The sequence below is a fragment of the Microcaecilia unicolor genome, chromosome 5 (genome assembly GCF_901765095.1).
Source record: "Microcaecilia unicolor chromosome 5, aMicUni1.1, whole genome shotgun sequence".
NCBI lineage: Eukaryota > Metazoa > Chordata > Amphibia > Gymnophiona > Siphonopidae > Microcaecilia > Microcaecilia unicolor.
The window spans coordinates 10,180,182-10,324,360 of NC_044035.1; the positions used below are offsets into that span (position 1 = coordinate 10,180,182).

At 44.8% G+C, this 144,179-nt stretch overlaps 2 protein-coding genes across 4 annotated transcripts; both read right to left on the bottom strand.

The window, feature by feature from the left end:
- Window positions 1-14,449: 14,449 nt before the first annotated feature.
- LOC115471078 (pancreatic triacylglycerol lipase-like) lies at window positions 14,450-47,826 on the bottom strand. The gene is made up of 12 exons (XM_030204752.1): window positions 47,778-47,826; window positions 44,342-44,496; window positions 41,666-41,791; window positions 40,847-40,981; window positions 38,262-38,370; window positions 32,596-32,715; window positions 32,383-32,502; window positions 31,516-31,634; window positions 22,740-22,866; window positions 18,323-18,434; window positions 16,361-16,528; window positions 14,450-14,513 (listed from the first exon to the last, which is right to left on the bottom strand). The coding sequence occupies exons 1-12, from the start codon at window positions 47,824-47,826 to the stop codon at window positions 14,450-14,452; spliced, it is 1,404 nt and encodes a 467-aa protein (XP_030060612.1).
- Window positions 47,827-65,117: 17,291 nt separating this feature from the next.
- On the bottom strand, window positions 65,118-118,566 carry LOC115471079 (pancreatic triacylglycerol lipase-like). Of its 3 annotated transcripts, none has more exons than XM_030204754.1 (14): window positions 118,523-118,566; window positions 117,136-117,184; window positions 116,245-116,399; window positions 107,720-107,845; window positions 105,878-106,012; window positions 99,623-99,731; window positions 98,102-98,221; window positions 97,889-98,008; window positions 85,265-85,381; window positions 77,825-77,943; window positions 71,025-71,151; window positions 68,154-68,265; window positions 66,795-66,962; window positions 65,118-65,206 (listed from the first exon to the last, which is right to left on the bottom strand). In XM_030204754.1, the coding sequence occupies exons 2-14, from the start codon at window positions 117,182-117,184 to the stop codon at window positions 65,143-65,145; spliced, it is 1,521 nt and encodes a 506-aa protein (XP_030060614.1). In that variant the 5' UTR covers window positions 118,523-118,566; the 3' UTR covers window positions 65,118-65,142. The 3 variants fall into 3 exon arrangements, with proteins under 3 accessions (XP_030060614.1, XP_030060613.1, XP_030060615.1); XM_030204753.1 differs by having other exon boundaries at window positions 85,265-85,396; XM_030204755.1 differs by lacking the exon at window positions 85,265-85,381.
- Window positions 118,567-144,179: the final 25,613 nt, after the last annotated feature.

Genomic DNA, 144,179 nt, shown 5'->3' on the forward strand with positions numbered 1-144,179 from the left:
CCATGTTCCGTGGTGGTCTACTGATGTCGGGACAGGAAAGAGCCCCCTCTTTCCTGCCATCGCGCTGCTCTCCGTGCTCCTCACTGCTTTCTGACGGTCTCGGCGAGATTCAAAATGGCCGCCGAGACCATTTTGAATCTCGCCGAGACCGTCAGAAAGCAGTGAGGAGCACGGAGAGCAGCGCGATGGGCAGGAAAGAGGGGGCTCTTTCCTGCCCCGACGTCACTAGACCACCACGGAACATGGCATCACGTAAGTACGGGACGGCGATCCAAAAACGCTACCTTCGGACTATAAGACGCACCCCCCATTTTCCTCCCAAATTTTTGGGGAAAAAAGTGCGTCTTATAGTCCGAAAAATACGGTAGGTTGTTGAATTTCATCAGCATGTGCCACACTGCTCATTTCTCATTTCATCATCTGTTTCATCATCAGCCGTTGCCTGCGTGTAGGAGCATATCTGGACATCAGTGCTGTCGTCAGCTATTTGTAGATCGTAATCAACAGCTACGTAGTGATGAAACTCCTCTTCAGTAACACCGGCTGGGATGTTAATAGCCTGTTCATCTGACGCATTTGCAACAGCTGCATCTGTTTCGTCCCTCTCCACATCCCTAACAAAGCTTGCCCGCTTGTAGCAGTTCACAATGGTTGCCTGTGTAACATGATTCCAGGCTTCTTTCTGAATATGTAGGGAATCCAACAGTGATAGATTACAAGCCAGTTCAACAGCACGTTTATCCTTGCCAGTCTGGTCATTCATAATGCTCATCAGACGACGTAGCACAAGAGCCCAATAATGTTGTTTGAAATTGGCTATTATGTCCTGATCCATAGGTTGGATCAGAAAGGTAGTGTTTGGTGGCAGGAAGACCACATTGACGTTAGACAGCCTGACATCATCACTGTCTGCAGCACAATTATCACAAAGCAACAAAATCTGACGCTTTTGTGCCCGCATTCTAGTGCCCACATTCCACTGCTTCCAAATTTCCCCAGTCATCCATGAATTTGCGTTAGCCTCGTATGACACAGGAAGTCGCTTAACAATCTTGAAGCAATGGGGCTGTTTGCTCTTTCCAATGGCGAGTGGTTCCAACTTCTCACTCCCATCCATATTGCAGCAAAGGAAGATCGTCAGTTGGTTTTTCGACATTTTACCTCCTGTAGTTTCGGCTTGTTTGAATGCAAGTGTTCCATCAGGAATCGCTCGCCGGTAGAGACCGTTTTCATCAGCATTGAAAATGTGACGAGGTGCAAACTCGTTCAAGATGGTAGGAAGAACTGAAACAACCCAATTTTCAGCACCAAAGTCATCAGCGTCTTGTTTCTCACCATGCTGTTTCTTTAATTTTATGTTGTTCCTCTCCTTCCATCTTTTCAACCATTCAACAGTGGCTTTGAATTCAGTTAGTCCAAGATTTTCAGCTAGCTTATTAGCTTTCTCCATAAGCAGTGGACCACTGACAGGAAACTATCTGCTCCTGACTTGAGAAAACCACCGAAGTGCATCTTCTACCTCCTCAGCTTTTCCCGCCGATTTTCGTTTCCGGTGTGGAATTGTTTTGTTTTACCAGTCTTTCAGAAGCTGGTCTTTCTGCTTCAAGATACGTGAAATTTGACTGGTATTGACACCATATTCTTTAGTAATAGATGCTTGACTTTGTTTGTTTTCTAATGTTTTAAGAACTTCTATTCGTTTAGCCAGTGTTAAAGTCTTACAGTTGCACAACGACAACTCCAGTGTACACTCTAACAACATTCTTTCGCTTATTCTACCTGTGGCAGTTAAAGGGGCGGTAAATTTGAAATCTCGTTGGTTGTCACACGCCAATCGGCTTCCATATTCCATGCGCGCGCTTATGCAGAGTCTTTCCTGCAGAGGAGTGATCTTAAACCATGCATATAACCAAATCTTGCACTTATCAGTGGTGCGCTAAACCGAAGTTTGTCCCCATAGAAATTGATGGCGCCTAAAACGGGACCGAAGTACAGCATGTAGTTAAACAGAGCATGCGCTTATCCAACATTCAGTTAAATGGAGTGCACTGTACATCCTACTGCTATTTGTACAATAAGGTAATTTTTCCCACATCATATATCGTATTTTTCGGACTATAAGACGCACCGGACCATAAGACGCACCTAGGTTTTAGAGGAGGGAAATAGGAAAAAAAAATGTTTTCTTTTTCCCTCCTCTAAAACCTAGGTGCTCCGGTGCGTCTTGTCCGAATCCCTCCCTCCAAGTTCGGGATCGCCCTCAGGGTTACCTCCGAAGGTAGAGATTTGGGTGGCCGGCTGGCTGGTGCCCTCCCTCCCTCCGAGTTCGGGATCGCCCTCCCCCCGGCCCTGTCACCACTTCTCCCTACTCACGCGATCTTCCCTGGTGGTCTAGTGACGTTGGGGCAGGAAAGAGCCCCCTCTTTCCTGCCCAGCGCGCTGCTCTCCATCCTCCTGTATGCATTGCTGCCTGACGGTCTCGGCGAGATTCAAAATGGCCGCCGAGAATTGAAGTCTCGGCGGCCATTTTGTATCTCGCCGAGACCGTCAGGCTGCATACTTAGCTGGATTAAAGGCTTTTTATCACACAGATCATACCGGGTGAAAGTGAGCTCAACCTTATCTTCTTCATGGAAAGCTGTTTGCGGAATCCCTCAGGGTTCGCCACTATCACCAACTCTCTTTAACACAATGATGATTCCATTGGCTAATTCTTTATCAAATCTAGGTTTAAATCCGTTTATTTATGCTGATGATGTCACAATTTATATACCTTTCAGAAAGGACTTGTCTGAAATCTCCAGTTCAATCAGGACAGGCTTGAATACAATGGACGCATGGGCCAACTCATTTCAATTGAAATTGAACACTGAAGATTCACTGCCTCATCTTATCTTCTCAGCACAATAAGTTTAAACCTACAACTTTGAATATCCCAGACTACTCCCTATTTCGGATAGCCTAAAACTACTTGGCATCACAATTGACCGGAACCTGACCCTGGAAACCCAAGTAAATTGCACCACAAAGAAAATGTTCTACTCAATGTGGAAACTCAAACGTATAAAACCTTTTTTTCCTCGAGAAGTTTTTCCACAACTTGGTACAGTCAATGGTATTAAGCCAGCTAGACTACTGCAACGGAATCTATGCAGGTTGTAAGGAACAACTAATTTAGAAACTTCAGACCGCCCAGAACACAGCAGCAAGACTTATCTTTGGTAAATCAAAATTTGAATCTGCCAGGCCCCTTCATGAAAAATTACACTGGCTCCCCATCAAGGAACATATTGCCTTTAAGGTTTACACCTTGGTTCATAGGATTGTTTACGGAGACGTTCCAGGATACATGTTAAATTTAATAGATTTACCACCTAGAAACAGTTCAGTTCTTCCCGATCCTATTTAAACTTACATTACCCAGATTGCTATGGCCTAAAATACAAATCTACCTATGCATCCAGCTTCTCCTTCATTGGCACACAGCTATGGAATGCATTGCCCAAATTCTTAAAACCAACTCCGAACCATCTACATTTCAGGAAATTACTGAAGACATCCTTATTCCAGAAGGCTTTTCCTCCAGAATCAACTTAAGTTACTGCTTTTTTTTTTGTCACAGCATAATTTTTGGATCTTATTGATCTTTTATTATCTCTTATTATCTTTGTTGTTTTATACGATACCTATACGATGACTAGACTTATACAGTCAGTGCCAGAGCTGGTGGTGGGAGGCGGGGATAGTGCTGGGCAGACTTATACGGTCTGTGCCAGAGCCGGTGGTTGGGAGGCGGGGCTGGTGGTTGGGAGGCGGGGATAGTGCTGGGCAGACTTATACGGTCTGTGCCAGAGCTGGTGGTTGGGAGGCGGGGCTGGTGGTTGGGAGGCGGGGATAGTGCTGGGCAGACTTATACGGTCTGTGCCAGAGCCGGTGGTTGGGAGGCGGAGCTGGTGGTTGGGAGGCGGGGATAGTGCTGGGCAGACTTATACGGTCTGTGCCAGAGCTGGTGGTTGGGAGGCGGGGCTGGTGGTTGGGAGGCGGGGATAGTGCTGGGCAGACTTATACGGTCTGTGCCAGAACCGGTGGTGGGAGGCGGGGCTGGTGGTTGGGAGGCGGGGATAGTGCTGGGCAGACTTATACAGTCTGTGCCCTGAAGAGGACAGGTACAAATCAAAGTAGGGTATACAGAAAAAGTAGCACATATGAGTTGTCTTGTTGGGCAGACTGGATGGACCGTGCAGGTCTTTTTCTGCCGTCGTCTACTATGTTACTCTATGTTACTATGTTACCTTACTTTACATTGCTTAACTGTATTTTACTGAACTGTAGTCTGCCCTACGGTATTGTGTAAGCCACATTGAGCCTGCGACTAGTGGGAAAATGTGGGGTATAAAGGTGTTAAATAAATAAATTGGTTGGCAGAACTGGAGTTTTTTCAATTGACTTTTAGGCCTATGTTAAATAGATGTTTAAGCAACAGCACAGAATATTTTTTTACCAGCTTCCTTAGAGGGTGAGCTGACCAGAAGGTCATCAATGTACTATACCAAGACAGAACCTCTCGAATTGCAGGGGTTCTAAGGCCTTTCTTAATGCTTCAGAAAAGAAAGAGCAGGGCTGGTGCTAGGGTTTGTGGTGCCCCCCCTGCAAACTATCAGTTTGCGCCCCCCCGTCCAGCATATCCTTTCTCTCTTCTCCCTCCCCCTTCTTCTACCCTGCCCCATTTTTCAGCCCAGTGCCTTAAAAGGTGAAGAACAAAAGTTGTTGTTTTTTTTTTTTTTACTTGACAGCTTTTTAATTTATTTGAAATCTTCCCATATGTAGATGTAAATATCATGAAATAAAATTGAATATCACTTAAACTGCTTAAAAATTATTGTAGCTAGTAGAAACAGAACAAATAAAGTCTATATTTTGTACTCCTTTTTCTACACTGTTCTATACAATACAGTAATACATGGCCAAATTTCAGTGAGGATATCCTGTTTACTGATGGGTTCATCTTAACTGTTGTTGTAATCTGCCTTGGGAAGCCTGGTGTTATAAGGATTAGAAGTAATATTAAACTCTGCTTTCATGGAGTCACATCCATGGGGCACATAGAATCACATCTTCATATCTTCCTCGAGATTCACAAACATTATTGCTTCAACGTCATGTAAGTGCTGCTCTTGAGCTTGAAGAAATATGCCATCTGGAGTACCGTAGATGGTACCGCCAAGATGGCACAAAAGGTGTGTAACCCTAGTAGCGCTTTAGAAATGTCAAATAGTAGTAGTAGTAGCATCTGCCCATCAGCTATGAGAATGGTATGGGATTTGCGTTACAAGACATATGAGGAGAGACTTGTTGACCTGAACATGTATACCCTGGAGGAAAGGAGAAACAGGGGTGATATGATACAGACGTTCAAATATTTGAAAGGTGTTAATCCGCAAACGAACCTTTTCCGGAGAGGGGAAGGTGGTAGAACGAGAGGACATGAAATGAGATTGAAGGGGGGCAGACTCAAGAAAAAAGTCAGGAAGTATTTCTTCACGGAGAGAGTAGTGGATTCTCGGAATGCCCTCCCGCAGGAGGTGGTGGAAATGAAAACGGTAACGGAATTCAAACATGCGTGGGATAAACATAAAGGAATCCTGTTCAGAAGGAATGGATCCTCAGGAGCTTAGCTGAGATTGGGTGGCAGAGCCGGTGGTGGGAGGCGGGGCTGGTGGTTGGGAGGTGGGGATAGTGCTGGGCAGACTTATACGGTCTGTGCCGGGGCTGGTGGTTGGGAGGCGGGGATAATGCTGGGCAGACTTATACAGTCTGTGCCAGAGCCGGTGGTAGGAGGCAGAGCTGGTGGTTGGGAGGCAGGGATAGTGCTGGGCAGACTTGTATGGTCTGTGCCCTGAAGAGGACAGGTACAAATCAAGGTAGGGTATACACAAAAAGTAGCACATATGAGTTTATCTTGTTGGGCAGACTGGGTGGACCATGCAGGTCTTTTTCTGCCGTCATCTACTATGTTACTATGTTTTATCAGATTGACTGGAAGGGTAGGGCTCATAAGGAAGGTATTTTCCTAATATGAAGAATCCACTCGAATGAGCACGGGTTCAAATAAAGCATGAGGTATTGGGTTACCAGATGGTTCTTCAGCTGGGACCATTTCCCCTTTCAGAGAAACCATGGTAAATTCTGAAAACTTGAGAGCACAATGTTTGGCTCCAGTGTCAATCAGCAACCAGGTTGGCTGTCCATTCACTACAGTGTCAAATGAGCAATCAGCTTCAAGGGGTATGAGAGGATAGAGGGTCTCAGGTGACAGTTCTCCTTGAAAAGTCTCCTCGGGTTTTTCAGTGCTGGATTTCCCCATAACCAGTCAGTCACTAGGTGGGACATCACAGATATACAGGGATTGTTCAGCTCCAGAATCAAGGGGTCCTTGTGGAGGCTTTTCAGGACCTGAAATTTTCCAGTGTCCTATTTGGCCACATATAAAACTTGGGCCTTTTGGTAGGCCATTGTTATTTCCAGGCCTTTGTCCTTTACCTCTACCCTTTCCTCTTCTTCAACCAAAAAGATGTTCCATTCAATGTGGAAACTAAAAAGAGTAAGACCATTCTTCCCAAGGACCGTCTTCCATAATCTGGTACAGTCATTAGTACTCAGTCATCTAGACTATTGCAACTCACTCTACGCAGGCTGCAAAGAGCATATACTCAAAAAAACTCCAAACAGCCCAGAATACGGCAGCCAGACTCATATTCGGAAAACCAAAATACGAAAGTGCAAAACCCCTACGAGAGAAGCTACACTGGCTCCCACTTAAAGAACGCATCACGTTTAAAGTATATATCCTAGTTCACAAAATCATCCATGGTGATGCCCTAGCCTACATGTCAGACTTGATAGACCTACCACCCAGGAATGCTAAAAAAAATCATCTCGCACATTCCTTAATCTCCATTTCCCCAACTGCAAAGGTCTAAAATACAAACTAATGCACGCATCAACCTTTTCCTATATGAGCACGCAATTCTGGAACGCGTTGCCACGCAACCTAAAAGCGATCTATGAACTGACCAACTTCCGAAAACAACTGAAGACCCATCTCTTTGACAAGATATACCAAGATCAACACATGCAAAACTCCCCACATATATCCAGAAATGCTTTATAATGCCTTTTGTTACATTACTATCATGAATTCTATTACCATGCAACCCAAAATCCTTCTGTAATACCAAATATTTATTCTCTTCTTACTTCCACTATCCATGATGTATTGTAAGCCGCATTGAGCCTGCAAAGAGGTGGGAAAATGTGGGATACAAATGCAATAAATAAATCTCCTGAATATTTGGATTCTCTGCGTACCATTTAGCTTCCTTGAGGAGTTTACTTACTTTGGTGTCAGTATAAGTGGGATTATAACCATCAAACACACTAAACAGTTCTTTCTGCCACTTTACTGAATCTTCCTCAATATCAGGAACATCTTTGGCTATGGCTGTGATCTCTGAGATATTCCAAGGGACTGGGACTCTCACTGATCTTGTTCTCCAGGCAACAATGGTAACGGATAACCTATAATCCTCACTGTCTGATTCTGAGTCCTGCTTACTAGCACTAGTATGCCAAAGCCTGGACTTATTTTGACGCAATGCAAACATAAGACAGTTTTTTATAATCCTATATAATAAAACGCACCTCCAACATTCTGAAGCCGAGAAAGTGAAGCCTTCAAACCTTGTAGCATTCCTGCAACGTTCCAGAACTACGTGTCGTCAATTGAGGAGATGAAGCCTTACAGATCGCACGAATGCTTCAAGGCTTCACTTTCTCACACACACTCACTCTGTCTCTCACATACACTCTCTCTCACACAGACTCACACACACACACTCTCTCTCTCTCTGACACAAACACACACACTCTGTCTCTCTCTCTCTCTCTCTCTCTCAAACATACACACTCTGAGGAAAGGGGGGGGGGCATGGAACGAGGAGGAGAGGGAGGGAGGAGAGGAGAGGGAGGGAGGGGAGGAGGGGGTCATGGAACTCGGAGCCCCACACACACATACACTCACTCTCCGTCTCTCACATACACTCTCTCACACACTCTCTCTCTCTGACACAATACACACACACACTCTGTCTCTCTCTCACACACTCCATCTCTCACACACACTTTCTCTCTCTCTCTCAAACATACACACTCCGAGGAAAATCTTGCTAGCGCCGTTTCATTTGTGTCAGAAACGGGCCTGTTTTACTAGTCTTTTCATAAATGTCAAAACTTTTACAATCAGTCCATGTCTTCAAATCTTTAAGTAAACCCTTTTCTTCTATGTCATGAGTTTCTTTAGATTTTCTATATATTTCTTGTAACTCATTAAGGGTACAGTAGTGTTTTTAGCACACGCTAACGCCAGAGACACCCAGATATTCCCATGGGTGTCTCTAGCATTAGCGCACTACTTTTTAGTGTGTGCTAAAAATGCTAGCGTGGCTTAATAAACAGAACCCAAAGAGACAAATTATTAAGCATTCTTTCTAACTCCACTCCAGCCTATATAGATTTAGGCTGAGTCTGCATTAATGTCGCATCAGATTGTCTCTTGTCATACTGACTGATTTATCCCCTACATCTGGGAAAGCAAATGATTTTTTTTCTGTTTTGCCCCTGAATCAGATGGAAGTATAACAGGATTTCTACCACCATGCAGCTATGGTTCATGGCAGGCAAAAAGTTAAAATGAAAAGGGAGAAGGAACAGTATTGCTTATCTGAAAACCCGTTACAGCCGGGATAAACAGCATAGGAAAAGTATAGAATTGGAATGATGTATGATTTACGCAGTTAAAATGATAACGGAGTGTGCCGCTGTAAGACAGAAAATTAACAAAAAGAAAGTACATTTATATAATGATTTTAAAATTATGTTTAGACTCATTTGGAGTTATTAATTGCACATATAAAAGACAAGGGATGGGAGATAAATCTTAATAAGGACCATCTCAGGAAAGGAAACTTTTAGGCAGTGGCAGTGGCGTAGCAAGGAGGGCTGCCACCCGGGGCGGTTCCCCGTTGCACCCCCCCCCCCCCCGGGTGCAGCACGATGACACCCCCCTCAGCGCATCAACACCCCCCCCCCGACCCAGTGCCTACCCTCCTCAGCTCCCTCCAACCAGCTGAGCACCCTTCCTTTAAAGAAAGTTTGGAAGCCGTGGAGAGGCGAGGCGCAGCGCCTCGCGCCTGCAAGTAAAAGAAGCGAGGATCATCATCAGGCTTTCCCTCATGCTGTCTGTCCCGCCCTTGCGGAAATAGGAAGTTGCGTCAGCGGAGGGCGGGACAGACAGCGTGAATGAAGGTCCGAGGCGCTGCGCCTCGCCTCTCCACGGCTTCCGAAATTTCTTTAAAGGTAGGGTGCTCAGCTGGTTGGAGGGAGCTGAGGAGGGTAGGCACTGGGTCGGGGGGGTGTCATCGTGCTGCACCCGTGGGGGGGGGGAGCTGGCAGGGAGCACCCCCCCCCCCCCGAGCTGACACCCAGGGCGGACCGCCCCTCCTGCCCCCCCCTTGCTACACCACTGGGCATTGGAATTTGTTAATTACTCAGCTTTTGCAAGCAGCACATAAGTAAAATTCTAGCACTGGGTAATCAGGAAAAAATATGACCTTGAGTGGAAGGGAGAAGAGCAACAGTTTGTTTGTTTGTTTTTTTAACAGGCTTTTGAGCAGACAACACAGATTGCTTTGGATCTGTGGCCAGTGCAATTAGGAGAACTAGAATTAAGTGTCTCAGTGAATGAAAATTATGCTAATTAGAGCTTTTGGCCTGTGGCGTAGCCAGAAAGCAATTTTTGGGTGGGCCAACAGGTCAGATGGGTGGGCACCAGGGTTGCCAACTTTTTTGAAATTGAAAAACTTGCCACCTGATACCCCACCCCATGCTCCAGCTCTACCCCACTCCCAATAACTTCAATAAGGGTAGCAGTGCAGGCTTCAGGGGGAAGTACAAGAGATTGCATGCACTCTTCCACCTCCATTGAGCCTCGGGTCCCTAACACACATACTTAGCCTGTATAGCAAGCCCAAACACTTTTCAACATATCTTTCCAGTTACACGCTATAGAAATGATCCCAGAAAGTATAGTCTAGTATTAAAGGCAAATAAATTCTGCATCCACAGAACCCCCTGTCCCTCCCCCAATGGGTAAAGAGCAGAGTTAGGACATTTCCCCATAAAACTCACCGTAATCTCAACAGCCGCCATATAGTAAATAAAACAATCTTTAAAACAAAATGTCACTCATAACCTAATGCAAATCTACAATGCCAGCACTAACTTCCAAAAGAAGGATCCTATCTATGAAAAAGGCATTGCCCTACATATTACAGGGGGGCCGTAAAATATCAATACATCTATTGGGAAAACTAAACAAACCAAACTTACTACAGAAGGCTACATAGAAAATTCATGCTAACAGAATACCTCGATCACACACATGGAAAAAAAATGCCAAATATAGAATAATTGACTAAAATGTATAAACATAAATATAACCCAAACCCCAAAAAGCCAAAACTTGCATGTAATACAATACCAGAGATACAGAAAGAAATGCATTTCCTCCTGTGCAAAATATAAGCATAGTACATGCCAGGGATGGTGTTGGAGTGCAACTAGAGCAATTGCTCTTGGTCCCCTGGCGGCCTGGCCAGAGAGAGCCACAAGCATGATGGAAGCTGAAGGCAGTGCAGTCTGGTGATGGGCTTTGGGGTTCCCTCCCAAATTTATGGCCTGGGCTTCAGCCATGTCTAACACCAGCTCTGGCAAGATGTACATTCCAAATGTGACACATTTTAATCACAAAATTGAAAAAAAAATGATTTTTTTTCTACCTTTTGATGTCTGGTTATTTTATTTTTCAAATCAGCTTGGTTCTAGTCTCTGGTTTCTGCTTTCTTCTGTCTTAATTCACTTACCAGGGTCTCCTGTCTATTTGTCATTTCTTCTCTCTCCATGTCCACCATCCATCTCCCATCTCTGTGTCCCTATAGTTTCTTGTCCAATATCTCCACTATGTTCAAATTCCTGCATCCATCACCACCCTTCTATCCCCTACCCCTGTGTCCAGCATCACCCCTTGTTTCCCTATGCCCTCACATGCCCAGTATCTCCCTTTTGAGTTCCTGTTGTCCCCTATGTCTAGTATCTCTCCCCTGTGACCATATACCCCTCCCTCCCAGTGTCCAGCATAGCCTCTCTATTCCCGGCGCCATCTCTCTCCCTTCCCTCTAATCTCTCCTCCTGGTACAGCATCTCTCTCCCTTCCCTCAAGCCTCCCCTGCAGGCCTTCCCTCTAGCCCCCCTCCCCACAGGTCCAGCACCTCTCTCCCTTCCTTCCAGCCTGCCCCCCCTTGCAGGTCTAACAACGCTCTTCCTTTCCTCCAGCCCCCAGCCTCTCTCCCTTGTAGGTCCAGCACCTCTCATCCTTCCCTCCATCTTCCTCCCCCCCCCTTTCAGGTCCAGCACCTCCCTCCCTTGCCTTTTTCCCTTGCCTCCAGCCAGCCAGCCACCCCCTCCATTGCAGGTCCAGAACCTCCCTTCTTTCCAGCTAGCCACCCCGCCCCCCCTTTGCAGATCCCAACCTCTCCCCTTGCAGGTCCCAAACTTGGCTCCCTTCCCTCTAGCCAGCCAGCCCCCCCTTGCAGGTCCCAAACCTCTCTCCCTTCCCTGCAGCCAGCCATCTCCCCCCTTTTGCAGGTCCAGAATCTCTCTCCCTTTTCTCCAGCCACCCCCCCCCCCTTTTTGAAGGTCCAGAACCTCTCTCCAATCCCTTCCTTATGGCCTCAAGCCCCCCCCACCTCCTACCCCCACGCAGGTGAAGCCACTGTCTCCAGCCTGCCCCTCTCCCACACTACAGGTACAGCCACTCACTCCGTTTTCCTCCCTCACTATCGCTTCGCTGATCACAGATGAAGAGACCTGGCTCCAGACCCTTCCCTCCACAAGATCAGCTCTCTTCAGCACAACTTCCTGTTTCCAGGGCAGATCGTGGCAGAGGGAAGGCTCCAGAGTGCTCAGCGAATCACTGCTGAGCCCGCCCTTAATTTAAACCAGATGCTTACGGCAAGGGTGATGGAGGGGAAAGAGATTCATCTCAGCAGCCACAGAGGGAAGGCGAGTGGGTCTGAAACGCTGCCGGTCGGCGCCCAGATGCTTTGCGGTGGGGGTGAGGAGGGAAAAGAAGACTCACCTGAAGCTGCGGTTGCGATCCACTATTTTTGGGTGGGCCTTGGACGGAAATGGGTGGGCCTGGGCCCACCCGTGGCTACACCCCTGCTTTTGGCAAAAACAAAGGAATCGGGTAACACTAGGGTTTTAGAGCTGTAGGTTTTTAGTAGAAAAGAAAATACACTTCTTTTGAGAAACGTCTATTAGCATGTTATTGGACTCTGGTGGATACCGAGCAGTTAACTATAGGACATGTTGTTGGCCTGAGACCTGAAATACCAATAATGCAATGAATACATAGCTCCCCAAAAACTCATCGGACAGGGCATGCACGAGAAGCCAGCATAATTAAATGGAAGTGGTATATTCAGGAAAGAACAAAATCAGGGATTGGGGGAATTCCCTTGCTGCATGAAAAGGTGGCAACCCTTCCAGAAACAGGACAAACTGGGCTAGAACCCCTGGAACGGGTGGAGAAAAGCCTATGATCAATTAACTAATAAGGAGCAGCAACATACGTGGTTTACAGGTTGTTCTGCTATGTATTTGGGGGGAAAGAGAATGTGGAAAGCGGTAGCCTACAATCCAAAAATAAAACGCTCATTAGAATGTAGTGGAGAAGGAGGAAGTAGGCTTTTTTTTTTTTTTTGCATAGTTACATGTTGTTAATATAGTTTTGAAAATTGAGAACTTGGGATAATGTCATGTATATATACTGACTCATAGTCTGTAGCAAATAGATTAGCCACTTGGTTACCTACTTGATACAAAAATAATTGGAAAAATATGCCAAGGATTTGTGGGGCAGAGAATTGTGGCAAGATATTTGGAATTAATTAGTTAACAAGGCAGTACTGCTGAATATAGGCTCTGACCACAATGACACTTGCATAAGTGTATGTGCTGGGGTCATCCAGGAGCGAAGTTACAGGCATCAGCGATACTAAAGGCCAGTGTCATCACAGCTAGGCAGGCAGATAGGACTGAATATCATCTGGCACCTGCAGAACTTTCAGGTCATCAAACCTGATGCCTGGACATAACCCAGCATTGAATATCCAAAGTTAAATCTACCTGCGACTGACCGCTGTGAGCTAAATATTGGCCCCTACATTTTTTAACTGTTCTCCCTCCCACCACATCTCTCCCTTCCCTTCCCGGCCCCGAAAGGATTGATGGCAGTTCCCTCCATTCCTCCCCCCACCGTACATCAAAATCACCTTCAGTCTTACCCCAGGCAGTGCCAGCAACAGCAGCAGCACTCATAGCCTGCCCGCGGCCTGCACTGAAGCTTTCTCTCTGAACCATCCCGCCCTTCAGAAAACAGGAAGTTGAATCAGAAAGGGGTGGGACAGTTCAGAGACAAAGCCAGGGTTGCCAGATGGGCGGGTTCCTGTCCAATTGGGCAGTTTTCCGCAACCCACCGCTGGAAACTTTTGCCCGCGTTGGGTTGCGGTTTTTTGGGCTCGTTTTCTTTTTTCTGTGCGGGTTTTGGGCGGTTTTTCGGCCGGTGGGGGGTGGGGCTAATGGCGACAGGCGGGGTTTGTGATGTTTTGGGCGGGGTTTGTTGACGTATTGGGCGGGGCGATGACGGTGGGGGCGGGGCTGATGACGGAAGGGATGGGGCTGATGGGGGGTGATGACGGAAGGGGCGGGGTTGATGATGGCGGGGGTGGGGGTGATGACGGAAGGGGCAGGATGATGCCGTCGGTTGTGGGGTGTGTGCGGTTTTTGGGCGGGTTTTGAGCGGTTTTGTGTGGGAATTTTTTTTTATTATATGGCAACCCTGGACAAAGCCCTGTGCAGTCCACAGTCTGCCTATGAGTGCCGCTGCTGCTGGTGCTGCCCGGGCAAAGACTGGAAGTGATTTTAAGGCATGGGGGAGGCAGATGAGGCATGGAATTGCAGATCTTTGTGGGCCTAGCCTGGAAGGGAAGGGAGAGATGCGGCATTAGGGACTGACATGGGGTGTGTATACGCAACGCATGCACCTTGATTGGATACACCACTGCTTCTTATGAAGGATTGTGTCTTTGAAAGGTTAAGGATTTGGGTCAGCTTAATTTTCCAGTACATACACATGTATATACATTTCTGATGGTGTATGTTGCAAAATAAAAGCCAAGTCACATGTCAGAATAAGAGAGATGAGGCAGAGACGAGTTGGAGTAACGATTCTTTATTTATTCATGAAGAGAGTCCCATTTTAATTCAGAATTTAGCAGAGGTCGAGGGTCTGCAAAACATCCTCTCTCACAGTCCCACTGCCACAGAAATTAGACCTGAGAAGAGAAAAAGTTAGAAATCAGGCATACTGGCTTTTTTTGAAATTAGAGCACTGCTGAAGCTAATCTTATTGCAGAGACTGAACCAAATGTTCTTAAACCTTGGAAGAAAGAGACATGAATGCTGCTAAATGACGTTTTGTGCTTTTAAGCGATACATATTATGTTACCTCTTAATAGTCTATCACAAATGATAACCCGTTATCTCTGCTGAATATTTTTTTTGTTACATTTGTACCCCACGCTTTCCCATTCATGGCAGGCTCAATGCAGCTTACATATACAGGTACTTATTTGTACCTGGGGCAATGGAGGATTAAGTGACTTGCCCAGAGTCACAAGGAGCTGCCCATGCCTGAAATGGGAATCGAACTCAGTTCCCCAGGACCAGAGTCCACCACCCTATGACTTCCATGTAGAAGTCGGCCCTTGCAGATCACCAATGTGGCCGCGCAGGCTTCTGCGGGACGTCAGACTCACAGAAACAGAAGCCTGCGCAGCCTTCTACATGGAATGTTGCTAGTGGAATAGCAACATTCCATGTAGAATGTCCAATAGTAGCAACATTCCATGTAGAATGTCCAATAGTATCTATTTTATTTTTGTTACATTTGTACCCTGCGCTTTCCCACTCATGGCAGGCTCAATGCGGCTTACATGGGGCAATGGAGGGTTAAGTGACTTGCCCAGAGTCACAAGGAGCTGCCTGTGCTTGCAGTGGGAATCGAACCCAGTTCCCCAGGACCAAAGTCCACCACCCTAACCACTAGGCCACTCCTCCACTCCATATTCACAGTTGGCACCAAAAAGATAACTAGCTGTATTGCACAATAACCGGCAATATTCAGCGCTGACTGTCTAAGTTTAGCGGCCAAATTGGACCGCCTAAATAGCAGTCCTATCTTTGGCCGCTATACACTTAACTAGCCAACGCTGACTATTCAGTTAGGGGTCCTTCTACTAAGCTGTGGGGAAAAGGACCCTGCAGTAGCAGTGGCGGCCATTTTTCCCACACGCCAGGACCCTTTTTACCACAGCCCCCCCCCCCCCCCCCCCCCCCACAGAAATGGCCATGCTACCGCATGCGGCGGGGAGCACTTACCGCCACCTATTGAGGTAGAGGTAAGGGCTCCTGCAGTAACCTAGCGGTAATGGAACAGCACGCAGCAATGTCCAATTACCGCCAGGTTAGTGCTGCAATATAAAAAATATTTTCTGGTGCACAGGAATTGGCACACGCTGGAGCTGTGTTGAGCTTACCGCTGCTTTGTAAAAGGGCCCCTAAGCCGGTTAAGTTTGAGCTGGCCCCAAAAACCCTGGATATTCAATACCGTTCACCGGAAATGGTACGCATTGACTATCCAGGGTCAATGTCGATCACAGCACTTAGGCGGGCTGCCTCCCACAGGCTGAATATCGGTCTCAAGGAAAATAAATGGAATGCCCATATTTCTTTAAAAGAAGACCAAGACAACACAAGGGAGGGGAGCCCAGACAACAGGCAAGATCACAAGACAGAAAACTACCCAATAAACTGGAAAATATGTTTTCAACGGTGTTCTAATGTATGAGGGCTCAAAATGGAGATTCCTGGGCAACGAGTTCCAAAGAGATAGTGCTAGGAAAAAAAAGCAAATTACCTTGTAGATTCATACTGAGCAACCTTTACTGGGGGGACAAGGAGACGACCATCATTAAGGACTCACAATGCTCAAGCAGGTGTATGAGATATGAAGAAAGATAGCAGAGCGTGCCAGTATAGAAGGCTTTATGAGCAAGCGTTAATTTGTATAAAACGTTCCAGGGTTTGAAAGGAAGATCATGGATATGATGAATTTACATACGTGACTCCATCTCCTCCATATTGTATGACGACGTCCTGTGCTCCCAGTTTGGGTAGAAGTGGATTGAGTATGTTGTTGTTCCAGAGAAATTTCACTCTGTCGAGAGTTCCAGCGTCAGTTTCAGCATCGATGTAGGCAGTGTACGTTTTGCCTGGCGAGATGAAACCCCTTGAAGTGGAAGCACAAGAGGAAGTGTAATGTCTACATAGTCCTTGAAATGAAAGGTCAAACTCTCAAGGCAAGATAATCCTCCTAACCTAGTCATTTACCTTCACAAACAAATTCGCACACCTAAATATCTCTTCCCCACATAATATATATCCATAGATTTCTATGACATAAATCTCCTATATTTCTGTTAACTGTCAGGTTTATTTTTGAAAGAGAAAGGTGCCCATCTTCCGACACAAATTGGGAGATGGGCGTCCTTCTCTCAGGGTTGCCCAAATCGGCATAATCGAAAGCCGGTGCCCTCAACTGCTTTCCGTTGCCAGGATGACCAAAGTTCATGGGGGAGGGGGGGTCGGCAGCGTAGTGAAGGCGGGACTGAGGCGTGCTTAAGAGATGGGCATCGTCTGCCGATAATGGAAAAAAGAAGGGCGTCCCTGACGAGCACTTGGCCGACTTGGTCCATTTTTTCTTACGACCAAGCCTCAAAAAGGTGCCCAAACTGACCAGATGACCACCAGAGGGAATCGGGGATGATCTCCCCCTTACTCCCCCAGGATCGGCAAGTCTGCTGCCTTCCCTTCTCTGAGCTCTGACTCTGGGCCCGCCCTCATTTCCTGTTTCCGCAAGGGCGGGCCCAGAGTCAGAGCGAAGAGACGGGAAGGTAGCAGACTCGCCGAGCCTGCTCGCTCTTCACTGCTCTCCGCCGGGACCCCGGTAAGAGGAGGGGAGGAGAGCAGAGGGGGGTTGACGATTTTGGAGGGGTGTGACGTGCACGTAGGGGGATGGGCGGGCCCAGTGTAGGGGGGGGGGGCATGGGTGGAGGCATCGCAAGGACGTGTCTAAGAGAGGGGGGTGGCGATTTTGGAGGTGGAGGTCTGGAACTCGGGGTAGGAGGGAGGGAGACTGGAACTCGGAGGACAGACAGAGGAAAGAAGAGAGGGAGGGAGGGGGTGCTGGAACTCAGAGGAGAGGGGAGGGGGGCCTGGAACTCGGAGGGGGGGAATGCACCACCTGTAAAAAAAAAAAAAAAAGAAAACAGCACCCCCAATCAGGCCTGTAGAGAACACCTGGAAACTTATGGACAAAGTGGTGAGTTGCAGGGGAGTGCGAGAGGGGAGGGAGGACGGCCTGGAAAGGAAATTGGAGGGGACAGAGGGAGAGAGCGAGGGGGGGGGGGGATAACTTTGCTAGTGCCTGTTTCATTTCATACAGAAACGGGCCTTTTTTACCAGTACATATATAAAGTCTTGTTGGTGTACCTACAACTCCTGATAGCTGGCGGCAGACGGTGTGGTTAACTGCAGCTGCTGGTGCTGATCTTGGATATTCAATTCCAGGCCATATCCAGCGACAGGCATTGAATATCCGGTTTCAGTTTTGGCCATGGCAACTTAACTGGCTATGTAAATGTTCAGCACTAGTCGGTTAAGTTAATAGCAGTTAAAGATAGGCCGATTAAATAGCAGGGCTATATCTTAACCACAAAACTTGTCCGGTTTAGCACTGAAAATTCACGCTTAGCCGGCTAGCCGCCAAGCGATAATATTCAGCAGAGATAATCGGCTATCTTGCGCTGAATATTAGAGCTCAGTCAAGCGCTATTTAACCGGCCAGGAGTCCTTCCTAGCCGGTTAAATAACATTGAATATCGGGCCCGCCGTATTTGTATTGCATGTATTTGACTGCACGATTTCATGAGTCATTTTCCATGTGTAATACATGAGAGGAAATAATTTGAGAACACAACAATATTGTACACGGTATTACATTTTCACATCTCTGTGAACTCACTTGAAAATCTGATATTGCCTTGTGGAGCCATTATTTCCATACAAAGCTATGTTGAAATATCCCTGCACGCTATGACTTCCAGAGATTGTGACTGATACCTTATACCTCCAGCCTATGGAGAACACAATGGAAGACAATAAAAACAGATTAATAAATACAAAGATTTTAAAATATTGTTACAACTACAACCGAACTGATGGGATGGTTGAGGTAGAAGTGATAGGCCCAGGAGAAGGGAATGGGTGGGTGGATGAATGTATGATCGTGTATGTGTCTGTATGTGTGGCAGACACATTGAGCTGGGGGGGGGGGGGGGGTGAAGGGGAGAAGAGAAAAGTAACTGATGTCTACCTGAGGGGAGAAGGGAGAAAGTTCTCCAACTTACATTGATCTGAGCCCATTACCCCTTCCCCTCCCACCCCCACCCCCCAAACAAAGCAGGCAAACTCAATGATAGAAGGGATGACAGCAGGAGAAATAGAGCTGAGTAGATGGGTTGGTATTGGATCAGAGGACCAAGCAATGAGTTTGGAGCAGGGTTGCCAGGTGGAAAATTTTTTCCCCACCCAAACCAGCCCAAAACCCGCCCAAAGTCAAACCCTGCCCCTGACACCCCCACCCCCGCATCATCACCCCCGCCCCCGCCGTCATCAACCCTGCCCTCGCCGTCATCAGCCCCGCCTCCCCATCATTGGCCCTGCCTCCCCGTCATCGGCCCCGCCTAAAATGTCACTAACCCCGCCCCCCGCGGCCGAAAAAACCGCTTAAAAAACCACCCAAAAGACCCAAAACAAGCCCAAAAAAACGCAACCCGCCGCAGGCAAAAATTTCCCGCGGCGGGTCGCGGAAAACCAAAACCGCCCACCTGGCAACACTGGTTTGGAGGAGAGAAGCACTGTTCCCTCTAAGCTGTGTGGGAGTCCTCCAATTGCATTGCTGCCAGTGGGGGGGGGGGGGGGGGGGCGGTTCTTCAATACTGTGTTTTCAATTGCTAGAGACAGGCAGGGTTACCTGGAGTCTAGCAGAGTTTGCCTGTCCCTCATTATTGAATATGTAGTGAAAAGGCACCCCCTACTGGCAAGGTGCAGGTGGAGGACTCCTGCACAGCTTAGCGGGAACAGTAGAGAGAAGTGCAGTTTCCTCCTATGTGATCTTAGAAAAAGAAGGAAGAGTGGCAGGGGGTTGAAGGAAGGATGTGAGAAAGAAGTGAGGAAAGGGGAGATGGAAGTAACCTAGGAGAGAAGTCAAGATTAAGCTCGTGAACCTTGTTTTGAAAATACTTAGCCCACTCTGGATGGAAAATGAAGGAGGGGCCGGAGGTGGACCCACTCTGAGGAGGGAATTTAGTGTGGCAAAGGGATGGTGAGTGTAAGGCAAGTGGAATAGCAAACCGGAATGAGATAAGCAAGAACTGCAAATGTATGAAGTCAACATGTGTGTAGGACTTTAGTCAAAGGTACCTTGCAGATTAGGCACAGGAACATAGGTAGTGAATTTTGGAGGTCAGCCAAAGTTGCAGTTTGGCATGCCTTGCAAGACAGGGAAGAGAAGGAGCAAGAACACCTAAAGCAGAAGAGAGTTAAGTGTTAAAAAAAGAACCTTGGATGATACAGTGAATGAAAAGAGATATGAGATAATAGAGGAGAATGTGCAAGGGTTATATGTTGACGATTCTTAAATGAGTTGGTGGTAGTTGTAAACCCCCTAGTGGTGGAGCAGGTAATTACAATAAGAAATAAATATATAGGAATGTCAGTTTCAAATAGGGTTCCCAAATAAACTCCACGCAACCAAGAGATTTGACAAGAAAAAAAAATATTAAATATTTTATTAAATGGTAAAATAAATAGAAACATTTAGATATGTTCCTAAGTGTTGGTACCGATTGTTAAAGTTTGCTAGTATTAAATACAAATATTGCAAGGTATTAAATACTTTGTGATAAGTTACAAAGGCAGTAAGATGTTCAAAACTACAATTACAATTACCAAGACCCCGACCCCACTTCTGCAACAACATAAAACATCCCAAACATGTACACAACCCCAATTATTGTACTCAGATCTGATAGATATATATATACATATATTTTTTTACCCGATTTGTGTGCACACAATAATGTTACCGGTTTAAACTGGAGAGTGAGCAGTTGGAGAAGAAGATAAGACCAAGACAGTGGCCATTCTGGGAGTGGGGGTGGTAGTGGAGGACAGTTGAAGATTGAAAGAGGAAGGATAGGAAACAGAGAGTGGGGTTAAATGGGCAGTATTCACAATGGAGAAGGGTAGTTAGTGGGGTTCCTCAGGGGTCTGTGCTAGGACCGCTGCTTTTTAATATATTTATAAATGATTTAGAGATGGGAGTAACTAGCGAGGTAATTAAATTTGCTGATGACACAAAGTTATTCAAAGTCGTTAACTCGCGACAGGATTGTGAAAAATTACAAGAGGACCTTACGAGACTGGGAGACTAAATGACAGATGACATTTAATGTGAACAAGTGCAAAGTGATGCATGTGGGGGAAAAGAACCCGAATTATAGCTACGTCATGCAAGGTTCCACATTAGGAGTTACGGACCAAGAAAGGGATCTGGGTGTCGTCATCGATAATACACTGAAACCTTCTGCTCAGTGTGCTGCTGCGGCTAGGAAAGCAAATAGAATGTTGGGTATTATTAAGAAAGGTATGGAGAACAGATGTGAGGATGTTATAATGCCGTTGTATCACTCCATGGTGCGACTGCACCTTGAGTATTGTGTTCAATTCTGGTCGCCGCATCTCAAGAAAGATATAGCAGAATTGGAAAAGGTGCAGCGAAGGGTGACTAAAATGATAGCGGGGATGGGACGACTTCCCTATGAAGAAAGACTAAGGAGGCTAGGGCTTTTCAGCTTGGAGAAGAGATGGCTGAGGGGAGACATGATAGAGATATATAAAATAATGAGTGGAGTGGAACAGGTGGATGTGAAGCGTTTGTTCACGCTTTCCAAAAATACTAGAACTAGGGGGTATGTGATGAAACTATAGTGTAGTAAATTTAAAACAAATCGGAGAAAATCTTTCTTCACCCAACGCGTAATTAAACTCTGGATTTCGTTGCCGGAGAACGTGGTGCAGGCGGTTAGCTTAGCAGAGTTTAAAAAGGGGTTAGACGGTTTCCTAAAGGACAAGTCCATAAACCGCTACTAAACAGACTTGGGGAAAATCCAAAATTCCAGGAATAACATGTATAGAATGTTTGTACGTTTGGGAAGCTTGCCAGGTGCCCTTGGCCTGGATTGGCCACTGTCGTGGACAAGATGCTGGGCTCGATGGACCCTTGGTCTTTTCCCAGTATGGCATTACTTATGTACTTATGTACTTAGGATGCTAAAGTGAGAAATTGAGAAGCATAAGAATCAGAGGGATCACTAGCATGAATGTTAAAATCCCCAAGAATGAGGGAAGGAGATGAAAGTTCCCCTTTGGTATGTGATGGTCTTTATATAATGTGGATCAGGAGGATTTAGGTGTGTAGCGATTTGGGGGCATAGATGTACATCACATGAGACAGGGTACATAGGGTGTGTGGTAAATGAGAGAGGATAGGTTAATGATGGATGGTGCATGGCATGGGTGATGGGTGGGGTATGTGATTGCAGAGGTAGTGTGTAGCTCTTTCCTGTCTCCATCCCCAACCTAACCCATGCAAACTCACACACAACTCCACACAGCTGACCCACAGATATTTATTTATTTACAAAAATGTATCTGCCCATCCAAAAATCTGAGTAGAGAACACTAAAACATACATAATCAAATCACATAAAACACCATCAGTAACATGGAACCCTGATTCTGAAGCCCAAACCACCCCTCAACTGTGCTTCAAACAATGCTGTCTGAAACATCACAGCCTTTATCTGTTTCTTAAATACTGCCAAGGAGATCAATTGCCATACAGAAAGTGGTAAAGCATTCCACGATTGAGGTCTGACAATGGAAAAAAAGTTGTGCATGGACAGTCTGTAATCGAATACGGCAGACCGAAGGAACAGTCAGCAATTCCTGATCCTACAATCGCAGGGATCTTGTGGGCTGGTAGAGCTGCTAACTGGCTCCCAATTTGTCAGACAGGTGAACCCAGTCCTGGGTTTTCCTCATTCAATGCAGAGACTTGCAGTCTTGCTTTTCTTAGGAAATGCAGTTCTTTGAGATTATTCTTTTCCATTTGCACTCTAGCATCACTCTCACTTTGACCATCAGTATTTTGCTACCTTGAGGCCATAAAATATGATTACCCCAAAGCCTCCCTCTTCTTCACTGCACAACTCACCCCTATCAAGTAGGAATGCTAACAACACTCTTGATTGTATTCTTTCTTAATTAATCATAGACCCTTTTTAAAATCGGCAGTAAATTTAATGCAGACTTACGAGAAAAGTCCTTGGCATCTCCAGTGTTCAAGTAAAATTTTTGGCTCACTGATGTGACCCCACGAAAGGTATTTGCAAAATGACCCATCCTTGGGCATCCGCCAGATGGACATGGAAAGCCAGTTCCCTGGGGAAAGTTTAAGCCTCAGGTTAGCAAAAGATAATCAAATTCTATCCAATTAACATTCAGAACAAAGTGAGTACTGGTTTGTAGTACTGTTTATTCATTAGTGTGCCCTAAAAATGTAGTGAATTAATGTGCCTTGTCAATTACTGCCATAATGTACAAACCCTTTTCCCATAGTTTTAAACTGAAATTTTCTCTAAAAGTAGGTATTTTTCCCATAGTTTTAAACTGAAACCTTTTCTAGAGGTAGAAACTAAACAGCCCAAAACTCTTGTTCTAAAAGGCTGTTATTTTCTGTTCCTTGGCTGCTGGAGAGGTAGCACATCCAAAGACCTCAATTAAGTGTTAATTAAGGTGTGGGGAAGTAGAATACTTGCATAGGTTGCTGAGTCAGCTTCAAAGAGCCTGTTTTTAAAAAAGGCCCGTGAGATTCAAAACTATATAAAGAGGAAAAGTCCCACTGAACTTTCTTTCTGAGAAGTTCCGAGAGAAGAGGACATTTCTCTGGTAAGTGAACACTATTTTGCTTTGTGCTTTAGGAACTTAAAGATTGGGGTTTAAAGGAGGAATTGTAGGTTAGCGATAGGCAAAATAAAAATATAAAAAGCTAATTTTATCAACTAATCTCCATAGTCTTTTCCACTTAGTTTTAAAAACTTTGTACCACAGCATTAAAAGATACACTCTAGCAGGCACTGCAGGATCTAGTTTAGTATTAAGGGGGAATAAAGAGAGAGAGAAAGAGAGAGCGCAAGCATTATTAACTAGTTGCCGTGGAGGGGCATAATCGAACAGGGGCGCCCATCTCTGGGGACGCCCCTGGAAGGGGCGGCCATCTTTCGTTTCGGTAATACAGTCGGGGCCGGCCAAATCTCAATATTTAGGTCAGCTTTAGAGATGGTCGACCTAAATGTTGAGATTGACAGATTTACAGATGGCCGGCCTCGGTTTTTGGCGATAATGGAAACTAAGGGCGGCCATCTCAAAACCGGCCAAATCCAAGCCATTTGGTCGTGGGAGGAGCCAGCATTTGTACTGCATTGGGCCCCTGACATGCCAGGACACCAACTGGGCACCCTAGGGGGCACTGCAGTGGACTTCATTAATTGCTCCCAGGTACATAGCTCCCTTCCCTTTGGTGCTGAGCCCCGAAATCCCCCCCAAAACCCACTCCCCACAACTGTACACCACTACCATAGCCCTAAGGGGTGAAGGGGGGCACCTACATTTGGGTACAGTGGGTTTCGGGTGGGTTTTGTAGGGCTCCCATTTACCACAACAAGTGTAACAGGTGGGGGGATGGGCCTGGGTCCGTCTACCTGAAGTGCACTGCACCCACTAAAACTGCTCCAGGGACCTGCATACTGCTGTCATGTAGCTGGGTATGACATTTGAGGCTGGCATAGAGGCTGGAATAAATGTTTTTAAAACTTTTTTTTAGGGTGGTAGGGGGTTGGTGACCACTGGGGGAGTACGGGGAGGTCATCCCCGATTCCCTCAGGTGGTCATCTGGTCAGTTCGGACACCTTTTTGAGGCTTGGTCCTGAAAATAAATGGACCAAGTAAAGTCAGCAAAATGCTCGTCAGGGCCGCCTTTCTTTTTTCCATTATCGGCCGAGGGCACCTATGTGTTAATCACGCCCCAGTCCCGCCTTTGCTATGCCTCCGATACACCCCCTTAAACTTTGGCCGCTCCTGCAATGGACTGCAGTTGAGGGCGGCCAAAATTGGCTTTCGATTATGCCGATTTGGCCGCACCTGAGAGAAGAGCGCCCATCTCCCGATTTGTGTCGGAAGATGGGCGCCCTTCTCTTTCAAAAATAAGCAGGATAGTGTACAAACCCTTTTCCCATAGTTTTAAACTGAAATTTTCTCTAGAAATTATATCATAATGATAGGGTGGATCAAATTGGTGGAGGGGTAGCATTGTATGTTAAGGAGAGCCGTGAATCAAATAGATTGAAAATTCTGCAGGAAACAAAACACTTCTTGGAATCACTGTGGATTGAAATTCCATATGTAAAGGGGAGAAGGATAGTGATAGGAGTGTACTACCGTCCGCCTGGCCAGGATGAACAGACGGATTCAGAAATTTTAAAGGAAATTAGGGACGCAAACAAACTGAGCAACACAATAATAATGGGTGATTTCAATTACCCTGATATTGACTGGGTAAATGTAACATCGGGGCACGCTAGGGAGGTAAAATTCCTTGATGAAATCAAGGACAGCTTTATGGAGCAGCTGGTACAGGAGCCGACAAGAGAAGGAAAAATTCTAGACCAAGCTCTTAGTGGAGCGCATGATCTGGTGCGGGAGGTAATGGTGCTGGGGCCGCTTGATAACAGTGATCATAATATGATCGGATTTGATATTAGCTTTGAAGTAAGTATAAATAGGAAATCCAATACATTAGCATTTAACTTTTAAAAAGGAGACTATGATAAAATGAGAAGAACGGTGAAAAAAAAAACTTAGAGGAGCAGATGCGAGGGTCAAAAATTTACATCAGGCGTGGATGCTGTTCAAAAACACCATCCTGGAAGCCCAGGCCAAATATATTCCGCGTATTAAAAAAGAAGGGCGGAAGACCAAACTACAGCCGGCGTGGTTAAAAAGTGAGGTGAAGGAAGCTATTAGAGCTAAAAGAAAATCCTTCAGAAAATGGAAGGAATCGACTAAGAAACAGCATAAGGAATGTCAAGTCAAATGCAAAGCGCTGATAAGGAAGGCTAAGAGGGACTTCGAAAAAAAGATTGCGTTGGAGGCAAAAACACATAGTAAAATTTCTTTAGGTATATTAAAAGCAGGAAGCTGGCAAGAGAATCGGTTGGACCACTAGATGACCAAGGAGTAAAAGGGGCGATCAGGGAAGACAAAGCCGTAGTGGAGAGATTAAATGAATTCTTTGCTTCAGTCTACACCGAGGAAGATTTGGGTGGGATACTGGTGCCGGAAATGGTTTTCGAAGCTGACGAGTCGGAGAAACTTAATGAATTCTCTGTAAACATGGAGGATGTAATGGGGCAGTTCTACAAACTGAAGAGTAGCAAATCTCCTGGACCAGATGGTATTCATCCCAGAGTACTGATAGAACTGAAAAATGTGCTTGCGGAGCTATTGTTAGTAATATGTAATTTATCCTTAAAATCGAGCATGGTACTGGAAGATTGGAGGGTGGCCAATGTAATGCCGATTTTTTAAAAAGGTTCCAGAGGAGATCCGGGAAATTATAGACTGGTGAGTCTGGCATCGGTGTGGGGCAAAATGGTAGAGACTATTTTTAAGAACAAAATTACAGAGCATATTCAAAAGCATGGATTAACGAGACAAAGTCAAAATGGATTTAGTGAAGGGAAATCTTGCCTTACCAATCTACTATTTATTTATTGTATTTGTACCCCGCATTTTCCCACCTTTTTGCAGGCTCAATGTGGCTTACAGAGTATAGATATGATAACGTCGTTACATGATTTAAAAACAGTTCTTTGAAGGGGTGAACAAACATGTGGATAAAGGTGAGCCGGTTGATATTGTGTATCTGGATTTTCAGAAGGCGTTTGACAAAGTACCTCATGAAAGACTCCAGAGGAAATTGGAGAGTCATGGGATAGGAGGTAGTGTTCTATTGTGGATTAAAAACTGGTTAAAAGATAGAAAACAGAGAGTAGGGTTAAATGGTCAGTATTCTCAATGGAGAAGGGTAGTTAGTGGGGTTCCCCAGGGGTCTGTGCTGGGACTGCTGCTTTTTAACATATTTATAAATGACCTAGAGATGGGAGTAACTAGTGAGGTAATTAAATTTCCTGATGACACAAAGTTATTCAAAGTCGCTAAATCGCGGGAGGATTGTGAAAAATTACAAGAGGACCTTATGAGCCTGGGAGACTGGGCGTCTAAATTGCAGATGATGTTTAATGTGAACAAGTGCAAAGTGATGCATGTGGGAAAGAGGAACCCGAATTATAGCTACGTCATGCAAGGTTCCACGTTAGGAGTCACAGACCAAGAAAGGGATCTAGGTGTAGTCGTTGATGATACATTGAAACCTTCTGCTCAGTGTGCTGCTGCGGCTAAGAAAGCAAATAGAATGTTAGGTATTATTAGGAAAGGAATGGAAAACAAAAATGAGGATGTTATAATGCCTTTGTATTGCTCCATGGTGCGACTGCACCTCGAATATTGTGTTCAATTCTGGTCGCCGCATCTCAAAAAAGATATAGTGGAATTAGAAAAGGTGCAAAGAAGGGCGATGAAAATGATAAAATGGATTGGACAACTTCCCTATGAGGAAAGGCTAAAGCGGTAGGGCTTTTCAGCTTGGAGAAAAGGCGGCTGAGGGGAGATATGATAGAGGTCTATAAAATAATGAGTGGAGTTGAATGGGTAGATGTGAAACGCCTGTTTACGCTTTCCAAAAATACTAGGACTAGGGGGCATATAATGAATCAGAGAAATTTTTTTCTTCACTCAATGTGTAATTAAACTCTGTATTTGTTGCCAGAGAATGTGGTAAAGGCATTAGCTTAGCGAAGTTTAAAAAAGGTTTGAACGGCTTCCTAAAGGAAAAGTCCATGGACCATTATTAAATGGACTTGTGGAAAATCCACTATTTCTGGGATAAGCCATATAAAATGTTTTGTACTTTTTTGGAATCTTGCCAGGTATTTGTGACCTGGATTGGCCACTGTTGGAAACAGGATGCTGGGCTTGATGGACCTTTGGTCTTTTCCAGTATGGCAATACTTATGTATTTATGTAATTAAAAGAGCAAAGAAAAAAGAAAAAAAAGGGTTTCAATGTGATACTGAGAAATATTTAAAATTTAATGCCAAGAAGTGTAGAGTGATGCACTTGGGGTGCGGAAACCCAAAAGAGAGATACCAAATAAGAGGGGCGAGATTAGTAAGCTTGACTCAGGAGAGAGACCTTGGGGTGTTGGTGTTGGAGGATCTGAAGGCGAAGAAACAATGCAACAAGGCCATGGCCGTGGCCAGAAGGATGCTAGGCTGCGCAGAGAGGGGCATAACCAGCAGAAGAAAAGAGGTATTGATGCCCCTCTACAAGTCGTGTGAAGCCCCACGTGGTGTATTGTGTTCAGTTTTGGAGGTCGTATCTTGCTAAAGATGTAAAAAGACTGGAAGCAGTGCAAAGAAAAGCTACAAAAATGGTATGGAATTTGCGTTGCAAACCTTATGAGGAGAGACTTGCTGACCTGAACATGTATACCTTGGAGGAAAGGAGAAACAGGGGTGATATGATACAGACTTTCAGATATTTGAAAGGTATTAATCTGCAAATGAACTTTTTCTGGAGACGGGAAAGCGGTAGAACTAGAGGTCATGAATTGAGGTTGAAGGGGGGCAGACTCAGGACTAATGTCAGGAAGTATTTTTTCACGGAGAGGGTGGTGGATATGTGGAATGCCCGCCCACAGGAGGTGGTGGACATGAAAACGGTAATGGAATTCAAACATGCATGGGATAAACACAAAGGAATCCTGTTTAGAAGGAATGGTTCCATGGAATCTTAGCGGAGATTGGATGGCGACGCCGGTAATTGTAAACAAAACAGGAGCTGGGCAGACGTCTACAGTCTATGCCCTGATCGTGACTGAATAGATAGGGATGGCTGCAGTGTTTTCCCATGTTGACACTGGTTCCACCTTTTCTCCCTTTGTAACAGCTGACAGTGATGTGCTCGTGAAATTCCCCTCGTTTAAATCATCTTCATTATTCTTATTACAATCACCCGATTTTTCTGTTCTCAGCACTAGCTATGTTTCGCCAGTGTCCTTACATCATCAGGAGAACTTTTAGTCTCTGCAGAAGATTCTCGTGTTATTCAGCTTCAAGTTTCTCAAACGTATCTGAGCTTTGAACTCATTTAAATGAGGGGAATTTCACGAGCACATCACTGTCAGCTGTTACAATCCAGAGCTGGAAAAACTGAGGAAAATCATGAGATCTACAACCTATACTCCAGGAGGATGAATTACTGAAAGAGATATTCCCATCCCCACCAGTACTGGCCTTCCGACAGCCACCCAATTTAAAACACAAGCTAATCAGAAGTAAACTTCCTTCACAGACTGAAAAGGAACAGAAGGGCACACTTCCCTGTAATTTATCCAGTTGCAAACTATGCCAAAATATTTCACAGGACCCCAAAGTCATCCACAAAGGAAAGATATTCAACATAAAGGGATCTTTCACTTGCTCATCTTCCAATGTGGTATATATCATTCAGTGTAAAAAATGTAACGAAGGATGCTATATTGGAGAAACAGGCCAGATGCTTAAGACAAGATTCAATTTACATAGACATCGTATGAACAATACTGGTGCCAGCAGGGTTCCCACGCCTGTTGGGCAACATTTTACAGGACCAGGACACTGCACCAGTGACTTCACAGTGAGAATCCTCAAAGGTAACTTTAAAACCATACAAGAACGTAAGACCTTTGAAGTCAGAATGATTGAATATTTTAACACCCAACAGAAAGGACTTAACAAGGATCTGGGGTTCCTAGCCCATTATAAACCATAAAGCTGTATGTCTCTGTTGATCACCCCACCCCTCACCTATCCACACCCACCCTGTTAGAATACCAATGATATGCTTTGATGTCCCCATGCATACTTCCTACCCACCCCCATCCTCCCACCCTGTCAGACTGTCATAGCAATGCTTGAATGTTCTCACTTATATACACTGTCAGCTAGCACATTTGCTTATTTCCGATCTGAGGAAGAAGGGCAACCTTCGAAAGCTAATCAAGAAATGTATTAAGTTATGTCCAATAAAAAAGGTATCATCTTATTTTCTTTTCCATGTTTTATTTTGTTTGATTTCTATTGATAACCTTAAGAGTGGACTAACACGGCTACCACACTCCTCTACTTAATATGATACTGAGAAATAAGTAAAAGTGAAACCAGAACGAACAGTTAACCCAGAATAAAATAGTATTAGATTTTAACTGCCAGACCCTGGAACATTCTTCTAACGTTCAGAGATCCCTTCTCATCGTTTCTACTCCCTCCAGGGTATCCACTCTATTGGTTATTTTTGTGTCATCCGCAAAAAGGCACACCTTTCCTTCCAACCCTTCAGCAATATCTCCCACAAATATATTAATCAGAATAGGCCCCAGCACCGACCCCTGAGGAACTCCACTGCTCACCTTCCTTTCCTCTGAGCAGATTCCATTTACCACCACCCTCTGCCACCTGTCGGTCAACCAGTTTCTTATCCAGTTCACCACTTTCGGCCCTAAGTTCAACCCTTTCAGCTTATTCACGAGTCTTCTGTGGGGGACCGTATCAAAGGCTTTGCTGAAGTCCAAGTAGATTACATCTAGCGCACGTCCTTCATCCAGTTCTTTGGTCACCCAGTCAAAAAAGTCAATAAGATTCATTTGGCAGGATTTTCCTTTGGTAAAGCCATGTTGCCTCAGGTCCTGTAATCCGTCAGTTTCTAGAAAGTTAACTATCCTTTCTTTCAGCAGCGACTCCATTAATTTTCCTGCCACCGACGTGAGACTTACCGGTCTGTAGTTTCCCACTTCTTCCCTGTCTCCATTTTTGTGAAGAGGGACCACATCCGCTCGTCTCAAAAGGTAATATCTTTTGCTTACCTTATGTCTTGTTCCATCCATGCCCATAGAGTCTAGTTTAAATTCTTCCTCAGTAGGTTGACTAGTCTCTTCCAGAAGAGATTTTTGACCCATTTTCAATGGATTAATGCCATCTCTGCTCAGAAAGCCATGGAAAACCACCTCATGGTCCAGAAAGCCGCCATCAACACCATGGCACAGCCATGCATCCATCTTCAGGATGCAAACTTCTCTGCTTGGGCTTTACGCTCAACTGAGAAGGATTAAGGAGCATATTTATCTGCTTCGCCCTCTCTTCCAGAGCCACAAAGTAACATTGGATTATGTTGGACCAAATAACTAGCAATATTATTCATACTAACATGGATGGGCAGCATTGGATAATAGTCAGGTGCTTGATGAGTCTCGGCAATCTCTCTGCAATGTCTTGGATCTCAGCACCTGGCAGACAGCACAGTCCCAGAGCAATAGTTAACCCAGGAAGGCCATTATCAAGGATAACCACGTGATAACTTTATAATTAGTCTTGAAAATGTGTTTGTTAGGAGGGATATGAATCTGGTATGAAAGGGAGTGTAACACACACTCTATGGGAAACAGGAAGATGAATTCCTTCAAATAGATTCAAGTATGTAGAATACCTTTCACAGTGTTAAATCGAATCTTTGCCTCTGATGCCACACGTCTACCATGTTAAACCAGACTCTATTTATGTGCCCACATTTTTATTGATGATTCCACCTGGTAACACATCCATTAGAGTACATACATAACAAGTTGTAAAGCTGTCGTTCTTATGTACATTAATCTTAAGTTGCTATCATCAGTTTTTATTTTTATAACAGTACCCTCTCTTATCCCCCTCCCCCCTTACTACCTTCACTTTTGCCATGCACGCTGAAAGAAACAATAGTCAGCATGTTACATTAAACTCAAACTGTAATTTCCAATAGTAACACCTTACGTTATTCCGTGATTGCAACCAGACTCTATTTAAAGAAACAATGCTGAAGCCCTTCTCACGCACTTACTGACGTAAACGATTCATACGTTGGGGAATGATACCCAATAAATCCATCTGGACTAATGATGCTATCAGAATAGTATTTGTAGCTTCGTAGGTGGTTACAGGCCACAAAGTCACGGGTACCTGTGAAAAGAGAGTCCTGTGAATATATATATGTATCTTTTGCAGTCTTAAATACTCCTTATCTGCAGTGTCTAATTTGATAACGTGATCTCTTTTATCTATGAAATTTGTTATTATTTATCTGACTTCATACAGCATTAAAAGATTGATTATGCATGCTTTCAGGTCAATATGTTTCAGAGGAGCTGGTTCACAACCTCTCCCAGGAATGCAATACCCCTTCAAATACTGCTAAGCAAGTTACTAAATGCCCTACTTCTTAGTGCTGTGGTAGTCGGTAATCTCTTTGACTTATCTTGTGCCATGACAGACCAGCTGATTGAGGCTTTTTAACCAGTGTGCTCTCCTACATTGAACTAGCAAACGTTGTGTTTCGGCCGCTAGGCCTGCATCAGGAGTCTACAAAAAAAGCCATATATAGATAAATATATATATATATGTATATGTATTTACAGTTTAAAACAATGAAAATGATATATAAGATGGGAATAAAAAGAAAAACAGGAATATTAGCGGCCAAAACACAATGTTTGTGTTGAGTCTTTTGATTTAATGAACGTTTGTTTCTTGAAGAATCCATCTTTCCAGTGTTTGGTTTCAGTGGTGAAACATCCCACTTTTTCTTCTACTCCATGTTATTTATTATCACCAAAATTTTGAACTAGGCCTGTTGTTATCTATCTATCTATCTATCTATCTATCTATCTATCTATCTATCTATAGTCAGGATGCCAAAGTTTGTCCTTACCTTCCCAAATACCATCAATATCTACAATCTGTGAGATCACGTTCTTCTTACATCCCGGCATGTATTCTCCTCCATTTGGATAGAAATCAAGATGGCCGACAGCCTGGCTCATTCCAAAACCTAAAGCATGGAAAGTGATGTTAGGCAGATGTTAGAAGAGTTCCATCTCATTCCATTCCACCACACAGCAGGCAGCTGTCCTGACAAACATACCCAAGTTGGGAATTATCGGTGCCGCGTCTGTATGAATGACATCAACGAACACTGCATCAGACATATCCAAGCGGACTTGAATAGGAGTGCCTTGGAAATAAGGTTCAGCTGGATCCAAACCTAAGTGGAACACATTCAGATATAAGTACCATGACTCAGTGTGAAAGGGAGAAATTAGATCTCAGGGACTCATTTTTGAAACAGAAAAACAGTCAAAAAGCGGCACAAACTGGCATTTGGATGTTTTGCTAGCCAAAACGTTCAGATCACTATTTTTGAAATTCACTTTTTAAATGTTTTGGTATGCAGTTTGTCGGCAGTGCGTGCAAATCACAAGGAAGTGTGTTGGGGTGGGATTTGGGCGTTACTAACACTTAGACATTTTTCCACCATAATGGATTAACGCCAGGACTACAATTTAAACATTTTAGTCTAGACCAGTTTTTATCATGATTAAGTCAGAAAAAGGTGCCCTAAATGATGAGATTACCACTGAAGGGATTAAGGAATGATCCCCTCCTTACTCCCCCCCAGGGCTGTGCCTAGGGTCTCCGGCGCCCCCCTGCAGTTGGCCTCTTCGGCGCCCCCCCCCCCCCCCGAAAACGAGTGCTACACTACCCACGCTCTTCTCCCCAGATCCTTTTTTTTTTGTTTGTTTAAATTTACCTCTCCGGCGCGTGGCAGCGTTAGTGAGAAGGAGGCGGCGCTCTCCCGCCCCGACGTGTCTTCCCTTCGCTGTGTCCCGCCTTCTTCTTACGTCAGAAATGACGTCAGAAGAAGGCGGAACCAAGCGAAGACACGTCGGGGCGGGGGAGTGCCGCCTCCTTCTCACTAACGCTGCCTACGCTGCCGCGCGCCGGAGAGGTAAATTTAAAAAAAAAAAAAACGATCTGGGGAGAAGAGGGCGAGGTAAGCATGGTGGGGCGGGGCGCCCCCCAGAGGATGGCGCCCTCCTGCCATGCTTACCTCGCTTACTGCGTCGGCACGGCCCTGCTCCCCCCCAATGGTCACTGACCTCCTCCCACCCTCCAAACAGCTTCCGATGTTATAGCCAGTCCTATTAGAGCAGCAAGCAGATTCCTGGAGTAGCCTAGTGGTTGGTGCAGTGCACTGTAGAGAAGAGAACCCAGGCCCATATCCCACTCTAACTGGTACACTTGTGATGGAAAGTGTCAGCCCTCTAAAACCCACCAAAAACCTACTGTACCTACATATAGGTGACACCAGCAGGCATAAGGACTACTGTAGTGGTGTACATTTCAGTACAGTAGGTTTTTGGTGGGGTTTGAAGGGCTCAACATACAATATAAAGGGGTAACAGTGAGATATGTATCTGGGAACTTTTATGTGAAGTCCACTGGAGTGCTCCACTGTTCTGCTGGGATGTCTGTGTGGCTAGTCTACTAAGAATGCTCCCCCCACCCCCCTGTCATGATGGTCTAGCGGCCCTTCCCCACCCCCTGCCTTTGTTGGAGGAGGGAGGTGGCCTCCTTCCTCTTTCATCGGTGCCGCCTCTAAGATGGCAGTGCCCAACCCTGACCAGTGCATCCTGGGATGCGCTGGGCGGGACTTTATACCATATAAAGGAGAAACTATCTTATATTGTGTGAAGCCTCACCCAGAGCATCCCAGGATCCACTGGGCAGGACTGGGCACCGCCATCTTTGAGGCGGCACCAATGGAAGAGAAGGGAGGCCACCTCCCTCCTCCAATGAAGGTAGGGAGTGGGGAAGGGCCGCTAGTCCATGAGGTCGGGGGGGGGGGAATTGACTCATGGCCTACTAGGCCACCAGGCTCCATTTGAGGGGAAATTGGGGGGGGGGGTTAGGGGGCTGGAGACCCACCGGATCTCCAGCCCCCCTAAAACTATGTTGGAGGGGTCAGGAGGACCGGAGGTCCACTGGACCTCCAGTCCCCCTGTCACTGTGGGGGGGGGGGGGTTGGGTTGGGGTTCCTGCTCCTGTGTGGGGAGGGGGGGCTGCTGCATTGGGGGGAATGGGGGCCTGCTAGCATGCAAATTTGTGCTGGACAGGACTCACTATTCCTCCCCAATGGTCTGCAAACCCAAACACCAGCTCCGAGCTGGCATAGGGTTTGCCATGGACAGTGCAGCAATGTTTGGTGCGCTGCTCGCTGATCATTGGGAAGGAATACATTTGCATGCTATTTGCGCTAAGAGCCCTGTTTTGCATGTATTTGCATGCTAGTTAAGTTCAGAGCCCGCAAGCGTGTTGGTTTCACGTGCTCGGGGGCACTGATCACAGGGAGGTAGTAAACGCAGGCGCTAGTATGACGCTAACAGCCTCTAGCGCCTGCATCTGCTTTTGATCATCTGGGCATAAGTGTCTGAATGGTTGGAATCTCAGAGCAGAACTCTGCAAATTGAAAACAGACAACACCTCTGAGGTATCCTAATTGAGTAATGAGTCCGGGAGCTTGGAGGAATCTGAGCTACGACCAGCAGCTCCCCTCCACCCCATCACCATAAACCTAGCGGCTGCCTGCTCCCCCAAACCCCCACTCCTTCATACTAACTTCTAGTTCTCTTTTTCAGAACTGTTCCTCTGTGTAAACAGTTGAGCTAGGGTCATATCTCAGTTCAATTGCCTCATGTTTAAGGCAAATATCACAAGATGAGAGAGAAGGGGGGGGGGAGAGGAATCATTGAGAGGAAGTTTTCTCTAACTGCCTAATTGCAGTGAACTAAGACACATAAGCAGAAAAGACATTAACGGCTGTGTAAGTATATTAATAGAAGAATAACGAATGAATAATGTATGATTAAGATATAAGGATAATTAACAGAATTATTTGCTGTGCTAATAATAAATTAGTATTCTTATTATAAAGCAAATATCTTCTGAGAGTTTCTTTTATGATAGATTTGGTGAGGGATTTTAACAGCAGATTTTCATGGGCAAGAGAGTGAGGAGTATCTTGCTGGCCTGAGTGTGTCCCCCAACTCAAATAAAAGGTCAGGTATTCACTAACCACATTATATCTTTAACATACATAACATGGTAACATATAGATTAAGGACTCAAACAGCTGTCACTGAAGGGATCTTAAGACCAGACAAATTTCGGCCTGGATAAAGTGAATACAGAGGACATTGCAGACAACTGACACCTTTGAGAAAGCATAATACATCTAACGAATAATTTCAAGATGACCTCTGAAACAAGCTAGGACCACTACTTGGATATTTAAAGAACCCTTCTTGAGATCTTCCTGTAAGGATGCTATTAGCAACTGAGAAACAGAAAGGAGATGGAGATCACTGCACACACCATCCTTCAAATGTCCTCCACACTCCTGCAAAGGCTGCTGAAATGGACCTCCTTCCTTGCCTGAAGAAAAGTGGAAATGACTTTCTGAGAATAGCCTTTACTCTCAATAACCAGGCCATAAGACCAAAGTGGGAGGGATCTTCCATAAGAATAGGCCCCTGACACGATAGTCCCACCGCTGAAAAAGTAGGAGCAGTTTATTCTCTTGAAGTTGGATAAGACCTGGATACCATGGTCTCCTGGGGCAATCTGAAGCATCACCAGACCTTGATGGATTGTGACTCAATGTAGAACTTGGCCTATAACTGTTCAAGGCGGCAACATATACAGCAGATCCAGAAATGGCCAAGGCTAAATTAGTGTATGTAGCCTCTCCGCTCCAGACTCCTTCCTAAAGTTGAAAAAGCCTGGGGCTTTGTTGTTGCCATGAGATCCAAAAATTGAGTTCCCCATCGGCCTACTCTCAGCTTGAAGGCTGAGTGGGATAATTCCCACTTTCCCAGATCTTGGGAATATTTGCTGAGAAAGTCTGTTTGCACATTTACAATGCCTGCTATGTGGGCTGCCAAAAGTTTGCAAAGATGCTTCTCCATCCAGAGTAAGAGAAGATGTGCTTCCAATGCCAGAAGAAAACGTCAAGCTCCTCCCTGTGAGTTGACATATAACACTTCTCTTGCGTTGTCTGACAGTCCCCTGACTGATTTCCCTGAGAGTTTATCTGTAAACACTAAGAAAGCTTTATGCATAACTTTGAATTCTAATCAGTTGATTGACCAGGAAGCTTCTGCTGGAGTCCATTTACCAAGGACCAAGCAGTCTTGAAAGTGTGCTCCCAAACAGAGAGACCAGAAATGGTGTTTTAAGAGTGATGATATGGAACAACTGAAAAAAATTTTGGTTAACCTTGAAGATGTAATAACCCAAATTGACAAGTTAAAGAACAGCAAATTGTCACAACTCAGGGAAAGTGAGCTTTTGGGCTGCAGACAGTTTGGCACTGCCTGGTCAACCCGAGGGTTAGCCTGGCCCTGACTGGCAGCAGGCAAGTCACCGGGACCAGGCAAGGCACAGCTAGAACTGGAGACCTGGACAGAGCTATAGGTAAGGCTGGAACCAAGGCCGGCAAGGCTGGCTGGAGACAAGGCAGGCAGGAAACAAATAATCCACATCCCGAGAAGACGACTCAAATATATCCACACGTTAATAAAGAAAGATCTACCTAAACTAACAAGGTGATCTTACAGCAACTACCTCATGATTGATTATTTAGCTTCCCTATCTAATAAAAGCCTTTTCAGCTGGTCTGGTTCAAAGAAAACATAACAAGAATCAGGAAAAGAAAATCAAACACTTGGAGGGAAACTTCAAGAAAAAAGTGGCTCCTAAATCCACAACTCTAGATTTAAACTGAAGAAATTGTCTACGTCTGGACTGAGTAGCCCTAGGAACATCAGGAAATACCTGCAATCTCGCTCCACAAAAAAGAAAATCTTTTTAGATCATTACTGTATCTATTTCAAAGGCAAAAGAAGCCAGCAGAGTAGAGTGCTGAGTAATATCATCCTGGGTTTTTTCCAAAAAGGCAGTCAAATTATCCATAGCATCAACCTGAAGAGAAAAAATATAATGTGCCCCTCTTGTTGACTCTCCAGTACCTTCTGTAGCAAATAGTAACATTTACCCTCCTGTTTATTAAACTTCGGCAGCGGCTGACTCGCAGCAATGCCAATACAGCCCGTTCAAAGTGATTTCTGCAGATAATGGACACATTGGAAAATGTAAAAATCGCAGATAAGGCAATCTCAACAGATTCTCCACCATCTCAAGCTGCTTATGCAAGTATAGGCAATCCTTTATCGCGGAAGCCCCAACCTGCTGTCAAGCACCAACCTGAGATACTACCTTTTTTTAAAGAAACATCTAATGAAGAAACATTTTGGTCCAAATCATCCACTTTAGAGACAACATCCTGAGTAGTCACAGAGTTGCTCTACTGGACCCATGGATCGTTGTTGCTTCATACCTCGTCACAATCTTACATACATCTAACATAGATACTTGTGAAGGTCCAGTTTCCAATGCTGGAACTTCTTTTGGAAACAGCACTGGCTGAAAGAACGTATAGCAGATGACGGAAGAGGCATGGGCTGTTGCAAGGCCAACATTTCCCCTATGGGAGAAAACCCATCTTGGGATAAACTCCCTACAGGAGATAGATGGGAAATCTGAAGTGGATCAAGGGTTAGCCTTCCCCCTGAATTCAATGAGGGCACCTGAGTCACCCCTACTGCTAGAGGAAAGGAAGATCTTTACTCATAGATGACGCTATGTAGTTGATTCAACATTCTTTCTGCTAAAGTACCTCTTGTCACCTACCAGTGATTCTTGCGATGCCACGGATTCTTCTCCCAGTCTCAGCAGCAGCATGGGCTCCCAGACTGTGGCCAATGAAATGGACACTTGAAGGAGAGTAGCCATAATTATTCTGAGGATATTGTTTAAGAGAAAATAAAGAGAGTCACAAAAAAATCCAGCATCTAATTTTGGGGGACAAAAAGTAGTACTTATTAATACCCTAGTTTTAATTTTTACTGACTACCCTGTTTCCCCGAAAGTAAGACATCCCCCGAAAATAAGACCTAGTAGAGGTTTTCCTGAATTGCTAGATATAAGGCCTCCCCCGAAAGTAAGACTTAGCAAATTTTTGTTTGAAAGCAGGGCCGCCGAGAACCGGACAAGGCCGCCCCCGGGCGGCCCCCCCACCACCCACCCTCCGTCGCTCCCGGAACTAACCTTAAATGCCTCCTTTCACCTTCGCAGCAAGCAGCAGCAGGGCAGACCTTTCCTTCCTTCCGTGCCCCGCCCTCGTGGACGTTATGTCAGGCGAGGGCGGGACACGGAAGGAAGGAGTGGCCTGCCCTGCTGCTGCTTGCTGCGAAGGTGAAAGGAGGCGTTTAAGGTTAGTTCCGGGAGCGACGGAGGGCGGGCGGGCCAACCCCGATCCAACCCCGATGTTTCCCCGAAAAATAAGACAGCCCCTGAAAATAAGACCTAGTGCATTTTGGGGGGGCAAAAATTAATATAAGACAGTGTCTTATTTTCAGGGAAACACGGTAAAATAAGGGATAGTAAGGGCCTTTGTTCTGCTCATTCAGTTCTATGAAAATAAATTTTGCAAAGTCTTGATCAAGAGATAAACATTTATTTTACAAAACCTTATTTCTTGTCCAGTGAAATTATATTTGGAAAGAAGTCCATCTTTCGGTGCCTCATTCCAGCTCAAGACCTTTGGTAAATACGTTGAGTAGTAAAAATTCATAAATGTTAAATGCCTCGATATTAAGTGTTTTTCTTTTTTTTCTTTTGGAGTGGGAGAGGAGATTATTAAATATGACAATTGAGCATTCTTGTTTCATAAAGATTCATAAACATGTTTCATTTCCTATTTTCCACTTTAAGAGCTACATTTTCATGGAAACAGAAAAATAGAAAATGACAGCAGATAAAGACCATGCGGCCTATCCAGTGTGATAACTAAACTGCTAAACTCTAACCCTTTGATATTTAAAACCATTTAATTGGCCAGGAACAGCGCCTGAATGATTAATTGGCTATCTGGCAATATTCAGACATTGAAGCTCCTGATGTGTTCCACTCCAGCCCACCCAAATGTATTCAGCCACAATCAGGGCATAGACCATAGAAGTCTGCCTAGCACTGGCCTTGTTCTCCAACTTCTGAAGCTAAAGCCGAACCTGTCCAACTATGATCAGAGCACAGACCGTAGAAGTTTGCCCAGTATTGGCTTTGCTTCCCAATTACCAATGTAGCTTCCTAATCTCCACTAAGCTTCTTTGGATCCAGGGCTGCCAAGGGGGGGGGGCAGGGGGGACAAAATTCCCGGGCCCGGGTCTCCAAGGGGGGCCCGGCGCCGGGGTCAGGCCGCCGGAGCTGCAGTCCCTGGTCTTACCTGCCTGCTCTCCACCACCGGGCCCCCTGCATTAAAAATCGGCAGCGCCTCAGCTGAGCTCCGTTTGGAAAGGCAGATCGCCTCCCTTCGGGCCCTCCCTGTGTCCCGCCCTTGCAGAAACAGGAAGTTACATCAGACGAGGGTGGGACACATTGAGGGAAGGCCCAAAGGGAGGCGATCTGCCTTTCCAAATGGAGCTCAGCTGAGGTGCTGCAGATTTTAATGCAGGGAGCCCGGTGACGGAAGGAGCTGTGGACAGGCAGGTGAGACCGGGGACTGCAGCAGCGGCGGGGGTTGGGGGGGGGAAGCGACCTTGCCCCTGGCCCGGCTTAGTCTCTTGGCGGCTCTGTTTGGATCCATTCCTTATAAACAGGATTCTTTTTTGTTTATCCCATGATAGCAATAACAAAAAATGGAAAATGATCTTCTAGAAATCAATTAAAATTTGTGCACATAAATTTAGGCATGGGATCCATATATTAATTTTATGCGTGAAGGGGGCACGGTCATGGGCAGATCATGGGCAGACCAGGGTTTTTGTTAAATTTACATTTGTTGTTATAGAATAAAGGGGTCGTATATCTAATTTAGACACAGGGATTTACACCAAGGTTTCGTTGGTATAAATGGTTGCACCTAAATGCAGTCATGATTCCCGGCACGTAACACTATTCTACAAATGATGCCAAACATTCTGATGTGTTCATTAGACATAAAACTAGAAGGTGAGGGGTACAAAGCTTTTATACATGCAGACGACATTTCTATCTTAATTCCAATTTTTCAAGGCATACATGACCAAAAGTCCAAAAAACAGCACATCAAATGTTAGAGAACCTTAGCAAACTTACGTGTAAAAATAAAAGCAATTTATGTGATGCAGTACTGCAACCGTGAGTATCAACTATGTTAATTCATTCCGGTCTCTTCCAGAACTGCGTAGAGGTAGGTACATTCCAATGCTTTCTATATGACAGAGATCTCTCTTTACCTTAAGGGTATCTATAAAATAAGCCACTTCTGCTCCAACCACTCGGATATTGTGGGCAGCCTGAGTATATGCGCACTGAGAGCCGCCTTTCCAGTCCACACAAATACAGTTCAAGTTTTCCAGTTGAAGCATCCGCTGCAGCCAACATACACACAAAAAAAAACAATTAATTTCAAAATAAAATAAATACATATACAATGTTGAGTGGAGTGGAACAGGTAGACATAAATTGCTTGTTTATTCTTTCCAAAAATACTAAGTAGTACATTTATAACAAATCAAAGAAAATATTTCTTCACTCAACGCTTAATTAAACTCTGGAATTCGTTATCAGAGAAGGTGGTAAAAGCGTTTAGCTTAGCAGGGTTTAAAAAAGGTTTGGATAATTTCCTAACAGTCCATAAGCCATTAAATGGACTTGGAAAAATCACTGTTTATATCTAGGATAAGCAGCATAAAATCTTTTTTTTTACTCTTTTGGGATCTTGCCAGGTACTTGTGTCCTGGAATATCCACCACTGGAAAAAAAGTTACTGGGCTTGGACCTTTGGTCTGTCCCAGTATGGCAAAGCTTATGTTTTTAATTACGTATCAGTATGTAAGGACCCTGTAAAAGGCCTTCCATAAAGCAAATGCTGATGTTGCCAAAATGTGAACAGGGAGCAGCTGCTCTGATTTCAGAGGTGTAAAGGATTTTGTAAGTGTGAGCAGTGCAGTGATATTTCCCCCTGATATCAGGGGTGTCTTGCTGCTTGCCACCATGAACACTACACAGAGTGAACACGGTACTTTATCATTCAAATAGTCTTCATATCTCACCCGGCACATGTCCGACAGCCAATTTTCTTCTCCTTGGTCTACGAACCCATGAGTGATAAAGCAAGTCTTCTTGCTGGCATTGAAATTTGAAGCTGCAATAGTTGATGGGTCAACGGCAGTGATCTCCTGTTGTAGAAGAAAAACACATTAAGACATCAAATTGAATTTTAAGTGTAATTATCTGTAAGCAATGCAAATGCCTCTTTTTAGCACCGCCCTGCTCTTCATATGCCACTGGGTGTTAGCTCTTAAAAGCTGGTCAACAAATGTTTTAAGTTAGTCCAATAAAAAGGCATTTTATTTATTTTATTTATTGGTTGCATTTGTATCCCACATTTTCCCACCAATTTGCAGGCTCAATGTGGCTTACATTTGCCGTAATGGCGGTTGCCATTTCCTGTTAACAGGATTACAGATGGTATTGCGTTAAGGTGCATGCATTCATGGTAACATACATGGAACATAATATATATGGAACAGATCATGGTGTGTATATATATATATATATATATATATATATATATATATATATATATATATATATACACCATGTGCGTACAAACATGGTAAAGAAGAATACATTATGGTATTGCAAGAAGGTTCCTGAGTAATAAATTGGGTTGTAACGTACATTAGGTCATCGGCTATAGAGAGACCCTATTCGACATAAGGTTTAAAGTGGTAGTGCTTGATCATTAATAGCAAAGAGGTTAAGCAGTCAGGCGGTAAAAGTTCGGTCTTGTATAGATCGTGTATAATGCTATTGTTTGATATTTAAGATGGATATTGATGGTATGCCTTCTTGAAAAGATCTGTTTTCAGTAGCCTTCAGAAGATGGTTAGGTCTTGCGTTGTTTTTATGGCCTTCGGTAGAGCATTCCATAGCTGCGTGCAGATGTATGAGAAACTGGTCGCGTATGTGGATTTGTAATTTAGCCCTTTACAGTTAGGATAATGGAGATTGAAGAATGTGCATGATGATCTTTTTGCGTTCCTAATAGGCAAGTCTATAAGGTCTGACATGTAGGTATTTGCAGGCTCAATGTGGCTTACATTATGCCACAATGGCGAACGCCATTTCCGGACTGAGAAATACAAAGTGGCATTGCATTAGAGTTCATAAATGATAGAGTAAATTATAGAGTGTTATCATGTTATAGGACCCTTTTACTAAAATGCCCTACTAAATGGGCTTGGCGCATTCTACCGTGGGACTTTCCAGTACACTAAGCCCATTTCTAGCATGTCCATAAAATATGGCATTCTCAATTTTTTTACTTGGTCATGTGCTAATATCATTAGTGCATGGCAACTGCAAATAATTAACTTGGGAGCACTTACTGTCTCCTATTTAGGGCTCACTTGTTAATACTGCATTATTCAATTAGCGCGTTCTAATATGAAGGTCATGGACTTGATATACCATCTTTCTGTCGTACAACCAAAGTGGTTTACATATATTATATGCAGGTCCTTTCTCTGTCCCTAGTGGGCTCACTCTAAGTTTTTGTACCTGGGACAATGGAGGGTTAAGTGACTTGCCCAGGGTCACAAGGAGCCTCAGAGGGAATCGAACCCTGAACAGCACATCCATGCTCATCCCTGACATGCCCCCTTCAAAAATAATTTAAAAACAAAATACCGCGCAGTTGGGGCTAGATTCTATACATCACTTCTATACAATCACCAAAGAAAAGTATGCCTAGGCACAGGGCTTTTTTTGAGGGGGTACTTGGGGGTACTGAGTACCGGCACCTTTTCCATTGTCTGCTAAAATTGACCCATGATCCCCAAATTTTAATGAAAGAGCTCAGGCTCTACACACCAATTCTGCCTTGTCATAGATTCTGTGGCTGGTTGCAGGGGACCTGGCTATTGTGGGGTGAGTCCCCCATCTCTGAAGGGTGGCCTGGCATTTGAGTACCGGCACCTTTTTTGCTAGAAAAAATGCACTGCCTAGGCATTTTCTATAAACTGTGTCTAAATCTATGCACAGTTTATAGAATACGCCCAACACTCATTTTCTGCAACTATACTTGGTCACAGCCATTTACACCAATGAAAACCTGGCGTAAATGCTAACACCTAAATTATGGGTGGAACAGGCATATTCTATAACAGTACACGTAAATTTTAGAAAAGCCCACAACCTGTCCATACCATGCCTCCCTTTTCAGTTCCGCGTCTTAGACTTTACACAGATCACCTTGTAGAATACACTTAGACGATCGTGGGAGTAAATTCTAATTATTGCCAATTAGTGTCAATAAATTGCTTAAGTTCATTAGTGCTGATTGCCATAATTACGTTGTGTGCGCAAATCCAGAATACAACTGGATTTGCACACGCAACTCAAGTCACACTACCTAGGATCCGGGGGTGAGTGTGCACAAAAGAGAAATTTACTGCAATCTGCTTTAGTGCGTCCTGCTGGAAGCCTTTTTAATAAAGGGGTCTCTATATTCTTGGGTGGATTTTGTTTTTAATGTATTAATCATTTTTTTTTTCAGTGTATTAGAGTAGACTAACTCAGCAACCAAACTACTTTATTCAAAGTCCTCAGTCTGTAAGAAGAACATATACAGCACAGAAATGATCTAACAGAAAAGAGCATTTCATTGGTGCAAATAGACGACAGAGTTTGAAATATTTAAAGAAAAATACATAACGTCTTACTTGAAAGTTATTTGGATTTTCTTTTGTGTAGAGAAGGAAACGTGTGTTGACCTTTTCAGGATCCCAGGGTAATTTTGCAATCGGTCTCTCCGCTGTCCCACCCCATGGGATATCATTCGTAAAGCATCCCAACCTGTCATAGCAGACTTCATCTCCTACAAAATGCAATAAATCACTCAACTTCTATGACTTGGCTGGCATGGCTTATTTGCTGAAATCATGCTATAAGGATAATAAATACATTCTTATTCCTATAAACGATCTTGCATCAAACATTTTCTCCTTTCCCCCGATCCCCTCCCCATCCTACAGTCCCAATGATGCTCAGCTTCAGTCTGGCAGTTACAAACTGGAGTGAGTTTCTTGTTAAACTATTTTGTGAAGATAAGAGTATCACTGTGTGGGGCAGAGCTGAATTCTTGTAAATGAAATTAATGGTAGGGCAGTATCTTTCAAACTCCTGTATTTTAAGGGAAATGACTCAATGAAATTTTGTAAGGGGAAAGGAGACTTGATATACTGCCTTTCTGTGGTATTTTGCAACTACATTCAAAGGGGTTTACATATATACAGGTACTTATTTTGTACCTGGGGCAATGGAGGATTAAGTGACTAGCCCACAGTCACAAGTAGCTGCAGTGGGAATTGAACCCAGTTCCCCAGGATCTAGGTTCTGTTGCACTAACCACTAGGCTACTCCTCCACTCCACATGGAGTTGCTTGTGTGGAAGGTCTTCAGATTCTGCTTTATAAATTGCTCAGCAGAGACCTCTAGTGACTCTACCAGTATGAGGTGTGCTACCTTTTGACTTAAAATACTGTCAGAGCTTCTGAAATGGAGAGAAGGCACTTCTACCTGTGATTTACAGTGGTAGGAGAAGACGCTCTTTGGAGAGAAATTGTGTTGGTGTAAATACCAAGTCAATAGGGTAGCCTTGTCTTTGGCTCCCCTTCCCAGGCCATGATATCACTACAGCAAGGGGAATAGACTCGACTCTCATCTCCCTAAACATATAACTAAATGGAAAATGGACTCTGCTTATCCAAACCTTTGCACCTGGTGTCACGTTAGTGAGGAAACGTGAGCCCTTAGGCTGCTGCTGAGGAGCGGCAGTGGCAGGAGAAGCACCCCAAAACAAGAGACCAGGCAGAACACAGACAGTCAGATATAACCAGGACTGGAGCAGCCGGACTGAAGCTGCAGCTGAAGTAGAGCAAGCTGGAACAGGCAGGGCAGGGCACAGTAGAGGCTTCCAGGAAACCAAACAGAGTCTTAGACGGGCGGCAAGCAGGAGAGGTAAACCAGGAAACATGCCGAGTCTTGGGCAGGCAGCAAGCAGAAGTAAACCAGGAAACACAAGCAGGGCAGTTCCACCACGGAAAAGGAAAACAAAGAGCACTGCAACAACTCTCACTGACGAGAAGCTCATCGGAAGACCTCTGTTGCCAAGGCAAAGTACAAAGTATCCAGGTAGTTCATAAAGGCAACCGACAAGGGAGTTCACCAGGTAAGGGTGCTGCTAAGTTCCAAAAGTCCCAAGACAATCTGGAGGGCTGGAAGATCCGGACCAGATCGGCATGACCTCTGGAACATGGGAAACAGCAACCAGACAGTCCGTTGCAGCCACCAGGTCTAAGCACCAGGTGGCGAAATGACTGAGTGCATGAAACATGGCCACCATCATGACACCTGGAGAGAGGAGGGAAGTTCATCTAACAGCTACTACATGAAGCGAGAGTTGGAACAGGGAACTAGCCCAACATCCTTATGACAAAGAAACGAGGGGAGAAAGAGTAAACAGCACAGAGGACTCCAGTAGCAGACTACCTATAGGGACTCTATACCTGAGGGCTCACAGAGACTTACAGAGCAGATTCCTTCTGGAGGAGGGTCCCAGGAAGAGTAAAGGACATTTACCAAGAACCTCTACCAAGGCAGAGTGTTTACAAGGGAACAATAAAGATTAGAAGTGATTGAAACTACTTTATTCTATTATTACTTATAATACAGATGTCACTAACTTTGTCCCATGTTTTTTCCAGCATCATCCAAGTCATTAATAACCCTCAGGAACATAACCGTCTAAGGCAATTAACATCTTTTCAGTTTGCCAAGACCAAGCTTCTCATCTTTCCCCCTAAACCCACCTCTCTCCTCCCCCCTTTCTCTATTTCTGTGGATGGCACTCTTATTCTCCCTGTTTCATCAGCTCATAACCTTGGGGTCATCTTCGACTCCTCTCTCTCCTTCTCTGCTCACATTCAGCAGATTGCCAAAACCTGTCGTTTTCTTTCTCTATAACATCAGCAAAATCCGTCCCTTCATCTCTGAGCACTCTACCAGAACCCTCATCCACACTCTTATCACCTCTCACCTAGGCTATTGCAACCTGCTTCTCACCGGCCTCCCCACTTAGCCATCTCTCTCCTCTTCAATCAGTCCAAAACTCTGCTGCATGACTCATTTTCCGCCAAAGTCGCTATGCTCACATTAGCCCTCTCCTCAAATCACTTCATTGGCTCCCTATCCGTTTCCGCGTTCAATTCAAACTTCTCTTACTGACCTATAAGTGTATTCACTCTGCTGCTCCCCGGTACCTTTCCACTCTTGTCTCTCCCTATACCCCTTCTCGAGCACTCCGTTCTGTTGACAAATCACTCTTATCTGTCCTCTTCTCCTCTATTGCTAATTCCAGACTCCGTTCCTTCTATCTCGCTGCACCACACGCCTGGAATAGACTTCCCGATCATATACGTTTAGCCTCGTCTTTGGCCGTTTTTAAGTCCAAGCTAAAAGCCCACTTCTTTGACGCTGCTTTTGAGTCCTAACCACTGCTCACTTGCCTATACCTTTATCCCCTCCTCTTTAATTCCCCTTGCCTCACTGTTGTTCTGTCTGTTGCCTGTCTTATTTAGATTGTAAGCTCTGAGCAGGGACTGTCTTTTTGTGTATGGTGTACAGCGCTGCATATGCCTTGTAGCGCTATAGAAGTGATAAGTAGTAGTAGTAGTAATGTAGAAGCCTGCCCTTGCAGATCAGCAACGCAGCTGCGCAGGCTTCTGTTTCTGTGAGTCTGACGTCCTGCACGTATCAGACTCACAGAAACAAAAGCCTGCGCGGCCGCATTGCTGATCTGTAGGGGCAGGCTTCTAGATGGAATGTTGCTAGTGGAGGAGTAGCCTAGTGGTTAGTGCAGTGGAACATGGGATGTTGTTACTATTTGAGATTCTGGAATGTTGCTATTACTTGAGATTCTACATGGAATGTTGCTATTATTTGAGATTCTACATGGAATGTTGCTATTCCATTAGCAACATTCCATTTTTAGATTGTGAGCTCTTTGAGCAGGGACTGTCTTTGTGTGTATGGTGTACAGCGCTGCGTATGCCTTGTAGCGCTATAGAAATGACAAGTAGTAGTAGTTTCCCATCTCACCTCTTACTGTGCCGAGAAAAAATAAAGTGAAGATCCAAACACGCAGCATCTAGAATAATTTTAAAAGACCATCATTAATATCATAGCAATTAGTTTAGGATTGTGATAGAATATAATTAGCAGTGCATGCAAATATCTCTGAAACAAGGTCTCTTCCACACTGTGCCAGCTTTATCCTGTGTTATTCCCAGAGATTTCCACTTGATTGCAGATTCCGAGGTGTTCGGATATACTGTTACAGCAGGTCTCTTTGGGAAACCTTTTAAAATCTGAATATTTGGAGCATGTTGGCTCAGGTCCCCTATTCCTTTGGTTGCATTTTTTATGGTACATTTTTCTGTATTTTATAGAATACTAGTAAAAAAGCCCCGTTTCTGATGCAAATGAAACGGGGGGGGGGGGGGGGGGGGGTGGCTAGCAAGGTTTTCTTCTGTGTGCATGTGGGAGTGTGTGTGTCCCTGCCCTCAGCCCTCTCTCCCCTCCCCCCTCTGAGTCCTTCAGTAAAAAAGCCCTGTTTCTGATGCAAATGAAACGGGGGGGGGGGGGGGGGGTGGCTAGCAAGGTTTTCTTCTGTGTGCATGTGGGAGTGTGTGTGTCCCTGCTCTCTGGTCTCTCTCCCCTCCCCCCTCTGAGTCCTTCACTGTTACAGAGCCAGCGATTTGATTTCGTGCTCTGCTGTTTTCCTTCACTGACTGTGTTACAGAGAGGGCGGGGCAGACACTCATAGGGAAACCGGATATATCGCCCCCTTCACACTTCCGGCTGGAGGCTTCATAGAACGTTGGTGTTGCCTTTTATATAGAGAGATTCTATTTAAATTTTATTTATTTATTTGTTGCATTTGTATCCCACATTTCCCCACCTCTTTGCAGGCTCAATGTGGCTTACAATACATCATGAATAGTGGAAATAAGAAGAGAGTAGACATTTGGTATTACAGAAGGATTTGGGGTTACATGATAATGATAAACAAGAAAGCAATATAACAAGAAAACATTATAAACATGATAGTAATATAGCAAGAGAACATAATAAAACAGTTTTGGTTACATGTGGGAGAGTTCGCATGTGTTGATCTTTGTGGTATGTCCTGTCAAAGAGATGGGTCTTTGATTAGGGCTGCAAATTAATCACAGTTAACTCTTTGATTAATTATTTATTGATTGTGATTTTAAAAATGTATCGCATTGCTGATTCTCTTAACTCCTCCAAACATCTCTTCTGCTCTCTTCCACTCCTAAACCCTGTCCTTGATGCGATCCGGCATCTTTCCTTCCACTTGCAATTCAACATCAACCCTCCTCTCACTGGTCTACCTTAAAGGTGGTCTTCCTATTGGTCCCCAGCAGCGGGAGCGTTGTACATATGCTGCCTGAGCCTGGTCCAAAGCTTTCCCACTGACCCATCCTGCCCATGCAAAAAGAGGAAGTGATGCAAGAAGAGGCGGGGCAGACCAGAGGGAAAGTGGAGCAGGCTGCAGGCAGCGTATGTGCAACACTGCTGCTGGGGGAAACTGACATAAGACCACCTTTTAGGTAAACTGGTGTAGCGGTGGGGATTGAGGTGGGCAGATGCTGAACCCCGGGTGGAGAAAGGGGAGTAAGCTGCAGACCTGCACGCAGAACTGGAGGGGCCACCAGTGGACGTTATGGCCAAGGAGGCGAGCTCCATCAGCCGCGAGAAGAGCTCAGGGCTGCTTGCCACCAAGTCTGTGTCATTGCTCACGGGGGTGGAGGGGATGGAGAGAGAGAGAGTGGAACCCAGAAAAGAGAGATAATGGACCTGGATGAAGAGGAGATTTAGGGAAGGAAGAAAAAGGAAGAGATGTTGGATCTGGGAGGGGGAGGGAGGGAGGAGACCATCAGTCCTTTAGGAGAATGGAATTTGATATACTGCCTTTCTGTGGTTATAATCAAACAGGTTTACATATTAAATAAGGTGTACCTGGGGCAATGGAGGATTAAGTGGCTTGCCTAGAGTCACAAGGAGCTGCAGTGGAAAATAAATAAATAGATAAATACCTTTAACTTTGTGATTAATCATGATTAATAATTTTAAACAAATGTGAACCTCTCCACATATATCCAGAATAGACTTATTATATCTGCTTGTTAGACTACTATCATGTCTTATCATAATCATGTCACCCAAGATACATCTGTAATACTAAATATCTATCTTATCATGTATTTCCACTAGTCATGATATATTGTAAGCCACATTGAGCCTGCAAAGAGGTGGGAAATGTGGGATACAAATGCAATAAATAAAAAATAAATAATCGAAATGCAGCCCTAATTTTGATGCATGATTGGCTTAAATTTAATAGAAAGTTGCATTCTTGATTGCAGTTAGTTTTATATCAGTGATGTGTATGTCATGGAGTACTTTTGTTATTGGCAGTTTGACTCAGGTGGTAGAACCATAATAATGAGGTGCTTTGCATTCTTTGAATCCCATTATTATTTTGCTGGCATTGTGCCAACAAAATGTGCATTAAGAGCAAATAACACATACGTTTGCCATTTAACGTGTTTGATTTGACCAGAAAAATGCATTATTTGCTTAACACCCATTAGTAACTAATACCAAAATTGAGTTAGGACTTGTGAGGAGGCGTGCTCTTCCACTAGAGCTTGCTCCGACTGGCTCTCAAGCTGGAGGGAAGTTTCCTTAACTAAGGAAAATAATCAAAAACTTGAGTTCCTGGCCAAGTTGGCTTTGTGGAATGGAGCCGGATAGTTCAATGGTTTAATGCATTGGTATGTACAGACGAACGTGTGGAGCCCGATTTTTTATACGCTTTCTAGATTGGATTTTGGATGTCCAGGTTGTGACATAAAATACATATAAGGACATCAGGAAATAAATACCCAAGAGCTAGCACATCCAGCAGAAAGAGCCATTTTAGTAAGAAACACGTCAGATAAAGAACACCATCAATCGGGTATTTGAACATTGAACTCTGTGCATGCGGTGTATGGCTTATAGATTTCTTTGTTGCTTCTATGCCAAGGAGTGGCCTAGTGGTTAGAGCACCAGTCTTGCAATCTAGAGGTGGCCGGTTCAAATCCCACTGCTGCTCCTTGTGATCTTGGGCAAGTCACTTAACCCTCCATTGCCTCAGGTACAAACTTAGATTGTGAGCCCTCCTGCGACAGAGAAATATCCAGAGTACCTGAATGTAACTCACCTTGAGCTACTGCTGAAAAAGGTGTGAGCAAAGTCTAAATAAATAAATATTCTAGAATTCTAAAGAATAACAAGATTCCATGCAGAATTTCAAAGTGTAGCAACATTCCATGTAGAACCCCAAAGAGTAACAAAATTCTTTGGGGTGGAGGAGTGGCCTAGTGGTTAGAGCACTGGTCTTGAAATCCAGAGGTGGCCGGTTCAAATCCCACTGCTGCTCCTTGTGATCTTGGGCAAGTCACTTAACCCTCCATTGCCTCAGGTACAAACTTAGATTGTGAGCCCTCCTGCGACAGAGAAATATCCAGAGTACTTGAATGTAACTCACCTTGAGCTACTAGTGAAAAAGGTGTGAGCAAAATCTAAATAAATAAGCATTAGATATTTTGGACCAAATTCTATAAATAGTGCCAAAAAATAACATGCTAAGTGCTATTCTATAAACGATGTTGAAAGTTAGGCATTGTTTATAGAATATGCTTACCCCCCCCCCCCCCCGGATTCTATATAAGGTGCAGCTAGTAGCACACATTAAACAGTGCGAGCGGCCAATTTATGCACACTACTCAATTGGGTAATGAGCCATAGCGATGAGAATGATTCCGTGTGTAATTCTATGTGTATTCTAGAACTACGAGCATAGATTGATTGTTTTAAGAAGCTGTTAAATGCTGTTAACAGCTCTTAACAAGCAATAATGAGCACTAATTGGCAAAAATTAGAATTTACACACGTACATTGCTAAGCATATTCTATAATGTACTGCGCCTAAATTCTAATGCATGCAGGCAAAAAGGGGCATTTCATGGGCGTTCCAAAATCCACACAAGTTGTTATAAAATATGGGCTAGTGTGTGTAAATCTATACGCAAGGATTTATACCAGCTTTTCATTGGCGTAAATGGATGCACATAGATTTAGTCGCATTTAAGCGCGATTGCCTAACGAACGTTAATTTTAGGCATATATATAGAATGGGATCCTTAGTGTCTACCTTTAGACATGAGGATTTACACCAAGTAAACCCTGGAATAAATCCTCACATCTAAATTAGGTGCAGATCCCTCTTATTTATAAACAGCGCACATAAATTTCAGGAATTCCCTTGATCCGCCCATGACCCTCCTATGGCCGTGCCCCTTTTCAGAGCCACGTGTAAAATTTACGTGAGTATCCGTGTGACTTAAAATGCACGTGTAAATTTCAATTAAGACCAATTAGCACACAATTGGCTTATTAATCAATTAAATTGCACGTCCAAATTGGGTGCGCGCCTAAATTTGCGTTTGTAATTTTAAGCACCATTTGTAGAATTTGGGGGGGGGGGGGGTTGCTATATAAGTATGATTTATTACATAAATACATATATAATATAAATACATTAATAATGAAGTAGGGGACCAAGATAGCATCTGGAATAGATGTTTGTAGCAAAGCTCCGGGCCTTGAGTGCTTTTCTTTTCAACACAGATTAGAGGAAGGCCAAGCGTACAGGTTTCTCCACAGCTGGTGTACAGAAAACTCTGAGATGTTTGCTGGCATTTCAACTCCTGTGATCTCAGGAACAGCCCTTCCTAATGCTCCTGGGAAGAGATCTTCAGCATATTTCCCTCATTCCTGGGACCAGGTGCGGCCAAAGATGCCAGACCCTGCAGGCTGCCTAACTAGAAGCTCAGTGGAGGATGCAGTGACCATGGACTCAAACACTGAGGCAACATTGTGGTCAGCAGGGATGGGATCAGGTGAAGCCACAGCTGTGCTGATGGCAAAAGAGAGGCAAGACAATACTGACACTGAATAGCCAGATTTTGTTTTGACAGCTGCAACCTGGGTTAAAAACAAAATACAAACAAAACAACCACAGTGGCTGAATATTGGCCATGAGTTTGGATTGACAACTATGTAAGGTCCATCTGGACATTTTTGTTGTTGTTGTTTTTCTTTTTCTTTGTAACTTGCTCTCTTTTTATATTTGCTTGATGTCACCTTCTTTAAATTGTGGGCTAACAGAAGCCCTCCTGATCCTAGCTTATTTACTCTGGGTACGGAGTTTTGCTTATAAGTTTCTTCTTCCTTGATTTATTTCCTATATATGGGGAGTCCATTTCTGTTATAGGATTTAAGATGATACTGTAATGTATAAATAAATAAACATCCAAATAAATAAATACCACTAAGGTATGAGTAATTCCAGCAAGATATAAAAACAACAGTAGGACCTGTATCTTTGCACCTAAATGGGACAAGGACCATGGAAAGCAGCTGTGACATGGGCAGCCTTTCTGATGAAACAGCTGTGTCTGCTTGGTAATTCACAGAGCAACAGGGAGCAGAGCCAAGAAAGCAATAAACAGGGACAAAAAGTACGTTTAGTTTTTTCTTGTTGTGTTTTTGAAATTTCAAGACATCTGTAAAACTTTATGACAGGAAGCATTTGCAAGTGCATAAGTACATACAGTAATGTTAAGTAGTAGTAGTAAGTACATAATTATTGCCATACCGGGACAGACGGAAGGTCCATCAAGTCCAGCATCCTGTTTCCAAAAGTGGCCAATTCAGGTCACAAGCACCTGGCAAGATCCCAAAATAGCACAATACATTTTATGCTGCTTATCCTAGAAATAAGCAGTGGATTTTCCCCAATTCCATTTTAATAATGGTGTATGGACTTTTCCTTTAGGAGGCCATCCAAACCTTTTGTAAACCCCGGTAAGCTAACTGCTTTTACTACATTCTCTGGCAACAAATTCCAGAGTTTAACTACACGTTGAGTGAAGAAATATTTTCCCTGATTCATTTTAGATTTACTACTTTATAGCTTCATTGCATGCCCCCTAGTCCTACTATTTTTGGAAAGAGTAAACAAGCAATTCACATCTATCTGTTCCACTCCACTCATTATTTTATAGATCTCTATCATATCTTCCCTCAGCCATCTTTTCTCCAAGCTGAAGAGCCCTAGCTGCTTTAGCCTTTCCTCATAGTGAAGTCGTCCCATCCCCTTTATCATTTTCGTCGCCCTTCTCTGCACCTTTTCTAATTCCACTATATCTTTTTTGAGATGCGGTGACCAGAATTGAACACAATATTCGAGGTGTGGTCACACCATGGAGTAATGTTACAAAGGACCAGTACCCTCAAACAATATTGAGGACCCCCATGGCCACTTTAACAACTGGCTCAGGCCCCGTCCTGAATTCTCCTTTACTTTGCTGGCAGAGACGCTGAGCCCCGCTAGCCAAGTAAATCGACTGCTGCTGCTCCCCGCTCCTTGTTTCCAGCTCTGAGCAGCAAGCTGGGACTTCTCGTGCATGTGCAAGAAGTCCCAGCATGCTGCTTAGAACCAGAAACAAGTAGCGGGGAGTGGTAGCAGTCCGTTTATTGGCTGGGTGGGGCTTCGGTATCCCTGCCAGTAAAGGTACACTTAGGGTGCCCACACAAGGGAGGGAGGAAGGGAGAGAAGCATGCGTTGCCCCCCAGCCCACCGCTGGCCCCACCAAATTGCAGGGCTGGCTACACCCAGAGAGAGAGCCCGTTGTTAAAAATTTACCAGTACACCCCTGGGGAAGGACCAAACGATAATCATTGAGAGATCGAAGCAGGTGAACTGGTGAATATGGGATAGAATAGCTAAATACTAAGGCGATCCCATTCGAGAAGCTTTAACGGTGAGTGTTAGCATAGACTTCATGTCCTGTATCAGTCTCAAATGACTCTTGTTTTCACAAAGAACTGTTTTACCTTTTTATCCTAATACGCATGAAATAAACTTACCTCTTTCTCTCACACTTGCTTTCCTTCTCTGTGTGACCTTGTAAGCCTCGTTGTTCTTATAAGCTGCCAGATGGGAGGGGAGAGACACTATCAAGACAAATTCATTAGCAAACGAGTCTACGTTCAAGTTATCACTGCCATTACTACCGAAAGCCAAGAGGTAGCAGCCAAAACTGAATCATTAATGCTCCAATCAAACCTTCACTCATGCAGAGCCACTTACACATCAGAAAAGGCAAAATTAGGCAAGAGACAGGCAAATTCAACAGCATTTAAATCCAAGGTCTGACTCAAACTTGTCATGGAAAAAAAACACATTAGTACAGCACAGAAGTGGCCTAGTGGGCTGTGAGCCAGGGAAACAAGGATTTCAGTCCTGTTTCTCTCAATAACCCTCCTGTGACCTTGTCATTCTGAGGATCATTCACTGATGTATGGTAAACTGTGGTATATATTAATTAATGCACATTAAAGGTGAGCTATTGCATTTTATTTGACATAGGCCCCATTATACAGTGGTGGAAATAAGTATTTGATCCCTTGCTGATTTTGTAAGTTTGCCCACTGACAAAGACATGAGCAGCCCATAATTGAAGGGTAGGTTATTGGTAACAGTGAGAGATAGCACATCACAAATTAAATCCGGAAAATCACATTGTGGAAAGTATATGAATTTATTTGCATTCTGCAGAGGGAAATAAGTATTTGATCCCCCACCAACCAGTAAGAGATCTGGCCCCTACAGACCAGGTAGATGCTCCAAATCAACTCGTTACCTGCATGACAGACAGCTGTCGGCAATGGTCACCTGTATGAAAGACACCTGTCCACAGACTCAGTGAATCAGTCAGACTCTAACCTCTACAAAATTTCCAAGAGCAAGGAGCTGTCTAAGGATGTCAGGGACAAGATCATACACCTGCACAAGGCTGGAATGGGCTACAAAACCATCAGTAAGACGCTGGGCGAGAAGGAGACAACTGTTGGTGCCATAGTAAGAAAATGGAAGAAGTACAAAATGACTGTCAATCGACAAAGATCTGGGGCTCCACGCAAAATCTCACCTCGTGGGGTATCCTTGATCATGAGGAAGGTTAGAAATCAGCCTACAACTACAAGGGGGGAACTTGTCAATGATCTCAAGGCAGCTGGGACCACTGTCACCACGAAAACCATTGGTAACACATTACGACATAACGGATTGCAATCCTGCAGTGCCCGCAAGGTCCCCCTGCTCCAGAAGGCACATGTGACGGCCCGTCTGAAGTTTGCCAGTGAACACCTGGATGATGCCGAGAGTGATTGGGAGAAGGTGCTGTGGTCAGATGAGACAAAAATTGAGCTCTTTGGCATGAACTCAACTCGCCGTGTTTGGAGGAAGAGAAATGCTGCCTATGACCCAAAGAACACCGTCCCCACTGTCAAGCATGGAGGTGGAAATGTTATGTTTTGGGGGTGTTTCTCTGCTAAGGGCACAGGACTACTTCACCGCATCAATGGGAGAATGGATGGGGCCATGTACCGTACAATTCTGAGTGACAACCTCCTTCCCTCCGCCAGGGCCTTAAAATGGGTCATGGCTGGGTCTTCCAGCACGACAATGACCCAAAACATACAGCCAAGGCAACAAAGGAGTGGCTCAGGAAGAAGCACATTAGGGTCATGGAGTGGCCTAGCCAGTCACCAGACCTTAATCCCATTGAAAACTTATGGAGGGAGCTGAAGCTGCGAGTTGCCAAGCGACAGCCCAGAACTCTTAATGATTTAGAGATGATCTGCAAAGAAGAGTGGACCAAAATTCCTCCTGACATGTGTGCAAACCTCATCATCAACTACAGAAGACGTCTGACCGCTGTGCTTGCCAACAAGGGTTTTGCCACCAAGTATTAGGTCTTGTTTGCCAGAGGGATTAAATACTTATTTCCCTCTGCAGAATGCAAATAAATTCATATACTTTCCACAATGTGATTTTCCGGATTTAATTTGTGATGTGCTATCTCTCACTGTTACCAATAACCTACCCTTCAATTATGGGCTGCTCATGTCTTTGTCAGTGGGCAAACTTACAAAATCAGCAAGGGATCAAATACTTATTTCCACCACTGTATATAAGAGGGGTATATTCACTAATAAGGTGCATTGATGACTGTAAGCTCATTAGGGCAGGGAATCGCTGGACCTACATTCTAAAATTGCTGTAAGCCACCTTGAGCCTTATATGGGCTCAGAATCAAATTGATCTGTCCTGTTCCTTCAGATGAGTTTGACACGCATGTTGTGTAATAGGCCTAACATCCTCCAAAAGGAAAGCTACGAGATGACTGTACTGAATGCTTTTGCTTAAAAGAATAAAAGACTATTCCTGAGCTGTACTTATTGAGAAATTTGGCCCATGAGATTTCCTTTCATTCTGCAGAAGAGAAATTCAGGCTGGTTCAGATGATGATCAGCTGTCTCAAGATCGACCCACAGAGCCGATTTATCACACAGCTCCAGGGGCGGACTGACCATTCAGGAAACTGGACAGTGCCCGAGGCTCTAGAGAATCCAGAGGCTCTGCCGCCCTCCCCGGTCCTACCTTTAAAGGCGCGCCGCTGGTGATCTAATGGCCTCTGCGGGGTGGGGGGGGGGGGGGAACATGTTCTTTCCTGCCCGTTGTGCTGCCGCTATCCCCCCTGCCATACTTTAAAAATGGTGGCCAAGACTCCCTGCGGAAGTCTCGCGAGACTGTCAAGACCCGCGAGTACTGTGGGAAGTATCGGCCACTATTTTGAAAACACGGCAGCGCAGCAGGCAGGAAGGAACATGCTCCCCTCTCCCCCGCAAAGACCCACTAGACCACCAGGGCCCTTCAAGTAGAACTGGGCAGCGGGGGCATTGGCTGTGGCGGTAGCAGCACAATGGTAGGGGGTGTGTCAGGCAGCAGCTGGGCGGGGGGCCCCAGACCACTCTCAGTTTGCCCCTGCACAGCTCTGAAGTTCACAGAATGAAGGCTGCTTCTCTCTGCTTTGTTTTCCTCATAAAGTCAAATATATTGCATGATAGTAAGCCCAACACAGCTATCAAGTAGGAATTAAATATCTTTCATCCCTCCTATAAATTTTTCATTACTTCTTTCTTCCTTTTCTTAGCCTCACTTGTAAGTCGAAAGCTAAGAGCCTGCAGAACCATAAAACCAGAAATCATATATTCCTGTAGGTCTGAGTGTAGCCATTGGGTAGACTACCAACAACGTCTTGTCTTCTGCCATCTGATCTACAGAACAGAGACTAATAACTGAAGCACAATGCTACGGCAGTATTAAGGGGATGTACCCAACACAGTATTAATATTTCAGAGTTTTGATTGTATTAAGATGTCTTAATAGTTCAGGGATGTGCAACCGCAGTTCTCAAGGGTCACAACCCAGTCAGGATTTTAAGATTTACACAACGAACATGCATGAGGTCTATTTGAATGCAATGGACACAACACATGCAAATCAATGCCATGCATATTTGTTGTGGAAATCTTAAAAAGCCGGCTGGATTGTGGCCTTTGAGGACTGTGTTGCCCACCCACGCTTTGGTTAGATGCAGGTCTCCCAAATTCTATAAATGGTGCTGAATGTTAGCGAACAGTTACAGAAATGGGCACATTACAAAGTAGCATAGTAAATGACGGCAGATAAAGACCTGAACGGTCCATCCAGTCTACCCAACAACATAAACTCATTTTACCATCTATCCTGTTATTTTAGGCCTGCCTTGGTTAGGACAACAAACACCAAGTATCAACTGGACCACTAGCGATATCGACAGTTGGGGTTCCCAATGTTTTGCTTCCTGTCTCACGCCAGTGGTTCCTCCTTCAAGGACTATTTCTGCCTCCCCCGGGGGCCTTCTTTCCTGTGATGCTTCCCTTCCTATGGAATATTGAGATTTCCAAGATGTTTTCAATGCTCAGGAGGCTGATTCCCTTCCTCCACATCGTCCTTTTGACTGCCCTATCGAATTACTTCCGGGCAAGACACCATCTCGGGGTCGGCTGTATACCCTCTCCCGGGAGGGGGGTCCTTAAGGAGGGGGTACTGTCATGTCCCCTACCTCAACGCAAGCGGCGTCCTCGGGCTGCGTAGGGTCCCATCGACATGCACACTTGACTGGCACAGCCCTGAGCCATGTGTGTGTAGTTCTTCTCTGGCTGCAGGCTCCTTGATTACTTTGCTTCCACCCACCTGGGTCTGCTTGTCCTCTGCCTGGCTTCCCTTGCTTCTCTCCTATTGGTCTTCCGGTCAGTGGCGTTCCTAGGGGGGGAGCAGTGGGTGCGGTCCGCCCCGGGTGCACACCGCTGGGGGGGGGCGTGCGCGCGCCTGTCCTTCAATCATTCCATGCTCCCTCTGCCCCAGAACAGGTCCTGTTCCGGGGCAGAGGGAGCATGGAACGATCGAAGGACAGGCGCACGCGGCCCCTCCCCCCAGCGGCGTGCACCCGGGGGGATTCTTTCGTGGGGGGGTGTCCTTTCGCCGGGGGGGGTACGCTGCACCCAGAGGGTGGGGCACATCAGCGATCCGTCCCGGGTGTCAGCCCCCCTAGGAACGCCACTGCTTCCGGTTCCTCCTTCCCCTGCTCTTGTCCTATGGCTGTGCCCCTTCTCCCTGCTGATGTCAGACGCCAGCACTTTATCAGTTGAGCTCTCCCTAGACTCCTTGCTTCGGTTTCTACTTTGGTAGGTGTTACTTGCTCAGTAGTGTGCTTCTCCTCTACTTTGTTCTTCGTTGCTGACTCTTGTGTCTGCTGCCTGCTGACCTTGCCTGTACCTGGATTACTCTTGTGTCTGCTGCCTGCCTACTGACTCTGCCTGTAACTGGATTACTCTTGTGCCTGCTGCCTGCCTACTGACTTTGCCTGTACCTGGATTACTCTTGTGTCTGCTGCCTGCCTACTGACCTTGCCTGTACATGGATTACTCTAGTGTCTGCTGCCTGCCTACTGACTCTGCCTGTAACTGGATTACTCTTGTGCCTGCTGCCTGCCTACTGACTTTGCCTGTACCTGGATTACTCTTGTGTCTGCTGCCTGCCTACTGACCTTGCCTGTACATGGATTACTCTTGTGTCTGCTGCCTGCCTACTGACTCTGCCTGTACCTGGATCACTCTCTTGCCTGCTTATAAAAATGTTGATAACAAGGACTGATCCCTGAAGGATACCATTGATTACAGCCCTTTTCCTTGGAAATAACTCCATTTATCACTTACCATGGTCTTCTCCCACACAATTACTTTCTAACCTACATCTCAGATAGCAATGATTAGGGCCTTCAGCTCATTGAACTGATATTGGGCCACTGGCATCCAAGTGGCAATGCAAATGTAGAGGGCATATTGATTCTGCTTGGCAGTTAGCTCTGTGCCTCTACTAAAATAAGGTGGATGACCTTTTGGCTTGGAAAACTCCTGCAGTTTTTAGAAAGAGCTAGAGCTGAACTTTCTGCCTAGTAACAGCAGTAGAAGGAGACACTGTTGAAGGGAACTGAGAGACTATACACAGCCCAGGGGGGAGGGTGCTGCGTTTGGGTCCAGATTCCCGGCCACTGCACCATCTGGACAAGGCTATTCCTTTAAGACCCATGCAAGTAAACTATAGTAATGTTTAATCTCCAAGCTGCATCATCTTATTACCTACTACCAGAAAGGTCTCTGACTAGCACAGTCTCTGATCCTGAAGTACCGTACGTACGCCCTTGTATAGCCTGGGTTTAAAAGAGGTCACCTTTAACTGATACTTTGTTACCTAGTAGCCTAGTGGTTAGTGCAGTGGACTTTGATCCTGGGGAACTGAGTTCAATTCCCACTGTAGCTCCTTGTGACTCTGGGCAAGTCACTTAACCCTCCATTGCCCCTGGTACAAATAAGTACCTGAATATATGTAAACTGCTTTGGATGTAGTTGCAAAAACCTCAGAAAGGTGGTTCATCAAGTCCCATTTCCCTTTCCCTATTTGAGATTCTACATGGAATGTTGCTACTATTGGAGATTCTAGATGGAATGTTTCTATTCCACTAGCAACATTCCATGTAGAGGCCTGCCCTTGCAGATCAGCAACGCGGCTGCGCAGGCTTCTGTTTCTGTGAGTCTGTACGTGCAGGACGTCAGACTCACAGAAACAGAAGGCTGCGCGGCCACAAGGGCAGGCTTCTACGTGGAATGTTGCTAGTGGAGGAGTAGCCTAGTGGTTAGTGCAGTGGACTTTGATCCTGGGGAACCGAGTTCGATTCCCACTGCAGCTCCTTGTGACTCTGGGCAAGTCACTTAACTTATATAATATGAGTGGAGGAGTAGCCTAGTGGTTAGTGCAGTGGACTTTGATCCTGGGGAACCGAGTTTGATTCCCACTGTAGCTCCTTGTGACTCTGGGCAAGTCACTTAACCCTCCATTGCCCCTGGTCCAAAATAAGTACCTGAATATATGTAAACCATTTTGAATGTAGTTGCAAAAACCTCAGAAAGGCAGTATATCAAGTCCCATTTCCCTTTCCCTTATGACATCACAATATCAGAAGTGAGCCAAGTATTGGGCAATCAAGCCATTGTGACATCACTGATGAGGTTGGCTCAGGCATTGGTAGAATGAGGCATTATGACATCACAGTATCAGCTCTAGTGGAGGAGTAGCCTAGTGGTTAGTGCAGTGGACTTTGATCCTGGGGAACCGAGTTCAATTCCCACTGCAGCTCCTTGTGACTCTGGGCAAGTCACTTAACTTATATAATATGAGTGGAGGAGTAGCCTAGTGGTTAGTGCAGTGGACTTTGATCCTGGGGAACCGAGTTTGATTCCCACTGTAGCTCCTTGTGACTCTGGGCAAGTCACTTAACCCTCCATTGCCCCTGGTCCAAAATAAGTACCTGAATATATGTAAACCATTTTGAATGTAGTTGCAAAAACCTCAGAAAGGCAGTATATCAAGTCCCATTTCCCTTATGACATCACAATATCAGAAGTGAGCCAAGTATTGGGCAATCAAGCCATTGTGACATCACTGATGAGGTTGGCTCAGGCATTGGTAGAATGAGGCATTATGACATCACAGTATCAGCTCTAGTGGAGGAGTAGCCTAGTGGTTAGTGCAGTGGACTTTTAATCCTGGGGAACTGAGTTAAATTCCCACTGCAGCTCCTTGTGACTCTGGGCAAGTCACTTAACTTATATAATATGAGTGGAGGAGTAGCCTAGTGGTTAGTGCAGTGGACTTTGATCCTGGGGAACTGAGTTCAATTCCCACTGCAGCTCCTTGTGACTCTGGGCAAGTCACTTAACCCTCCATTTTCCCTGGTACAAAATAACTACCTGAATATACTATGTAAACCGCTTTGGCGGTATATCAAGTCCCATTTCCCTTTTTCTGGCTGAACTCACTAAATAGCACCGGCGGTTCTTCTAAGATCGGTGAAGTGGCTTCAAAAAACTATATTGAACAGTGTCCCTGTACTGTGACCATTGACGAGCACCAAGGTTCTCCCCGGAAATAGGGTAGGAACGTGTTGAAGGAAAGAAAGAATAAAAAAAATTTATTTCTAAAATTGAAATCAGTTTGATCACAATACGTAAGCAGCTGGTTGCATAGAAACTTCATATAATAACAAAGATGTTAAAAATACTACAAGAACAGTTAATTGGAACACATTTTGTATTGTTTTATTTGTATAATTAAGAAGGTTTAGAAAATTCGATCTTATCTTAAAACTCTACTACTACTAACATTTCTAAAGCACTACTAGGGTTACGCAGCGCTGTACAATTTAAACATAGAAAGACAGTCCCTGCTCAAAGAGCTTACACTCTAAAAGACAAGAGAACAATCTAAAGACAAGTGTACAATCTAGAGGACGAGTGAACAGTTAATCTGATAGGGTGGACAGATTGGGGCATTCTATATTTCTCAAGCGGTTAGGCGCCGAAGGCAGCATTGTAGAGGTGAGTTTTAAGCAGAGATTTGAAGATGGGTAGGGAGGGGGCATGGCGTATGGGTAAAGGAAGATTGTTCCAGGCATAGGGTGAGGCAAGGCAGAATCAGCGGAGCCTGGAGTTGGCAGTGGTGGAGAAGGGTACTGAGAGAAGGGCTTTGTCCTGTGAGCGGAGGTTACGGGCGGGAACATAGGGGGAGATGAGGGTGGAGAGGTAGTGAGGAGCCGCAGACTGAGTGCATTGGTAGGTAAGGAGGAGGAGCTTGAATTGTATGCGATATCTGATCGGAAGCCAATGAAGTGATTTGAGGAGAGGGGTGATATGAGTATATCGGTTCTGGCGGAATATAAGACGTGCGGCAGCGTTCTGAACGGATTGAAGGGGGGGATAGATGGCTGAGTGGGAGGCCAGTGAGGAGTAAGTTGCAGTAATCAACTTATGCAGTAATCAGTCTTTATGCTGACGACACCCAGCTTTACCTCTCCACACCAGAAATCACTGCGGAAACCCAGGCCAAAGTACTGGCCTGCCTATCTGACATTGCTGCCTGGATGTCCAACCGTCACCTGAAACTAAACATGGCTAAGACGGAACTTATTGTGTTCCCACCCAAACCCACTTCTCCTCTCCCTTCACTCTCTATCTCAATTGATAACACCCTCATCGTCCCTGTCTCATCTGCCCGCAACCTTGGTGTCATCTTCGACTCCTCCCTCTCCTTCTCTGCGCATATCCAGCAGATAGCCAAGACCTGTCGCTTCTTCCTCTATAACATTAGCAAAATTCGCCCCCTCCTCTCCGAGCACACCACTCGAACTCTCATCCATTCTCTCATTACCTCTCGCCTTGACTACTGCAACCTACTCCTCACCCCTCTTAGCCATCTATCCCCCCTTCAGTCCATCCAGAACTCGGCCGCACATCTTATCTTCCGCCTCAACCGATATACTCATACCACCCCTCTCCTCAAGTCACTTCACTGGCTTCCGATCAGATACCGCATACAGTTCAAGCTTCTCCTACTCACCTACAAATGCACTCGATCTGCAGCCCCTCCTTATCTCTCTACTCTCATCTCCCCTTATGTCCCCACCCGTAACCTCCGCTCTCTTGACAAATCCCTCCTTTCATACCCTTCTCCACCACCGCCAACTCTAGGCTTCGCCCTTTCTGCCTCGCTTCGCCCCATGCTTGGAACAAACTCCCTGAGCCCATACGCCGGGCCCCCTCCCTACCCATCTTCAAATCATTGCTCAAAGCCCACCTCTTCAATGTCGCCTTCGGCACCTAATCACTACACCTTTTTCTCAGGAAATCTAAACTACCCCAACTTGACATTTCGTCCTTTAGATTGTAAGCTCTTCTGAGCAGGGACTGTCCTTATTTGTTAATTTGTACAGCGCTGCGTAACCCTTGTAGCGCTCTAGAAATGTTAAGTAGTAGTAGTAGTAGTAGTAATCAAGGCGAGAGGTAATGAGAGCGTGGACGAGAGTTCTGGTGGTGTGCTCAGAGAGGAAAGGGCGAATTTTGCTGATGTTGAACAGAAAGAAGCGACAGGTCTTGGCATCTTCACATATTAAAGAGTTCACACATTTTTTTTTTAATTACAAGATTCTATTTTCTTTCTGGAAAATTCCTTCTGTACCTTTGTGTAATCCCTTGTTAGGTTGGGGATTACTAGACAGTAAATCCCTGTTGAGAGTCACTGGGGGGGACTGACTGGGAGGTCCCTAGGTAGGAGGATGTCTTTCGATGCCTGATGGTCCCCTGCCATTAACTTGGAGGGTAAAGGGGAGTCCCAGAATTAAAAGAAGTGAAACCACTGACTGTAAAGAGGAGTTGTGGCTCAGCCAACTCTTCCGTTCTCCGATTCCCTAATGTGGCTGTGCCACGTGAACTTGATCTTACCACAACATCACCCTGTATTTGTTCACACCGGAGCCTGCAAAGGCCTCTCCGGTACTATGCACATTGAGCCTACAAATAGGTGGGAAAATGTGGGATACAAATGTAACAAATAAATAAATAAATAGCTTTCTGTATGGCCTTGAGAGCTTGATTATCCTTTCCAATCAACAATTGTGGTTCTTTTTCTTCTTCTGAATGTTTATCGCCTTGATCTGTGAGTTATTCATATAGATTTTACTTGTTGATTTGTTAAACTTTCCTAAAATTTCTGAAGCACAATATATTTCTAGTTTGGGGGGGGAGGAGGGAGGATTTATAGCGATTGTGTGGATACTGACAAAATCCACCGCAAGATTTCCCAAGCATGTTCTTGAGAACAGAGATCTGGAACATGGTCAGCCCTTTGAGTGATACATACCCAGAAGAGTGGTTGCATGTCAGAAAACAAATATCATTGATTTAAATCAGCATAAAAAGAGGCAGAGAAAAGATTCAGTAAAGATTCTTTATTTACAAGGGCTAAGAACGGTCTTCGACACAGCACTTAGCAGAGGTTGAGCGTTTGCAGAACATCCTCTCTCTCCGTCTCACTGCCACAGAAATTAGACCTGAGAAAAGATACAAATCACAATAATGAGGGCAGGGTGGGTGTGGAAGATATGCCCTCTGTATTAGGAGGATACCGACTGCACTGTCTGCAAACCCATCAAGAGGTTATGAATACGGCCATCGTGATCTTCTATCTCACTAATAAGACACAATGACGGAGAGAGACTGGGCTAAGGAGGGAACAGGAGTGGGAAACAGATCCAGTCATCACTTAAGAGAAAAAGACACAGAGACAAGGGAAAGAACTCGAGAAATCACATTTTCCACATTAAGCACATTCAAGGCACATTTTAGATAAAGTGGAAGAAAGCGGAAATCAGTCGGGTAGAATGCATGTTTAACCATGTTGAAAAACCTGAAATTCTAGGACCCAGATCCAAAAGTAAAAAATAATATGATCAATTTCAAGACTTTGGAAATTTATTTAAAAAAACAAAACAAAAATAAAATATATAAAAAAGAAAGAATAGTGTTAAGCGCACAATTCCGCACTTAACTTTGGGAATGAGGACTTATATCAGCTGAAACTTGGTATAAATCCTGATCCACAAGTTGGGCCCAGATCCACACTATTCTGTAACACTGCAGGTATCTTTTGTGAACACCCCTGACCACCCCCCCCCTTGCCCCCTTTTGAGTCGGTAACGATCTAATTTAAGTGTCCATTGTTACACACAGCTAGATTGGCACCCAAATCATAATTAGTGCCAATTAAGAGCTTAACTAAGATAATTAAATCATTGGTGTCCATTATTTTGGGTGCCAATCTGGGATCCACACACAATTTTGGGTGCTCGGATTTGCGTGTCCTTTATAGAATCTGAGGTGTTCTATTGAGAAATAATGTGTGCAAATGGAATGGATTTAGGAAAGGATCTCCCCATGGAGTTTCCCTTTCAAAAATTGTCTGGCTATTCTCCAAGTGTATTATAGATGCTACGGGGCCCTCTTACTAAGACGCCTAGGCGCCTAAGAGCGTAAAACTCATGTCAAATTGGAACTACCGTCTGGCTACCGTGTGCTGCATGCGGTAATTCCATTTTTGACACGTGTCCAAAACACGCAGTAGAAATTTTCTACCATGGGTGCTTACCCGGCGTTAATCAGCAGTGTACACGGGCTGACAATTACCACCCTGTTAATGTGTGAGACATTACTGCTAAATCAATGGGTGGCGGTAAGGTCTCATGCTGGAAATGGACGCACGCTGGTTTTAATTTGGCCACATGTCCATTTTTGGCCACAAAAAAAAGCCTTTTTTACAGGCACACTGAAAAATGGACGTGCGCAAGTCCAAAAAATGGCCCTTAAGCATATGGAGGAGGGGGAGTGTTGGTGGTTTGCCCCGTTCCTACCCCCAGCACCGTCCATTTTTCTTATGGTGAAAAAACTCCATGCTGGAGGGGGGGGGGGGGGGGGGTAAATTGTTTTTCCATGGGTAAATCTCTTTTTACCTAGGCAAATCTCTTTAAAAAGTCCCCTCTATATGTAACATCCTGCTTCTTCCAGTCAAAAATGGAGGCTCCTTTACTTCTGAAGGAACTTCATATCATTAGAATTAGAAATGCAAATGGTGAATGTACATACACACTTCCATCTCCTCCAAACTGTACAGTGACAGCCTGTGCTCCCAATTTCGGCAGAAGTGGATTATGTATGCTGTTGTTCCAAAGAAATTTCACTTTCTTAGGTGTTCCAACATCAACTTCAGCATCAATGAAAGCAGTGTACTTCTTGCCTGGTGAGATGGATCCCCTTTAAGCAGAGAAACATAAAGAAATGTGATGCCTACCGCCATTCAAAACATATCCCTGAAGTCCCCTCATTAAGAGGATCATGCCCTGATTTGAAGGAAGTCACTTCCAGAAATGTCTCCTTGATCTCTCTTAAATATAACTTTCACTTTGAATGACTCCAGTGGCATCTTCTACTTAAATATGTCTGCCCTATGTTATGCATTACCATCAATTTCAATAACATCGCCTTCTTCCAACAGCTGAAAGTCACAGAAAGTTCATTCACGTGTGGTTTAACAGATATGTTATGTCATAAAATATCGCTACTGAGAGGTCTCATTCTTAAAGGAAAATAATAGAAAAATAATCACTTCCATTGTTCATTATCTAATTTTTTCCCCCTGAACATTTTAGATATTTTTCTCTGAGGCTTTTATAATTGTCTCCCATCAGTTTTTACCTAGACCTTTTATTTTCATTCTGCGTACAAGAAATATTTCCCTATTTGTCAGCTTCTCTTCCTAGCATACCTTCCAATTAGTTGGATCATTTGCTGTACCCCTTCGTCTGTCACGGGATTTTCAAGTCAGTCTCACTTCCTTTTTCTTTTACACACAGAATACAGTTTTTTTGATTTATCGAATTGTTTAATCAGTTTGTTTTCTGATTTATTGAATTGATTTTACCCATTATGTTACACTCGTTCTTTATGTAACCAATGGTTTTATCTACTCTTGATTGACAATTGTTAGGATGTATTATTGTAAGCCACATTGAGTCTGCAAATAAGTGGGAAAATGTGGGATACAAATGCAACAAATAATAATAATACAATGCAATAACACCTTGCTGAAATTCCAGTGATCTAACTTAGGATTAAAAGTCCTACCGTTATGACAGCTTCTGTCTTACCCAGCTGTGTTTTCAGTTCCTAAACTCCTGTATTTTTGAGCTGAATATGGAAGAATGGCGTGACCAAAAAGCGAAGTTACTCACCTGTAGCAGGTGTGACAGCAGGTCAAGTATTTTAACAGCTGGGTGACATCATCTGATGGAAAACTCTACATTAATCTCGCTAATTAGCATCCGCACTGGGCTCCATCAGATGACGTCACCCAGCTGTGACAATTCGACTGGCCTGCTTGTCTTCGGAGAAATACTTAGAGCAGTGTATACACAGTATTAAATTTTCACTTGTCTATGAACTCACTTGAAAATCTGATAAGGTTTTGTAGATCTGTTATTGCTGTACAGTGCTATACTGAAGTATCCCTGCACATTATGACTTCCAGAGACTGTGACAGTCACCTTATATCTCCAGCCTATAGAGAAGACACATTCATTAGAGGCTCATCATGCAAAAACAATATCCTGTAGAAAAAGAATATCATCATTGTTTTTATTTAGGTATGAAGAATTTTACATAGTAACATAGTAGATGACGGCTGAAAAAGACCTGCATGGTCCATCCAGTCTGCCCAACAAGATAAACTCATATGTGTATACCTTACCTTGATTTGTACCTGCCTTTTTCAGGGCACAGACCGTACAAGTCTGCCCAGCAGTATTTCCTGCCTCCTAACCACCAGTCCCGCCTCCCATCACCAGCTCTGGCACAGACCGTATAAGTCTACCCTCCACTATCCTCGCCTCCCAACCACCAACCTCTCTTCCCCCACCCAATTTCGGCTAAGCTTCTGAGGATCCATTCCTATTGCACAGGATTCCTTTATGCATATCCCACGCATGTTTCAATTCCGTTACCCCCTTCAATCTCATTTCATGTCCTCTCATTCTACCAACTTCCCATCTCCGGAAAAGATTTTTTTGCGGATTAATACCTTTCAAGTATTTGAATGTCTGTATCATAAGTGTAACAATACAGCAGGGAAATAGCCAGACCTCGGCGGGAGGGGCACAGTTTAGACTGCCCGCCTGCTACTTTGGACCCCCCCCCCCCACTGCCGACTCCCCTGCTGCCGTCGCTAGGTACCTCTGCTGGCGGGGGTCCCCAGCCCCCGCTAGCCGAAGTCTTCTTCAGCGCCGGTCAACTCCGGTGCCTTCGCTGATGATCTGTTTCCGATGTCCTGACTCATCCTGTATGTAGCCCCGTGCAGGACGTGCACGCAAGAGTCAGGAGTCAAAAACAGATCATCAGCGAAGTGCCGGAGTCGACCAGCGCTGAAGAAGACTTCGGCTGGCGGGGGTTGAGGACCTCTGCCAGCAAATGTACCTGGCGGCAGCAGTGTGTGTGTGTGGGGGGGGGGGGGGTCAGTGGCGGGAGGGGGGTCCAGAGTAGAGGGGGCCAGGGCTTAATCTGTGGGGGCCCATGCCCCGTGGCCCTACCTAGCTACGCCCCTGCAATACAGAGAGGGTCCAAAGTACAGAACAAAGTCCAAAATACAGCAAAAAGCACCAGGCGCCTTCAGAAACGGGACACAGTTCTATTTATTGTAAAAATCTATATTCCAATATGGACCCGACACGGGCTGTGTTTCGGCGCACAGCGCTTGCATCAGGGGTCAGATATGCTATATGCAACAATCAAATTTCTTCCTTATGAAATATTAAGGTATTCCGTCTGTTCTGTAAGGTAGTTGCTCGATGCACTGAAGTCATAAAGTCGCTCCGTTCCTTAATAAAGGAGCAAACGGTGTAACATTTTCTAGTACAAGATCTGAATGGCAGCTTCCAAATAGGGAAAAGGAAAAAGTGGAGTAGCTGCCTGGTAGTTAGAGCGGAAGGCTGAGAACCAGGGAAACCGGGGTTCAAATCCTGCTGCCGCTCCGTGTGACTTTGGACAAGTCAATTAACTCTTCATTGCCTCAAGTAAAAAAATTAGATTATAAGCCCTCTAGGGACAGGAAAGTGCTTAACTCAATATGAGCTACTACTGAAAAAGTTAAGAGCTAAATCTAAATAAATAGCTCTGTGTTTCCAAGAAGGCCAGAGGGGCCATGATTAAAGAACTAATTTCAGGGAAGACCCAATTATTTTTTGACATGGTCTTTCTACCCCTGCAGCAGTGGGAAGTTTACAAATCCTTGAGTGAATTCCTTCAAAAAGGCGGTAAATAAATCCTAATAAATAAATAAAACTTGGTAATGGGGTCTGGGTGATGGCTTTAAATATTGGACTTGTAAGAAGCAAAGCTTAAAGAGGCCTGAATGGTTTACTTGGGGGGGGGGGGGGGGATACTCGCAAGGCAGTCCACTGGACCACCAGGGCATTTTTAAAAGGTTGGGGGGGGGGGGGGTCAGGAGGGTACGGGGGAAAGAAGCAAGGGCAGCTGTAAAAGTCACCTTGCCCTAAGGACTAAAAACCTACTGATAGCTCAGGAGATGTCAGTAGGTTGTAGTCATTAAGGCAGGGATTTTCTGTGCGTTTTAATACAAACTAGCTCATTAGCTAAGACTTTCAGTCACTGCTTCCATGCATGGTAAAGAGCCAAAAGCCTCTGTGCAGTACCCATACAATAACGCTTCATTTAGACTTGCTAAAACCAATCTAAATGATATGTTGCAAAAGTCATATAGGTAAAGTCATAGATCCTATGACCTGGTTGCTCTCTCTTCAACACAAAGCAATGCAGTGGCGTAGCCACAGGTGGGCCTGGTTGGGCCGGGGCCCACCCACTTAGGGCTCAGGCCCACCCAACATTAGCACACGTTTAGCAGTAGCCGGTGGGGATCCCAAGCTCCGCCAGCTGAAGACTTCCCCCTGATGGTAACGAAAATGCTACTGTCCACAATACATGCACCTGCGCTTGCTCAGCTTTCAGCGCATGCCTGCTATAGACTGCCAAGGTGGAAAGGAGCGTTTTTTCACCAGCTGAGATAATTTATTTTGGGGGGGGGGGGGGTGAAGGGAACACTTGGTGCCCACCCACTTCTTGCCTAGGCCCAACCAAAATCTGTTTTCTGGCTACGCCTCTGAAGCAATGTAACGGAGTTTGTGATATTAACAACCATTTTCCCCCCCAGTGAATTAACATTTCTGTTAATTGTTATCTATTTACCAAAAATAATTATAACTCCACTTTGCCCCCATAATTTCCCAATAGATTAAAATATCAACTCACGAGAAAAGTCTTTGGTGTCTCCAGTATTCAAGTAAAACTTTTGGCTCACTCTTGTGACCCCACGAAAAGAATCTGCATAATGACCCATCCTTGGACATCCACCAGATGGACATGGGAAGCCAGTTCCCTGGAGAAAATTTAAAGTTCTATGTAGAAAGGTCAACTGAACCCAAATATCTTCCAGTAACGTGCTGTGTTGTTTTAATTGTGCCAAGAGTTGCTGTTTTCTCTTGAATATAGAATTCACATCAATTTATGTTATGTAAAATTGGCATTTGAGTTTTGAGGGACTAAGGATTAAAGGATTAAATTTAATTAAGTGCACCGGGGACTATGGTGAACAAACCCAAAACACACTGCATTTCAATCCAAGACTGAATCGGGGGCTATCAAAAAGGATTCTAACATATTTTGTTCATTGCTTCAGCCCATAGTAGGCTGGTGCAATTATTAAAAATTCAAGATATTATAGAAAGCTTGTAGAACTCTCTTTAATAATCCTCCGGTGTACACTTCAATCAAAATTCAGGCTGGGTCAAACTTTTTTTTATTGAAAGTCATCTGAACATTTGGCCAGCACAGATAGAGAATCAAATTTGTCTACTGAGAGGCCTCCTAGCAATCTGTTACCTTACATAAAGGCCCTTTGCTATCTAGGGGAGGGACTGAGATATATGGAAAACTAGGAAAGTATTCAATTGGCAGTGTTATTCCAGGATATTCAATTCCAGGTCATGTCTGGATATTGAATATCCAGGTTTGTACAGTTGGCTGTCCTTTATCTGGTTAAATTTGATATTCGACACGGCACCGTGTTTCAGCAACAATGCCTGCCTCAGAAGTCTGTGTTTTGGTTACTGTACCCAAATGTAAGAGTGGCTGATTCAAAAAGGGTACTAAACATTCAAAGATACAGAAGCATCAAATGCTGTCAAAACTGCGATATCTTTGAACCAGTCAACACCAAGATACCATCAATATCACTGTAGGACATTGCCTTGGTCCATTTTATTGATAGTCTTTATAAAGACTGATTTATGTTTAGTACCTTTTTTGAATCAGTCACTCTTACATTTGGGTGCAATAACCAAAATACAGACTAATGAGGCAGGCATTATTGCTGAAACACAGTGTCGTGTCGAGTCGGGATCTTGCTAGGTATTTGTGACCTGGATTGACCACTGTTGGAAACAGGATGCTGGGCTTGATGGACCTGTGGTCTGTTCCAGTGTGGCAACACTTATGTAATGTGTTTGGAATTCTGAATGGAATCTTGCTACTCTTTGGGGTTCTACATGGAATGTTACTACACTTTGAAATTCTGCATGGAATCTTGTTATTCTTTAGAATTCTAGAATCTTGCTACTCTTTGGCGTTCTAGTGCAATGTTGCTACTATTTGGGTTTCTGCCAGGTACTTATGACCTGGATTGGCCACTGTTGGAAACAGGATGCTGGGCTTGATGGACCTTTGGTCTGTCCCAGTGTGGCAATACTTATGTACTTATGAGTCCATTCATCTATTCATGAAATACAGCCATTTAAACTTTCTTCGTCTCCTGGGTTTTATTGCAAGAATCCTGTTGGTCGTACTATTTCCTTTTTTACCTTATCCTACTCGTAGCAGATCTTGTTTCTCCACTTTGGTGGTTGATCTCTAAATATGATATTCAGCACTTAGGGGTCCTTTTACTAAGCCGTGGTAAAAAGTGTCCTGTGGTAGTGTGGGCGCATATTTTAGGCGTGTGCTGGGCCATTTTTTACTGTGGCTGAGAAAAAGGGCTTTTTTAATGGGCCGGGCAATGGGCGTGTGCTGAAATTAAAATTAACGCATGCCTATTTACGGCCTGAGCTCTTACTGCCACCCATTGACCTAGCAGTAAGGGCTCACACGTTACCTGCACAGTAACCATACAGTGCTGATTACTGCTAGGAATTATTTTCTACCGCGGGATTCGGCGTGCGCCAAACTCAGAATTACCACCAGGTGCATGCGTTAGCCCAGCAGTAGTGCTGATTTAATGCATGCTACCCGCATGTTAGCCCTCCTGCACTTTAGTAAAAGGACCCCTTAACCACCTAAGTGAAACCGAATAAAGGAAAGACTGTTTTTGCTGGAGAGTTGCAGTGGCCTTAGGCGCACGCTGTTGACGAGAATGAGCGTGCTGGGACTGAGCTTGGGCAGGCTGCTGAGAAGCAGGAGTGTACCTATGCCTAGCATAGGAATAGGGAGCACTCCTCTTCCCTCCAAAAAACCTCCTAGATGAGGAGGTAGTAGCAGAAGACGCCCGGCGGGAGAGAGAATCCATAGCATCATTGTGCTTCTTGATCTGGTCAACAAGATCCTCTACTTTCTCACCAAAAAGGTTATCCCCCCGGCAAGGAACATCCGCCATCCGCTGCTGGACCGAATGATCCAGGTCAGAGACACGCAGCTGGACAGTTGCCTCACCGGGTTCCGCAAGTGGACGCTCAAAAGAGCTGGTATGTCTGGATCTTGGCAGTGAGCATAGAGGCCTGATGTATTCCTCCCAAAAGAGTCCAAGGTTCTAGATTCTCTGCCTGGGGGTGCCGAGGCATAGTCCCTAGTGCTCTTGGCTATTTTGAGGGCGGAGTCCACCACCATAGAATTGTGAGGTAGCTGAGACCTCATAAATCCAGGTTTACCGAGGATCCAATATTGGGATTCAGCTTTTTTCGGGATCACGGGATTAGACAGAGGGAACGATCAGTTTCGCATAAGGACTTCCTTCAGTACATTATGCAAAGGCGCCGTTGCAGCCTCTCTAGGCAGAGAAGGATAATCCAGAACCTCGAGCATCTCAGCCCTGGGCTCATCCTCAACCTCCATAGGGAAGGGAATAGCTGCAGCCATTTCCCAGACAAAGGAGGCAAAGGATAGACTCTCTGGTGGAGAAAGCCTCCTTTCTGGTGGAGGGGAAGGTTCAGTGGGAATCCCATAGGACTCATCAGAAAAAAAGTACCTGGGATCTTCCTCTTCCTCCCACGAACGCTCATCTTCAGTATCGGACAAGACATCCCTCAGAGCAGTCTGAAACTGAACCTGACACGACGCCGAGGAGCGACGTCCTCGATGGCAGTGCCGAGAAGTCCATGCCTGCCTGGACTGTGGTGAAGCTTCCTCCAACAACGTCGAAGGGGAGTCGACCTGGGTGGCAGGCGGCACTGAGGTCAGGGACCACAGAAGCCACTGCAGCAGACGGTACGGAAGGCGCAAGCACCCCCGACACCGAAGCAGACTGGCGCAGCAATCTTCCAGAAGCTCTGGAAGCAGGGCCCTGATGCGCTCATCGAGAGCCGCTGTTGGACAAGGCTGCGGGGTTGGTAAAGGAGCCGGTGGCAGAAAGTGTCGAGGCTCGGGAGCAGGTACTGGGCTGCCAGAAGACCGATGCATCGGCACCTCCTGAATAGAGGAGAAGAGATCCTCTCGGCGCCGACACTTCTCGGGTGTCAATTCCCTCGACACCCCGGAGCTCCCAGCACCGTGTGTCGAAGGAGAACGATGGCGGTGCTTCTTCGCCTTCACTCGACGCCCGTCATCGAGACTCCTTGGTACCGATGAGGAAGATGTGGAATCCTCACGCCTCCTCGGGGCCGGGTTCGACGAAGGTCGGTCCCCGGGGGGCCTGCATAACAGAAGGCCTCGAGGCAGGTGGAGACCCACTCAATGCCTCACTGCTCCCAGCGCAAATTGGTCTTTCAGCAGCCATTACCTCCGCTCCCGACGTGAATGCTTCCCTTGATGTCGACGCCGCCGACCTCGGCACCGATGTCGAAGGATCGGACCAAGCCCCAAAAAGCTTCTCTCGTTGGGCTTCTCAAGATGCTTGGGTCCGTTTCTTCATACGAAGACACTGACTTTAAGCGGCTGGGCTATGGTCGGGCCCAAGGCACTGGATACACCAGGTGTGGTATCGGTACCTGAGATGGTCCAGTTGCACAGAGTACAGAGTTTGAAGCCGCTGGGTGTCTTCGATGACATGGAAGGAAAAACGGCTTCAGCAAAATCAAAAGACACGATTGTGCCTGTTAAAAGTAAAAAGGGTACTAAAAATAAGGGAAGAAGCCGACCGCGTCAAAAAACAAAGGAAACTTTAAAAAGTGAAGAAATCTGAAAGATACTACGGGATTTGTTTTATTTTTTTAACTGACTAATAAAATAAAGAAAAATTAGAACAAACTAGTGAAAAATTCGCGAAGACTCTTTTTCTGGACTTGAGAGGAGCGGAGATAAAAACCTAGCGCACCTCAATGCGGAAAAAAGAAAACTGAGGGAATGCGCTCATGCGACGGGTCTGCGCACGCACGCCAGAAGACTCTGGCAAAACTTTTAAAATATTTTGCTTGCAAAATGCCGATTCCTGGGCCCACGCAGACGTCGACCCACATGTGAGAACAAGCAGCCTGCTTGTCCTCGGACAATCATATTTAAATCTTAATTCTGAGAAATGTCCACTTATCTTATTGATATACATCAGTGTAAGGCTTAAACGTCTTCACAGCGAGTACTGTTTGTACCTTTTCAGATTTAGCTCCTATTCATTTAAAATATTTTTGACCACGTATAAGTGCACTGTGAAAGTATATACCTGCATATTTTTAGCCAGGTGAATGGGAGGCATTCCCAAGGATGCATTTTGAGTGGACCTGGGAAATAGCAGTCGTAATTTGCAAGTTATTTCCCAGTCAGATTTAGCCTGCATAAACATCAAGGGCAAAGTCCCTGGCCAGGTGCACCCGTAGACAGTTTTGAAAGGGAAACAGCATAGGAACTCTCCTTTTAAAAATGGGTAGAAAGTCCGCAGGTGTTAGCTACCCATGGACTTTGCACCTCTGTAAGATGTTCTGCAAATCACCTCCTACATGCCTTTCAGTATGTGTCTTAATTGCATTGCCAACAACAAATAGGGACTAAATTCTTTTTTTTTTCTCCAGCTCTTATATCCCGTTTAAATCCAACTGAAATCAAAGCGGGTTCCACTAAGATTCAAATACCAATAATAGATCTACATATTCAGAAATATTTATTGAATAAGTTTTCAAAATTTGTTGTTAAAACTTGTTAAAATATGTACGGACTGTGAAATATTGCAGGAAGACCTTAGGAAACTGGAAGACTGGGCATCCTAATGGCAGATGAAATTTAATGTGGACAAATGCAAGGTGATGCACATTGGAAAGAATAATCTGAATCATAGTTACCTGATGCTAGGGTCCACCTTGGGGGTCAGCACTCAGGAAAAAGATCTGGGTGTCATTGTAGATAATAAGCTGAAATCTTCTGCTCAGTGTGTGGTGGCGGCCAAAAAAGCAAACAGGATGCTAAGAATTATTAGGAAAGGGATGCTGAATAAGACCAAAAAAAACATAATGCCTTTGTATCGCTCGCCGTATCTCAAAAAAGATATAAAGGAATTAGAAAAGGTTCAAAGAAGAGCAACCAAAGTGATAAAGGGGATGGAACTCCTCTCGTATGAAGAAAGGCTAAAGAGATTAGGGGTCTTCAGCTTGGAAAAGAGACAGATGAGGGGAGATATGGTTGAGGTCTACAAAATCCTGACTGGCGTAGAACAAGTAGAAGTAAATCGATTTGTTATTCACTCCAAAAGTACAAAGACTAGGGGACACTTGAGGAAATTACATGGAAATACTTTAAAAACAGATCTCTAGGGCAGGGGGAATTTTAGCTCCCCATAAGAACATAAGCACTATCATACTGGGACAGACCGAAGTTCCATCAAGCCCGGCATCCTGTTTCCAACAGTGGCCAATCCAGGTCACAAGTACCTGACAATATCCCAAAAGAGTAAAAGAGACTTTATGCTGCTTATCCTAGAATATGCAGTGAATTTTCCCATCTTAATAATGGCTAATGGGCTTTTCTTTTAGGATCCAAACCTTTTTTAAACCCTGCTAAGCTAACTGCTTTTACCAGATTCTCTGATGGATATCTGATGCCCCCAGGTCCTTTTTCCTCTTTTTTTCACTTCTCCCCCTTTTTGAGTACTATGTTACAATGTTGTTTGTTCCCTTTGGGTATATAGTAATGTTTGAGGAGCAAGAATTTTTGGATTGTTTTTTTCCCCTTTCTTTCATTTACCACATTCTCTGGCAATGAATTCCCAAGTTTAATTACACATTGAGTGAAGAAATATTTTCTCTGGTTTGTTTTAAATTTACTACTTTGTAGCTTCATTGCGTACCCCCAATTCCTAGTATTCTTGGAAAGAGTAGACAAGAGATTCACGTCTACCCATCCCACTCCACTCATTATTTTATAGACCTCTATCATATCTCCCCTCAGTCATCTTTTCGCCAAGCTGAAGAGCCCTAACTGCTTTAGCCTTTCCTCTTAGGGAAGTCGTCCCATCCCCTTTATCATTTTTGTCACACTTCTCTGTACCTTTTCTAATTCCTCTAAATCTTTTTTGAGATGCAGTGACCAGAATTATGCACAATATTTGAGTTGCAGTCGCAGCATGGAGTGATACTAAGGCATTATAACATTCTCATTTTTGTTTTCCATTCCCTTCCTAATAATGCCTAACATTCTATTTGCTTTATTAGACACCACTGCACACTAGGCAGAGAGTTTCAATGTATGATTAACGATGATACCTAGATCCTTTTTCCTAGGTGGTGACTCCTAATGTGGAACCTTGCATCACGTAGCTGTAGTTTGGGTTCCTCTTTCCCACATGTATCACTATACACTTGTTCACATTAACATCAGCTCAATAAAGACACAACCCCTTCTCATGAGGTATGAGAAAGACTTACTGACTTAAATGATTCATATGTGGGCGAGGGATACCCAATAAATCCATCTGGATTGATGATACTATCAGAATAGTATTCATAGCTTCGTAAGTGGTTACAGGCCACAAAGTCACGGGTACCTGTGAAAAGAGATTCATATGAATGTGTGTTGGTTGGAATTTTATTTACTCTTCATTTTATTTCTGTAGGTTGTGATATATTTGAAAGGAACAATAAAAATGTTATTGTAATTCATGAAGTATCAAGACACAAATAACTGTGAGTAGGTGTTAAATGCCCCAATACTGACTCATGAATCCAATCTCTCTCTCTTCAGGCCTCAGTCTCTCCATCACTGTATTTACCCTCCTTCCTCTGTCCTCTATAAACACTTTCCACCTTTCCCAAAGATAGCAGAGATATTAATGGCAAAGCTTCACACACTGTACCTCCCTCCTTTCCCCACAGTATACAAGCATAAAGAATGCATGCTGGGACAAGGAAGACAGGCTGCCATGGGGACAACGTGTACAGCTGTAGCTCTTCTTGACATTGATGTTATAGGGCGTGACTTGGCTGCCACTTGTCTGCCTCATGATGGTAACACTGCCCCATGGTGGCAATCACCCACCAGCTTATATCCTCCAGTAATAGAACTGCAGGTATCCAATGTGTTCACTCATTAGAACATAAGAGCAGCCATACTGGGTCAGACCAATGGTCCATCTAGCACAGCATCCTGCTTTTCAAACAGTGGCCACGCCAGGTCACAAGTACCTCGCAGAAAACCAAATCATGGCAACATTCCATATAGAACCCCAAAGAATAGCAAATTCTGGAATCCTAAAGAGTGACAAGATTCCATGCAAAATCTTAAAGAGTAGCAACATTTCATACTACGAATCCCAGGGCAAGCAGTTGCTTCCCATGTCTGTCTCAATAATGGAGGATTGGCCTAGTGGTTAGAGCACCAGTCTTGCAATCCAGAAGTGGCCGGTTCAAATCCCACTGCTGCTCTTTGTGATCTTGGGCAAGTCACTTAACCCTCCATTGCATCAGGTACAGACTTAGATTGTGAGCCCTCCTGGAACAGCGACATATCCAGAGTACCTGAATGTAACTCACCTTGAGCTACCACTGAAAAAGTTGTGAGCAATATCTAAATAAATAAATATCAGACTATGGACTTTTCCTCCAGGAATTTGTCCAAACCTTTTTTAAACCCAGATATTCTAACCACTGTTACCACATCCTCTGGCAAAGAGCTCCAGAGCTTAACTATTCTTTGAGTGAAAAAAATATTTCCTCCTGTTTGTTTTAAAAGTATTTCCATGTGACTTCCTCGAGTGTCCTCTAGTCTGTACTTTTGGAACGGTTTGAAAATATAAGCTGGTGGGTGATTGATTTTATTCCCTTACACCCTCTTGTTGGTAATCATTTACAGAGTTATATTTATAGGGCGCATAGTGGCTCCTTAAAATACATACTATACACTCCTATTGACTGAATGAAGCCATTGAATGGAAAATTGGTTATGATTGGGTGGTCGGATTCATGCGCTTACATTCTGATTGGGTAGTTCATATTGTGGTTTGTGTTAAAGGGTGGATACTATTTTGTCTTTTTTATATATGTTTTTGAATTATTGTGTGGAAGAAGAAAAGCTTGAGTTTGTGGGGGGGGGGGGGGCACTAATTTTCGGATGAGAAGGTTATTTTAATGGTGATAATTGTTGTTTTGTTTTGTAGTATTTGAAAATTTGGGAAGGCTGTGTGCCCGAATGCAGAGCCACAGCTCAAAATCTGATCATGGTGGTGGTTTATGTTACAGCTCTTTCCAAAAGAAAACAAGAAAAAAAACCTGAAGATACATTACAGATCATTGAGGATAAGTGTGATGTTAGGTATAAGTGTGAAATTAATTTTTGTAATGTGTTTCATATTCATGATTATACTTACAGAAGGTATTATATGAAAGTTGAGGATTAACGCTAAACTGTTTCATAGCCTCTGATAATGATGGTCCCCATTATTAGAGTAAAGGAGGAGTAGCCTAGTGGTTAGTGCAGAGGACTTTGGTTCTAAGGAACTGAGTTCAATTCACACTGCAGCTCCTTGTGACTCTGGGCAAGTCACTTAACCCTCCATTGCCCCTGGTACAAAATAAGTACCTGAATATATGTAAACCGCTTGAATGTAGTTGATATACTGCCTTTCTGAGGTTTTTGCAAGTCCCATTTCCCTTTCCCTATTTGAGATTCTACATGGAATGTTGCTATTCCACTAGCAACATTCCATGTAGAAACCTGCCCTTGCAGATCAGCAATGCGGCCGTGCAGGCTTCTGTTTCTGTGAGTCTGACATCCTGCACGTACGTGCAGGACGTCAGACTCACAGAAACGGAAGCCTGCGCGGCCACAAGGGCAGGCTTCTACATGGAATGTTGCTAGTGGAGGAGTAGCCTAGTGGTTAGTGCAGTGGACTTTGATCCTGGGGAACCGAGTTCGATTCCCACTGCAGCTCCTTGTGACTCTGGGCAAGTCACTTAACCCTCCATTCCCCCTGGTACAAAATAAGTACCTGACTATATGTAAACTGCTTTCAATGTAGTTGCAAAAACCTCAGAAAGGTGGTATGTCAAGTCCCATTTCCCTTTCCCTTATGACATCACAATATCAGAAGTGAGCCAAGTATCGGGCAATCAAGCCATTGTGACATCACTGATGAGGTTGGCTCTTATTGGTGGAATGAATGGAGGAGTAGCCTAGTGGTTAGTGCAGTGGACTTTGATCCTGGGGAACTGAGTTCAATTCCCACTGCAGCTCCTTGTGACTCTGGGCAAGTCACTTAACCCTCCATTGCCCCTGGTACAAAATAAGTACCTGAATATATGTAAACCGCTTGAATGTAGTTGATATACCGCCTTTCTGAGGTTTTTGCAAGTCCCATTTCCCTTTCCCTATTTGAGATTCTACATGGAATATTGCTATTCCACTAGCAACATTCCATGTAGAAGTCGGCCCTTGCAGATCAGCAACGCCGCCGCGCAGGCTTCTGTTTCTGTGAGTCTGACATCCTGCACGTACGTGCAGGACGTCAGACTCACAGAAACAGAAGCCTGCACGGCCACAAGGGCAGGCTTCTACATGGAATGTTGCTAGTGGAGGAGTAGCCTAGTGGTTAGTGCAGTGGACTTTGATCCTGGGGAACTGGGTTCGATTCCCACTGCAGCTCCTTGTGACTCTGGGCAAGTCACTTAACCCTCCATTCCCCCTGGTACAAAATAAGTACCTGAATATATGTAAACTGCTTTGAATGTAGTTGCAAAAACCTCAGAAAGGCGGTATATCAATTCCCTTCCCCATTTCATTTATTAAACGTCAGCATTGTACATATAGATAAATCAACTGTTTTTGTTTTTCTTGTTTTCTTTTGAGTTCACTTCTTTTTTGGCTGTTGGCATTGATCTTAGTTGTTATAAAATAGGCTTAAATAGGCACCTCTTATTATCTAGACATACTCATCTTCTTATAAAATTGTGGGCCCATTTCAAACATCCTGCCTGGCAGTATATCAGCTCTGTAGAAAGGGATTGGTTAGTTTAGATGATTGTGGAACATAAATTCCCTTCTTGCAGCTGTATGCACATTTAGGAAACAATTTTATAAAGTCTTTTTCACTCATATGTCGCTTTTTTATAAAATACCGACTGGTCTAAAGGTATTTTTTGGATTATTTATATACACCTGAAAATGTTACACACCGAGAGCTATTCTATCAAGGGTACGTGTCCTTTATAGACTAGCGTTTAGGGCATAAACCACACCTAACTTTAGGTGCTGGCAATTACACCTGTTAAAAAGCAGATATAAATGCCAGCACCTAAATTAAGCGTGTTTCGGCTGAATTTTATTTATTTACTAGTAAAAAAAGGCCCGTTTCTGGAGCCAATGAAACGGGCGCTAGCAAGGCTTTCCTGTGCCCCCCCACCCGTCGTCGGTGTTGGTGAATTGCTCCGCCTCCGCCGTCAACGTCATAACGTTTGACGCGAGGGCGGTGAATTGGTCCGCCTCCGCCCTCAACGTCATAACGTTTGACGTGAGGGCGGGGCCCAGAGACTGTGATTTTCGAGGCTTCAGAGCTTCGAACATACGAACCTTGGCTTCAGTGACGTCAGCAGCCAATAGAACGTTGAGGGTGAGTTTTATATATATAGATTTGTAGCATTTGTATCCCACATTTCCCCACCTATTTGCAGGCTCAATGTGGCTTACAATTGTTCCGTAATGGTGATCACCAATTCCGGAAAAGAGAAATACATAGTTAAAATATGGAGGTGACAGAGTGGAATTAGGTAGTCAAATAAATAAAGTTCATTATCGTAATAAGAAATAAAAGATAATTGGATAAAACTCCAATCGTAACAAATTAGACTTGAACAATCAGGAATAAAGAGTTACGTTTTGTGTAGCTCTGGTGTAAATTTTGCTATTGGTATTTAGGATGGATCTTTGTGGTATGCCTTATTGAATAAGTTAGTTTTCAGTAATTTTTGGAAATTATGTCGTGTGTTGTTTTTATTGATTTTGGTAATTCATTCCATATTTGCGTGCTTATATAAGAGAAACTGGATGCATATGTTGATTTATATTTTAACCCTTTGCAGTTGGGATAGTGGAGATTCAGGAACGTATGTGATAATTTAGTAGAATTCCTGGTTGGTAGGTCTGTAAGGCCTGACATATATCCCGGAGCTTCACCGTGTATAATGTTATGAACCAGAGTGCAAACCTGGAACGCAATGAATTCTGTGTTTACATGCGTAAAAGTGTGGAATGTCCCCGAAACGCTCCTAGCCATGCCCCCAATAATTCACATGTGGATCTTTATGGAATACGATCTGCATATAAATCCTAAGTAAGGCCAATTAATACCAATAATTAGTTGTTAGCAGTCAATTATTGGCACTGATTGGCTTGTTATGCAATTAAGTTGCGCGCAGAAATCAGCTACACGTCCAACTTTAGTCACCATTTATAGAATCTGGAGTTTAGTGCAAAATTTAACAATTAAGGAGTCCTTTTACTAAGGTGCAGCAAAATGTGGCCTACGGTAGTCTGTGTGCGTGATTTTGGTGTGTGCCAGGCCAGTTTTTACCGCTTCTGGGAAAAAGGGCTTTTTTCAATGGACCGGGAAAAGGGCCTGCGATAAAACTGAAACCAGCGCGTTCCTATTTATGGCCTGAGCTGTTAATGCCACCCATTGATCTAGCGGTAAGGGCTCATGTGCAGTGACCGGTCGGCATGCTCCAACTGCCAATTAACGCCGGAAACACCGTGTGCGGTAGGAAATGAAAAAATAGTTTCTCCCAGCATTATGGGTACACGTCAAATCCTAAATTACCACCAGGGGGGGGATATGCTAGCCTGGCGGTAGTCTCGTTTTGGCATGCACTGCACACGCGTGCAGCCTAAGGGTGCAAATGGCAATTATTCTATAACCTGTTTGCCCAAGTTTGCACATTAGTTGGAAATCAGGGCATGCAACTTTATAAAATCAGGTCTAAAGTTTGTAAGTTATATTTAAGGCAGCCAAATGTTGCTGCTCTAAGGATACATTTTGTGCCACTCCTTATCTTGTTTTTATCGCTGCCTCCTTTTATAAACATAAGTTTTGTGTGTATCAGGGGCATAACTACGTGGGGCCACGGGGGCATGGGCCCCCACAGATTACGCCCTGGCCCCCTCTACATGACCCCCCCCCTCCCCCCCGCTGCCACCGCCTGCCCGCCCTGTCACCGCATCACCAGGTACCTTGTTTGCTGGTGGGGGTCCCCAATCCCCGCCAGCCGAAGAGTCTTCTTCAGCGCCGGTCGACTCTGGCGCCTTCGTTGTGTGATCATCTGTTTCTGACGCATTACGTCCTGCACGGGGCTACATGCACGGTACCTGATACGGCGGTGGGGCAGGGGGAGGCTGCGGCGGTGGTGGCGGCAGGAGGGGGAGTTGTAGTTGCAGCGGCAGGGGGGGGTTCAAAGTGGCAGGGGGGGGTCGGTGGTGGGGGGAGGCGGCTAAACAGTGCCCCCCACCTCAGGCTCTGCCCCCCCTCCCACCGAGGTCTGGCTACGCCCCTGGTGTGTATAGCCCATAATAATGCATTCTGGGCTAGATGCTCTATATGGCATCAAAAAAATCAGCGAAGAAAGCGCTACTCCATAAGCCGCGCTTAAAGTTAGGCACAGCTTATAGAATAGCACTTCTGCCCAGGAGTCACACCTAACTATAGGCGCATATTCCTATTATTCTATAACAATGTGTGTTAATTTTAGGAAAGCCCCCATTACGGCCATGACCCTCCCATTTCCGTGCCCCCTTTTTCAGATCACACATAAATTTTAGACGCAGATCCTGCACTTAAATTTACATGCATAAATGCCAATTAAGGGGCCGTTTTACTAAGTCGTATAAGCGCCTACATGCACCCAATGTGCGGCAATTCCAAGTTACCGCCTGGCTACCACGTGGCCCGTGCAGTAATTTCATTTTTTACGCGCGACGGAAAGTATTTTTATTTTCTGGCGCATGGGTGGTAATCAGCATTTTACGCGCATAGACCATTACTGCCCGGTTACCGCATGAGACCTTACCACTAGGTCAATGGCTGGCGGTAAGGTCTCAGACCCAAAATGGGAAATGCAGCAATTTTCATTTTGTCGTACATCTATTTTCAGCAAAAATTTAAAACAGGCATTTTTTCACAAGTGTGCTGAAAAATGATTCTGCGCGCCCAAAATACACATCTACACTACCACAGGCCATTTTTCATCCCACCTTAGTAAAAGGGCCCCTAAATCTAATTAGTGCCAATAATTGCGTGTTAAAACCAATTATTGGTGCTAATTAGCTCATTATTCAATTAAATTGCATATGCACAACTTTTGGCAACTTTTATAGAATTAGGTCTATGCATAAACTTATGCCAATAACTGACCTGAATTTTAAAATAACACCTATGCGGTCAACAGAAGTGACAACGATTTGGAGAAAAATTTTCTTCACTCAACGTGTAATTAAACTCTGGAATTCGTTGCTAGAGAATGGTAAATGCGGTTAGCTTAGCAGAGTTTAAAAAAGGTTTGGGCAGCTTCCTAAAGGAAAAGTCCATAGACTGTTATTAAATGGACATGGGGGAAAATCCACTATTTCTGGGATAAGCAGTATAAATTGTTTTGTACTTTTTGGGATCTTGCCAGGTATTTGTGACCTGGATTGGCCACTGTTGGAAACAGGATGCTGGGCTTGATGGACCTTTGGTCTTTCCCAGTATGGCAATACTTATGTAACCACATCAGTCTTATGGAAGATTGGGCCCAGACAGATATTATAAGTTATAGCGCACATTCCACTGATAATGATATCATTTCAAACCTTCATTTTTCAATTGCAAAGATAGCTGATCACACCTTTTCCATCAGGTATTTTTAGATGACTGCCAAATTTTCGACATGAGCGAGGCTTTGTCCTACCAAGCTGTCTCAAGGAGAAACTAGGAAAGGCAGTGTTCCAGCATCCCACAACATCTGAAACGAAAAAAGCTGACAGCAGTTCCAATAAACGTGTAATGTTCTTTCCCGTGTTTATTAAGAAAACATCACTGATGAATCTTTCAGAGGAATACATTATCCACAATCAGACTTAATCAGGATTGAGATAGCCAGGGTCAGAACATCTCAATTTCTGCTACTATTGTGGAAAAGGATCTGCCTATATTTTACTTATTTATTTTATTTGTTGCATTTGTACCCCACATTTTCCCACCTATTTGCAGGCTCAATGTGGCTTACATAGTTCCGTCAAAGGCGTTTGCCCAGTCGGTGAATAACAAATACAAAGTTGTATAGTGATCGTATGAGGTATAAGTGGAGGGTCGGAATGGATGAAGATTGCGTGATGTCCTGTTCGATCATAGTCATGCTGTGTTGGTAGGTGAAGAGGGTTACGTGGGGTCGTTGGGGTAGGCCTTTTTGAAGAGGTTGGGTTTTAGTGATTTCCTGAAGTTCAGGTGGTTGTGGATTGTTTTCAGGGCTTTTGGGAGTCCCTTCCATAGTTGTGCGCTTATGTAGGAGAAGCCGGATGCATAGGTTGTTTTGTGTTTCAGTCCTTTGCAATTTGGGTAGTGTAGGTTTAGGTAGGACCTTGATGATCTGACTTTGTTTCTTATTGGTAAGTCTATGAGGTCTGTCATGTATTCTGGGACTACGCCGTACATGATTTTGTGGACTATATACAGCCTTTACAAAAGTACATGCAGGAACTGCCGTGAATGTGTTGGCTAGGTACAGTGGCAGCACTCAGGGACCCTTTTACTAAGTACCGTAAGGATCTACGCACACAAAATGGAGTTAGCACCCAGCCACCACGTGGATCTTGTGGTAATTTCATTTTTGGTGCGCGTCCAATAAGCACGTCTCAAAAATAATTTTTCTTTTCAGCCGCGCATATCGGCCACGCGCTAAGTGCCATTTGGCGCGCGTAGGTCATTACCGCCTGGTTACCTTGTCACATTTTACCGCTAGGTCAATGGCTGGCGGTAAGGTCTCAGACCCAAAATGGATGAGCAGCAATTTTCATTTTGCCAAACGTCCATTTTCAGCAAAATTTTTTAAAGGCATTTTTTTAGGTGCCCTGAAAAAAACCAGCGTCTATACTACCGCAGCAGGCCATTTTTCAGCGCGCCTTTGTAAAAGAACCCCTTATGTTGCAAATAGTTTCTAAAATGTCTACGGGGTCAACATGGCATCATACACATGTATGTTATTTCAGAGGAGAAGCAGAGCTTCACAAAGGTTCAGTCAAAACAGAAGCAGAACCACAACAAAAAAACATGCATTACAATAATAAAACCTTCCACATCAAAATATAAAACCCACCATGGCCATGTTTCAGTAAAAGAAAACAGCAAGGCAGCCGATCCACAAACTCCAAGATGGAAACCAACAAAGCGGATCAGTGGAAAGAACAAACTTTATTTATAGAATATGATCTAAAAATGTCCAACAGGGCTGCATCAGGGGCTACAAAGTAAATAAAATAAATAAAATTAAACAGTAATAATAAAAGCAATATGAAATACAAACCAAATAATAATCATCAAAGACTCGGCTGATGACACAATAACACCATGATAATAAACATCATAATAAAGATAATAAAACAACACTATGAAATGGGAATACAATGTTACACACACACACACACATACACACACATATATATATATATATAAACATGATAAAATACAATTTATCAAAAACAAGGAATTAATCAAATAATAATAATAATGAAAATAAAAATAATAATAGACATATATCATATAGATTGCATTATGGTGTATCATTCATACCATATATAAAACCATGTTCAAGTATACCCAACATTCTATTATAAAAAGATTTTTTAAAAACAGACCTAAATATAAGTGTGTAAGTAGAAAACAAACATTCAAAATACAATTAAAAATTAAACAATCCAGTTCTTTGTATTATTAAAAAAACTGGATTGATTGAAAAATACTAGATAAACCTTAACATTTCATAAATACATTTATGGATAATAATTTATACAATCTATACGTATTATGATTCAGTTTGGTTGTTTAATTTTTAATTGTATTTTTTATTTATATATGGCTGGTGTTTGGGTGGTGGGGCTAGTTCTGGGTAAGACTTCTACGGTCTGTGTCCTGAAAATGGCAGATACAAATCAAGGTAAGGTATACACAAGAAGTAGCACATATGAGTTTATCTTGTGGGCAGACTGGATGGATCATGCAGGTCTTTTTCTGCCGTCATTTACTATGTTACTATGTAAAAGAAAAAGAAAACGCTCCTGAAATCCAATGTCTGAGAGAGCTTCAAGTACTGAAAACGGTAGCGGAATTCAAGCATGCGTGGGATAAGCATAAAGGAATCCTGTGCAGAAGGAACGGATCCTCAGAAGCTTAGCCGAGATTGGGAGGCGGGGCTGGTGTTTGGGTGGTGGGGCTAATTCTGGGGAAGACTTCTACGGTCTGTGTCCTGAAAATGGCAGATACAAATCAAGGTAAGGTATACACAAGAAGTAGCACATATGAGTTTATCTTGTGGGCAGACTGGATGGATCATGCAGGTCTTTTTCTGCCGTCATTTACTATGTTACTATGTAAAAGAAAAAGAAAACGCTCCTGAAATCCAATGTCTGAGAGAGCTTCAAGTACTGAAAACGGTAGCGGAATTCAAGCATGCGTGGGATAAGCATAAAGGAATCCTGTGCAGAAGGAACGGATCCTCAGAAGCTTAGCCGAGATTGGGAGGCGGGGCTGGTGTTTGGGTGGTGGGGCTAATTCTGGGGAAGACTTCTACGGTCTGTGTCCTGAAAATGGCAGATACAAATCAAGGTAAGGTATACACAAGAAGTAGCACATATGAGTTTATCTTGTGGGCAGACTGGATGGATCATGCAGGTCTTTTTCTGCCGTCATTTACTATGTTACTATGTAAAAGAAAAAGAAAACGCTCCTGAAATCCAATGTCTGAGAGAGCTTCAAGTACTGAAAACGGTAGCGGAATTCAAGCATGCGTGGGATAAGCATAAAGGAATCCTGTGCAGAAGGAACGGATCCTCAGAAGCTTAGCCGAGATTGGGAGGCGGGGCTGGTGTTTGGGTGGTGGGGCTAATTCTGGGGAAGACTTCTACGGTCTGTGTCCTGAAAATGGCAAATACAAATCAAGGTAAGGTATACACAAGAAGTAGCACATATGAGTTTATCTTGTGGGCAGACTGGATGGATCATGCAGGTCTTTTTCTGCCGTCATTTACTATGTTACTATGTAAAAGAAAAAGAAAACGCTCCTGAAATCCAATGTCTGAGAGAGCTTCAAGTACTGAAAACGGTAGCGGAATTCAAGCATGCGTGGGATAAGCATAAAGGAATCCTGTGCAGAAGGAACGGATCCTCAGAAGCTTAGCCGAGATTGGGAGGCGGGGCTGGTGTTTGGGTGGTGGGGCTAATTCTGGGGAAGACTTCTACGGTCTGTGTCCTGAAAATGGCAGATACAAATCAAGGTAAGGTATACACAAGAAGTAGCACATATGAGTTTATCTTGTGGGCAGACTGGATGGATCATGCAGGTCTTTTTCTGCCGTCATTTACTATGTTACTATGTAAAAGAAAAAGAAAACGCTCCTGAAATCCAATGTCTGAGAGAGCTTCAAGTACTGAAAACGGTAGCGGAATTCAAGCATGCGTGGGATAAGCATAAAGGAATCCTGTGCAGAAGGAACGGATCCTCAGAAGCTTAGCCGAGATTGGGAGGCGGGGCTGGTGTTTGGGTGTTTCTTCCTGTTCCTGTTCCTGCCAAACTCTGATAGAGAGGAACTGCTATAATTATTGGGAATATTTAGACTTAGTGATAAGGAAAGTTAGCAATATCAGTTTTTAAAAGTTAAATCAAGTGAAAATTCTTGCTCAAACTGGACCATTTGGGTCCATTCAACTAGAGCATTCCCTTGATAACAGCATTCAGCTGACACTTTGGGACTTATAATCCCACCCTCCCACCCCACAATCCACCCACCCCAGGGTTTGCCACTCATTTATAGACAAACCAGTCCTCATTAACTTTCCCCAATCATACACAGCCAGTCTTGCAGGCTACTACTCCAACATAGTACACCTGTTCATACCCATTTCAACCAATCAGGATGACTTTTATTCTCTGCAATAATTGTGATGCTTTAGTTTCAAGGCCAATCATCTGGAGACTTAAAGCTTGTCCTATCTGTCTTCAGCTATCTACTTTAAAACAAGAGCTCTGTAAAGTAATGCAAGAATTAGATGCAATTAAAGCAACTTATAGGACTGTGCAGAATCATAACTTCTCACCACTGCCTCAAAGAATAAAACCACATAACAGATGGTTCACAGTAGGCTCGGGCAGACTTCATCATGTGACACAGAAGCATCCGCCCGCACAAGTGTTGCCACTACAAAATTCTTTTGCTCCACTACAGCACTCTGATGTTCCTGAAAATAAAACTAAAGTGGAAAAAGAAGAAAAAGCAAGGAAGAGGGAACAAAAATATGAGAAGGTACCCAAAGAGAAAACACCCTCACAAATCACTAAAACCAAAACACATACTAGGAAATGTACATGGAAAGCGATGACCACAAATGCTCACAGTCTAAGCAAGAAAATTCCTGACCTTCAAGCCCTGATTTTGGAGTCTAACTTGGACATAGTTGCAGTCACAGAGACATGGCTCAATGGTTCCCATGAAGGGATGTAAACATACCAGGCTATAATCTTTTAGGAAGGATAGAGAGGGACGTATAGGTGGAGGAGTAGCTCTGTATGTCAGAAATGATATCGCAGCGACTGAAATGACAGGGAACTGGGGAAAGGAAGAAGCGATATGGATCACCTTAAAAAGAGAGGATAGAACCTTGGTCCACGTGGGTGTTGTCTATAGACCCCCGACACAATTGGAAGAACTAGATAAAGATCTGATTGCTGATATTCAAAAGTTGGGGAAGAAAAGAGAGGTGCTGTTGTTGGGAGATTTTAATCTGCCGGATGTAGATTGGAAGGTTCCGTCTGCAAATCAGAAAGAAGTAGAGAGATTGTGGATGCTTTCCAAAGTGCTCTGCTCAGACAAATGGTGAACGAACCCACGAGGGAGGGAGCCACGTTGGATCTGGTGCTCACGAATGGGGATAGTGTGTCAAATGTCCGAGTGGCTGCACACCTGGGAAACAGTGACCATCAAACAGTTTGTTTTGATGTAACGGCTCATGTGGATGGCGGCCACTCTAAACTCAAAGTCCTCGATTTCAAGCGAGCTGACTTTAACAAAATGGGAGAATACCTGAGGAAGGAGCTAATGGGCTGGGAGGACATACGAGAAGTGGAAGGACAGTGGTCCACGCTAAAAGAAGTCATAAACAGGGCCACAGACCTTTATGTAAGGAGAGTAAATAAAAGCAAGAGAAAAAGGAAACCGATATGGTTCTCAAAGCAAGTGGCTGAGAAAATAAAGATTAAAGAGTTAGCGTTCCAGAAATATAGAAAATCTCAAGAGGAGGAACACGGGGAGGAATACCGGATGAAACTGAAAGAAGCCAAGAGAGAGGTACGTCTGGCGAAGGCGCAAGCGGAAGAACAAATGGCTAGAAATGTAAGGAGGGGAGACAAAAACTTCTTCAGGTATATTAGTGAAAGGAGAAAGACTATAAAGGGAATTGTGAGACTAAAAGAAACATCAAAACGCTATGTAGAAAATGATGAAGAAAAAGCCAATTTGCTAAATAGATACTTTTGTTCTGTTTTCACTGATGAAAACCCTGGGGAAGGACCGAGAGGGACTGGCAAAAGTACACCTGAGAAGGAGGTGGATAGAGCACCATTCACGGAAGAGAGTGTGTATCAACAACTTGGAAAGCTGAAGGTGGACAAAGCCATGGGGCCGGACGGGATCCACCCCAGAGTACTGAGGGAGCTCAGAGAGGTTCTGGCGGGTCCTCTTAAAGACTTGTTTAATAGATCCTTGGAGACGGGAGAGGTTCCGAGGGATTGGAGAACGGCGGAGGTGGTCCCTCTTCACAAAAGTGGGGATAGGGAAGAAGCTGGAAACTACAGGCCGGTAAGCCTCACTTCGGTTATTGGAAAAGTAATGGAAGCCATGCTGAAGGAAAGGATAGTGAATTTCCTGGAAACCAATAAGTTGCAGGATCCGAGACAACATGGTTTCACCAAAGGGAAATCGTGCCAAACGAATCTCATTGAATTCTTTGACTGGGTGACGGGAGAATTAAATCAAGGACGTGCTATGGACGTCATCTACTTAGATTTCAGCAAGGCTTTTGACACGGTTCCCCACAGGAGGCTCTTAAATAAACTAGACGGCCTGAAGATAGGACCCGAAGTGGTGAACTGGATTAGGAACTGGTTGACGGACAGACGCCAGAGGGTGGTAGTAAATGGAGTTCGCTCGGAGGAAGGAAAGGTGAGTAGTGGAGTGCCTCAGGGATCGGTGCTGGGGCCCATTCTGTTCAATATATTTGTGAGTGACATTGCCGAGGGGTTACAAGGTAAGGTTTGCCTTTTTGCGGATGACATCAAGATTTCCAACAGAGTGGACACCCCGGAGGGTGTGGAAAACATGAAAAAAGATCTGAAGAAGCTAGAAGAATGGTCTAAGGTTTGGCAATTAAAATTCAATGCGAAGAAATGTAAAGTGATGCACTTGGGGAGGAGAAATCCAAGGGAGACGTATGTGTTAGGCGGGGAGAGTCTGATAGGCACGGAAGGGGAGAGGGATCTTGGGGTGATAGTATCTGAGGACCTGAAGGCGACGAAACAGTGCGACAAGGCGGTGGCAGTAGCTAGAAGATTGCTAGGCTGTATAGAGAGAGGAGTGACCAGCAGAAGAAAGGAGGTTTTAATGCCCCTGTATAAGACGTTGGTGAGGCCCCACCTGGAGTATTGTGTTCAGTTTTGGAGGCCGTATCTTGCGAAGGATGTTAAAAAAAATGGAAGCGGTGCAAAGAAAAGCTACGAGGATGGTATGGGATTTACGTTCCAAGACGTATAAAGAAAGGCTTGCTGACCTGAACATGTACACCCTGGAGGAAAGGAGGAACAGGGGTGATATGATACAGACGTTCAAATATTTGAAAGGTATTAATCCGCAAACGCACCTTTTCCGGAGATGGGAAGGCGGTAGAACGAGAGGACATGAAATGAGATTGAAGGGGGGCAGACTCAGGAAAGATGTCAGGAGTATTTTTTCACGGAGAGGGTGGTGGACGCTTGGAATGCCCTCCCGCGGGAGGTGGTGGAGATGAAAACGGTAACGGAGTTCAAACATGCGTGGGATATGCATAGAGGAATCCTGTGCAGAGGGAATATATCCTCAGAAGCTTAGCTGAAATTGGGTGGCGGAGCAGTTGAGGGGAAGAGGGGGTGGTGGTTGGGAGGCGAGGATAGGGGTGGGCAGACTTATACGGTCTGTACCAGAGCCGGTGATGGGAGGCGGGACTGGTGGCTGGGAGGCGGGAAATACTGCTGGGCAGACTTATATGGTCTGTGCCCTGAAAAGGACAGGTACAAATTCAAGGTAAGGTATACACATATGAGTTTGTCATGGGCAGACTGGATGGACCATGCAGGTCTTTATCTGCCGTCATCTACTATGTTACTATGTTACTATGAATCCTGTGCAGAAGGAACGGATCCTCAGAAGCTTAGCCGAGATTGGGAGGCGGGGCTGGTGTTTGGGTGGTGGGGCTAATTCTGGGGAAGACTTCTACGGTCTGTGTCCTGAAAATGGCAGATACAAATCAAGGTAAGGTATACACAAGAAGTAGCACATATGAGTTTATCTTGTGGGCAGACTGGATGGATCATGCAGGTCTTTTTCTGCCGTCATTTACTATGTTACTATGTAAAAGAAAAAGAAAAACGCTCCTGAAATCCAATGTCTGAGAGAGCTTCAAGTACTGAAAACGGTAGCGGAATTCAAGCATGCGTGGGATAAGCATAAAGGAATCCTGTGCAGAAGGAACGGATCCTCAGAAGCTTAGCCGAGATTGGGAGGCGGGGCTGGTGTTTGGGTGGTGGGGCTAATTCTGGGGAGACTTCTACGGTCTGTGTCCTGAAAATGGCAGATACAAATCAAGGTAAGGTATACACAAGAAGTAGCACATATGAGTTTATCTTGTGGGCAGACTGGATGGATCATGCAGGTCTTTTTCTGCCGTCATTTACTATGTTACTATGTAAAAGAAAAAGAAAACGCTCCTGAAATCCAATGTCTGAGAGAGCTTCAAGTACTGAAAACGGTAGCGGAATTCAAGCATGCGTGGGATAAGCATAAAGGAATCCTGTGCAGAAGGAACGGATCCTCAGAAGCTTAGCCGAGATTGGGAGGCGGGGCTGGTGTTTGGGTGGTGGGGCTAATTCTGGGGAAGACTTCTACGGTCTGTGTCCTGAAAATGGCAGATACAAATCAAGGTAAGGTATACACAAGAAGTAGCACATATGAGTTTATCTTGTGGGCAGACTGGATGGATCATGCAGGTCTTTTTCTGCCGTCATTTACTATGTTACTATGTAAAAGAAAAAGAAAACGCTCCTGAAATCCAATGTCTGAGAGAGCTTCAAGTACTGAAAATGGTAGCGGAATTCAAGCATGCGTGGGATAAGCATAAAGGAATCCTGTGCAGAAGGAACGGATCCTCAGAAGCTTAGCCGAGATTGGGAGGCGGGGCTGGTGTTTGGGTGGTGGGGCTAATTCTGGGGAAGACTTCTACGGTCTGTGTCCTGAAAATGGCAGATACAAATCAAGGTAAGGTATACACAAGAAGTAGCACATATGAGTTTATCTTGTGGGCAGACTGGATGGATCATGCAGGTCTTTTTCTGCCGTCATTTACTATGTTACTATGTAAAAGAAAAAGAAAACGCTCCTGAAATCCAATGTCTGAGAGAGCTTCAAGTACTGAAAACGGTAGCGGAATTCAAGCATGCGTGGGATAAGCATAAAGGAATCCTGTGCAGAAGGAACGGATCCTCAGAAGCTTAGCCGAGATTGGGAGGCGGGGCTGGTGTTTGGGTGGTGGGGCTAATTCTGGGGAAGACTTCTACGGTCTGTGTCCTGAAAATGGCAGATACAAATCAAGGTAAGGTATACACAAGAAGTAGCACATATGAGTTTATCTTGTGGGCAGACTGGATGGATCATGCAGGTCTTTTTCTGCCGTCATCTACTATGTTACTATATATGTGTGGAACATTGTATTCCAATTTCTATGTGTCATTTTATTATCTTTATTATGATGTTTATTATCATGGTGTTATTGTGTCATCAGCCAAGTCTTTGATGATTATTATTTGGTTTGTATTTCATATTAATTTTATTATTACTGTTTAATTTTACGTATTTATTTTATTTACTTTGTAGCCCCTGATGCAGCCCTGTTGGGCGAAACACAACCTGCGAAGGGGCGGGGAAACCCGTATTATCGAAACAAGATGGGCGTCCATCTTTCGTTTCGATAATACGGTCAGGGACACCCAAATCTTGACATTTAGGTCGTCCCTAGAGATGGTCGTCCTTAGACTTGGTCGTTTCTGATTTTCGGCGATAATGGAAACCAAGGATGCCCATCTCAGAAACGACCAAATGCAAGCCCTTTGGTCATGGGAAAAGCCAGCATTCGTAGTGCACTGGTCCCCCCGACATGCCAGGACACCAACCGGGCACCCTAGGTGGCACTGCAGTGGACTTCAGTAATTGCTCCCAGGTACATAGCTCCCTTACTTTGTGTGCTGAGCACCCCAAAACCCATTACCCACAACTGTACACCACTACTATAGCCCTTACGGGTGAAGGGGGGCACCTACATGTGGGTACAGTGGGTTTGTGGTGGGTTTTGGAGAGCTCATATTTACCACCACAAGTGTAACTAGTGGGGAGGGATGGGCCTGGGTCTGCACACTGATGCGATGGAGCCGAGTATGACATTTGAGGCTGGCACAAAATATTTGTAAACTATTTTTTGAAGGTGGGAGGGGGTTAGTGACCACTGGGGGAGTAACGGAAGGTCATCCCCGATTCCCTCCAGTGGTCATCTGGTCAGTTCGGACATCTTTTCGTGGCTTGGTTGTAACAAAAAAAGGACCATGTAAAGTTGTCCAAATGCTCATCAGTAACGCCCTTTTTTCGATTATGGGTCAAGGACACCCATGTGTTAGGCACGCCCAAGTCACGCCTTCGCTACGCCTCCGACATGCCCCCGGGAACTTTGGTCATCCCCACAATGGAAAGCAGTTGGGGACGCCCAAGATCAGCTTTCTATTATGCCGATTTGGGCGACCCTGGGAGAAGGACGTTCGTGTTCCGATTTGTGTCAAAAGATGGGCGTCCTTCTATTTCGAAAATAAGCTTGCTAGTGTCATGTTGAAACCAAATTTCCTTCTTGTGCACCTGGACTTGCAGTGTTACATTTTGAGTGATCCTCTAATTGTTCTTTACAAGTTCGTCAACCTTTCCCATGTAAGACTCGTCCATTGCTGTCACAGGTCATCCATTTTGTTTTTGATCACACATATTAGCACTTCACAGTCCACAGTCTTTATATTTTTTGGCCCAGTGATGCACTGCACTCACATCAGCACAGTCATCAACTGGAGGGGCTCCTTCGACAGTCAGAAATTCCATCATGACACGTCGCTTAAATCACACTGATTAATGTTCACTGCATGCTTCCATTTCACAAGCAAGAGCAAAACAGCCTCTTCACACACACACTTCTCGCTGAGGTGAAGGAAGAGATTTCAAAGGACAAGTGATCATGCGTAGTACATCAGTGCTGCCATCTGTTGATAAATTATGGCGGTGGAGGCATTACTTTTCATTTAACCCTCTTACATTTTTATCATGTCCTTTGTGGAGTTTTTCAGGATATACCCTTTTCCACTTTTTCAGGTATTTTGTTGCATTTTAAATGCTAAGGAACCCCTTTACTAAACTGCATCGAAAGCTAATGCACACTTAAATTGGGATAAAAGGCTTACTGCAAAACATGTTAAAGCATTTTGCGGTGATTTGCCTGTCAGCACACGGCAATAGCATATTATGTTATTTTTTTTTAATATGGGGAGGGCCGTGTCATGGGCAGGGAATGAGTATGGAAGTATTATCCAACTAGCACATTTGCATTAGTGCACACTAACTAGATAACATGTACCTAATGTGGAGATATGATAGAGGTCTATAAAATAATGAGTGGAGTTGAACGGGTAGACGTGAAGCGTCTGTTCACGCTTTCCAAACATGCTAGGACTAGGGGGCATGCAATGAAGCTACAATGTAGTAAATTTAAAACGAATCGGATAAAATGTTTCTACACTCAACGTGTAATTAAACTCTGGAATTCGTTGCCAGAGAATGCGGTAAAGGCGGTTAGCTTAGCGGAGTTTAAAAAAGGTTTGGATGGCTTCCTAAAGGAAAAGTCCATAGACTATTATTAAATGGACTTGGGGAAAATCCACTATTTTTGGGATAAGCAGTATAAATTGTTTTGTACTTTTTGGGATCTTGCCAGGTATTTGTGACCTGGATTGCCACTGTTGGAAACAGGATGCTGGGATCGATGGACCTTTGGTCTTTCCCAGTATGGCAATACTTATGCACTGCCTCACTTTATTTATTTGTTACATTTGTATCCCACATTTTCCCACCTATTTGCAGACTGAATGTGGCTTACATAGTACCGTAGCGGCATTCGCCGGTTCCGGTCTGAACAAATACATAGTGTGCACAAGTACAAGGTGTGATTGTGGTAGAATGTGGTTCATATACGGTAGATACATTGGGGAACATTAGGTAGGAAGAGGGAGATAGGGGTGAGTCCATTAAGTTCTTGGTGTTGTTGTGTAGCAGGTTCTCTGGTTCTTATGTTGGGTTGGTGGGGTATGCCTTTTGGAACAAGTTTGTTTTTAGTTTTTTCCGGAACTTTTGGTAGTCGTATGTTGTTTTTACTGTTTTTGGTAGTGCGTTCCATAGTTGTGTGCTTAAATAGGAGAAGCTGGATGCATATGTTGTTTTGTATTTGAGTCTTTTGTTGTTTGGGTAGCTGATCTTGTTGTGTTTCTGGTTGGCAGATCTATGAGGTCTTTCACGTATCCTGGGGCTTCAACGTAGATGATTTCATGGACCATGGAGCAGATTTTGAAAGCAATACGTTCTTTGATTGGGAGCCAGTGCAGTTTTTCTCGGAGGGGTTTGGCGCTTTCAAAATGCGATTTTCCAATATAAGCCTGGCTGCTGTGTTTTGAGCGGTCTGGAGTTTCTTTATCATTTGCTCTTTACAGCCCGCGTGTCTCAGTATATTACTTTGCTCCTGAAGAACTATAGTCATAAAGCAAATTGGGATCCAATTCAATGGCACTACATAAAATATAGATTATTATTATTACCATATGCTTGAAACGGTCAATGACTTATTTTTGTGACATATTGAGAATGAGAAATTGTGTTTTTACCTTCCCAAATACCATCAGTATCTACAACCTGTGAGATCACATTCTTCTGGCATCCCGGCATCTCTTCTCCTCCATTTGGGTAGAAATCAAGATGGCCGACAGCCTGGCTCATTCCAAAACCTAAAGCATGGAGAGCAATGGTAGAGAAATGTTAGGAGAGTTCCATCTGATTCCTTACCACCACACAGCATGCAGCTGTCCTGGCAAACTTACCCAAGTTGGGAATCATTGGTGCTGTATCTGTGTGAATAACATCAACAAATTTTGCATCAGATGCATCCAAGCGGACTTCTGTGGGGGTGTTTTGGAAATAGGGTTCAGCTGGATCCAAACCTAAAATACATAGCACTTATTTATAAACTACATTTTCAAAACACCCTATGTGGTGAATAGCATTATTAAGATACAATTATACACTGGTTAAAACCCTTCCATCCTATCACCACCCAACTCACCCATACCCCTGCCACTAGGGTTACCATATGGCTCCAGAAAAAGGAGGACGGATTGAGGCAGCCGGGTTTTACTTCCATTGCTTTCAAAGCAATGGAAGTAAAACCCGGCTGCCTCAATCCGTCCTCCTTTTTCTGGAGCCATATGGTAACCCTACCTGCCACTGCTTCTGTAGACCAGCAGCACTGGCAGCAAAAGAAGGTACACTCACCACATGACTGCCTGCTCTACCCCAGAACAGGAAGTGATGTCAGAGGGGGGGTGGGACTATCAGCTGTGCAAATGGAGAGTCTGGCCCCATGGTTACTGCACCTTCTAGAGAAGCAGGCAGCAGTGACAGTGGGGGCAGGAGGGAAGTGTGGAAGGTCCTGGTGCCCCTGCTGTGCAACAGTGGACAACTAGTGCACGGCTGTGCAGCTGTGCAGTTGCACAGCTTAGAGGGAACATTGCATGTCAGTGGTGAAAATCAGCACCACTCTTTTTGTAAATGTGTAGTTCTATAAAATGGTTGCTCCAGCTGGGCATTTAGGGCAATACACAGTATTTCCCACAAATCTATATGTATTTTACAAAAGGCTCCATGTTCAGTGGGCGTTTTGGGGCTCATTTTCAAAACAGAAAAACATCTAAAAAGTGGCCTAAATCTGCAAGTTTCTTCCTACCTGCTTCCAGGTCTGTCCTCTCCTACTCTTGCGTGCTGCCCAGGACCCGGATGATAGCATTAATGCAATCATCCAGGTCCCAACTCCCGGCATGGACAGGAGCAGCACAGGAGAGGACAGAGTGAGGGAGCAGATAGGTGCGGGGGCTGCGGCCTGAGTGCAGAGGAGTGGGGACGCAGTGCAAGGGGGCTCACATGCAGCGGTCTAGCCCTGCCCCAGGCTTGGCTATGTCTCTCAGCATCCCTGGTTACATTACATTAATTGGACATTCAAATCTCACACTAGCCTCACAAGTTCAATATGGCTCACAGTCGTAAAAAGAACAAAATGTTTCACTCTCAGATCTCATTTGGGTACCACAAACTTTTGAAATAGAAAGGTTTTTAACATTCTATGCAACTTTCAGTATTGGTTTGATATCTAATCACTGAAGGCAACATGTTCCACCGATAAGTAAGGGAAACATGGCCGAATGAACCATTTTATCAAAAGTTTTCCTTGAATTTGGATAACGCAAAGTTAAAAATTCTCTAGAACGAGGGTTACAATTTTTCAAAGCAGAACAATGTGCTAGTGCGTTGCATTGCCCTATTCGATTCAACACTTTTTTGCAACTTACCAGTGATCCTTGCGACGCCCTGGATCCTTCTCCCGGTCTCTGCAACAGCATGTGCTCCCAGACTGTGGCCGATGAGGTGAACATCCGAGGGAGAATAGCCATAATTCTTCTGAAGATAAAATACATTCTAACAATACTTTCCACTACAAATGATTTATGAAACAGCGCTTATATTCTTAAACATCTGAGCTTTTCTCATCTGAATCTGCTGGAAGTTGGCAGGACCAGTAAAGGCACACTGAGTAAATTCAGAGAACTTTCAAAGCATTATACACCAACCCATGGAAATACACACGTACACCCCTTCCAAAACACATTTATGCAACAAATACATCCACAGAACTTTCCCAAGCAAATGCATTTCATATTGGGGCTAATTTTATAAGCAATTTCAGTAGATAGAACAGCGTTTTACGTGCTTATAGAACTGCCCTGGGATCTATGCTCATAAAATTAGGCACTAGGGTAACACTGCAGGTAAAACTAACTCATGTACATGGACACCAGGGCTGCAGCTTGTGTAAATATGCACACATACAATATTTATTTTATTTGTAACATTTGTATCCCGCATTTTCCCACATATTAGCAGGCTCAATGTGGCTTACAAAATACCGTAATGGTGAACGCCAAGTACGGTAGGTATTAAACAAATACAATTAGAAAAAGGGTCAGGTAAGATAGGGGTCAATATGCTTGGCTGGGTGCATTTTAGAAAGAATGTGGAGGAGTGTGGTAGCCGTGTTAGTCCACTCTTAAAGGTTATCAATAGAAATCAAACAAAATAAAACATGGAAAAGAAAATAAGATGATACCTTTATTATTGGACATAACTTAATATATTTCTTGATTAGCTTTCGAAGGTTTCCCTTCTTCATCAGATCGGAAATAATTTGCTTATTTCCGATCTGACGCAGAAGGGCAACCTTCGAAAGCTAATCAAGAAATGTATTCCGTTATGTCCAATAAGAAAGAATGTGTAAATTATAACTGTGCCCGTGCTTTGTTCTAACACTGTCTGAACATGCTTACACCAAAGTCACATACAAGCACACAGAGGTAACTTGGATGGTCCCTTCCACCCCACCCCCATATATCTTCTCAGAGATATTTTTCAAAATACAGATTTTTTTTTCACCTACCCAGCATCTCCCCTCCTCTTCTCCACAGCGTCCCGGCATCTGTGTTTCTGTCTCTGAACCCCGTCCTTCCCCAGTGTACCCTACAGGCATCCTCGGCGCCTGCAGGGATTCATTCTCGCTGCTTGTGCCAGCCCTGCGGGCTTGCATCTGCAGCGTGCCCTTATCCCGCCCTCACTGACGTCGTTGCCTGTTTCCTGTCTGACGGGACGCGGCAGATGGAAGCCTGCGGGGCTGGCGCAAGGAGCGAGAATGAATTGCTGCAGGTGCCGAAGACGCCTGTAAGGTAGACCAGGGAAGGATGGGGTTCAGAGACAGAAGCACAGATGCTGGGGTGCTGTGGAGGAAAGAGGGGAGAGAGCAGTGTGGTGCTGCCGCTGGGAGGGCCTGAGCCACAAATGGGTAGGCCTGTGCCCACCCAGACCCACCTGTAGATACGCCACTGAAACGTATGCATGCATATGTGTGTAAAATGCTCTGTGTGTGTGTTTATTTAATACTCTGAACTCCCACTGGGGGAATCCTGCATTTATTGTATGTCTCTCTCAATCGTGGCACCCGCGCACCTGCCTAATTAAGAGGCGTTGTAAACACAGCCCAAAGGAAAATCAACTAAATTCCCAATATTAGACCCAGCTTGCTGTCATGATTTAAAAAATCTTTATTCCGGACCATCTTTGAACTTGTTTGCCGTAAGCAACTTTGAGCGTGAGGTTTATCTGCGATGTAAAACGTGGCAGTTCTGTCAGCAATGCTAGAAGATTTATAGAAGCAATGTGATATCCCTTATCAGCCAGAACTGGTGAAAGAGTCATACTGACTCAAGACCTAAGGTGGCCAATCAGATAGAAAAAGCGACAGTGAAAGTCAGAAGGATGCTTGGGTGTAGCCAGCAGAAAAAAAAGGAGGTGACAGTTCACTGTTCCCTCTACTGAGCAGGAGTCCTCCAACTGCATTGCTGCCAGTAGGGGGCGGTGCTTCAATATTTTGGTTTCAATTGCTAGGGACAGGCAGATTTCCTGGAATCCTGCAGAATTTGCCTGTCCTTTACTATTGAAAATATAATGGTGAAATAGCACCCCCAACTGGCAGGACTGTAAGTGGCAAACTCTCACTCAGCTTAGAGGGAACAGCGGTGAAAGTGCCTCTGCATAAGTCTCTGGTGAGTACTGTGTGCGATTCTGGAGATCAGGCCTTCAAAAAATAAACAGGATGGAGTCGGCCCAGAGGGCAGCTACTAAAATGGTCAGTGGCCTTTGTCATAAAGGGGGTGATTCTATATTGTATGCCAAAAGTTAGACACCAATTCAGCCCCTACCATTTAGTACTCAAACGGAAGTTAATGGTAATTAAGCACCAACATGGGGGGAAACAGCAGTTAGATGCCTATTAGGCATATTTTCAAAACACTTAGCCTCCCAAAGTTCTATAGAAACCTATGGAACTTAGCCTCCCAAAGTGCTTTGAAAATATGCCTCTATATGTGCACTTAGGTGCCCAAGGAGCTCATTTTCAAAAGAGAAAAACATCCAAATTGCAATTTTCGAAACTCAGATTTGAGATGTTGGAGGTGTGTTTTGGGCAGGCCCAGAATGTGGAACTACATGAAGCCGTCCTGGGCCACCGAGAGACACAGCCGGGCCCGGGGTAGAGCTGAACTGTTGTGCGCCCCCTGCCCCCCTCCCCTCTTGTGCCAATGCTCCAGTGCGTTTTTTTACTAGCAAAAGAGGTGCCAGTAGTCAAATGCCAGGCGACCCTTCAGGGGTGGGGTGATTACTGAGGGACCCACCACACAATAGCCAGGCCCCCTGCAACCAGTCACAGAATCTATGACAAGGCAGAATTGGTGTGTAGAGCCTGAGCTCTTTCATTAAAACTTGGGGTCCATGGGTCAATTTTAGCAGACAATGGAAAAGGTGCTGGTACTCAGTACCCCCTCAAAAAAAGCCCTACACTGCTCCCTCCACCTACCTGCACACCCACACGCCTCCAAGTAGGGGCGGGGGGGGGGGTGGAGCTTAGCGCTGTCAAGCTTCATCTTGCCTGCCTGCTTCCATGGTTTGTCCTCTCCTGCTTCTATCTGTGCCGGTAGTCGAGACCTGGACGATTGCATTAACACGATATTGCGCTAATGCAATCATCCGGATCCTGGGAGGCACACAGGAGCAGGAGAGGACAGGCCTGGAAGCAGGCAGGCAGGATGAAGTTTGATGGCGCTGAGCCTAGGCCCCTCCCCTTGGAGACCAGGCCTGGAGAATTTCCCCCCCCCCCCCCCCCCCCCCCCCACTCCTCAACGGCCCTGAAACTGTCTAGGACCCAAATTAGGATGTTTTGATCTGGACCTGTGTCAATCACGACTAAGTCACAAAAAGGTGCCCTAACTGACCAGCTGGCCACTGGAGGGAATTAAGTCATAACACCCCCTTAATCCCACAGTGGTCACTGACCCCCTCCACCACCACCCCCATTATTAAAGATGGACATGTGGGAAAATCCACTGCATATTTATAGGATATATTTATTTATTTATTTATTTATTTTGTTACATTTGTACACCCTGCGCTTTCCCACTCATGGCAGGCTCAATGCGGCTTACATGGGGCAATGGAGGGTTAAGTGACTTGCCCAGAGTCACAAGGAGCTGCCTGTGCCTGAAGTGGGAATCGAACTCAGTTCCTCAGGACCAGAGTCCACCACTCTAACCACTAGGCCACTCCTCCTCTGTTGCTACTATTTGAGATTCTACAAGGAATGTTGCTATTCCATGTAGAAGTCAGCCCTTGCAGATCACCAATGTGGCCGCTCTGTGAGTCTGACGTCCTGACCGTACGTGCAGGACGTCAGACTCACAGAAACAGAAGCCTGCGCAGCCTTGTACATGGAATGTTGCTAGTGGAATAGCAACATTCCATGTAGAATCTCCAACAGTAGCAACATTCCATGTAGAATCTCCAATAGTAACTATTTTATTTTTGTTACATTTGTACCCTGCGCTTTCCCACTCATGGCAGGCTCAATGCAGCTTACATGGGGCAATGGAGGGTTAAGTGACTTGCCCAGAGTCACAAGGAGCTGCCTGTGCCTGAAGTGGGAATCAAACTCAGTTCCCCAGGACCAAAGTCCACCACCCTAACCACTAGGCCACTCCTCCACTGTTGCTACTATTTGAGATTCTACATGGAATGTTGCTATTCCACTAGCAACATTCCATGTAGAAGTCAGCCCTTGCAGATCACCAATGTGGCCGCTCTGTGAGTCTGACGTCCTGCACATACGTGCAGGACGTCAGACTCACAGAAAGAGAAGCCTGCGCAGCCTTCTACATGGAATGTTGCTAGTGGAATAGCAACATTCCATGTAGAATCTCCAATAGTGGCAACATTCCATGTAGAATCTCCAATAGTAGCAACATTCCATGTAGAATCTCCAATAGTATCTATTTTATTTTTGTTACATTTGTACCCTGCGCTTTCCCACTCATGGCAGGCTCAATGCAGCTTACATGGGGCAATGGAGGGTTAAGTGACTTGCCCAGAGTCACAAGGAGCTGCCTGTGCCTGAAGTGGGAATCGAACTCAGTTCCTCAGGACCAGAGTCCACCACTCTAACCACTAGGCCACTCCTCCTCTGTTGCTACTATTTGAGATTCTACAAGGAATGTTGCTATTCCATGTAGAAGTCAGCCCTTGCAGATCACCAATGTGGCCGCTCTGTGAGTCTGACGTCCTGCACATACGTGCAGGACGTCAGACTCACAGAAAGAGAAGCCTGCGCAGCCTTCTACATGGAATGTTGCTAGTGGAATAGCAACATTCCATGTAGAATCTCCAATAGTAGCAACATTCCATGTAGAACCTCCAATAGTAGCAACAGAATCTCAACATTCCATGTAGAATCTCCAATAGTAGCAACATTCCATGTAGAATCTCCAATAGTATCTATTTTATTTTTGTTACATTTGTACCCTGCGCTTTCCTACTCATGGCAGGCTCAATGCGGCTTACATGGGGCAATGGAGGGTTAAGTGACTTGCCCAGAGTCACAAGGAGCTGCCTGTGCCTGAAGTGGGAATCGAACTCAGTTCCTCAGGACCAGAGTCCACCACTCTAACCACTAGGCCACTCCTCCTCTGTTGCTACTATTTGAGATTCTACATGGAATGTTGCTATTCCATGTAGAAGTCAGCCCTTGCAGATCACCAATGTGGCCGCTCTGTGAGTCTGACGTCCTGCACATACGTGCAGGACGTCAGACTCACAGAAAGAGAAGCCTGCGCAGCCTTCTACATGGAATGTTGCTAGTGGAATAGCAACATTCCATATAGAATCTCCAATAGTAGCAACATTCCATGTAGAACCTCCAATAGTAGCAACAGAATCTCAACATTCCATGTAGAATCTCCAATAGTAGCAACATTCCATGTAGAATCTCCAACAGTAGCAACATTCCATGTAGAATCTCCAATAGTATCTATTTTATTTTTGTTACATTTGTACCCTGCGCTTTCCCACTCATGGCAGGCTCAATGCGGCTTACATGGGGCAATGGAGGGTTAAGTGACTTGCCCAGAGTCACAAGGAGCTGCCTGTGCCTGAAGTGGGAATCGAATTCAGTTCCTCAGGACCAAAGTCCACCACCCTAACCACTAGGCCACTCCTCCACCATATACAACCAATAAATAGTAGAATAAAGGTCAAAGAGTGCCAAATGGCATAATTGACACATTGATCAGGCACACCAGATTGGTGATAAATTATTTGCCTTTGTGACTGTATGAGACTTCCCCAAAACACATCAGCCTTGTGACCATTTGGCACTGTTTGACCTTTATTCTACCATTTGTTGGTTGTATATGGTGCATATCTTCGGTAGATTACCGCCACCACAATTTTGACAGTGACTATTTATAGGATAAGCAGCATAAAATCTGTTTTACTGTTTTGGCATCCTGCCAGGTACTTGTCTCCTGGAATATCCACCACTGGAAACAGGATACTGGGCTTGATGGACTTTCGGTCTGTCTCAGTATGGCAATGCTTAAGTTTATATGTTCTTAAGCACTATTTAGAAGCAGATCAATCTCTGGGACCTACATGTGAAAGAGATCCATCCTTACCTTTAGCGTGTCTATAAAATAAGCCACTTCTGCTCCCACCACACGGATATTGTGAGCAGCCTGGGTATACGGGCACCGTGAGCCACCTTTCCAATCCACACAAATGCAGTTCACGTCTTCCACTTGAAGCATCCGCTGTAGCCAACATGTGTGAAACAACCAAAAAAAAACCCAAAGAGCACTTTAAAATGATTTTCTAAGAAAGGCTGCATCAATGTTGCCAACAACAGAATGAACCAAGCTATTCTTTATTACTATTAATTGTTTTGGGGTTTAAAAAAAAAATCTTTTATTAAGCATTGAAAGGTCCACTTACAAAGCAGCGGTAACCCACCACAGGCTCATTGCGCCAATCTGGAGCTACCGCTGGCAGATGCGGATGCCGGCAGCCGCTCCACCCACAGCGTGCGGCATATCCCGCACTAGCAGAAATATTTTCTAAAATATTTCTGCAACCACTAACCCAGCGGTTATCAGGCAGCTCCAACACACTACCCGCTTGCCGCCAGGTTAGCATGGGAGCTTTTACTGCCACCTCAATGGGTGACTGTAAGTGCCCCCCCTCCCCCACATGGCAACACGGTAAGTGAAATCTTACCACATGGTCATTTCTTTTTCAGCCTTTTTACCCGCTGCAGTAAAAAAGGCCTCTCAGCGCGTGCCGAACAAGGCCTCGCCGCTGTACCGCAGCTTGGTAAAAGTTTGGATATCCATCCTAACCAACAAATGATGTGTTTCTTTCTTATTCCCGATTGTTAGTCTGCAACCTGCTCTGACCTGTTTGTAGAAAGAGCAGGTGTGTGTCTCCCTAAAATGGCTGCTCCCAGAGGTGCAGGGAAGTGGTGTGAAGGATTTCAAAAGCATGAGCTCCGCAGTGCTCGTTTCTCTGATAGCAAATGAGTCTTGATTCTTGCCATGTCTACCCCTGAACCAGTGAACATATTAGGCCCAGTATTCAAATTGCTTTAAACACTGATCCCTCTGTTTACAAAGCCACGCTACTGCCGACACAGCCATGTGGCTTTGTAAACGAGGAGGGGTTGGGGGGAGACTTTACTTTCATTTACGCCAGGTACAAGGACAGAAAATATGGCTCTTTACTGATGTCTCTAAGCAGATGCAGGAGAAAAGGAAGGTTTTTTTTTTTTTTTTTACTGTTACGTCAAGAATTTTAGTCCAAAGGGAGACAGTAATTTCTTGGATTTCCTGTTAAATGCACTGTGAAATTTGGTGGACAATCTTTTTCCTTTTAGGACCCAAAATGTTTAAGATTACATCTGGATACTAAAATTGTTTGGCCTACAGGAAATACTGGCAGACCAGGGTAGTTTCCTATCTGTTTATCGTGCGGTTATGAATTGAGATACTCGTCTTCATTTCCTTCTGTTCGTATTTTCATTACTTATTTGGTGTGGTGTAAATTTGATATCTTCTCCCACTTTTCTAGGATCTCTTGTAATTTGGGGGCTTGATAGTGTATGTACCTATATAGGATTATTATTTCCTCTTCAGATTTTCTATTTAATCATTACTGTTTTGGGATATACACTTATTTTATGGACAAAGTTTATTCTATGATTTTCTATTATGATAGATTTATTTTTTTTAAGGCAGTCCTATCTTTATGCGGTTCTTCATAGACGGTTAAGTACCTAATATCGCACTTAATCGGCAATGAGTTAGTCAGCTCTCTGTACCTAGAAATTCAATCCCTGAGCCCAAACATGGCCCGGCATTGAATTTCCAGGTTTAACGCCAACGGCAGTCAGCAAAATGCTTATTTCCACCAGCTGAATATCGAGCCTATGGTATTTTACGACAGCTGTTATCTCTGTATCCCACCTTGCACATGTCCAACAGCCAATTTTCTTCTCCCTTGTCTATGAACCCATGGATGATAAAGCGAGTCTTTTTGCTGGCTTGGAAATTTGACGATAAAATAGTTGATGGGTTGATTGCAGTGATCTCCTGTGAAGGAAAAACACATTGGTGCAAGCTGGGGGTTTGTTTCCAGTCACCAAAATCAATGACGATGCCTTTTGATTTTATTGGCTGTACAAATAGGCATCTTAGAGGAAATCTGGAGTCTTTAAAAGCTATGTTAGCATACAAAGAACCAACAACAAAAAAAGAGGGTATAGTATATAAGCTTTCAAAACCACACGGGAATCTTCATCATCTGAATAAGAGGTCTTTATGATCTCACAAGCTCATTTTAATCACTGATCCTTTGAACAGTACCATAACATCAGCTTGGAGAAAAGGTCTATAAAATAACGAGTGGAGTTGAACCGGTAGACGTGAAGCATCTGTTTACGCTTTCCAAAAATACTAGGACTAGGGGGGCATGTGATGAAGCTACAAAGTAGTAAATTTAAAATGAATCAGAGAAAGTTTTTCTTCACTCAACGTGTAATTAAACTCTGGAATTTGTTGCCAGAGAATGTGGTAAAGGCAGTTAGCTTAGCAGAGTTTAAAAAAGGTTTGGATGGCCTCCTAAAGGAAAAGTCCATAGACCATTATTAAATTGGACTTGAGGAAAATCCACTATTTCTGGGATAAGTAGTATAAAATGTTTTGTACTTTTCTGGGATCTTGCCAGGTATTTGTGACCTGGATTGGCCACTGTTGGAAACAGGATGCCGGGCTTGATGGACCTTTGGTCTGTCCCAGTATGGCAACACTTATGTACTTAACCTAGCAAAACTCCAGTTTTCTCCAGGACCCCGAGCTTCAAATTCAACATCTCAAGATTGAAAAAATAATAAAATTTCCCAGATCACAAGCATGTGCCATTAGGAGAATTAACTCTCTCTCTCTATTTGCTCACTCTTTCCAAGTTTGCAGTTACCTCAGTGACGTTTTAGGTCATTAGACTGACTCCCAGGTGCTGAGAGTCATTCCACCTGGAATTATTTACATTGCAATCCCAAGAGAAAATCAATATACTGGATCAATGTGGGAGGAGGGGCAATAATTAGACTATGATTAAGACTTGACTATCACAAACTAAGAAAAGGAGGTGCAGCTCTCAAAAATCTTAAATCACAAAATAGCTATTCATCTATCACATCTTCATTTATGAATTTTCTTACTTGTCCTTCTCTGTATATGCTCAGAACAGCTTTAGACATATTTTAGCATAAATAGAGTTGCACAAATTTGTCACAACAAAAGTATAAAACAAATGACAGACATGGATTTAGATCGCACAGACTTCAACAAGCCCAATTCAACTCTGGATCCAGTAGGAAACTACAGAGTCCAATTCAGCTTGGTGCTGTTTCAAGAATCCACATGGGTAGCTTTACCATCACATGTTTGCAGAAAGGCAGGCTCAGGGCTGGAAAGGAGGTCACGGTGAATTGCTATTTTGGGGTACAGCCCTACATGAAAACATAGAGGAGGCAACCCGTATGTTCTGCATGGAACTGCAGGTACAACTGTAGCCATCTTACTGGGCAGATTACACGGACCATGCAGGTCTTTATCTGCTGTCTGTTAACCAAGTTATTCTGTTATGTTACTATGAATAAATGTTATCCTGAAATCAGAATTTTGATTTCAGGATGCCAGATATCACTGTAGCAGAGCTGCAAAATGTTTCTCTACAAAAAGAAGGAGCTTGTGGGATTCTCTGCTTCTAACACCCTAAGAGGATGGGCTAAGATGTCTGTCCTAGTAAGTGGATGATCTCTGTATTGATTTTTGAAGGTAAATATAAAAGACTGTATATAAGCTCTGACCAGGAAGCAGGGGCGTAGCCATACATCCAATTTTGGGTGGGTTTGAGCCCCAAGTGGGTAGGCACGGGAACCCCACCCCCCACCAAGATGGTCTGGAATCTCTTAACTTCACTCCCCTAATCTCCTGGTACCTTTTAAATCCTCCAGGACTGCCTCTGACACAACTTCCTGGTCCCATGAACAGGACAATTGCATCAGAGGGAAGGCTCAGGGTCAGCTCAAGGCAAGCAGCCAGCATGAGCTGCTACTCACTGCCAGCCTAGCACTGAAGGATTTAAAAGGTACTGGGGGAATTGGCGGAGAAAGTTAAGTACATAAGTACATAAGTACATAAGAGATGCCAGATCACCGGGAGTCTTCAGCTGGCGGGGCTTAGGGATCCCTGCCAGCCACAAACCAGCTGTGCTTCTGCTGGGTGGGCCTGTACCCACCCAGATTCACCCGTAGCTACACCACTGTCAGGAAATGGTTAGTTGCAGAAGCGGAGCCAGGATGAGGCAAGTTGACGGCGTGGAGGGAGCGAGAGCGGAGTTCTCTGCCAGCCGCCGGCGCACATTTTCACTGCAACAGGATGAAAAAAATAGGCGCCGGACCAGGCAGAACTCCGTTTGGGGGAGTGGCCGCTCCCCTGGCACCCCACCTAGCTACGCCACTGGTTAATTGATGGTAAATGCCCAGGAAGCTTAGAGCTGTGGGCTGTTTCGACGTTATCGGCTTTGCTGAAGATTCATTGCACACAGCAGGCTCTCCGATCTAGTGATCAATTGTTGTTGCAGATCCTGTTGATGGAGCAAATTTGCTTAAATGATAATCAGCTACGTACGTTTCAGGCAGAGGGTGCTAGATTTTGGAATCAGCTTCTGGAGAAAATTCATAATTTGAAATAGTATTTAAAAGTTACTGGGGAATTGATTTACAATTACGGAAATATTTAAAGACTTTTTTTTAGTAGCACCTTCGAACTGAATTATGAAAGAATGTAGAGATTTGGTCCAGTGACAAAGAGGCTTGTGATTTCTGGTTTTTGAGGGGGAGGTGATTCTAGGGACAGGGATGATTTTAGGTTTTGGGATGTTTATTTCTTCTTATCATATAAACAATAACATACATATGCCTATCAGATGTTCTGTGTTTATATTGTGAATGTGATATGCTGTGACGCACCTAGAATTTAAGATACTGGAGTATATAAACTGAGATATAAATATTATTATGAGTTGGAAAGGTCCTTTATAGAGATATATGCATTTATTGGGGCATATATGGATTGATAACACACCTTTAAAAAGGTAGGGGGCAGTTTTACAACTGGTCACCTTCATTTAGATCAGTGGCATAGCTAGGTGGGGCCACAGGGACCTGGGCCCCCCCAAATTTCATCCGGGGCCCCTGGTTTTGCTGGCAGGATCCCCAACCCCCGCCAGCCGAAGCCTTCTTCAGTGTCGATCTCCGGTGCTGCCGTGTTCCCTGCCCTGCTCTTTCTTCCTCGTCTTCCTAAGGAGTGTGCAGGACAAGGAAGAAGAAACAGCAGCGCAAGGAATGTGGTGGTGCCGGAGACCTGCGCTGAAGAAGGCTTTGGCTGGCGGGGGTTAGGAACCCCTGCCAAAGGTATTTTCTGCTGTGGGGTGCTGAAGGGTGGCAGGGGGAGCAGCGAGGCGGCGGGACGGCAGACTAAAATGTGCCCCCCCACCTTGGGCTCTGGCCCCCTCCCACCGCAAAATCTGGCTACACCCTTGATTTAGGTAACCCGAGGATGTGCAGTAGGATCCTATTCAGTATCAGTAAGCCTAACATTCAGATGGCCACAGTTAAACCAGCCACAGACCCGGGGTAAGTGCAGGTGGGAAAATGCGTCAGGACTGCACATAAAGTACAGTATTCTATAAGTATCATGTTCCACCCGTGCTCCCTGCCTTACATTTACATCAGGGGGTACTTGGGGGTACTGAGTACCGGCACCTTTTTCATTGTCTGCTAAAATTGACCCATGGACCCCAAGTTTTAATGAAAGAGCTCAGGCTCTACACACCAATTCCGTCTTATTATAGATTCTGTGACTGCTTGCAGGGGGCCTGACTATTGTGGGGTGGGTCCCTCAGTGATCACCCCACCCCTGAAGGGTGGCCTGGCATTTGAGTACCGGCACCTTTTCCACTAGAAAGAATGCACTGGTTTTCATGCTATGCCATTATCGTTAAAGAATAGCATTTAGGCCCCTCTGCTGGCACTTTTGTGGGTAAGTGTATACTTCCACATTATGGACTAGATTCAATATATGGTGGCTGAAAAATTGGCAGCAAAACTATTTCCACCTAGGGGAATTCTGTACACTGCACCTAGATTTAGGCATGGTTTATAGAATATGCCCAACAGCCATGCTTGAGCCTAACACTAGGCATTCCCATCTTATATAATAATTTCTCAATCTATGTCCCTGGATGGCTGGCTGGTTGGGTTCGTAACCGTATGCAAAGGAGCTACGGGGCGCCAAGCTCTGCAGGGCGTCACAAGTCATGCTTACCGTTGGCCCGCTGCCGGGAGAGGTGCTCACAATCCTCACCTGCCCACCCTCAGCTTCCCACAACAACCATCCTGTCCTTCCTGCCGCCGCCCTGCCTTGAAAACTTTTATTTGACCTGAAGTCGCAGCGGTGGCAATGAAAGCGGCAGGCTTGGCTCGCCTCTAGCCTTCCCTTCCCTCTCAGTGTCCCGCCCTCCTCTGACGTAATTTCCTCTTTCCGCGAGGGCGAGACACTGAGAGGGAAGGGAAGGCTAGAGGTGAGCCAAGCCTTTCCTGCTGCATTCACTACTGCCGCTGCGACTTCAAGTCCAACTCCCAAACACCAATCCTTAATTCTATAAACTGGCATGCTCCAATTTGCGACTAGTGCACAAATTTGTATACACAAGTTATAGAAGAAGATCGGTTGAGTGTGTAACTTAATTCAATTATTGGCTTAATTACATTTTATTGGTACCAATTAACAGTTATGCTCGTAACTTCCCCTGGTTGGTATGCTAGAGGTTGTGTGTGCACAACTTCAAGGGGGGGCATGGACCTGAGAGGGGCATGAGTGCATCAGGGGCAATGCTGGAACTTACATGCCCAGGTTATAGAATGCTAAAATTTATGTGCCTAACTACCTACAATTAGGTGCAAGCATTTACGGCAGCCATTGAGGTAGCATAAGTGCTCTTGCCTAAAATTAGACGTAAAGGACCAGATTCCACCTAAGCGTATTGTATAGGCTGCGCCTAGTTGATATCCCAGTGCCTAGAACTACTAGCATCTATTTACTGGCATTCAGGGGCATAGCCAGACTTCGGCAGGAGGGGGGTCCAGAGCCCGAGGCGAGGGAGGCACATTTTAGCTCCTCTCCCCGGCACCACTGACCCCCCCCCCCGCCACTTTTGACACCCCCCCCCCCGGTGCAGCCACCCTTCCCCCATCCCTTTCGACCCCCCCTTTCCCACCGCCGACAACCCTCCCCCGCCACCGCCAGGTACCTTTGCTGGTGGGGGTCCCCAAACCCTGCCAGCCAAAGTCCCCTTCAGCGCTGGTCTCCGAGTCCAGTGCATTCGCTGATCTGGATTCTGTTTCTGTGAGTCCTGACGTCCTGCATGTTCCTACGAAGAGGACTTCAGTTGGCAGGGGTTGGGGACCCCTGCCAGCAAAGGTTCCTGACGGCGACTGTGGGGGGGGGGGGGGTCAAATGTGGCGGGGGAGGGGCGGGGGGTGAAAGCAGGGGGCCAGGGCTACATCTGCGGGGACCCATGCCCCCGTGGCCCCACCTAGCTATGTCCCTGCTGGCATGTAGAATTAGGCACAGAGGGCCATATTCTATAACAGTGCATGTAAATTTTGGAACGCCCACAAAACGTCTATTTCCCCGCATATAGCCATGCCCCTTTTTGGCTGCACACATTTGAATTTAGGCTGTCTGCATTACAGAATGTACTTAGCGAGTTGCGCATGTAAATTCTAATTATTGCCAATTATAGTAGATGACGGCAGAGAAAGACCTGTACGGTCCATCCAGTCTGCCCAACAAGATAAACTCATATGTGCTGCTTTATGTGTATACCTGACTTTGATTTGTATCTGCCATTTTCAGGGCACAGACCGTAGAAGTCTGCCCAGCACTAGCCCCGCCTCTGCTCATTACATAAGTACATAAGTAATGCCATACTGGGAAAAGACCAAGGGTCCATCGAGCCCAGCATCCTGTCCACGACAGCGGCCAATCCAGGCCAAGGGCACCTGGCAAGCTTCCCAAACGTACAAACATTCTATACATGTTATTCCTGGGATTTTGGATTTTTCCAAGTCCGTTTAGTAGCGGTTTATGGACTTGTCCTTTAGGAAACCGTCCAACCCCTTTTTAAACTCTGCTAAGCTAACCGCCTTCACCACATTTTCCGGCAATGAATTCCAGAGTTTAATTACACATTGGGTGAAGAAAAATTTTCTCCGATTTGTTTTAAATTTACTACACTGTAGTTTAATCGCATGCCCCCTAGTCCTAGTATTTTTGGAAAGTGTGAACAGACACTTCACATCCACCTGTTCCACTCCACTCATTATTTTATATACCTCTATCATGTCTCCCCTCAGCCGTCTCTTCTCCAAGCTGAATAGCCCTAGCCTCCTTAGTCTTTCTTCATAGGGAAGTCGTCCCATCCCCGCTATCATTTTTGTCGCCCTTCGCTGCACCTTTTCCAATTCTACTATATCTTTCTTGAGATGCGGCGACCAGAATTGAACACAATACTCAAGGTGCGGTCGCACCATGGAGCGATACAACGGCATTATAACATCCTCACACCTGTTTTCCATACCTTTCCTAATAATACCCAACATTCTATTCGCTTTCCTAGCCGCAGCAGCACACTGAGCAGAAGGTTTCAGTGTGTTATCGACGACGACACCCAGATCCCTTTCTTGGTCCGTAACTCCTAACGTGGAACCTTGCATGACGTAGCTATAATTCAGGTTCTTTTTTCCCACATGCATCACCTTGCACTTGCTCACATTAAACGTCATCTGCCATTTAGCCGCCCAGTCTCCCAGTCTCGTAAGGTCCTCTTGTAATTTTTCACAATCCTGTCGCGAGTTAACGACTTTGAATAACTTTGTGTCATCAGCAAATTTAATTACCTCGCTAGTTATCCCCATCTCTAAATCATTTATAAATATATTAAAAAGCAGCGGTCCTAGCACGGACCCCTGAGGAACCCCACTAACTACCCTTCTCCATTGTGAATACTGCCCATTTAACCCCACTCTCTGTTTCCTATCCTTCAACCAGTTTTTAATCCACAATAGGACATTTCCTCCTATCCCATGACCCTCCAATTTCCTCTGTAGCCTTTCATGAGGTACCTTATCAAACGCCTTTTGAAAATTCAGATACACAATATCAACTGGCTCCCCTTTGTCCACATGTTTGTTTACTCCTTCAAAGAATTGAAGTAAATTGGTCAGGCAAGATTTCCCCACACAAAAGCCATGCTGACTCGGTCTCAGTAATCCATGTCCTCGGATGTGCTCTGTAATTTTGTTTTTAATAATAGCCTCTACCATTTTCCCCGGCACCGACGTCAGACTCACCGGTCTATAATTTCCCAGATCTCCCCTGGAGCCTTTTTTAAAAATGGGCGTTACATTGGCCAGTTATCAACACTGATTAGCTCGTTACGCCAATTAAGTTACACATGTTGTTATAGAGTATGTTTGGATTTCGGTGCAGAACACTAGATGCAATATATAGAATCTGGGGGGAAATGCAGACATGTTAGTATTCTGTCATGGAAGTTGCTTGCACAACTGCCATTATAGAATCCGTGCTTAGCGCACATCATCCCGGCTTCTAAAAATTTGACGACCTTTTATCCCATGACCAGTGGCGTAGCTACGTGGGGCCATGGGGGCCTAGGCCCCTGTAGATTTGGCCCTGGACCCCCTGCCGAAGACCCTTTCGACCCCCCTCCCGCCGCCAACCCTCCCTCGCCACCTCCACGGGCTACCTTTGCTGGCGGGCAACCCCTATCCCCGCCAGCCGAGGTCCTCTTCTTCCCACGAAGGCTTCGTTCTGTTTCTGACGTCCTGCACGTCAGACTCACAGCTGTTTCTGCAGGACGTTGGAAACAAAACGAAGCCTTCACGGGAAGAAGAGGACCTCGGCTGGTGGGGATTGGGGTCCCCCGCCAGCAAAGGTAGCCCACAGCAGCAGGAGGGGGGGTCAAGAGGGTCATCGGCAGGAGGGGGGGTCGAGAGGGTCGTTGGCAGGGGTCATCAAAGTTGGTGGTGGCAGTGGCGGTGGCGGCAGGGGGTCGGCATTGGCGGGGGGGTCAGCAGGGGGGGGGGCTAAAATGTGCCCCCTCACCTCGGGCTTTGGACCCCCCTCCCGCCGAAGTCTGGCTACGCCCCTACCCATGACCACAGAATTCCCTCAAAAGAAAGCAGGCCTTACAAGTTCTTGGTCAGTGAAGAGACTATAAAATGTACACAGGTAACATGGGAATAAGCAAACAGAAAAATGGAAATAAAAGCTTCACTGCTGCAAAAAGAAGCAAGTATTTCAATCTGAAAATAATTAAAAGAAAACACCACAAGTCTTACTTGAAAGTTATCAGTATTATGTTTTGTGAAGAGAAGAAAGCGTGTGTTGATCTTTTCAGGACTCCAGGGTAAATTTGCGATTGGTCTTTCTATTGTCCCAGCCCATGGAATATCATCCGTAAAGCATCCCAGCCTCTCATAGCAGACTTCACCTCCTGCAAAACATTTTTAAATACTTTAGACTGCAAAGAATTCTAGACAAATCAGATGTTATATCAGAAGCAGTTAAGGCTGAAGCAGTCAGATTAATATCAGACCCATATAAATGATTTTATGAAAAATAAGTGAAAGTCTCATCAATTCATGCACAGCTGACCTGCAAGCCTGAGGACTATTGTAGCGATAGACTTTTTGTACAGTCCCCAGATATTCAAAGCTATTTAACTGGCCAGAAATAGCCACTGACGAGTTATCAGGGTCGTAGCCAGACTTCAGCAGGAGGGAGGTCCATAGCTAGAGGTGAGGGGGCACTTTTTAGCCCCCCCCCCCCCGGTGCCACCGATGCCCCCACCACTTTTGACCCCCCCTTGCGCCGCCGCCCCTCCCCCGTCCCTTTCGACCCCCCCCCCGGCTGCCAACCCTCCTCCGCCAAGTACCTTTGCTGGCGGGGGTCCCCAACCCACTCCCACCGAAGTCCTCTTTAGCGCCGGTCTCCGAGTCCGGCGCGTTGCTGATCTGGATTCTGTTTCTGATGTGAATCCTGATGTCCTGCACGTTCAAAAATGGCGGGGGGGGGGGGGCTAAAATGTGCCCCCTCACCTCGGGCTCTGGACCCCCCTCCCACCGAAGTCTGGCTACGCCCCTGATGTGAGGGAGAATAGAGTCTAACCTTAGATACAATAGATGAAGACAGACTTCAGCAGTTAAGATCATGTCAGTTTTATATCTCACCTCTTACTGTGCCGATAAGGAAAAGAGTGAAGATCCAAACACCCAGCATCTAAAATGGTTTTTAAAAAACCCATTAATTTCATGGAAGTCAAACACTCAACAAGTATGTTTAATTCCTGGTAGCACATAAGTTTTTCTACCTGGGGCAATGGAGAGTTAAGGGGTCCTTTTACTAAGGTGCACTGAAAAATGGCCTGCGCTGTTGTAGGCGTATGCATTGGATGAGCGCAGGTCCATTTTTCAGCACACCTGCAAAAAAGGCCCTTTTTTTGGCTGAAAATGGACGTGCAGCAAAATAAAATTTGGCGCGTGTCCATTTTGGGCCTGAGACCTTACCGCCACCCATTAACAGTGGTAAGGTCTCATACGTTAACTGTGCGCTAATCATCAGCGTGTACACTGCTGATTACCGCCCGGTCAACGTAACGCGGTAGAAAATAAAAAAATATTTTTGGACGTGCGTAAAAAATGGAATTACCGCCCGGGGCTCGTGGGAGCCGGGCGGTAGTTCCAAATTGACGTGCGTTGGACTCGCCTAGGTGCCTACGCGCCTTGGTAAAAGGGCCCCTAAGTGACTTGCTCAAGGTTAAGTAACTTGCCCAAGGTCACAAGGAGCTGCCGTGGAAATTGAACCCAGGTTGCCAGGCTCAAAGCCTGCTCCACTAACCATTAGGCTACTCCTCCACCTGCTCATTTAGCATGTAACAATAAATGCTGTGTTTTCTGAGTATTTACTTTTATGTGAATATACTCCCATGCAATATTGTAAGTGTTTACTGGAGCAAATAAAATACTGTTTTATGTGCATGTGCTGTTCATCATCAGAAATCTTTGCTTACAGCATCCTGATACGCCCAAGGTGTTAATATAGCATAAACAGCTGGAGAGTAACCTCAAAGAGGGAACAGCAGAACCCTAATAAAACTAAGTTCTGAATGAACTATGCACGGCTAAAGGTGGACAGCAAGAGAGCACTACCTGATCCATTCCAACTAAGAACAGAGCAAGAAAACCTGACAAATTACTTCAAAGGAGCAGCACTACTTTGATATATCCAAAGATAGATGCAGCAGAAACAGCTGAAGAGAGATATCGGAAGAAAATACAGAAGTGACAAGATAGCCCAAAGAAATGAATACAGCACAAACAGCTGAAAAGAGATTGTGTGGGAGGAGATACTAGCCCTTCAATATACACAAAATGTGGACACGGTGTAAAAGGAGACTTCAGAGGAATCCAATTTGTTTTTCAAGATGGCCTATGGCTAAAAATACAGAAGTAAAACAGCTTGTGAGCTGGGAGACGTGTCCAAAGGAAAACGGTAATAATGCCAGAAAAATTCAAGCAGTATTCTGAAAAACCCTGTAAGGAGGGAAATGCAACTTACTGTGGCTTTGGCTTCCCTTGGTGGTTGAGCGGTTAATACCTTATGTCTTTATATAATGTGTACAGCACTTTCCTTACCCTTTGGACCTTTCTGTGGAGTAAAGGTTGTAGTTAGATAAGAGAGGACTTAAAAGGGACACGCTGGCACATTTAATAGAATAATCCCAAATTCACTAACACTCCAAGTGCACCTTTATCTCATTCAATAAAAAGTGTGAAGGGAGGGTGACACTGGGGAGAGAAAGTCTGGATAATGGTGCTCCTCAGATGGAGAAGTAGCCTAATGGTTAGTGGCCCAAAAACCAAAGCAACTAGGATTCAAATCCCACTGGTGTTTTTTGTGGTGTTTGCAATTTGACCCCTGATGCAGGTGTAGTGATCCCAAAACACAGCCCACATTAGGACTATCAGTAAAAGACTTTTGATTATCCAATAAAAGACTCTTGACTGTCCCATACTTGATGGCCCTTGGTGCTATATTTTTTAAAATTTGTACGAGTGTGCTTTGACCCTCTCTTCTGCCATTTGCAAGTCATTTGGCACCCCTGTGGCATTCGTGGCTGCAGAGGTGCCACAGGGCTCCCCGCTTTCTCCACTTCTATTTAATATACACCTAAGATTGCTTAATTCTTTATTTTATCACTCATAGATTACAGCCTTATCTTGTGCCGACGACATTTTTTTACTGTGTCCTGTCTTGGATAATCTAGAAGATACTCTGATTTCTTTAAAGCATTGCATTTCAGTGATAGATAAATGGGTGTTCAACCATTGTTTAAAATGAAACAAAAATAAAACACAAATCTTACGGTTTGAAGATGTTGATAGAATTTTATGTAAAGATCTCGTGTTGTCTACAGGCGAACAGTTAACGATTGATAATCAGTCCGAAATAGCATAGTAGACGACGGCAGAAAAAGACCTGCACGGTCCATCCAGTCTGCCCAACAAGACAACTCATATGTGCTACTTTTTGTGTATACCCTACTTTGATTTGTACCTGTGCTCTACAGGGCACAGACCGTATAAGTCTGCCCAGCACTATCCCCGCCTCCCAACCACTAGCTCCGCCTCCCAACCACCGGCTCTGGCACAGACCATAAGTCTGCCCAGCACTATCCCCGCCTCCCAACCACCAGCCCCGCCTCCGGCTTTGGCACAGACTGTATAAGTCTGCCCAGCACTATCCCTGCCTCTCACCACCGGCTCTGGCACAGACCATATGTCTGCCCAGCACTATCCCCGCCTCCAAACCACCAGTCCCGTCTCCCACCACCGGCTCTGGCACAGACCGTATAAGTCTGCCCAGCACTATCCCCGCCTCCCAACCACCAGCCCCTCCTCCCACCACCGGCTCTGGCACAGACCGCATAAGTCTGCCCAGCACTATCCCCGCCTCCCGCCACCGGCTCTGCCACCCAATCTCGACTAAGCTCCTGAGGATCCATTCCTTCTGCACAGGATTCCTTTATGCTTATACTAGGGATTATTTTGGATTCAAATTTGACTTATACCAATTAGATTAATGTACTTAGTAAGAAACGTTTTTAAGATCAAGCAACTTAGAGGAATTAGATCATCATTTCACCTGCATAACTTTAGGATCTTGGTGCAGGCAATCTTGCTACCTCAGCTGGACTACTGCAATTCTCTGTATGGTGGTACTTCAGCTAAATTGGCTACAGATGCTGCAAAATACAGCGGTCAGACTGATATTTGGTAAAGGTCATTTTGACTCTGTGATCACCTCTGTAAGGAACCTTCACTGGTTATCTACTAGACAGCGGGCCAGATTTAAAGTAGCCTGTTTGGTTTTGAAGTCCCTCTATGGCTTGAATTCTGAAGATATAGTTGATCTCTTGGCTTTTCCAACCTCTGGGCATAGTAATTGTTTCTTGTGCACTCTACAAATGGGGTTCCTACTCCTAAACACATACAATTAAAATATGCTAATGAAAGCTCACTCTAAGTTCAAGCTGCTAAGATTTAGAATGAGTGTCCTCCTAGAAAGGAGAAATGGAGAACAAAGAAAAACCTACATGTGTACCTGTCTAAAAAGGCTGTAATTATGCAAATCATCAGGTTAGAGGGCAACTAAAATCGGGGGTTTCAATTTCAGACAAAACCAAATCTGCGGTCAAAGTTCACCATCGGCCTTCCCCAGCAGAAAACCAAAAAATCATAAACCCCACCCTCATCAGAAAGTGAGTCCCCCCAGACCCCTGGCAGAGTAGTGCCCAACCCCCAATCACAAGCACCGCCCAGACCTATCTTAGAAATTCTGGTAGTTTAGTGGCCATTTCAGGACAGACTCAATCCCCAGTCACTCCTGCCCATGTCGCCTCTGCAGCATCAGCTGTTCAGCATGCTGCCTTTTCATTTTTGGCTCCCAGATTATGGAATAATCTTCCATCTTTGATTTGTGGGGCAGTGTCATTTAACACATTTTAAACAGCCCTTAAAGCATATAGCGTTCCTTCCTTTCATTTAATCTGTAAATCGCTTTCACCTACTTGATTAGTAAAGGTGGTATAGTGAGTTTCTAATAAACAGTTCCATGCAGATATGTGGCATGTTCATCTAGCCAATTTATAGAATTACTTAATACAGTGACAGTAAATGACGGCAGATAGAGACCCACACGGTCCATCCAGTCTGCCCAACAAGGTGGCCAGAGCTGTGCTTGTCACTCTGTGTGGACCACAGTCACCCATGCTTGAACACTGATTGTCAAGTCCAAAGAGACCAGATTCCAGAACTCTTTCAACTCGCTCTTCCCTGTGGCTGGAATCTCACTATGAAACTCCCTATCCATTGATATTAAAACTGATAACAATTACCTTAGTTTCAGGAAGAAGCTAAAAACCTTTGTTTTCCCTAAACCCACTGTATGAATGACAATGTTCATGTTGCACCCATATAATTTCTAAGTCTGTACTTTGCCTCTTTCTTGATTACGACTGTTTTCCTTCACAGCCTATGGGCTGTCCTCCTTATACAATGTATTAATTAATGTAAGCTAATCATATAAACCGTACTGAACTCAGGCTAGGGGACTTTAGCAGTATATAAGGCCTATTTTGAATTGAAGTCTCCACCATGCCAACCATACAGGCAGTCAAACATGATGGCGGTCTTGCTTATGTGTATATATCATCTCCAAGTATTGCAGGCAGAATTCAGAAAATGGAAAATGCAAAACAAAAACATACAATAATATTAAAATAAATGAAAACCCTACTGTGCTTCTATAACTTCAAACAGCCCAGAACACAGCAGCCAGGCTCATCCTCGGAAAACCAAGATACGAAAGGGCGAAACCACTACGAGAGAAATTACATTGGCTTCCACTTAAGGAACGCGTTACTTTCAAAGTTTGCACACTAGTCCATAAAATCATCTACGGCGAAGCCCCAGCGTACATGTCTGATCTAATAGATCTACCACCCAGAAACGCTAAAAGGTCATCCCGAACATACCTCAACCTCCACTTCCCCACTTGCAAGGGCCTGAAATACAAGACGCTACACGCGTCAACCTTTTCCCACATGAGCACGCAGGCCTGGAATACACTACCGCGCAACCTAAGAATGATTAACGAACAAGCTTCCTTCCGAAAACTACTGAAGACGTACCTGTTTGAACAAACTTACGGAAAGAACCAAAACACATAGAGTCCATACTCACTGTTCACCAATGCAACATACATCCACTTCAGATCCCTCATCCTGTAATCAATTGTCCCACTGTCTCCTCCCAATGTTTCTATGTTGATGTCCCATTGTTATATTCCCAATGATAATCGAATGTCTCACACAACTCTGTACAATGTATTCCATATTCAAGTTGTTACAAATGTATTTCTATTATTCATATCTTATTGTAAGCCACACTGAGCCCGCAAAAAGGTGGGAAAATGTGGGATACAAATGCAATAAATAAATAAATAAATAAATAATAACACAAAGCCATTAAAATGTCAGATTGGTAAGGTTGAGATAAATAAAATGTGAAGTAATGGTGCCATCTACTGGACTATGCCATGTTAACACTTCAGTGCAGAAATAGGAATATGTATGTCAAGTGAGTCAAAGTACTGTTAAAAAGACTCAGCCAGTAGCATTGAAAATGGTTTTCAATTCTGGCTTTTGAGGACTGCTAGTGACCAAAACATGCAAATTAACCCAGCTCCTTGACTATAAGCATGTTCCTCAGGGGTCAGTGCTTTCTCCAACACTTTTTAATGCAGATTATTTTCTGCCACAAGAACATCCTGCAAATTTCTCAACCTGCACTTCCCCAGCTGTAAAGGACTAAAATACAAGCTGCTGCACGCCACTACCTTCTCTTACATCAGTATGCAGCTATAGAATGCACTACCTACAGACCTGAAAACAATCGACGAAACAACTATCTTTCGCAAATCTCTGAAGACATATTTCTTCAACAAAGCCTACAATGAGAACCGATAACCTCACTAATCCACCTCACCAATCCACTCAGTTATGAAAGCCCACCTTCTGTAACTACCCTAATCACTCCCTTCCTTCTTCTCTCTTCCCTTACTTAATCTCTGCACAATGCTAACTGTATCTGATATCCTGGAAAGCGAATGCTACATACCTGTAGAAGGTATTCTCCGAGGACAGCAGGCTGATTGTTCTCACTGATGGGTGACGTCCACGGCAGCCCCTCCAATCGGAAATTTCACTAGCAAAGGCCTTTGCTAGTCCTCGCGCATGCATGCGCGGCCATCTTCCCGCCCGAACCGGCTCGTGTTCGTCAGTCCCATATGTAGCAAGACAAAGACAAGGGAAGACACAACTCCAAAGGGGAGGCGGGTGGGTTTGTGAGAACAATCAGCCTGCTATCCTCAGAGAATACCTTCTACAGGTATGTAGCATTCGCTTTCTCCGAGGACAAGCAGGCTGCTTATTCTCACTGATGGGGTATCCCTAGCCCCCAGGCTCACTCAAAACAACAAACATGGTCAATTGGGCCTTGCAATGGCGAGGACATAACTGAGATTGACCTAACAACTTATCCAACTTACTGAGAGTGTAGCCTGGAACAGAATAAACATGGGCCTAGGGGGGATGGAGTTGGATTCTAAACCCCGAACAGATTCTGAAGCACTGACTGCCCGAACCGACTGTCGCGTCGGGTATCCTGCTGCAGGCAGTAATGAGATGTGAATGTGTGGACAGATGACCACGTCGCAGCTTTGCAGACCTCTTCAATAGTGGCTGACTTCAAGTGGGCTACCTACACTGCCATGGCTCTAACATTATGAGCCGTGACATGACCCTCAAGAGCCAGCCCAGCCTGGGCGTAAGTGAAGGAAATGCAATCTGCTAGCCAATTGGATATGGTGCGTTTCCCCACAGCCACTCCCCTCCTGTTGGGATCAAAAGAAACAAACAATTGGGCGGACTGTCTGTTGGGCTGTGTCCGCTCCAGATAGAAGGCCAATGCTCTCTTGCAGTCCAATGTGTGCAGCTGACGTTCAGCAGGGCAGGAATGAGGACGGGGAAAGAATGCTGGCAAGACAATTGACTGGTTCAGATGGAACTCCGACACAACCTTTGGCAAGAACTTAGGGTGAGTGCGGAGGACTACTCTGTTATGATGAAATTTGGTGTAAGGGGCCTGGGCTACCAGGGCCTGAAGCTCACTGACTCTACGAGCTGAAGTAACTGCCACCAAGAAAATGACCTTCCAGGTCAAGTACTTCAGATGGCAGGAGTTCAGTGGCTCAAAAGGAGGTTTCATCAGCTGGGTGAGAATGACATTGAGATCCCATGACACTGTAGGAGGTTTGACAGGGGGCTTTGACAAAAGCAAACCTCTCATGAAGCGAACAACTAAAGGCTGTCCTGAGATCGGCTTACCTTCCACACGGTAATGGTATGCACTGATTGCGCTAAGGTGAACCCTTACAGAGTTGGTCTTGAGACCAGACTCAGACAAGTGCAGAAGGTATTCAAGCAGGGTCTGTGTAGGACAAGAGCGAGGATCTAGGGCCTTGCTGTCACACCAGACGGCAAACCTCCTCCATAGAAAGAAGTAACTCCTCTTAGTGGAATCTTTCCTGGAAGCAAGCAAGATGCGGGAGACACCCTCTGACAGACCCAAAGAGGCAAAGTCTACGCTCTCAACATCCAGGCCATGAGAGCCAGAGACTGGAGGTTGGGATGCAGAAGCGCCCCTTCGTCCTGTGTGATGAGGGTCGGAAAACACTCCAATCTCCACGGTTCTTTGGAGGATAACTCCAGAAGAAGAGGGAACCAGATCTGACGTGGCCAAAAGGGAGCGATCAGAATCATAGTGCCTCGATTTTGCTTGAGTTTCAACAAAGTCTTCCCGACCAGAGGTATGGGAGGATAAGCATACAGCAGACCTTCCCCCCAGTCCAGGAGGAAGGCATCCGATGCCAGTCTGCCGTGGGCCTGAAGCCTGGAACAGAACTGAGGGACTTTGTGGTTGGTTCGAGATGCAAAGAGATCTACCAAGGGGGTGCCCCACACCTGGAAGATCTGTCGCACTACACGGGAATTGAGCGACCACTCGTGAGGTTGCATAATCCTGTTCAACCTGTCGGCCAGACTGCTGTTTACGCCTGCCAGATAAGTGGCTTGGAGCACCATGCCGTGACGGCGAGCCCAGAGCCACATGCTGACAGCTTCCTGACACAGGGGGCGAGATCCGGTGCCCCCCTGCTTGTTGATGTAATACATGGCAACCTGGTTGTCTGTCTGAATTTGGATAATTTGGTGGGACAGCCGATCTCTGAAAGCCTTCAGAGCGTTCCAGACCGCTCGTAACTCCAGGAGATTGATCTGCAGATCGCATTCCTGGAGGGACCAGCTTCCCTGGGTGTGAAGCCCATCGACATGAGCCCCCCACCCCAGGAAAGACGCATCCGTAGTCAGCACTTTTTGTGGCTGAGGAATTTGGAAAGAACGTCCCAGAGTCAAATTGGACCAAATCGTCCACCAATACAGGGATTTGAGAAAACTCGTGGACAGATGGATCACGCCTTCTAGATCCCCAGCAGCCTGAAACCACTGGGAAGCTAGGGTCCATTGAGCAGATCGCATGTGAAGGCGGGCCATGGGAGTCACATGAACTGTGGAGGCCATGTGGCCCAGCAATCTCAACATCTGCCGAGCTGTGATCTGCTGGGACGCTCGCACCCGCGAGACGAGGGACAACAAGTTGTTGGCTCTCGTCTCTGGGAGATAGGCACGAGCCGTCCGCGAATCCAGCAGAGCTCCTATGAATTCTAGTCTCTGCACTGGGAGAAGGTGGGACTTTGGATAATTTATCACAAACCCCAGTAGCTCCAGGAGGCGAATAGTCATCTGCATGGACTGTAGAGCTCCTGCCTCGGATGTGTTCTTCACCAGCCAATCGTCGAGATAAGGGAACACATGCACTCCCAGTCTGCGAAGCGCCGCTGCTACTACAGCCAAGCACTTCGTGAACACTCTGGGCGCAGAGGCGAGCCCAAAGGGTAGCACACAGTACTGGAAGTGACGTGTGCCCAGCTGAAATCGCAGATACTGTCTGTGAGCTGGCAGTATCGGGATGTGCGTGTAGGCGTCCTTCAAGTCCAGAGAGCATAGCCAGTCGTTTTTCTGAATCATGGGAAGAAGGGTGCCCAGGGAAAGCATCCTGAACTTCTCTTTGACCAGATATTTGTTCAGGGCCCTTAGGTCTAGGATGGGACGCATCCCCCCTGTTTTCTTTTCCACAAGGAAGTACCTGGAATAGAATCCCAGCCTTTCTTGACCGGATGGCACGGGCTCGACCGCATTGGCGCTGAGAAGGGCGGAGAGTTCCTCTGCAAGTACCTGCTTGTGCTGGAAGCTGTAAGACTGAGCTCCCGGTGGGCAATTTGGAGGCTTGGAGGCCAAATTGAGGGTGTATCCTTGCCGGACTATTTGAAGAACCCACTGATCGGAGGTTATGAGAGGCCACCTTTGGTGAAAAACTTTTAACCTCCCCCCGACCGGCAGATCGCCCGGCACTGACACATTGATGTCGGCTATGCTCTGCTGGAGCCAGTCAAAAGCTCGCCCCTTGCTTTTGCTAGGGAGCCGAGGGGCCTTGCTGAGGCGCACGCTGCTGACGAGAGCGAGCTCGCTGGGGCTTAGCCTGGGCCGCAGGCTGTCGAGAAGGAGGATTGTACCTACGCTTACCAGAAGAGTAGGGAACAGTCTTCCTTCCCCCATAAAAACGTCTACCTGTGGAGGTAGAAGCTGAAGGCTGCCAGCGGGAGAACTTGTCGAAAGCGGTATCCCGCTGGTGGAGCTGCTCTACCACCTGTTCGACCTTCTCTCCAAAAATATTGTCCGCACGGCAAGGCGAGTCCGCAATCCGCTGCTGGATCCTATTCTCCAGGTCGGAGGCACGCAGCCATGAGAGTCTGCGCATCACCACACCTTGAGCAGCGGCCCCGGACGCAACATCAAAGGTATCATATACCCCTCTGGCCAGGAATTTTCTGCACGCCTTCAGCTGCCTGACCACCTCCTGAAATGGCTTGGCTTGCTCAGGAGGGAGCTTGTCCACCAAGCTGGCCAACTGCCGCACATTGTTCCGCATGTGTATGCTCGTGTAGAGCTGGTAAGACTGAATTTTGGCCACAAGCATACAGGAATGGTAGGCCTTCCTCCCAAAGGAGTCTAAGGTTCTAGAGTCCTTGCCCGGGGGCGCCGAAGCATGCTCCCTAGAACTCTTAGCCTTCTTTAGGGCCAAATCCACAACTCCAGAGTCGTGAGGCAACTGAGTGTGCATCAGCTCTGGGTCCCCATGGATCCGGTACTGGGACTCGATCTTCTTGGGAATGTGGGGATTACTTAGAGGCTTGGTACAGTTCGCCAGCAATGTCTTTTTTAGGACATGATGCATGGGTACTGTGGACGCTTCCCTTAGGTGGAGAAGGATAGTCCAGGAGCTCAAACATTTCAGCCCTGGGCTCGTCCTCCACAACCACCGGGAAGGGGATGGCCGTAGACATCTCCTGGACAAAGGCCGCAGACTCTCGGGAGGAGAAAGCTGCCTTTCAGGGGAGGGAGTGGGATCAGAAGGAAGGCCATCAGACTCCTCGTCAGAGAAATATCTGATGTCCTCCTCCTCCTCCCACGAGGCCTCACCATCGGTATCAGACACAAGTTCATGAACCTGTGTCTGAAGCCGTGCCCGGCTCGACTCCGTGGAAACACGGCCACGGTGTGAGCGTCGAGAGGTAGACTCCCTCGCCCGCACCAGCGAAGCTCCCTCCGCCGACATCGTCGGGGAGCCTTCCTGGGAGGCGACCGCAGTCGGTACCGCAAGCGGCACCGATGTCGAAGACCTCACCCCGGGCAAGGGGCCAGCCGGCGCCTCACTCGACGGTACCGGTGGCGCAAGCACCCCCGGTACCGGAGGGGAAGGGCGCAACAGCTCTCCCAGGATCTCTGGGAGAACGGCCCGGAGACTCTCGTGCAGGGCGGCTGTGGAGAAAGACATGGAAGCCGATGCAGGTGTCGGTCAGAGTCTGTTCCGGGCTGTCCAAGGTGGAGCGCATCGACACCTCCTGAACAGAGGGTGAGCAGTCCTCCCGGTGCCGATGCCTACTGGGTGCCGGCTCCCTCGGCGACCCAGAGCTCTCGGTACCGACGCGGGAAGGAGACCGGTGTCGATGCTTCTTTGACTTTTTCAAACGAAGCATGTCACCGGAGCTTCCCGGTACCGACGAGGAGGACGTAGAATCCAGCCGTCGCTTCCTCGGGGCCGAGGCCGAAGAAGGTCGGCCTCGGGGGGGCTGTACCGCAGGAGCCCTCAGGGTAGGGGGAGACCCACCCGAAGGCTCACCGCCACCAGCAGGGGAATGGACAGCCCTCACCTGCACTCCAGTCGAAGCACCACCGTCCGACGACATCAGCACTAGTGGAGGTCCCGGTACCACCGACGCCGACGCAGCCTTCCGATGTCTCGGCCCCGATGATGCAGAGGGTCGATGCCTCGATGCAATCGATACAGTCGCGGCCGAGGGCGGAGGTCTTGACGCTGTCGACGTCGATGCACTCGATACTCCCGGTGCCGACGAAGAGCCCGAGAACAACACGTTCCACTGGGCCAATCTCACTACCTGAGTCCTTTTTTGTAAAAGGGCGCAAAGACTACAGGCCTGCGGGCGGTGCCCAGCCCCCAGACACTGAAGACACGACACGTGCCTATCAGTGAGCGAGATTACCTGGGCGCACTGGGTGCACTTCTTGAAGCCGCTGGGAGACTTCGATGACATGGGTGGAAAAATCACGCCGGCGAAATCAAAACTCGTAATTGCGGTAAGGCACCAAAAAGAGAGGGAGAAAAAATTCGACCCGAGGCCTCAAAAGGGCCTACCCCGAAAACGAAAGAAAACTTAACGGGGCAAAAAACTGGAAATACGGGAAGGGGAAAAAGACCGAAAGGCCCTTCTCCGAAATCCCTTTTTTTTTTTTTTTTTTTAGAAGCGAAAGTCAAAAAGACGCGCGAGGGTCAACTTAAGGGGCGCGAACGGCGCAAACACAACCATACCGAGCGCGGACAAAAGAAGACTGACGAACACAAGCCGGTTCGGGCGGGAAGACGGCCGCGCATGCGCGATGCGCATGGGCGCGCGAGGACTAGCAAAGGCCTTTGCTAGTGAAGTTTCCGATTGGAGGGGCTGCCGTGGACGTCACCCATCAGTGAGAACAAGCAGCCTGCTTGTCCTCGGAGAATGACAATGTTAACAAGACTGTGTAAGCCACATTGAGCCTGCAAATAGGTGGGAAATTGTGGGATACAAATGCAATAAATAAATAAATTACTTGGATTTGAATTCAGTTGATTTATAGCCACTTCGAATTTAGAAACATAGAAACATGACAGCAGATAAAGGCCATATGACCCCATCCAGTCTGTCCATCCTCTGTAACCTGTTCATAAGCGATCCCACATTCTTATCCCATGCTTTTTTAAATTCTGGAACAGTCCTCGACTCCACCACCTCCACCGGGAGGCCATTCCACGCCTCCACCACCCTTTCTGTGAAATAATACTTCCTTAGGTTACTCCTAAGCCTATTCCCTCTTAACTTTGTCATATGCCCCCTCATTCCAGAGCTCTCCTTCATTTGGAAAAGGCTGTCTTCCTGTCCATAAATGCCCTTGAGATATTTAAACGTTTCTATCATGTCTCCTCTCTCCCTCCTCTCTTCCAGCGTATACATGTTGAGGTTCAAAAGCCTGTCCCAATAATTTTTGCATTCAAGACCGCTTACTAATTTTATAGCCGCCCTCTGGACCGACTCCATCCTGTTTATATCTTTCCGTAGGTGCGGTCTCCAGAACTGCATGCAGTACTCCAAAAGAGGTCTCACCAGAGACTTATACAACGGCACTATCACCTCCTTTATCCTGCTGGTCATGCCTCTCTTTATGCACCCTTCTGGCTTTGGCCATCGCTTTTTCTACCTGTTTGAAAGCTTTAAGGTAGTCAGATACTATCACCCCCAAGTCCCGCTCTTCCTTCGCACACTGAAGCACTACACCCCCTATACTGTACCGTTCCCTCAGATTTTTGCAACCCAAGTGCATGACCCTGCATTTTTTGGGATTAAACCTTAGTTGCCAAATATCAGTCCATTCCTCTAGCTTCACTAGGTCCTTCTTCATGTCATTCATACCTTCCAGGGTGTCCACCCTGTTGCAGAGTTTAGTATCATCCGTAAAGACACAAACCTTACCAGACAGCCCTTCCGCAATATTGCTCACAAAGATGTTAAAAAGAGCCGGCCCTAGGACCGATCCCTGCGGTACTCCACTGATGACATCCTTTTCTTTTGGTACAGTCCCCAGATATTGAAAGCTATTTAACTGGCCAGAAATAGCCACTGACCATCAAGCGCCCCTCCCACATCCAACTGTTTGGTCACCCAGTAGAAGAAGACAGTCAGATTCGTCTGACACGACCTGCCACTAGTGAAGCCATTCTAAATTTGTTTAGAATTAGTGGCAGCTTAGCTAATAATTTAGTTTTGAATCCTGACAAAACAGTAGCCTGTTGGGTTACTGTGTCATTTTCTCTACCAATTATCCCTTTCTTGTTTGACAGGCACATTGCTCCTGTTTCCTCTTTCTGTTATCTTGGGGTAATTCTAGATTCTGCTTTGTCTTTTGGTCCTCAAATATCTCAGGTTGTTAAAACAGGTTTCTTTTTCTAAGTAAATTGAGGGCAATTCATAATTTATTAGATTTTGTTTCCTTGTTTTATGCTTTCCTCCATTCCAGATATGATTATTGTAATGTTATTTATACAGGGATTACTAAACATAACCTTAGTACCTAAGTATTGCCATACTGGGACAGACCAAAGGTCCATCAAGCCCAGCATCCTGCTTCCTACAGTGGCCAATCCAGGTCACAAATACCTGGCAAGATCCCAAAAAAGTTCAATACAATTTATACTGCTTATCCCAGAAATAAGCAGTGGATTATCCCCAAGTCCATTTTAATAATGACTTATGGACTTTTCTTTTAGGAAGCTATCCAAACCTTTTTTAAAACCCGCCATGCTAACCACTTTTACCACATTCTCTGGCAACAAATTCCAAAATTTAATTACACATTGAGTGAAGAAACATTTTCTCTGATTCGTTTTAAATTTACTACTTTGTAGCTTCATCGCATGCCCCCTAGTCCTATTATTTTTGGAAAGAGTAAACAAATGATTCACGTCTACCCATTCAATTCCACTCATTATTTTATAGACCTCTATCGTATCTCCCCTTAGCCATCTTTTCTCCAAGCTGAAGAGCCCTAGCCGCTTTATCCTTTCCTCATAGGGAAGTCGTCCCACCCCCTGTACCATTTTTATTGCCCTTCTCTGCACCTTTTCTAATTCCACTATATCTTTTTTGAGATGCGGCGACCAGCATTGAACACAATATTTGAGGTGCGGTCACACCATGGAGCGATACAAAGGCATTATTACATCCTCATTTTTGCTTTCCATTCCTTTTCTAATAATACCTATTTGATTTCTTAGCCGCTGTAGAACACTAAGCAGGTTTCAAAGTATCATCAACGACGACACCTAGATCACTTTCTTGGTCTGTGACTCCTAACGTGGAACCTTGCATGACGTAGCTATAATTCAGGTTCCTCTTTCCCCCATGCATCATTTTGCACTTGCACACATTAAACATCATCTGCCATTTAGATGCCCAATCTCCCAGTCTCATAAGGTTGTCTTGTAATTTTTCACAATCCTCCCGCGATTTAACGACTTTGAATAACTTTGTGTCATCAGCAAATTTAATTACCTCACTAGTTACTCCCATCTCTAGGTCATTTATAAATATGTTAAAAAGCAGCGGTCCCAGCACAGACCCCTGGGGAACCCCACTAACTACCCTTCTCCATTGAGAATATTGATTAACCCTACTCTCTGTTTTCTATCTTTTAACCAGGCTTTAATCCACAATAGGACACTACTTCCTATCCCATGACTCTCCAATTGCCTCTGGAGTCTTTCATGAGGTACTTTGTCAAACGCCTTCTGAAAATCCAGATACACAATATCAACCGGCTCAACTTTATCCACATGTTTGTTCACCCCTTTAAAGAAATGTAATAGATTAATGAGGCAAGATTTCCCTTCACTAAATCCATGTTGACTTTGTCTTATTAATCCATGCTTTTGAATATGCTCTGTAATTTTGTTCTTTATAATAGTCTCTAACATTTTGCCCAGCACCAACGTCAGACTCAACGGTCTATAATTTCCCTCATCTCCTCTGGAACCTTTTTTAAAAATTGTCATTGCATCATCTTCCGGTACCATGCTCGATTTTAAGGATAAATTACATATTATTAACAATAGCTCCACAAGTTCATTTTTCAGTGCTATCAGTACTCTGGAATGAATACCATCCGGTCCAGGAGATGTGCTACTCTTCAATTTGTAGAACTGCCCCATTACATCCTCCAGGTTTATAGAGAATTCATTCAGTTTCTCCGACTCCTCAGATTCGAATACCATTTCTGGCACCAGTATCTCTTCCAAATCTTCCTCGGTGAAGACTGAAGCAAAGAATTCATTTAATCTCTCCACTATGGCTTTGTCTTCCCTGATCGCCCCTTTTACCCCTCGGACATCTAGCCGTCCAACTGATTCTTTTGCCGGCTTCCTGCTTTTAATATACCTAAAAAATGTTACTGTGTGTTTTTGCCTCCAACGCATTTTTTTGAAGTCCCTCTTAACCTTCCTTATCAGTGCTTTGCATTTGACTTGACATTCTTTATGCTGTTTCTTATTATTTTCAGTCGGTTACTTCTTCCATTTTCTGAAGGAGTTTCTTTTAGCTCCAATAGCTTCCTTCACCTCACTTTTTAACCATGCTGGCTGTTGTTTGGTCTTCCGTCCTCCTTTTTTAATATGCGGAATATATTTGGCCTGGGCTTCCGGGATGGTGCTTTTGAACAGCATCCACGCTTGATGTAAATTTTTGACCCTCATAGCCGCTCCTCTAAGGTTTTTTTCACCGTTCTCCTCATTTTATCATAGTCTCCTTTTTTAAAGTTAAACGCTCACGTATTTGATTTCCTATTGTGACTAGGATGAAACAGTAAGACCCTGAAATACAAGTACCAGAAGCCATTGCAAGGAGGGAGGCAGAGATTAGTCTGGAGACAAGGGAATGGGCTCCCAGCTCCAGCAGAGGGAGCCAGGAGGATAGCCAGGCTAAGCCTATAATTTTGTCAACCACTAGGGGGAGGCAGAGGGAAGAGGCTCAGTCATAGACATGGTTCTAGTGCAGTCTGTATACCACTTAAACCCACTGGCAAGTTTCTGGGACATCACAGGAAAAATAGCCACAGCGAAATCAAATGGCTCAATGAGGAAAAATAGATTTTTTTTTTTTAGAAGACCCAACCAGAGAGCTCAGGTCTAAAATATGAAAAAATAAACAGATATAGAAAAATGTAGGCAGATAAAGACCATCGGGCTCATTTTCAAAACAGGACGTCCATCTTTCGACATAAATCGGAAGATGGATGTCCTTCTCCTACAGACATCCAAATCGGTATAATCAAAATCCAATTTTGTACATCTCCAACTGCAGTCTGTCGCAAGGACGTCCAAAGTTCAAGGGGGTGTGGCAGAGGCATAGCGAAGGTGGTGGGCGTGCCTAACACTTGAACGTCTTTGACCTATAATCGAAAAAACAAGGACATCCCTGACAAACACTTAGATGTTTTCACCCGGACGTGTTTTTATTACGAATAAGACACAAAAAGGTGCCCAAAATGACCAGATGACCTCCCGTTACTCCCCCAGTGGTCACTAACCCCCTCGCACCCTCAAAAAAACATCTTTCAAAATATGTCGTGCCAGCCTCAGGTCCGTGACAGCGCATGCAGGTTCCAGGAGCAGTTTTAGTGCGTATTTATTTATTTGTTGCATTTGTATCCCACATTATCCCACCTTTTTGCAGGCTCAATGTGGCTTACAATACATCATGGATAGTGGGAAAGAGAAAAGAGTAGATATGTGGTGTTACAGAAGGATTTTGGGTTACATAGAATACATGATAGTAATATAACAGAAAGCATTATTAACATTTCTGGATATATGAGGGAGTTTCACCTGTTTTGGTCTTTGTGGTATATCTTGTCGAAGAGATGTGTCTTTAGTAGTTTACGGAAGTTGGTCAGTTCATAGGTCGCTTTTAGGTTGGCTTCCGATCAGTTACCGCATTCAATTCAAGCTTCTGCTACTAACCTACAAATGTACTCCATCTGCAGCCCCTCCTTACCTCTCAACCCTCATCTCCCCTTACGTTCCTACCCGTAACCTCCGCTCTCAAGACAAATCCCTCCTCTCAGTACCCTTCTCCACCACCGCCAACTCCAGGCTCCGCCCTTTCTGCCTCGCCTCACCCCACGCGTGAAACAAACTCCCCGAGTCCATACACCAGGCCCCCTCCCTGCCCATCTTCAAATCTCTGCTTAAAGCCCACCTCTTCAATGTCACCTTCGGCACCTAACCTCTACCCAGGAAATCTACACTGCCCCAACTTGACATTTCGTTCTTTAGATTGTAAGGTCCTTTGAGCAGGGACCGTCCTTGTTTATTTTGTACAGCGCTGCGTAACCCTAGTAGCGCTCTAGAAATGTTAAGTAGTAGTAGTAGGTTGAGTGGCAATGTGTTCCAGAATTGCGTGCTCATATAGGAAAAGGTTGATGCGTGCATTAATTTGTATTTTAGGCCTTTGCAGTTGGGGAAATGAAGATTAAGGAATGTGCGAGATGATTTTTTAGCATTCCTGGATGGTAGGGCTATCAGGTCGGATATGTAGGCTGGGGCATCGCCATGGATGATTTTATGTACTAGGGTACATATTTTGAACGTGATGCGTTGAGTGGGAGCCAGCGTAGCTTCTCTCGTAGGGGTTTTGCACTTTCGTATTTTGATTTTCCAAATACGAGTCTGGCTGCCGTGTTCTGGGCTGTTTGGAGTCTTTTTGAGTATTTGCAGTACACTTCAGACAGGCGGACCCAGGTCCATACCTCCCCGCCCCCCCCCCCCCCCCCCCCCCCCCCGGTTACATTTCTGGAGGAAACGGCAAACTCTCCAAAACCCACCACAAACCCACTGTACCCATATATAGGTGCCCCCCTTCACCCATAAGGGCTATGGTAGTGGTGCAGAGTTGTGGGTTGTGGGTTTTGGGGGGTCTCAGCACACAAGGTAAGGGAGCTATCTTCCTGGGAGCATTTTATGAAGTCCACTGCAGTGCCCCCTAGGGTGCCCGGTTGGTGTCCTGGCATGTCAGGGGGACCAGTGCACTACAAATGCTGGCTCCTCCCACTTCCAAATGGCTTGCATTTGGACGTTTTTGACATGGATGTCTTTGGTTTTGAAAATCGCCAAGTCAGAAACGTCCATGTCTAGGGACGTCCGACTTTAAGGATTTGGACGTCTCTGACGGTATTTTCGAAACGAAAGATGGACGTCCATCTTTTTTTGAAAATACAGTTTTCCCCACCCCTGGATTTGGACGTTTTGCAAGGATGTCTAAATCGCAACGTTTCTTTCAAAAATGCCCCTCCTTATGTCCTATCCAGTCTGCCCATGCATTCCATTTATTCTCCCTATCACTCCCTTAGAAATCCTATGTGCTTATGCCAAGTTCTCTTGAATTCAGATGCTTTTTTTTGTCTCCACCCCTTCCACCAGGAGGCCATTCCACAAATTCACCACCTTTTCCATAAAGAAATATTTCCTCAGATTACTTCTGAGTCTATCCCCTTTCACCTTTATCCTATGCCCCCTCATTCCAGAGCTTCCTTTCAATTGAGACTTGCCTACTGTGCACTTATGCTGCATATATAGATAAATGTCTCTATCATATCAAAAGGGGCTGAAAAAAAGAAAAACTGGAAGGGAAAACAAAACTAAAATAAAAAGGGGAAATCCCTACTACTCACACAAAAATCGAGAGACAGGAGAGACACTGAGATAGACACTCGCTGCCCTAACTGAATACACACTTCACAGCTCTACAGAGAAAGTGATAGTGAAACTACGGCTAGGGTTACCATACGTCCGGATTTACCCAGACATGTCCTCTTTTTGAGGATATCTCCGGGTGTCCGGACCGGGTTTTGGCCAGCCTGCGCATTTGTCCGGATTTCTGGACAAATGGGCGGGCTGACGCTGACATGCGGCGGACCTCCCCTCCCCTTACTCACGATCTTCCCTGGTGGTCTAGTGACTTCGGCGCAGGAAAGCGCCCCCTCTTTCCTGCCCCGACGTCACTAGACCACCAGGGAATATCGTAAGGGGAGAGGTGGTGACAGGGCCGGGGGGAGGTGAGGGGTTGACCAGGGGGAGGGGAAAATGCGACAGGGGGCGGGGCGAGGTGTGGAAAGGGGCGGGGCTAGGGCGTGAAATGGGGCAGGGTATGGGCAGGGCAAGTGTCCCCTTTTTTTAAGGACAAAAAATGGTAACCCTGAAAACGGTCTATGAATTGACCAACTTCTGCAAACTACTGAAAACTTATCTCTTTGACAAAATATATCATAAAGATCAACACGTGTAACCGCACTATCTCTAATATATCCAGAAATGTTCTTTAATGTCTTCTGCTTTAAAACCATCATGTATTTCACCACCATGTAACCCAAAACCCTCTGTAAAACCAATTGTATGTTCTCTTCTACCTCCAGCATCCATGGAGAATTGTAAGCCACGAGCCTGCAAAGAGGTGGGATAATGTGGGATACAAATGCAATAAATAAATAAATAAACTACGGCTCCCATGCGACTCAGGCAGGAAGGCACTCGCTCATGTGCAGTAAAGCCTGCCAAAGGCTTCTAGAAGTTGTAGATTGCTGGGCAGCATCTAAACCAGGCTCCATAATGTTACCCACATGAAGAAATACATAACACCATGATGGTCCACTGTGCAGATGGGTCAATATGTTTTACATTACAATCTACAGGCCCAACTGGGGACAATCAGCGTTGTGCTAACCGCAGGTGGCGTTATCCCTGTACATTGAATGCCAGGCCATGTCTGTGCTCTGGCATTGAATTTCCATATATACAAGAGTGGTGAGAAAATAGCTGGTTAAGTGTGATAAACAGAACTTAACAGGCTATGGTGAACCACATAATGATAAGACTGACTTTTATGCAGTCCTATTCATGCAATTACCTTTGCCCAGGGGTGAATGACCAGAGTCTTCGAGGGCCACAACTCAGTCGGGTTTCAAGATTTCCACAATGAGTATGCATGAGATCTATTTGCATACAATGGAAGCAAATACGTAAATCAATTTCACACACATACATTGTGGGTATCTTGAAAACCCAATTGGGTTGTGGCACTCGAAGACCATGGCTGCCCACCCTGCCTTGGTCAGTTAAGTGCTACATATCAGCACTTAATCGGTCAACTGCTGGCTCTGCCCCCAGAATACCCCCAAAATAATCAGTTTTGGGTTGGGAACTGGACATTTTCAGCAACACTATCCCGTTAAGTGCCACTGAATATGCCGGTTAGACCCAGGCAATTTAGGGGCTCTTTTACTAAGGCATGCCAAAAAGTGGCCTGCACTGGTGTAGGCGTGTGTTTTGGATGCGCGCAGGTAAATTTTTCAGCGTACCTGGAAAAAAGGCCTTTTGTGGCCAAAAATGGATGTGCAGCAAAATTAAAACCAGCATACGTTCATTTTCAACCTGAAACCTTACCGCCACCCACTGACTTAATGGTAAGGTCTCACGCACTAACTGGGCAGTAAGCGGCCAGCGTGTGTGAACTACTGATTACTGCTGGGTAAGCACCATGTGGTAGAAAATATTTTCTACCTCGTGTTTTTGGCGCATGTCAAAAATGGAATTACCACCAGGGGCATGAAGTAGCTGGGAGATAGTTCCAATTTGGCATGCATTGGACGTGCATAGGTGCCTCAGCGCCTTAGTAAAAGGGCCCCTAAATGTGGCTGTTTAAACTTTCTCCTGAGTATAACCAGCAATTACAAAATTTTCATATCTTTATTATATAGCCTGGGAATATAAGTTGCATTTTTTTTCTGTAGAAAACCCCTGGCCAGTGTTCTGAGTGAGGGGACCTTTCCTCCTTTCCTGCTCCTTAACCAAGGCTCTGGTGAGTTGGGGGGTTGGGGAGAGGGGACTCCATCTCATCCCTTGTTTCTGGCAGATTCTTTTGAGCTGCCTTGGAAGGGGGGGCAGCATATGGTTGAAAATTCATCTAGGGCATTAGATACCCTTTGACCAGCCTGAAACCATGAGATCAAAAGGTCATATTTAAATGCCTGTTTTGAAATTTAGACATTCTTGCTGAAAACCTTTTTTTAAATCAGTAATTAAAAGCAGACAGCAAAAAGTGAAGTTGCACAACATAAGAAAGACTCATACAGGTCAGGTATACACAAAACAGGTTTTGCCCCATTATGGTACCAATGGAAAAATGCTTAGTGTATCTGACCATATGAATGAAATTGTCTCCAGCAAATGTTAGGATCATGTAATAATCAATGCACCATAATCTTCTGTCCACTAGATGGCAAACAAGTATCCCTTAAAAAATATTGCCGTATTATAAAAACTTAATTTGTTAATGCATTAGAAATACTGACATCCTTCAACATCTTAAGGTAAGGATTAGAAAATACGTAACAAAGTTGTTAGACATCATTTGAGCAGCCTACTGGTTATAACAGAGGTCTTTTACAAAGCGTTAGTAAGCCCAACGCAGACTTACTGAACGCTAAATCGGGACTACCACTGGTCCAACACGGCCACCGGCAGTAGTTCCGCCCCGAGTGCCATTTCTGGGGGAAAAAATCCCCCTGGAAATGGCTTGCATAGTGGTAACCCATTGGTAATCTGTCATCGCAGCGCACTGCTCGATTACTGCGGGAGCACTTATTGCCACCTCAGTGGGTGGCAGTAAGGGCGCCCTGCTGCATGGCATCGCCATTTTTGTCTGGGGGCTTTTTACCCGCTGTGGTCCTACTTTCAGTCGGGCAGCTGCTGTGCTGTTTTGGGAAATGGAGGTCTCCTAGAAGGAGAACATCACTCTGGTGAAGAAGTAGCGCTATATAAATTATTTATAGTAGTAGTACTCCTGTAGCTAGGAGCGGCCCACTAGGGGATGCAATATCCTCTCGCACTGAAGAAGTATCTCCAAGAGCTTCTGCCCAGGAGGGAAGGGTTAGGCCAGCTGTTGTAGTTGGTGATTCAATCATTAGCCATGTAGACAGCTATTAGAATCAAAACAGCATCCTTCAAAGAATGGAAAAAGGATCCAAATGAAGAAAATAAGAAGAAACATAAGCAGTGTCAAGCTAGATCCAAAACACTGATAAAGAAGGCTAAAAGGGAATATGAAGAAAAACTTCCCATGCAGTCAAAAACTCATAACGCCTTTTTCAGGTACATCAGAAGCAGAAAGCTACAAAACTCTGAATGGTGTAGAACATAAGTACTGCCATCAAGCCCAGCATCCTGTTTCCAACAGTGGCCAATCCAGGTCACAGATACCTGGTAAGATCCCGAAAAAGTTCAATACATTTTACGCTGCTTATCCCAGAAATAAGCAGTAGATTTTCCCCGAGTCAATTTAATAATGGTCTATGGACTTTTCTTTTAGGAAGCCGTCCAGACCTTTTTTAAACCCTGCTAAGCTAACTGTCTTTACCACATTCTCTGGCAGCGAATTCCAGAGTTTAATTACATGTTGAGTGAAGAAAATGTTTCTCTGATTCGTATTAAATATACTACTTTGTAGCTTCATCGCATGCCCCCTAGTCCTAGTACAAAGACCAGGGGACACTCAATGAAATTACATGGAAATGCTTTTAAAATAGGAGGAAATATTTTTTACTCAAAGAATAGTTAAGCACTGAAACTTACAGCTGGTGGATATGGTAATGGCAGTTAGCATATCTGGGTTTAAAAAAAGTTTGGACAAGTTCCTGGAGGAAAAGTCCATAGGCTGTTCTTGAGATGGATATGTGAGAAGCCTTTGCTTGCCCTGGAATTGGTAGCTTGGAATGTTGCTACTAATGGGTTTCTTCCAGGTATTTGTGACCTGGATTGGCCATTGTTGGAAGGAGGATACTGGGCTATATAAACCACTGGTCTGACCCACTATGGCTATTCTTATGTTCATGTATACCCTGGAGGAAAAACAATAAAAGGAAGATATGATAAAGGCATTTAAATACCTCCAAGGCATAAACGCACAGGAAGCAGGCCTCTTTTCATGGAAAGAAGCTCTGGAAGAAGGGGTCATATACTGTATGAGGGTGAAAGCGTGATGGATATATGAACAGCCTCCCAGTGAAGGTGGTGGATAAAGGATAGTATCTGAATTGAAGCAGGCAAGAGGCAAGCATAAGGGGATCTCTGACAGGAAATTTGAAAAGCTGAGTAGCTGATGTAGACAAGCAGACCAGAAAGGCCATATGGTCTGTTTTCTGCCATCATGTCCACATTATAATCTTTAAAACATTTTTAACGTGTTAGTGAATAAAAACTAAAATTATATTTATGTATCACATGTACCATACAGGATGATGAAAGTCTGCAGTATATCCTAATGCACAGAAGGCCAACAGTTATTTTTGTAAGGTACAGTGTACAAAATGTCCATCTATGGAAAAAATGATTACACATATTGAAGCCATCTGTTTCTATAACCAGGCCCAAATACATTTCAGAAAGCACACACATCTCCCTTACACACTTACAGATAATTTTTCAATATTTTTAATCAATACCCTTAAAAATAATATGATAAACAAGGCACATTATGGAAAGAAAAATGAATATTTTATTAAGCACACACACTAAAATCAGTCAGCTTAGAGGAAGTGCCATGTGCCAAGGGAACTATGTTCTGAAGGTAACTTAAGCTAATTGCTCTCTGAGCTAGTGGAATCCAGCTATAATACAGGAGTCTGTTTGTATGTGCCAGATGGGATGAGCAAAACTAGACATTCTTTAAATGACCCCTGGCTTATCAATTCATGGGAAGTCTGTCACTGGTCTCAGAAGAGAGCACATGCAACTACACAAACTGACAAATAGAAATTAAATACAACCAGAGCTGCAGTCCAAAAGAAGGTGCAGAGACAGAAGCTAGTAAAGTGGAACTAGGGTCTTCTGGATAAGGCTCAATTATGATAAGAAAGAATAGCTAGAGGAATCCAAAACATGTGTATACTGTATACCCACATTATTCAGTAAGCAGCAACAATGAAAACCAAGTAATTTGTTTCTGAAATACAACCCTCCCTCTCCACAATGAGCACCTAAATTAGTTGAAGTATATTGCTTGTGTGCTGATTATTCGCAACTCACTTGTTCATCTTTTGAAGTAATTTCTAGAAAAAATACAAAGAGAGTTTAAAACAAAAATTGTTAGAGGTACTATATTCTGATTACATGTTCAAACTAAAATCTTATTGTGTAATTATCCATCCACAGTTGTCAACTGTAATGCAATACATTCAGAGAATACATTTCAAAACTAGTCATGTTAAAATAGACTGACAAACCTAGACTTACTTGCCTGAAAACTGCCCTCCTCTGACTTGCTGAAAGTATGGATGGAATTTGATATGCTGCCTTTGTGTGATTACAATCAAGGTGGTCTACATGTTATATACAGGTACTTATTTTGTACCTGGGGCAATGGAGGGTTAAGGAGCTGTAGTGAGAATCAAACCCAGGTCCCCTGGTTCTCAGGCCACTGCACTAACCACTTGTGCAGACACATTTTGCAGAAGACCCTCTATATGTATTCCTTATTTAAAAAACTGCATGCACTAATCTCCTTGGTGTCAGCGAAAAAGGGCAAGTGGAAAGCATATTGTGCATATTTTATGCTAATTTATAAAAAGAAACAAAGAAAAAGTGTGAGCAAGTGCAAAGTGGTGCATGTGGGAAAGAGGAATCCAAGCTATAGCTACATAATGAAAGGTTCCACATCAGGAGTCACTGACCAGGAAAGGGATCTAGGTATCGTCGATGATGATACGTTGAAACCTGATCAGTGTGTAGCGGCGACTAAGAAAGCAAACAGAATGTTAGGTATTATTAGGAAAGGATTGGAAAACAAAAATGAGGACGTTATAATGCCTTTGTATCGATCCATGGTGCAACCGAATTTCGAATATTGTGTTCAATTCTGGTCACCGCATCTCAAAACAGATATAGTGGAATTAGAAAAGGTATAGAAAAGGGCAACGAAAATGATAAAGGGGAAGGGATGACTTCCCTATGAGGAAAGGCTGAAGTGGCTAGGGCTCCTCAGCTTTGAGAAAAGACGGCTGAGGGGAGATATGATAGAGGTCTATAAAATAATAAGTGGAGTGGAATGGGTAGACCTGAATCGTTTGTTTATTCTTTCCAAAAATACTAGGACTAGGGGGCATGCGATGAAGCTACAAAGTAGTAAATGTAAAACGAATCAGAGAAAAAATATTTCTTCATGCAATGTGTAATTAAACTCTGGAATTCGTTGCCAAAGAATGTGGTAAAAGTAATTACCTTAGCAGGGTTTTAAAAAGATTTGGACGGCTTCCTAAAGGAAAAGTCCATAGACCATTATTAAAATGACTTGAGGGAAAATCCTCTGCTTATTTCTGGGATAAGCAGCATAAAATGTATGGAACTTTTTCCTGATCTTGCCAGGTATTTGTGACCTGGATTGGCCACTGTTGGAAACAGGATGCTGGGCTTGATGGACCTTTGGCCTGTCCCAGTGTGGCAATACTTATGTACTTATGAACTGCAAGTATCAGAATACATGGCAATGGGAAGGAAAAAAAAAAAGACCAGCTCTGGAACAAGATGTCCTAATGTTCATGATCCTCTCATTTTATTAAGTAAGTTCAAAAAGCCACCTCCTTGTTGTTCTCGCAGAAAATCTCTCAAAGCCCTTCCCTTCAAACTAGCTTAACCTAATAACCCCTCTGTATATAGTGCTATTCTCAATCTAACACTTGATCTGTGCTGAGTGCTTAAAATGCTGTGAAACAATGGCACAATATAGAACTATAACTTTAATAAATGGCTACCCCACACTATTATTAAATATTAGAAAATTAGCAAAGACAAGGGTTTCAGAATTTTGAGCAGCTAGTAAAACTATAAATTCAATGTTTTACTAAATGTCATACCATCTGCAAAAAGTCTATTTCAATGCGAAGAGCTTCCCTAACATTTTCCATATCATCCTCTTTATAAAGTTCCAATTCTTTCTTAAGCCTGTTTAAAAAAAAACACACACACACATATACAAAATACCATTAGGCTCTATTTTCAAAACACTCTTGTTACCAAGTATAAGGAAAAAGAAGCATTTTAATGCCACTCATTCAGGCAAGCAGTCTTGTTTACTCCCCGGGGGAATTTTGTACTGTCGCAGTAGAGCTACCATGGCGTTGGTGCACACCAATCCAGCACTACCGCCAGTCTACCACAGGAGCCAACGGTAGTGCCGCCCCCCAGTGCGCTCCATTTCTGCTGTAACAGAAAATAATTTTTTAAAAGTCATGCCGGTCCCGGCCAATAGCCTGCATAACTGTCTTATGTGTGTCCTAGTTGAATATTTGCTGGGACCTGCATAAGCTCCAGCAACTAGGACAACAAAATTAGCCCCATATATTCAGTGCCAGTGCCTACATATGGCAAGCGACAGTGTTTAAAAAAAAAAAAAAAAACGTTCACCACCAGTCGGTAACAATCTGTGGAAGGGAGGGCCTATTTCAAAAAGATTGGCTCCACCTTTATCAATGTGGAACCAATTCTGGCACTAAAGTTTAAAAGAGATGTAACACTGGGGTTCTTGGTAATGGTTAAAAAAACACACTAGTCAGCTGTCTAGGTGAAGCCTGGCAACAGAGCTTTCTCCTTCTCAAAATGTATTTATTTAGGGGCATAGGCCAGGAATGGAGAATACTCCAGCAGGCAGAAAAGGAAATACTTTACACTTCAATAGTGTCTCACTCTTTCAAGCAAAGATGTAGACCACACCAGCTGTGGTTTGAATCTTTACTGAAAGACCTTAGGGCTCCTTTTACACTAAGGTGTGCTAA

What these genes read in the sequence shown, in the direction of transcription:
- LOC115471079 (XM_030204753.1), bottom strand. Translation starts at nt 117,184, where the DNA reads ATGCTGGGTGTTTGGATCTTCACTCTTTTCCTTATCGGCACAGTAAGA. An exon ending in GGCTGTTGGACATGTGCAAG is followed by an intron (nt 106,013 to 107,719) that starts GTGGGATACAGA and finishes TGTTGGCTACAG; the next exon opens with CGGATGCTTCAAGTGGAAGA. An exon ending in GGGCGTCGCAAGGATCACTG is followed by an intron (nt 98,222 to 99,622) that starts GTAAGTTGCAAA and finishes TATGTATTTTAG; the next exon opens with GTTTGGATCCAGCTGAACCC.
- LOC115471078 (XM_030204752.1), bottom strand. Translation starts at nt 47,826, where the DNA reads ATGCTGCGTGTTTGGATCTTCACTTTATTTTTTCTCGGCACAGTAAGA. An exon ending in GGCTGTCGGACATGTGCCGG is followed by an intron (nt 40,982 to 41,665) that starts GTGAGATATGAA and finishes TGTTGGCTGCAG; the next exon opens with CGGATGCTTCAACTGGAAAA. An exon ending in AGGCAATATCAGATTTTCAA is followed by an intron (nt 16,529 to 18,322) that starts GTGAGTTCACAG and finishes TTCCACTTCAAG; the next exon opens with GGGTTTCATCTCGCCAGGCA.